Source organism: Phasianus colchicus, chromosome 23 (assembly GCF_987193195.1).
Source record: "Phasianus colchicus chromosome 23, bPhaCol1.hap1.1, whole genome shotgun sequence".
Lineage (NCBI taxonomy): Eukaryota > Metazoa > Chordata > Aves > Galliformes > Phasianidae > Phasianus > Phasianus colchicus.
In genome coordinates this window covers 2,604,746-2,730,327 of record NC_143458.1, presented here as the reverse complement: position 1 = coordinate 2,730,327, position 125,582 = coordinate 2,604,746, and the positions used below count along the sequence as shown (strand labels likewise).

General features: G+C 49.9%; 4 protein-coding genes and 1 long non-coding RNA gene across 9 annotated transcripts; 3 read left to right on the top strand and 2 right to left on the bottom strand.

The window, feature by feature from the left end:
* The first annotated feature begins 6,798 nt into the window (after positions 1-6,798).
* Positions 6,799-14,510, top strand: HTR3A (5-hydroxytryptamine receptor 3A). Of its 2 annotated transcripts, none has more exons than XM_090123382.1 (9): positions 6,799-7,259; positions 9,484-9,647; positions 9,853-9,897; positions 10,739-10,848; positions 11,490-11,659; positions 11,795-11,955; positions 12,235-12,445; positions 12,882-13,115; positions 13,358-14,510. In XM_090123382.1, the coding sequence occupies exons 1-9, from the start codon at positions 7,187-7,189 to the stop codon at positions 13,654-13,656; spliced, it is 1,467 nt and encodes a 488-aa protein (XP_089979508.1). In that variant the 5' UTR covers positions 6,799-7,186; the 3' UTR covers positions 13,657-14,510. The 2 variants fall into 2 exon arrangements, with proteins under 2 accessions (XP_089979508.1, XP_031455498.2); XM_031599638.2 differs by having other exon boundaries at positions 9,481-9,647.
* Positions 14,511-15,935: 1,425 nt separating this feature from the next.
* Positions 15,936-19,951, bottom strand: LOC149915182 (uncharacterized). Its single transcript, XR_016459612.1, has 3 exons — positions 17,430-19,951; positions 17,227-17,356; positions 15,936-16,324 (listed from the first exon to the last, which is right to left on the bottom strand). It is a non-coding gene; the product is annotated as an uncharacterized LOC149915182 (long non-coding RNA).
* Positions 19,952-21,049: 1,098 nt separating this feature from the next.
* Positions 21,050-109,068, bottom strand: ZBTB16 (zinc finger and BTB domain containing 16). Of its 4 annotated transcripts, none has more exons than XM_031599863.2 (7): positions 108,980-109,068; positions 90,474-91,791; positions 57,372-57,469; positions 46,217-46,303; positions 25,288-25,458; positions 21,630-21,797; positions 21,050-21,348 (listed from the first exon to the last, which is right to left on the bottom strand). In XM_031599863.2, the coding sequence occupies exons 2-7, from the start codon at positions 91,715-91,717 to the stop codon at positions 21,119-21,121; spliced, it is 1,998 nt and encodes a 665-aa protein (XP_031455723.1). In that variant the 5' UTR covers positions 91,718-91,791; positions 108,980-109,068; the 3' UTR covers positions 21,050-21,118. The 4 variants fall into 4 exon arrangements, with proteins under 4 accessions (XP_031455723.1, XP_031455725.1, XP_031455724.1 ...); XM_031599865.2 differs by having other exon boundaries at positions 90,474-91,787; positions 108,980-109,059; XM_031599864.2 differs by lacking the exon at positions 108,980-109,068 and adding an exon at positions 92,354-92,489 and having other exon boundaries at positions 90,474-91,787.
* Positions 109,069-115,632: 6,564 nt separating this feature from the next.
* On the top strand, positions 115,633-119,108 carry RBM7 (RNA binding motif protein 7). Its single transcript, XM_031599866.2, has 5 exons — positions 115,633-115,830; positions 116,440-116,602; positions 117,180-117,273; positions 117,764-117,857; positions 118,301-119,108. The coding sequence occupies exons 1-5, from the start codon at positions 115,735-115,737 to the stop codon at positions 118,685-118,687; spliced, it is 834 nt and encodes a 277-aa protein (XP_031455726.2). The 5' UTR covers positions 115,633-115,734; the 3' UTR covers positions 118,688-119,108.
* A 335-nt stretch (positions 119,109-119,443) lies between these two features.
* REXO2 (RNA exonuclease 2) lies at positions 119,444-125,342 on the top strand. Its single transcript, XM_031599867.2, has 7 exons — positions 119,444-119,604; positions 119,713-119,796; positions 119,890-119,967; positions 122,042-122,153; positions 122,915-123,023; positions 123,384-123,437; positions 124,913-125,342. The coding sequence occupies exons 1-7, from the start codon at positions 119,470-119,472 to the stop codon at positions 125,040-125,042; spliced, it is 702 nt and encodes a 233-aa protein (XP_031455727.1). The 5' UTR covers positions 119,444-119,469; the 3' UTR covers positions 125,043-125,342.
* The last annotated feature ends 240 nt before the right edge of the window (positions 125,343-125,582 follow it).

The following is a 125,582-nucleotide window of genomic DNA, read 5'->3' as shown; positions in this document are numbered from 1 at the left end:
TCCCAAAAGCTGCTAAAATACGTCTCAGGTACCGGCAAGTGCGATAACACAGGGCTGTGTGGGCATGGTATTAATTACAGGAAATATGCTACATGAATTTAATGAATAACTGCAAGCACTGTAATTAGCTCTCACATTACAGATATGGAGTTCCTTCTCCCTGCTGAACTGAAATTGCATTTCGGAGCAGCTGGAAATGCAAAGTTTAGTGTAGAAAAAGTGCATCCCATGGGTACCCGCTCAGCACCCCCTGCTCATCCTTAGCAGGGGGAGCAGAGAACAGGTCTGAGAGATGCACCAGATGACCTCTGAGCGCCACTTCCAACCCACACAATTCCACGAGACGCCCTTTTCCTGCCCCCAAAGGAAAGTTTCAGAAGGAGATGAGCGAAGATGCTGAGATTTGGCACCTGAACCAACGCCATCCCAAAGGCAGGGGCTGTTATCGTGGCTCCGGTTGGTGCCCACGCCGAGCGATGAGCCGTGCAGCTTCCGGCCCATCTCCGACTTCTGTTGTGATCTTTTTGCCTCCTGTTTCCCGCACATAAAAGACTAGTCTTGCCTGAGAATATCAAGTTATTGCTAGGGCCTTGGGGAAATCTGATCGGGGAGATAATCGAGTCGGAGTTCCAATTTGCTTATATTGAGTTTCGCCAACTGCGGAAGGCAGATACCTTTGTATTCCCCTCTGCTGGCTGGAGCCTCCCCGACAGACGCCGAGGCAGCTGTCTCGACACGCTGCCGAACTGGGAAGATAAATACAAACGCATGGGAATTATCTCTGCGTTTGCTAACCACCAATTTAGGTCTAAGTAGGCTCCCTCTGTTAGGAAGACTAATGAATTCCAATTCTACGAAATATCCTTTGCTTTTAACAAGCAAGATGGAAGGTAGCTGGGAAAGAAAGAGGGAAGAGCTGTGAATAACGCCACGAGAGAGCCAATTACAGCAGCCAGCTGGCACTGTAAAACTTGGTGCTTAACTTGGTAAGGAGGAGCCAGATTGTGCGATCCATGTAGAAGGATGCTCTGGTCCTGCCCCAAGGAGCTGCTTCTCCTCCATGGCTTCCTGCAGAAGAATCATAGAGTCAGAGGGTCATTCAGCTTGGAAAAGACCTCTGAGATCCCCAAGTCCAACCCAACCCATCCCACCATGCCCACTGCCCACATCCATCAGTGCCACATCTCTGCAGTTCTGGAACACCCCCAAGGATGGTGACCCCACCACCTCCCTGGGCAGCTGTGCCAAAGCAGCACCACTCTTTCTGAAGAGAAATCTTTCCCAATATCTCACCATCTTACTAGGAGAGACATGACATGTCTGTGCCATCGTGCCATGGAACTGAGCTGAGCTGCAGCCCAGCACATCCGTACAGCAAAGCCAGGGTTGCAGCCATTGGGAGAGCAGGAAGGGGATTTCCATGCATCATTTCATACAAAATACACTTACCTTGAGGTCACTCTTATCAGTTTTATGAGCAGGAAAAATCTATAGGCATGGAGAATGAACACAAGTGCCTGCTGAAAGCAGCCGAGACAACTCCCTCTAAAAAATTATTAATGTCCTGATTGCCAATATAAACTCAGCCTCGTATTTTTAGCTCTGGGTTTGCTGTGGGTATGCGTTATGCTGAGCAGCCTGATTAATGTCACAGTAACTAATTAGGGTGCAAGACAGACACTGGTGATTCTCTTGCAGTGTCAAGCACAGTACAAGTGCCATTATATCAAAGATAATTTACTGTGGTGAGGGGCATATGCTCTTGGATGGAGAACAAGTGGGAGCTGATGGTGTGCCCCCATCCCTCTCCTCCCATACCTTCAGATCTTTCCATCCAGCCCGATTTTATCAAAAGGAAGCAATCAATTTGCACTGTTAAATGAAAAAAAAGAATGAAAAAGTGTTCCAGAAATGTTTACTAGCACTCAGGGAGCATAAGTTGTGGGGGGGATTTCAATGGACACCAAACACTTGCCCTTACGAGACAGCAAATAATCCTCACCTGCTCTCCCAGAAGCACTCCAGGGTCATGTTTAAAAAGCAGCAGGCACTGATGAGAAATTCCATTTTGAAATGCTTGTGCCTTAAAGTGCTTGGCTTTTGCACAGCTCCTGGTGCACCTCTACTGCTGGGGATGCACCAAGCCTCCCCTAAAAAGCAAGGATAGGAAGAAATGCCCCTGAACTGGGGTGTGTTCCCACCTAACCAGGTCAGGAAGGTGCAGCAGCAAAATAAAAGGGGGAGAAAAGCAGCAAATCGGGCACCAGGCTCACACTGTGCCATAAAGACAGGCATGCAAGATTAAATACTGTTGGGTTTGCTCTCAGCAAGGCAATTCCTGCCTCACCTTGGGTAATATCGCATCTCTGACGCGCGGCTGCTGTACCTGCTCGGAATGAGATGGATCTCCTCCATTAACGCCAATGGGCTCCAAATACCTTGGTGTACTTATTATTACCTGGCTTTAATGGATAATGAAATTGTGGCATAATATTGCTAACACTTGAAGGGTGTCTAATGGTGAATGCAACTGAAGGGAAAGTGCTTTGATGGGGGATTTAAAGGCATCAAGCTTCTTTGCTGGGTTTGCATTCCCAGCCCTGGGAGCGCAGGGATCCCAGCATCCTCCCTGGGACTGTGGGTTTGGCAGCTCCAAGGTCACCACGTGCTGCTGGCCATGTCCCCAAGGGCAGCACAACAGAAGGGCTGTATCAGGGCACCGGTCCACAGCAAGGAAAGGCACAGGTCACACTTTGTCACAGCCCAAAGAAGAAAAAGGGGCTCACAGCCATCCAGCAAGCATTGCTCAGCCTTCTGCTCAGAGTGCTGAGAATGAGATCCCGAACTGCGTGGTACTCCCTGCCCCCTGGCCTGAGCTGCACCTGACGCCAGCACAGCACTGTCACTACTTGCTGCCTTGAAATACTGTGTGACTCATCCCTGCAGCTGCTCCAAGTGGAGTTCATTAAGCAGATGAGTAAATATGAGCAGCTTGCAGAGGGAGAGCCTTCCTTAGCTGAGCTCTCTGAGACCGGGCTACAGCTGTGCCCATTTGGCTGCTGGGCTCCAAAATGCCCCCCCCCCTCCTGTCTCCATCCTCCTGTTTGCCCCAGGGATGCTCAGCACCCTCTGTGTGGTGACCACCCCACCTGTCTGTCTGTCCTGTGGGCAGCCCTGTGACAAGGGGTGATTGCCAGCCCTGTGAGCAATGGGAGCGTGGCTGGGGGCACTGAGATAAGAGAGCTCACAGCCCCCCTTGCTCTGCACAGGCACTGTCCCAGCCCCTACCTGCAGCTGTCTCTTGCTGTTCATTGCACGGCGCTGGTATTTATCTCCAATTGCCCGTGAAATGCTTCTGCTGCTGTTAATGAAATGAGAGCAACATCAGCTGCATCCTGACACCCTTCCATCCCCCAAAACCACCCCGCAGCCAGCTGGATTTGGCCTCAGGTCCCTCCGCTGTGCAGAGCTGCACATCCCAGCATTGCTACAGCTCCATAAGTTTGCACTAAGGCCTTTTTACACTCTGTGCAGGTGCCAGCTGCACCCCTTGCCCAGAACTGCACCCCACACCCAGGGCTGCTCCCTCATTGCATTGATGCTCCAACCTCTGCCCCCCCCCCCTGCAGCACCCACCTCTGCTCAGAGCTCGTGGCTGGAAGGCTTTGAAAGCCAACAGATGACTTTGCAAAAAAGTTATCCCCTTCCAGTGACACTTGGTGCCATGCAGCCTGGCCCATTTGTCACAAAGCATTCAAAGGAGATTAAAACCAAGTCGTTTTGGAGGAGATACTCTCTTACACCGTGAGACAGCCTCACGTTCATTACAGAGCGTCACTTTAGAGCACTTTCTGCAGAGACATTTTAACTGTCCCCTCCAGGCCCACAGAACTTTGTGCTGCTGATAATTAAACCATGAAATACAGTGGGGCTGTGGAAGTGCTCCCCTTCCCGGCCGCTGCAGCGCTGCTTATTTATGACCCCTGTGCATTTTTATTGGTAAGGATGGGGACAGGAGTTGGGGAAGCTTTCCTATCACTCTAATAAAATCTTATTTCCAAAGCACTGCTGAGATAAATTTAAACTCATTACTGCAGTTGCATAATCACACTCCCTCATAAAGACGAACAAAGTAAACAAGAATTGCAGATGGAGGAGACCAAGCGGGTCACCTCCTCATCCCCCACTCATGTATGATTATCCCCAACAGGACACTCCACCAACACTTTGTCTTCATTGCTGCTGTCATGCACTTGCACTGCCATGGCAGGAACCACTTACCTGCGATGCGTACCCACGAGGGGAAAAAATAATTGTTTTAATCAGTGCATCGGTGAGATCCTTGGAAATGTTTGTAGTTGTTCTTCTGTTATGATCTCAGTGTTACCTGCTTAATGCAGGCTTGGAGGTTGGCTCTGGTGGGCTGTGGGATGGCAGCATTGCCGACGCTGAGTGCTGCCCTATCTGCGTGCTAATCCAGCACCCACCTCTATAGGTGCTATGGGAGTTATTTACCTGAGAGACGTTTATGGGCTCACAGTGAGGCATCCAGCATGGCAGTGAGGTGTTTGTCAGCCCAGTTCCCTGCAGAGCAAAGCTATCAGGATCTGCAGTGACCCACGGTGGTGATTAAATTAGCAAAGTGCCTAATGGAGCTCCTGGCTCCAGCTTGGCTCCCCAAACCGCCCCCCAACTGCATCCTGGATGTGCTTTGTAAGGGTTCTGGAGGAGGGACCCCTTCATTGGGCACTCAGCTTGCTCCCTGCACTAAAAGAATGGCCTCGTGGAGCCAACAGATCCCTCCCTGCTCTGTATCCTTCAAAAACCTATTAGCCTTTATGGGGAGCTGTCTCCATAGAAGCAAGGAATGGCCCTTTGCTCTGCAATCTACAAAGCATCGCTCTGCCATCATCTCGTTTGTAACCTCCCTGCCCCTCCTGCTTCTCTGCATCCATCAGCAAGTGCCCATCCCACACAGCAGCCCAGGGCTGAGCCCACAGCTGCAGCGGGTGGCTCTGATTGCATTCCTGGTTGGCACAGATTGGAGTGAGGGGAGGGATGCTGGCCCGTGCACTGTGCGCATCACCAGGACATCGTGCACAGCTCCTACCTTCCAGGTTCCCCCACCCTGAGGTCACCACTCTGAGAAGCATCCAGCACTGAGGAAAGCATCCTTCCCCACAGCTGGTGCCTCCTGAAAGACAGCCAGAGCTGAAGCATGCTTAAAACCAGGGGACAGCGTGGCACGGCGTCACCAACCAGAGCAGCCTGCAGGCAGGACCCACCGAAAGACTTTGCATGTATCTGACAAATATTCAGCTCTGCGTGGAAAAGTGAGGGATTTGAGCACCATTCTTAGCCCCTAAGGTGAGAGGAATCACCAGGTTTTGGTGCACAGAGTGATGCTGGAGCCGTGGCAGTGCTGCAGGTGCAGGGAGCCGGGCTGAGCTCAGGGAAACTCAAGATGCCGAGCGCTTCGATTCTCAGAAAAGCAATTACTGTGCAGCAGATTACAGAGCTAATAAAATCCCATTATACCATTTCAGAAAGTAAATCTGATCTGGATACTGCCAATTTATATCAGACATCCCACAAAAAGTCCCGTAAGAGCCCCCGACGTACAGACTGTGTGTGCACGTGCGTAATACAAGGCTATAATAGATCACACTAATTAGATATCCGATAACAGGAGGCCTGATAGGAACTACATTAAAATCTCTTTAAGATGAAGACATAAAACCCAAGGGAGAGGATACAGAGTTAATGATGCTGCCACTGAGGCTGCGGTTCACTGCTCCTCGCTGTCCTGTTCCACCCCGGACCCTACTCTGATGCTGGGACCCGAGTTGGATCCTGTGCAATGCATCATGTCCCACTCCCTGCAGGTGCCAGAAGGACAGCACGGTGGCAGTGGGTTCTGCATGCTCCCCAGCACTGCAGCCCAGGGCACGGTCCTCAGCACCGCTGCGGCGCTGCCCGTGATTTTTATTATCCAGATTCAATAACAGCAAACAGCTCCGAGCTGTCTGCGCTCCCCGGGAGGTGACTTACCATCCTCTAACAGAGCTGAGAAATCAAATTAGCCCCAGCTTTACACTCTCTCTTTCCCTGACACTGCTATTGGCAGCCGAGGGGGAGTTCATCAGGGCCGTGCACTAATTCTTATCTCGTTTAAGTGACTCCACGCTGCCATCTGATGCAATTTGCTCTGTGCCGCAGCCGAGGGCTCCGATCCTGCCTGGCTGCCACACCAGCCCTCCCAGTACGAGGGAGCTTCTGGAGAAGCTGGGAGCACCGTGAGGCTTTGGGGAAAGTCCTTCTCCAGCCTGCCCTGCTCATCCCCAGGCTTCTTTCCCTGCCATTGAGCAGTTATTCTTTCTTCCCCTCTAGCAACTCCAATTCCAGCACTGCTCAGTGCAGCTCCAGAGCTCTCTGCCTGGCTGCTGGAAGCCCACTCTGCTCTGCAGCAGCTCTGGCTGTACCCCCACCAAGCACCCCACTCCTGAAGGTACTTAAGGCCAGGTTGGATGGGGCCCTGGGCAGCCTGGTTTAGTAGTTGGCAACTTACACATGGCAGGGGCTTGGAGCACAATGATCTTAAAGATCCCCTCCATTCTATGGCTCTATTCTTTGTAAGTCCCTGGCACAGATCTCACTCTCTCATTTGCAGGCCATGAAGGGGCTCCTGGCACAGCCTTGTGGCTCTCTCCATCACCAGAACTGCTCCCCATACACCTCCTGCAGCCCCTGCTCTCCTCGCAGTCCCCCAGAACAAACCTGCACAGCCACAGGGCAAGCACCTAGCACAGGTTTCATCCTTCACCTGCCCAGTATCCACGGTAGCACAGCTGTGATGGGGAAATCTCACACTGCTGTCACCCGCAGATGATGCAGCCAGCTCCCACCCCTCCCTGAAACAGGAGCTTTCCCCCCAGCACTCTGCATGGCCAGGGGGCTCAGACACTCAGCATTCGCAGCATGCCAGCCGTGGGGCGGGCGGCCTCCTCCTTCCCCCCTCCCCTCCTGAAACTCGATGCAGCAGAGGAGGCTGATTGCAAGATTAATTACGCATTTTCCCAAACCTGACGGCTGGGGGACAGCGAGCAAAAAGTGCTGCCTGCTTCCCTGATTGGGTTCACTTAGAGGAGAGCGCAGACTGCGGACGGAGCCGGAGACGTGGGGCACCATGGTGCTGGTGGTGGCTGTCATGTTGCTGCTCCTGGCATTGCTGCCACCGGTGTCGATGCTGCAGGATGCAGGTAAGGACACGATGGGGAAACCTTCAGGGGTGGGAGAAGAAGATTTCTTGCAGCTGGAGGCACCTTCATGCAAGCAATGGCTCTATAGAGCAAACTTTAGGATTGTTTTGGTGGTTTTTGTTTGTTTGTTTGTTTGTTTTAAAGTATTTTTTAAGATTAAAGTTCTTCAAAATCTGCATCCATGGGTAAGTCCAACCATGGGTAACCTCTTGGAAAGAGCTCCAAGGCGCTGCGCGCTTGACTTGAGTGTGGTTGCAAGGAGAGGAAGGTAATGGCTTACCTGAAGCCAGTGCTGAGTTTTGGGCACATCAGGGGTTTCAGAGCACTTGGATCCCAAGGAAGGATCCCCAGGCATGGTGCTGTGACCCCACTTCAGTGCTGGCATGGCTGCGTGCCACAGCCCAACTGCGGGGCTGAGCGGGGGAAGCAGCTTTGGCCAATGTTCTTTATGTTGAATAGTCAAAGGCAACCAGTGCAGGGCCATGCAAGTGGTTTCAGGAGTGCATGTTGTTTTTGTCTTCTTTATGAAAGGGATAAAAGGGGGGGGGAACAGATATTTTGTTCTGGATTTTAAAAAAAATCTTACCATTGGGCATTTTTTGGAATAAGTTCACCCTGTGGTTGATGCTGATTGCATCACAAAGTTTGAATACTTGGTTACGGAATACTGCCAGCCAACAGATAGCAACTGGGGGCTTTCTGCCCTTTAGTTAGTCAATTTCCAAGCTACTTAATTTCATAGACAAGAATTCCCTTTAGCTCAGATGGAAAAAAAGTGAGCCAAGGGCACTTACCTGCAGTGTGGCAGGTGGTGTGAGCCAGCCAAGCCCTGGGACCAGCCTTGGGACCCAGCAGTGAGCCCAGCCCCATCCAATGTGGCTTTTCCCATGCACTGGGAACAGGTGCCCTAAGCCAGCTGTGAGCAGCTGCAGCTTGGCCAGAGCCACTGGTACAGCAGCAGCAGTGCCTGAGTTCCTCCCATCCCTCTGATTGCTGCTTCTCACCCCCATTGCCTCCAACTACTAACACATGCTGGATGAGGGTCATGAGCATGGCTGGCTCTGGGGCATTATGGGTTGCACGTAAAGTTGGAGGGGCTGGGGCTCCTTTTTCTTAGCTGAAAAGAAAGATGAATATTTCCTCCCAGGCAGTTTTTTTCCCAAGTTCCTGCAGATCTACTCCAATGAGTGCCCCTTGTTACATATAGAGCGGGCTCTGTTGGTTGAGATACCAACACCAACATTGCTCCTGCACAATAAAGTGATGTCACTCATAGCTAAAAATGCCAGATTGGCAACACGGAGCTGCAGATGCAATGCCCACACCCTGGCAAAGCAGCACAGGGCCAACGCTGCGTGCACACATGCATACACCAACCCTGTGGGTCCTTTTTCAGCTTCAGCCCATACACCATACACATATAGGGCAGGAGGAGTGCCTGGAGCAGGGATGTGGGAGCCCCAGCTCCCAGCCAGCGTGGCACAGAACGCTGCTATCCCAGCTCTAATCACACAGTCCTGTGCTGCACCTCCTCCTTTTGTGGGCTCAGAGCATCCAACCCTCACATGTGCCACAAGGGGATGAGATCTGAACGTGCAGAAGATGTGCTGTCCAATACTTGGGCTCCTCAGCCTTGATGCAGTGCCATTCAGAGCCACAAATGATGGAGGAGTGGCACAGAACCTTCCCAGCATTGCATGAACGCATTGGGGCAGCAAAGATGAGCTAAGGAACAGATATTTGACCAATAGCCAAAAAACCCAGCTGGTATGCAGTCGCTTTCCAAGAGACTGAGTGACCAGCAGCATTTGCAGGCATTTGTGCCATAGAAAGCACTGGGGAGCTGGATCCAAAGCCTGGTGACACACGTGGTGCAGCCCCCCAGGATTAGCACAGGTACCTTTTTTATCTGCTATAGACAGATTTTAGTCATCTTTGTTATCTTGCATGAATTCAGCATCTTAGTTCATCTTTAACCTTAGCCTCCACCTTCATAGTGAAGAAGTGATGTCTCTCCAATAATGGTTAGAAAGCTTATCCTGGGGCAGAGATTCCCTTGCAGTTTCCCACTGTCCTGACATCACTCCTGGAGAAGAGGCAGACAGCAGCTTCAGGTGGCACATGGCCATCTGAGACCCGAGACGAGCCTAGGGGAAGGTGAGGGTGATTCAGGGGATGAGGGGGGCAAACAACAAATATGAGCTGCCTCTCCCCATCCCAGTAGGAGCCCTGCAGGGGAGTCCAGAGCCAGATCCCTCCACACCAGCCCTGCTCCGTCTGTCCGACACGCTGCTGGCTCACTACAGGAGGGGAGTCCGACCCGTGCGGGACTGGCGCACCACCACCACTGTGGCCATCGATGTCATGGTGTATGCCATCCTCAGCGTGGTGAGTCTGCTGTCCTCCCATCCCAGCTCTGATGGGGAACCAAGGGCTTCCCAGCCAGCCTCTCCCCTTCCACCCCACGGCATTGTGCTGCTGCTCATTCCTCTGCAAAAGGAGTGATGCTCACTGCGCAAATGGTGACCTCCACCTACACCAGCAATGGGTTGTTGTCACCCTGCACCAATTACTCCTCCTCTTATTCCCACAGGATGAGAAAAACCAGGTGCTGACCACCTACATCTGGTACAGACAGGTGAGCTCACGGACCTTGCCGGCCCCCCCTTCCCTTCTGCCCCATCTGCCGGTGCTGAGGCTCTGCCCCACAGTGTGCAGGGATGTGCCTGTCCCAGGAGGGGTGCACGGGGGAAGGCAGGCTGCTGTCAGCCAGCCCTGATATTTGCCTACCTCATCATCACAGCTCTCAGCCCTGCAGACAGGTCCTGGCACGGTGGCTCCTTCCAAAACTGGGGCCATCTCTCTTGGATGAAGGTATGCAGGAAGGCTGTGGAGCACTAAATTCAACAGAAAGGAAAATCTCCTTTGAGTTCACACTGTATTTGCAAGCCTCTTCCCCAAAGACAGCTTCCTTGTCTGCTCAGCTACTCTCTCACCTCTGGTTTTTGTTCCCTGTGTACTGCCCAGGTATCAGTCAATGAATTCACCCTCAAACAAGGCTCATGGGACACAAAGCACCTGGATGCGTGCAGAAGGAAGCAATTTCAGGAAGAGACAGGACAGGCATTTCTGTTTTCATGAGAGATGCTGCTGGGGATGGGGCAGTGTCCCTGTGAGAGCCAGCACCCCTGGGAGGCAAACATGTCTCCACGAGCACGTGCCTTTCCAGCAAACACCATGGGGTTATCCCCCATTATTGCAGGACATAACAAAACCTCTGCAGGGCACGAGTCAAGACTCTGAAGACACAGCTTTCACACAGTGCTTCTCACTGTTGTGTAGCTGGAGAAATGGGCTTTCCTTTCTCTCAGACATTTAGACATTTAGGGTTTCTTTCTGTGGCAGACTGCTGGCGTTGGGTTTGGATCTTGGCAGGGCCAGCGTTACCTTCCAGATCCCCTTTTGCTTTGCCCCCACAGCACTGGACAGATGAATTCCTCCAGTGGGATCCAGCACACTTCGACAACATCACACAGATTTCTCTTCCTGCAGAGAGCATCTGGGTGCCCGACATCCTCATCAACGAGTTGTAAGTACAGCACAGCCCCAACCCCAAACCCCAAAGGAGAGCTCGGGGCATAGCCTCCCTCTCCCATCACTGTGCCTTGCTCTGTATTCCTGGCACAGACCTGGCAGTGCCCCCATGTGCAGTGGGCTGCAGATGGGGAACGGCTTGGCACTTGGGACATTTCCAATGCTGGCTAACTGCAAACATTTGTAATTACCCACACTGTGCTGGGGGTGGGATCCAGATATTTGGAGAAAGGCTTTGTTAAGGAAGCACAATGCGAGGGCAGCTGCAGAGCTGCCAGCCCTCCCTGCAAAGCCAGCCATTGTCCTTCCCCACCCCCACTTCTGCTGGGATTTAAGGTGTTCCCACCATCTCGTGCTGCAGAGACCCTCGTGAGGCAGAGCCACAAATGGCCTTGGGCTGCTCTGGGAGAGCATGGGGAGCAGGGTAATGACATGGGGCAGCTGTGCCCACGCAGGGCAGTGTGCTACTGCTTTGGCCCTTTCCCCTGACCTCTGTTTCCAACAGAACACGTTGGCAGAACAGCAAGGAAAGGTCCCAGCACTGGGCAGTCCCCATCCCAAACGCAGCTTGCCAGGAGGAGCCCAGCTGTTCACTGCCCTCCCCACCCTTATGTTCTCTGTCCCTGTGCCCTCCAGCGTGGATGTCGGGAAGTCCCCTGATGTCCCCTACGTCTACGTTCGCCACCACGGAGAGGTCCAGAACCTCAAGCCCATCCAGGTGGTGACAGCCTGCAGCTTGGACATCTACAATTTCCCCTTCGACGTCCAGAACTGCTCGCTTACCTTCACCAGCTGGCTGCACAACAGTGAGCGCGGGGGGCTGGGGGACAGGACCGGGGCGGGCGGCTCCGTGCAGGGGACGCGTCCCCCTCTAGGTGGCCCCAGCAGCTCGGGAATGCCGTGCCCGGCAGCCTGCAGCTCGGTCCCCACCTCCCTTGCAGTCCACGACATCAACCTCTCGTTGTGGCGGCAGCCGGAGCTGGTGAAATTCGACAGGAGCGTCTTCATGAACCAGGGCGAGTGGGAGCTGCTCTACGTGCTCAGCCACTTCCAGGAGTTCAGTGTCAAAAGCAGCGACAGCTACGCCGAGATGAAGTTCTACGTAAGGGCCCTTGCCTTCTTGGGGCAATGCTGTGCCCTGCTTTGAGTGCTGCTGTTCTCAGAGATGAGGCACCGTGGCATAGTTTTGCCCTTGGTCCCATTACTTCAGCCTGCTCCCCAGCCCCGTGCTGAGGTGCATCCCTCCACCATTCCAAGGGTCTGGGCAGTGCAGCCCAGCACTCTTGCCTGCCTTAGCAGAGACCAGACCAGCCCAAGCCCACCTTTCAAGCAGGGTTCTGCCTTCACTGAACCTTTCCTGTCTCTCCCTGTGTCCCAACAGGTGGTCATCCGGAGGCGTCCTCTCTTCTATACTATCAACCTGCTGCTCCCTAGTATCTTCCTGATGGTGATGGACATTGTAGGCTTCTACCTGCCTCCCAACAGTGGCGAGAGGGTCTCTTTCAAGATCACTCTCCTCCTGGGCTACTCAGTTTTCCTCATCATCGTATCTGACACGCTTCCAGCTACTGCTGTTGGCACCCCACTGATAGGTAAGGCAGCACCACTGGTTCCAGCTGGTGCTGGGGCAAGAACTGCTCACACAAGAGCAAGAAATGGGAGATGTGGGTCGGTACAGAAATGAGGGCTGTAAAATAGCTCAGGATTTGGAGGTATCAAGGCTACTCCACGTATCTGACAGAGCTGCACTGGAGCTCTGGTGTTGGAGCAGATGCATGGCTGTGCAGGCGCTGCCACAGCAGCCCAGAAAACAGAATGACATCCTGCCAACTGGGTGGGGTGGGCTACAAAGCAACTGTGACAACAGTTGTAGGCCTGGAGCTACAGGAGCTGCAGCTCTGTGCTGTGACCAGAGGTCTGCTGCAGGGCTTGGCAGGAAGAATTCACTCAAGACCTGCCTGCACTGTGCATCGATCTAAAGACTGAGCTGGCCATTGCAGGCCACTCACCTTGCTGGCATCTCCACAGGCATCTATTTTGTGGTGTGCATGGCGTTGCTCGTCATCAGCCTCACAGAGACCATCTTCATTGTGCGCTTGGTACACAAGCAAGACCTGCAGCCTCACGTCCCCAGCTGGGTGAAGCACTTACTGCTGGAACGTGCCACTGCACTGCTCTGCATCTGGGACAGGAAGAAATTCAGCCAAAGCAGAACACAGAGCTCAGACATCTCTAGGCACGTGGAGAACAATGACAGCACAGGTAAGGACTGGGGAGAGTGCTCCTGCAGAAACAGAACGGAAATGAATCCTACGCAGATCTAAGCCCAAAGCTCTTCTAATGGTGTATTATCAGAACTAGCATTTGTTATTTCAATTAGCTCTCACCATCTCTCTTGGAGCACTGTGGCACATGCACAGCAATCCAGATGTCCAGATCACATGCATGAGTCTTAGCTCTGCATCTAAAAAGATTTTTCTCACTTCTCTGTCTTGATCCTGCAGCTAAGCTGAACCACTACGGTTCTGAAGACCCTCGGGAGCGAGAGGTAGCAGGAGGCACAAGGCCCACCCCTGCCTTTGCCACTCCAGCAGAGGGCTCTCTGCTCATTCACAGCATCCTGCACGAGATCACCACCATCCGCCAGTTCCTTGAGAAGCGTGATGAATTTCGTGATGTCGCCCGTGAGTGGCTGCAAGTGGGCTACGTGTTGGACGTCCTGCTCTTCCGAGCATACCTCGTGGCTGTCCTGGCCTACACTGTCACACTGGGCACCCTCTGGTCGGTTTGGCAGTATGCCTGAGCTGCATTTTGGGGCAGGCAAGGTGATGACCTCAGATGTTGCTGTGCTCCAGAGGCTACTCCCTGGTTCATGCATTCAGACCCGTCTGTGTTTTCTGACTACAGAGATCCAGACTGGTGCAATTTCTCCACTTCCAGTAGTTCTAGAACAGCAGCATCCGAGCGCTAAGATAAGGGCTGAGGAAAAGCAAGCAAACACCGAGCACACCTACCCCAACCGAACCGCTGTCAGCTCCAACCGAGCTCCTTTCCCTTTCTCTCACCTCACAAGGGCTTCCCGGGTGACTGCAGCCTCTTCACCCGTCCCTCTTCACCCTCCTCCCAGCCGGGTTAAGGCCACGAGCACAGCGCGGCCCCGCTCCCACCCGGCGCTTCAGCACCACGGACAGCGGCAGCACCACGGTCCGGCGGCGGCCGCTCCCCGTTCCCACCCAACACCCCGCGCTTCTGGACTCCTGGGGCTCAGCCCTCACCCTGCCCAGCGGAGGCTCATCTGGACCCCACGCCATCAGGATGCCCACCCCTCTCTCCTCCCTTCCCCAGGGTGTTTTCCTTCTCCCTCCTCCGGCTCGGCGCCACCCAACTCCTTCCCAGTCCCACCTCCATCCTCATCACGCAACCTGCTGTGGCAGAGGCACATAGATCTGCCCTCCATGCAGGGCTGTGCTCACCAGCTCCACTCACCTTGCACGAAGCATTGGAAGCTGCACACCTGTTTCTTGTTCTTTGTTAATGCTTCAACCAGAGCCAGGGGCTCATCAGATCCTGCATGCCAATGTCTGCCTTTCTCCTGAGTGTTTTTTGCATGCTTGACCAGCAGATCCCCTCCACATTCCTACCCAACAGTACAGTAACGGGGAGAGAACTAGCCGGGGGGAAAGGGGGGGGGGAACAAAAAAAAAAAAACAACCAACAAAAATACACAGTGCAAATGGGTCTGTCTCCATAGGAATGCAATGCTGGAAGAGACCAACAGGGTTACCCGTCTTGGTCCTCCACTAATGCCGGCTTCCAAAGCTGTCATATATAAGCATGCTCCCTCCACGCACCTCTGCCAGGGCAGTGGCATGAAGCTGCTGTCTAACAGGAGAGAAAAAGAGCTCCTGCATCTCAGAACAGCAGGACTGGGATTTGAGCCAAAAATTGTAAAGAGCTGCTCTGCCCAGTGCAATACCTGCACAGCGTGTTTACAAACTAGGGGCGGTGTGTCAGGCAGCTGTGATGTCTGCCAAGAGAAAAAGGCAAACTGATGGCATTTTCAGGGTGGTTCCTGAAACCCTGTGCAGGTACAGACGTGCTTCACACTTGTTCCTTACCTGAGCATCCAGCGCAGGCACCGTCCTCTAAAGTACTGGAGATGAAGAGAGGCCTCATCTTGTTTGCTCTGGCAGCTCCTTGGCAGGAACACAGATATCACAGTTTCTGGCACCTCCGTGTCCGTTCCAAGCCCACCGACCCCAACCCACAGGCCAGACACCCTCCCAAGCCTTCACATGCAGGAAAACTCCCTGCTAAGTGACAGGAGGGCTGCTGGCTGGGTGGTGTGGGCTCCTGGCAGCCCCAACCAGCACTAATGCGCTGATGGTCTGTAAGTGGCCGGCTATTGATGAGGTGTCCAGTTAAAGAGTTTGTGAGACACTAAATCAGCCCATTGATCCTACCAAGATCGATGGTGCTACAGACCTGATCACTGCAGCGGGCAATTAACACCCTCTGGAATGAGCTGCCTTCATGTAACATCAAACGCTCCAACAGACAAATCCAATGGGCCCATTGAACCGGGTGTGCAACGCCTCCCACCCGCACGAGACCTGGGCTGAGGTCGGTGGGACCACTGCATCTCCTTCTGCAGCCATGCCCCATGGTCACCCTCTGCCCCTTGGCTCACCTGTGCCACCACAGATCCCACAGACAACACTTCTCTGGCCATCCCGGTCCCGATGTGACTTGATCCCAGTGCAGAGCTGCTAACCCTCACCTGCTCCACAGGCCACTGTAGGAAATGAGTTAAGCTGGAGCAGGAGGAAGCACCCAGGCTTTCTCCCTTTCAGATTAGAGCTTTCCCCTCGCACGGCTTTGGGAAGTGCTGCATGCAGGAAAAGTTACAGGCATCTCTACGAGATGAGCCTGGATTTTCCTCTAAACAACAACAAAAAAATCAATAAATCTGAATCTAATCTACTAATAAAGGTTTAATGAGGACATAATGTTGATGGAACAGAACATTGTTGCAGCATAATCACTCCCAGCTGCTGTGTGAATGTGCAGACAAAGGCCCAGTCCTATGACAATTTCCCTGTTATAATAACTCCTTTGTATGAGGCCAAACGCTGCAGTGGGATCTTATCCCTTCCTCCATGAGGGATGGTGCAGACAGCAGGTTGCTGCAAGCAGGACACCTCCACCAGGGGTGCCCAATGCATCCCTAGGAGGGGCTGTGCCAAGAGGCAGCACCCAGAGGCAGTTGCCACTTGGAGGCTCATAGGTTGCCACCAGCACTTCAGGAGCCACTGATGCTGGCTGTGGCCTGCAGCAGGACCCACAGAGCAGAGGATGGGGCACAGCTGTCCTGGGGGAGCTGGAGTCCTGTGGGAGCCTTGGGGTGGGCACACTGCTCACTGTGGGCACAGGACGAGCCCACGCTCACAGCAGTGCATTGCATCCATCACCTGAAAAATAAAGGATGTTACGTGGAGTGACTGCACTGGGACTGCGAGAGGATGGGCATGTAACTGCATCCTGGCCCCCCTGGGGGGCACCAAGGGTGGGAGGGAGCAGCTCGCAGCGCACCGGGCTGAGTGCCGCATGCCATACAGCGACATAAAAGGAGTGCAGACTTTGCTGTTAATGTAGTCAGTAAATAAATAAAGGAGGGCTTAAGCTTAGTGTACAGCAATCAGTTTAGAACTACAGGATAATTAACACAGCAGGGGGCCAGACTACTCTGCAGTCAGGTTTAAATGAACGAGTTCACTTTCATTGAGGCAAACTCGCTCTGCTCCCCAGCGAGCTGTGCGTGCAGCAGCAGTGCCTGCACTGGCAGCAGCAAGTAGGGCCAAGGGTTGCACCCTATGCACCCCGCAGCAGCAGGGAGCCTGTGTGGGCTTCCTGCTGCGAATCCTCTTCTTGCTGTTTGATCCTACATCACACCCAGGCAGCCTGCAACCAGCCCTGCCCCCTTCCCAAGTAACGCGAATGCACCAGTGCGTGCACCATCCCAGCAAGGAAGAGCCAACCTTGGGTGGGAATGGCACCCACGCAGGGTGGGAATGGCCCTTCTGGCTTCAGAACCCGAATAGCAGAGCTGTCCGTGCTGCTGCTTCTCTCCTCAAACAGGAAAAATAAAGGACAGCAGCAAATCACCCTGTCAAGCATCATGCGGCGCACGATGAAACGGTCTCCAGGGATGCCAAGGGACTTTAAAACAGGAGGCATGTTTCATTTTCTGCCACTGTAAGGGCCCTCTCCTATGCCAAAGCACGGAGGGAGCCCTGCATAAATAAGAAGGGAGCTTTTTAGGAGCTCGTGGCTCTTAATGAAAAAGAAATTCTTGAGAGCCACGATCACATACCTCCATTTTCCCTGGAAAAGCATCTTCCAGGCTGCACATCCTTAGAAAAACAGCAGCTCCTGTTTGCCGTGCAGGACTCCCATCTCTCCAGGATCACAGTGGTGGGATTTGCTCTCTGCACCACCTATTCCTGAGACAGTGCCCAGGTCAGGGGGTGCACGGGGATGGGTCCCCCCCATCCACCCAGCCCTCCTCACCCTCACCCTTCAGCAATGGTCAGGATGCTTGACCCGCACCATAGGAACACCCAGTGCCAACAGCACAGCATTGGAGGGCTCTGCTGCCACCACATCCTCCTCTTCCTCCTCCCAGGGCCGGCATCCGAGCACAGAACAGCGACAGGAGACGGCAGGCTGAGACAACTGAATTAACTTTATTGTTTCTTCTAACTGCAGATTCAAGGTATACAACTGAACATTGCTATTTTCCTTATGAGACTTATAAATAAAAATACAAAAAATGTCCACTACAAAAAAATCTACTGTTAGTAGGATGTAAAAAATATTCTCTTTGCTATAGAAGGCACGAACTTCACTTAGTGACACATGGAGAGAAAAAAACCTGCAGCAGTATATTCTTTTTTTTTTTTCCTTTTTTTTTTTTTTCCTTTTTCTTTTTTTCCTGTCAGAAACACTGAAGTTTTACAAAGAAATGCATCTGAATCTACACAGAATGAAGGCAGATGCGGAGAGCTGCAACTAGGAGACACCACAACTTGGGACTTTTTTTTTTTTATTCATTTTTCAGGAAATTTTAGCTAACTGCATCTGTGGCTAGAGAACAGATAGGACTCGCAAGCAGTACTGCAAAGGAACAAACAGCGAGGAAACAGAATTGTACAAAAAAAAAAAAAAAAAAAAAAGTAACCCATACTCTGAAGAAACAAAAACAAAAAATTGGGCACCTTCTAAAATGAGGCTACCAGGAGGTGCTGAGGTAGACGGAACTATAACATCAATTAATTCCAAACACTAGTTTTAATACAGAGCAATCAGACTGGCACTTGGGCTGTCACGACATAAAAGACAAGCGATGAAAGAAAGCCTTAGTTTGCTTGGTCCAGCAGGGCAGTTGGTCCTCAGTGCTATAATATACATATATATACTTATATATATATGGATAGGTGTCATGGAGCTTTACCATGGCTTCGCAGCCTTAGAAGTTCATGCATACGTAACACTATGTGAAACAAATACTAGGATGTGCACTCAAACACTGGGACTGGGTGTGGGAGAGGCACTGTGCTGTGCTGCACTGCCCAACACGGGACACACTGACATGGCACTGCATGTGGCTCAGCACGGCACACGGCACGGCTCATGGCACATGCCAGGTGCTTTCCATGAGCATTGCAGAGGGAAGCTGGCCACCACATCACCCTCCAGCTGGGCAACCCATCATCAGACACAGCCTTGCAGTGACTCTGCTCGTGCTGTTTGGAAGCCAATGGGAATCCCGGTTCCCATTCTGTACTACGCTGAGCTCTGAAGCCAAACGATGCCAGTGTCTGTGTTAGGGGAGGAAAGGGACAGTGAGAGGGGAGGGAACGTTAAAGCAACAAAAGCCACGTGAGCTCAGCTGAGCGCTCAGCAGTACCATGACACCCACGACCAGCAGTACCAATTCACTGCAAAAAGGTACCATATACTTGTGAGAAATTGCAGCAACTGTTCATACGAAAGAACTGGTGTGTTGTTTTGTTGTTGTTGGTTGTGTGTATGTGTGTGTTTCTCTTTAGGCACAAAGATTAAACAAGCCATTCTCCAAAGTTACATCCTGGATTGTACTACATCAGCATCTGCCCCGCTTCACCTCCTCGGTGCGGAGCAGCCAAAGTGCCGCCGCTCGCAGGTGCACACGGGGCATTGCTGCAGGGGCTCTGCATGGACAGACCCCCCCCCACCCAGCAGCACCACCACCACAGCTCAGGGTCCCCATCGCAGCCCTGTGCCCCCATGAAAGCCCTGTGCACGGCCAAAGGGCGACGCTCTGCAGATGAACAATTGCAAACCCACCCCACTCGGTGCTCAGACAGAGCTGCACAGAACCCCAAAGCTCGTGGCATCGATGCCAGCCCTGCAGTGCACCCCGGGCTTTCACATTTACAGATGGCGCTCAACTGCTCCGCTTTCCTATTCAAGTTTCACACTCCCCTCCCTGCAGCACCGACACATCGCCGGGCTGCGCCCTGCCCCACCACGCTGTCACATGGCAGCGAATTCCCCAGATTAAGGCCTTCACATTTCCGACAGTGAGGGAGCAAGGGGACAGGGGACAGCAGTACAGACACCCTGCTCTCTTCCCTTTACTCCCATCTACAAAACCTTTTCCCTAACTCTTCCCGCCCCCCTCCCCCCCTTCCCCAATTTAATACAAACGCAGCTAAATTACAAAATAATACACCATTGCAAGTAAAGCATGAGATGAAAACCCAAATGGCATCACAAAGCAAACACAAATATTGCAAACTGTGCTTCTGTCACTGCAAAAAAAAAAAAAAAAAAAAGAGTCAGAACACAACAAAAACAAACACAAGAGGTAGCTTTCCAAACCAGCGAGCCAGGCTCCGTCAGGCCGCTCCAAAAAATACCATTTTGGTAAAGGATAATGCACGAGAGGTGGCCAATGGGGCCCAGCACGCGATCCCCTCCCTGGCATCTCCGCGTCACCGGCCCCAGCGCGGCCCTCACCCGGCCCCATCACTTCAACACCACCACCCCCCACCCTTCCCCCCTCCCTCCCCCCCAAAAATCAATAAAAGCTCATGAGGTCACAAAAAAACGAGGTAATTTCAAGTAAAATGTGCTAAACACAGAAAGAGTCAAAACCTTTTAAAAACAAACCGAAAGCAAAACAAAACAAAAAAAAAAAACAACCAAAAATACAACACCCAAACCAAAACAGAGCAAAGCCATTTGTTACCGTCCGCTCCACCGCAGACTCTGGGAGTTTAGGGCTGGGCAAAAAAAAAAGCATTGGCACGTTCCAAGCACCCAAAAACACAAAGAAGAAAAGAGAGAATCTCCTGGCCCAGCATTGCCTCAGCTCACCCAGGGCCGGGGGCACTGTGGGACAGGAGCTGCAGCTCCAATGGGGACAGGGAGCAGCACGCAGCCCCCAGCTTCATCCTCCCGCTGAAGGCTTTGTCTTCACCTCCCGAATTAGAAGAAAAGGAAAAAGAAATGCATAGAAAGGTCTTTGGTCAGGAGGAGGATTGCGGCCTCACGCAGCCCCTGCAAACCAGAGGTTTTTGCTCCAGATTTTTGCCAAAGCTGTGGGAACACCGGCAGCACCCCATAGCATCCCATAGCACCCCACAGCACCTCCAGTAGGGCCCGATGGGTGAGCGCAGGCCCGGGCGCTGTCCCACCTGCGGGGTGCTGAACTCCCGCTGAACACGGGGCTGAGCCCAAGGGTAACTGCCCCGCCCAGAGGGGTCTGCGACAGCTCCTCCAAAGGGGTCATTGATGGGGATAGGGGGAGAAAATGAAATTAAAGCATTCCCAAATTGCTGCTCACACGCACGATGTCGGGGTGAGGCACGAACTATGCTGTTTGCACACAATCGACCCGGTGCCACCTGTGCAGGGTGCGATGGCTGCTGGTTGGCAGTGGCAAAGGGAGTGGACACGCACCCCATAGAGTGCCAAGGGGCTGGGGAGGGGAAGGGGCCGTGGGTGGGAAGGGCGGATCACAGCCCCCCAGCATTCCCAGCATGGGACCTCCACGCTGCAAGCACAGTGAGCACCACGTGCCTGCACCTCCCCATCCTCAACCCCAGTGAGGGATCCTTCCAGCAACAAACGAAAAATGGAAACAAAAGGCCATGGACGATGCTTTTTTTTTTTTGCCCAGTCCTCCACGACTCAGCCCCGCGTCCCCTCCGTGTCCCTCAGACGTAGCAGAGGTAGAGATAAGTCTTCTCTATCCTCCAGTCGGTGGGGATCTCCTCCGGCTTGTGGCCCTTCATGTGCTTCTGCATGGTGGAGAGGCTGGGGCAGTACTCCAGGCAGATGGTACACTGGTATGGGGAAGCGCCATTGTGGGTCCGAAGGTGTTTGATCATGGCCGAATAATCCCGGGAGCGCTGGTGGCACAGCTTGCACTCAAAGGGCTTCTCACCTGCACGAAACAGGGCAGTGGGATAGGGTCAGCATGGCACAGGCTTTCAGCACTACACAAGGTTGCGGGGCCTCGCTCGAGCACAGTAATTAACTGCCCAGCGCGCCCAATATCAATACTCGCCCTGTGCACAGACACAGCGAATAATGAAGTAATGAACAGCAAAAGTGATCTAACTATTGATCCGCTATTTACAATAGCTCCATGCTGATGCATTCAATGATTCCTTCTCCCCAGCAGCCAGCCCTGGCGCTGCGGCCGCCTCGCTGCCCGGCACCTACCCGTGTGCACGCGGTAGTGGGTCTCCAGCTGGTGCTTCAGGCTGAACTTCTTGCCGCAGCCGTTGCACTCGTAGGGCTTCTCCCCAGTGTGGATGCGTTTGTGGCCCTTCAGCGTGCTCTCGTCCCGGAAGCAGCTGCCGCAGAACTCGCATTCATAAGGGTGGTCACCTGCAAGCACGCATCAGTCAGCCCTATGGTGGGCACGTGGGGAGCGGTGCAGGGGCACAGCTCAGGGCTGCACGCTCAGAGCCCTCTGCCTGCATCAGTCCCGCACCACAGCGCTGCTCAGCACCCTGATAAATGAACTTGGGCTCAGCACCAAACTCAGAATTATTTGAATGAAAGGTGAGGGCTCCAGCTACTTATTTATTACGGCAGTGAAGGCAAGGACAATAAAGATAGATTGATCGTCCAAGACTTTGTTCATGAATATTTAAATATTACTGATTTGTCTTGTCACTGTAATTACAATTTCTCTGTGCTGCATATCCTACAACCACAGTTTATGGTAAAGAATGGCCAACTGTATTTCACTTGTCCTACTGCAGATGTGCAGAGCTGCCAAGCGTGTAATGTTCCTCGCATTTCATACATTTTCTTCAGCTGTGAAGGCTTAAGTCATCCACAATGACCTACGTTTTTTCATTATCCCCATGTCAAACTGCACTCGTGCCTGGGCATAAATTGTCCTTCTAGTTATATACTCACATGCCTGTGCTTTCACTTCCTCTTTGCAATGATATTTTACTCTCTGCCTGTTCTCTCCCCAGCCCTGCAGAGAGGTCTGCTGCTCTGTGCACAGCATTGTTTCCCAACGGCTACAAACCAGCAACGATCCCACGGGGTGCAAACACCTCCCATGACACAGCCCCCAGAACAGCACATCTTTAACCACTTTGCACTGTGCAGGCTGCAGCTTTGTCTCCATTTTCCATTGAACTCCTCGTTCCTAAAACCAAAAGGACCCATGGAACTGGATGATTCCCTCCAATGCAAACCACTCTATCATGTAACAGCCAGCTGCCCATTTCAGCACTCCCATTTGCTCAATAGTTAAGAGAACACCTGCAGATGGGAGCCAGGTGAAGGATTTTCTTGTTTAGCCTCAGCCACCCATGGGAATAGCGATTTTTTTCCTCCTGCTGCTTCTTTATAGCACCCTGGTACTTTAAGTGAAGTGTTAAACTCAGGAGCTGGTTTGACAGGATCCGCATGAATTTAATTATCAACCTGATCATGTGGTAAATGAGTTTAAATATGGCATCTCGAGGGCCAGACCCACACCCTCCATACACACACACAGTGCCGATGCGGGGACACTAATGGGACCCACGTCCCTGCAGCAGCACTGCTCTGATTGCAGAACCGGGGGGGAAAAAATTAAAATCCAATTTGTGGCACGCTGATTAACTTTGCAGAACCTTTAATGAGCCTAACATTAAATTCAGGACAAAGGGGACTAATTAGATCCCCTCCAGCACCTGTGACCCGCTTCTGCACTGCTACCTGGCGCTCTGTGCCATGGAGGCAGAGCAATGGATCCATTGGCACTGAGGAAATCAGTGCAAGGGTTTGGATCACAAATAACCAGCAGAGAATCACAGTGTAACTCACTCTCCAGTACAACACCAACATCCCCTCCTTTCTATTACCCCGACCTGCTCAGCAGAAAGGGGGGCTGACAAAACTGGGATACATTCAAGGGCTGCAGCCTTTGTCCTCTCCATAGTGATAAAAGACCCTCCAATTCCTGCTGTGTTCTCCCAGCTCTGGGATGCTGCCAGGCAGAGCTGGGCACCACGTCACGAGCTCTCTGCGGACTCAGCATTGTGCTCCCACTCTGAGAATAACCACGAAGCACAACTAACTACTCTTAAAGCTCCGAGGATCCTGGTTTATTTTTAAAGCCAAGAGCTAATAAACCATCAGGGGCTGGGGGCAGAACCCACGCAGAGTGACCTACAGCCCAGGTCACTGGATTACTTGCTATGAATAGCTGCTCCACTCAGCATTAATGGGATCGTAAGCACTGTGCGATTCTGGGTTTCCTGGTTGGGAGCATGGATGCAGGACAAACAGGCACTGGCGATGCAGACCTTCTAAAGATGCTGCTCCAGCCCCCAAGCACCCGGCACATGTGTATGCAGGAAGCTGGTTAAAAAGAGGAAGGAAAAGAGATGCAAACAATCTGCATCTGCCTCCCCCCAGCAATCACACTGCTGCTGGAGCGCCAGCCCCGCGAATGGTGTGGGAAAAGATGGGAGAGGAGCATTCCCTCCACCCACCTGCAAACCATCCCCGCCTCCCCACCGCTGCAAAAAGCAATTTCAGTTGCTCTGATTCATAGCTGGGCTGCAAATTACAGGCCAGCTCTCCGCTGCGTAGAGCGACACAATCCCGCTAATCACTGAGCTGGGTGAGGGTCAGCTCCCCAGCCTCGTCACACTGCTGCACGTGTTGGGTGCTGCAAGGCTCCGGATCCAGACTCATTGCCATGAGCGAGGGAAGCAGCAGCTCCTCCCTGGGGACAGAAGCACATGGGGACCATGGGAGGCCATCCCTCAACAGGAGCTTGAAGGGCCATTTCTTCATAGCAAAAAAAAATGCAGGTAGAAAGTCCTATGGTGTTGCTTGGTTTTCCCAAACGCACCATACTGAGGTACTAAATCTGCTAGGGAACTTTCACTTTCTGCTTTGGAAGGGATGTACTCACACCTCTTTCCTACATATGATCAACCAGAGAATCATTAAGGTTGGAAAAGATCACTGAAATCCCCAACCCCATCCCATCTCACCATATTCCTCAGTGCCACATCTCCATGTTTCTTGCACACCTGCAGGGATTGTGACCCCACCACCTCAACAGGCATCTATGCCAGTGCCCAAGCACTCTTTGGGAGAAGGAATTTCTCCTAACATCCAACCTGAACCTCCCCTGGCACAAGATGAGACAGTCTTATGTTGTAACAGCTGCTGTTCCCTATGCTGCAGTCCCACAGCCACAATCACATAATGGAGACTCGCAGTAGGAACAAAGCACAGGAGGACAGGGCCAACATCAGGCAGGTGGTTTGAGGACACCAAGTAACACGGTCAAATCCTTGGTTTCATACCCCAGCTCTCCTCTAACCCAAAAGCACCTCGGTGGGTGTGCAATGTAAATACCATATACACGTAGCCCAGGTCACTGTAATCCCATTAGAGCCGAGTACCAGCTGATTATGTGCATCTACTGCATTTAAGCCGATGAAGTGGGGTAAGATCGCACATCCCCTAAGAAGGTCACATGTCACATTATACCGGATCAACTTATTACACACAGCACTTCCCCCCAGCCCCCTTGTTTTCTTGTTCTTCTTTTTAAACTCAAGCAACCTCGGTTGTGGATAACAGTTGCCTCGATATTTTTAAGATTAAGAAGACGATAAAGTGCAGTTTAGCAAGGAACATCTTTGTCCCAGCCCTCCTTGGAGCTGGAGCTCCAGCAAAGAATGCTCCTCCAGCTCCACCTGTGGCTCAGCATCAGCTGCTGGTTGCCACCAAGCTGCCAGCCCCAAGCTCTCCTGCACAGAGCTCAGAACCCAAATGGGGGCTCCCTGGGCAGCATCAGGACCCCCCACCCCACGGCACAGGACTGCTCTCAGGGCCTTGGCTGTACCTGTGTGGGATCTCAGGTGCCTCTTGAGGGCAGTGTGGCTGGGGAAGGTGCGGTTGCACTCGCTGCAGATGTAGCTGCGCACCCCGGCGTGCACCTCCATGTGCTGCTGCAGGGCAGTCTGCGTCTGGAAGCGCTTGCCGCAGAGCAGGCAGAAGACAGCCATGTCTGTACCTGCAAGAGAGGAGACAGAAAAGTGAGGCAGTGCCTGGGGGTCTCCCAGGGGTGGCTGTGAGGAAGGGGACTGCGAGCCCCACTGACCGCTCACAGCCTCCAGCTCTCTCGCTACAGACAGCAGCCTGCTTTCCGCACCTGCCCCGATCACCTGGTGTGCTCAGCCATGCACAGAGCATCCCTGGATGGGAAGAACTCCTGCACAGGGCAGAGACCTGCAGCCCTCACTCCTAGGGGGCAGCAGCAGGGCTGGCACTGGGACTGCAGCAATTCCAACCCTTCAGCATAGAGAAGGAGTGCAAGAAGAGAGCAGGAGGATTTTAATGCCTTGGGTACAGCTGGAAATCCCTTGTAGGCTTGCATCTCTACACCCCCAACCCAAATGCGAAGCACCTGCTTGGATAATTCCCCATGTTCTGATGGGTGGCTGCATGCACCTGTGTGAGACACAGCCCCTAATGCCAGGTGGAAACAGGACCCAAAGAAATGACAGTTGGATGCCTGAGCACCATGCAAAGCTGCTCTGGGTAGCAGTGGGCTGAACGCAGGAGGACCACGTGCACATCCCCAGCACTGCTTGTGACCCTCAGTGGTAATACCACCAGAAGCTTAATCCTATGAGCCACACGCACAATGACAAAATTGGCTGCATCAACAGAAGAGTACATAAAAAAGAAACACCAACACAGAAATAGAGATACTTACACACAGTCAATAAAAATATAAGACCTTTGTGTTATTAAACAATTTGTTTTAGTTTATGCATAGCTGATTGTTCAGAACCTGTGAGTCAGTGCAAATTGTATTACGCTGGGAGATTAAGCAAATAAATGCTAGCTTTTTGGAGACATTAAAATGTGAGGACTATGGAAATAAAATTATCTAGAAAATTGTATTAGCAATTCATTAGCGGCAGCAAGATGTTCAAGGTAACCAACAAACACCTTTAAGAAACAGTGGGGACAGGGAGGGCTGCTCTTTGCAGTGCCAAAATTAACCTGAGGGGTGGTGAGGACCAAAGCAACTGCACACAGGGGTGCTGGGGGAGCTCTGGGCACTGTGTGCTCCTGGCACCTGCAGTGCTGTGGATGGATCCCCGCCTGCAGCATCACCCTGCTGAGCACAGGGGATGGGTCCCTGCTCCGTGCTGGTGGCAAAATGCACCAAAAGTAGTGCAGAGATCCTGCACAGCCCAAGGGGCATGAGTGCACGTGCACCGGCCATGCTCCTCCATGGGCAGGTTCCTTGTGTGGCAGCAGTTGGCTCGATGCCGGCCATCCCCTTGGTGAGGTGTGCACCGTGCGAGCGAGTGACGCCGAGAATGTGAAAATAAATGAGCAAAATGGAAATAAAACCACATAGCAGCGAGGTGGCCCCGGTGGCGATGCTGCTGCCTCCTTCCCCGCGGATTTATCCGGAGGACGCGCGCTTGCTCGCAGCTGCAGACAAAACTCTCCCAAGAGCCCGGGAGACACAAAGCCCATCCGAGCGGGTGGTGCGGAGCAAATCCTGCACGGTATGCAGCCCGGCCGCGCTCTCACGGTGACAGCAGGACGGGTCAGAGGTCGGAGGGGCCGAGCCCCTGTGCCGCAGCCAGCTGTGCCGCGGGGGCCCCGGCCGGCGGGACGCCAGCCCCCATCAATCCGCCGGGAGCAGCCCTGCTGGGGCCGGGGACAATGGGCTCCTGCGGGGGTGGGGGCAGGACAATGCGGCCGGGCCAGTGCGCAGGCCCGGAACAAATCCTCCCTGGCACCATAGGGCCCTCATTTGTGAAACTAATTGGCCCCCGCTTGAAAAATTGGGCTATGTTGGGCTGCCGTGCTGGAGAGGAGCTGCCTTGTGTGGGGAGCCCCGCCGTCAAGTGCGATGTGGCTGTAGGGCTGGGGATGGTTGGATGGGGATGGGTGGCCAAGGATGAGGTGACATGGATGAGGATGGGAGGACAAGCTGACAGGGATGGAGATGAGCAGCAGGGGACAAGCTGCAGCCCACATCCCATTGCGTGCCCAACTGTGCTGGGATGGGGACATGTGGGATTTGCAGCCTGGCGATACAGCAATGCAGCTCCGCAGCCACCACGCACTGCACCATCACAGCACGCGGGCACCGTCCCACTGCTCCGGTGACCTCCAAGTGGGATGCACAAGCAGAGCCCACCACTCAACCAAACCCATCTCCAAAAGCACAGCTGGCAAGGCAGGACCTGGTGGCAGGAGAAAAAGGGGTGATGCTGGAAAAGCCCCACCTCCCCGCGGCGGCACCCTGTTGGCTTTGGAGCCGTGGGGACGTTTCAATGCGCGGCCATTGAAAGAAAAATCACCCTGGATAAATAAACACCGCCGCCGCCACGTAGGCACAAAAAGAGGAAGACGGATTTATTCATTTCGCTGACGTTTTAATGGTTTCTCTCCTTTTTTTCGGGAAGATGATTACAAATTAAGCAGCATTTAAACGCTTTTTACTGTCAACAATTAAAAGGGGCGAATATGGAACAGAAAGTGCGGTGACCATTCATTTCCAGGGAAACGCGGCTATCAGCGAACACCACGGGGCCTTCCCTGTACTGTACACTGCACAATGGCAAAAAGTATACCATTAATTTTGTAGGACATTCAAAAGCAAATTAAAATATAAAAAGCTCTAGGCACAAAGATAGATACCAAGAGAGAGGGCAGAATAGGTCAAGCTTGTGGAATTAAAGTCTTAGCAACAGTGGAGGTTTAAGCACAGCCCTATTACGCCGCATTCAATAGCCACCTTCTCCCATCTTCTCTTTTTTCTCCTCTAAGAGCCGATGTGCTGTTTGCCTCCAGCCTGCAGCAGTAAACAATTAATACCGCGTGTAGCAGTGCTGCGGGTTTCCAAGGCAGGAGCGACAGGCTGCCATGTAGATGAGATTCTGGATGCAGCATTAACTATTTGGAAGAGAGCGCCGCCCGCTCTGTGCGAGGCAGGTTTAAATAACAGGTGATGGGAGATGTGATTTTTGCAGGATTGATGCTTGCTCAAGGGAGGAAAAGCCCTGAGAGCGCAGCTGTGCGCGTGGATATCCACGCTTTGCTTTCCAGGCTCCCAAAAAAGTGCTTTTCCCTGTGTCTTTAAAGGCAGGGGAGATGCATTTCCCATCACTCAGGGACTCCCCTTTTCAAACTTCAGGTGAGGAATGCTAAAATCACCACAATATTAAACACAACACTTCTTCCACACCCTGACTCCACACTAGCAGGAATTAAAATGAAATTCGCTCAGAGACACGTAGGCATATGGCAGGGAACACAGGTTTGTTTTTCCTCTCACTTTTAAAAGGCGCCCGGTGCATTTCCGTACCACAAAGTTTAACATGCAGGAGGGACGCCGAAGAAATAAAAGAGACACGTCCCCTTTAAAAGGAAATATAATTTACAGTGTGCAGCCAGGCGGTCCATAGTTTCAATCTCGTTTACTATAGAGAAAACTCTGCTAGCTGTTCTCTATCCCACAAATCCGATTTAATCAGACAAGCCAGCCAGCGTGGCTTGAAGTAAAAACGGATAATTAGTAAACAGAGAGCTACTTCAGTGCTTCATTGGCATTCGAGCCGGGCTAGTGTGTCGCATTTAAAATGCAGTCTGATGAAGTTTACAAAATCAAACCATTTGTTACTCCTATTGAAGAGGCTTCAGGCCACTTGCAATTAAATTGGAATTAGTGCTCAGAATGAGATACAGCAAATTCATACTAAAAAGGGATCTGACTTTGAGACGTTTGACTTCAAGTTTTCCCCTCTGCGTGTGTGTGCGTGTGCAAGAGATGTGGCTGCTCCTTCCCGGCCCTTGCCTCCAGCTCTTGCAGCCCCAGCACTGGGACCTGGGTGCAGGAAGGTGCCCCAGGGCTTTGGTGCCAAGCCAATGAATCCTGGGCACTTATGAGCACCTGAAGAAGGCACCAGGACTGCAGAACCAAAATCTCCTCTTCCTGATACACCCTAGGTATGAAACATCCATTGTGATTTCACTGCTTCTGGTGGTAGGCTGTTCTGTCTGTCCATCACCATAATAATTAATAGCATTATAAACCTTTAATCAAAGGCTCTGGCACAACAATGGGCTTTAGGATGCAAACGTGCAGTGAGCACTACCAACAGGGCCAGGCTTTGCCTGCTGCCTTCATGGTAACACCTCCAGCACTCCCATGATTGTGGAGCATCCCCACAGCCAGCCCCAATACATCCTACATTGAACAACATCAGCTCAATGACATCAGCATTAGCTGTGAGCTACGCAGCTAAAAGATGAATTTATATACGTGCATGTGCACACAAGCACACAGCATACACACAAATCCCACCTGGTCAGTGCCTCCAACAAAACACAGTCTTCACTTATTCTTCATACTGAATCTCTTAAACTATGTACATGCAATAGAGGCATGCAACAAAACTGTTGTTGCAATCGCTAAGAGTGAAGTGGAAGGCTCCAAAAAATTCTTGGTACGCCAAACAAGAGTCCAGGGATTGTTGGCTCTTGCTAGATTAGATTTCAGAGATGTTTGGAATTTTTTTGTCACTGTGTCAATGGCTCCTTCACAGCCACCAGCTGCTGGATAATGCAGAGAACGCTGGAGTTTGACTGCATAGAAGCAGGGTTAGGGGGAGTTTTTATCAGCCTTGGTAGCAGGGTGCCACGGGTAACCTTCATCCCCAATGGGCTTTGACTCATGTTGGCCAAGAGCAGATGTCCTAGGGGAAGTGAGGTGGACAAGTGATCATAAAACCACAGAATCATTAAGGTTGGAAAAGACCTCTAAGATCAACAAGTCCAACCCCAACCCATCCCCACCATGCACACATGTCCCCAGGTGCCACATCTCCACATTTCCTGAACACCTCCAGGGACGGTGACTCCCCCACTTCCCTGGGCAGCTGTTTTCTGAGAAGAAATTTTTTCTAACATTCAATCATATCCCCTAATGATCAACCACTTCTCAGAACAGCATCAAAAGACAGGACTGAAAGCTATCAGAGCAGAGGGACTTGGGCACATACTTTAGAATACTTAGGCAGAGGGATCTCCAGGGATGTGCTGTAGGAGGGGACACTGCAGTGCACTTGCTGTTAGGATGAGGAAGAGGAGGAGGAGAAGAGGGGAAGGTGAGGCAGACATTGCTGGCCAAGGCAGCGGCGTGCTGGGATTGTGCTTTGCCCCACCACAGTGTCAGACATGAGCTTCTGGTGTAAGGAGATTAACCTAGTTTTGGTATCCCTTTTCCTGATTATGAAAGGAAAAACGGCATTAGTGGTTGGCAGCACCAAAGAAAGCTCATACAGAAAAGCCTCACGATGACAGCTCTGTCCTGGAAACCACTTCCTACATACAGAATGCACTGCACACGCAGATACACGCGCTGTGTAGGATGCTGCACCAGCTCTTGACAAACCCATCATGCCCTCCTCACAGCCCTTCTGCAGGAAACAAAGGCATTGCCATCCTGGAAATGGAAACAAGAGATGTCCACCTGGCTGCACCACAGACAGAGAGAGGAAAACCCATGCAGAAAAAGAAATGAGACACTCATTTTGTGCTGGAATCACCAAATCATCCCAGTTTCAACCGCTGCCTCTGGACTCTACAACTGAGCTTTCATGCTAATTAACATCTTTATGGAAGGGAAACTCTCTCAAGGGGGTATTTGTTTGATTATTATTATTTACTCAGAGATAGTACAGCTTTCTTCCCATGTTTAACTGACTGCAGAAAATTCATTCTTACAAAGCAGCACAGGAAACTGCCTCCTGCGTCGCCCGCTTCCCCTCCAGGTTGTGTGGCAGAGAGGGGTGCCCTGGCACGGAGGATGGGGATGCTGCTTTACATGAGCACGTGCACACATTCTCTCTTCTTTTAACCAGCACTGGTTTATCAGACCCGGAGAAGCTCAAATATTTAAGAGCACATGTATACGAAAGGATATTGTAAACAGGAAGGTGAAGCACCAACGTGAATTTCACGGCATCACAGAACATCCCTGAGTCAGAAGGGAGCCACGGGGATTGGGCAAAACGGGCACCGCAGGCTGAGCCTGAAAGCCGGGAGGGAGACGGTGCCCAAAGAGGAGGAAGAAGAAGATTCCCCAAATGCAGAGGGACGGCTCGAAAAGCAAAGCGGGCAGCGGCCGCGCGGTGACGTCTTTGTCGGTGCCGCTCTTGCAGCCGGTGAGCGCCGAACAAACGCTGCTGCCCGGGAAGCTCGCGCCCGCCGGAGGTGATTTATTCCGAGGGCCATCTGGACAGGGGAACAATGTGGTCCCATATCTGAATGACCCGGCGCATTAGTCACACCCTCCTCGCTCGACCTCTCCGTCCCTAATCTTCACACTTGCTCTCATTCTCCTTTAGTGAGGCAAAATGACCGGATCCGCTTCTCACCTCTCTTTTGGCTGGCGAAGTTCACAGGGCTGGGGGAGACAAAAGGCCCTGCGCCTCGCTGCGTGCCACGGCCAGCAGCCCGCGTGGAAACCGTGCCAGGGCTCCCACCCCACGTCCACGGGGTCCAGCATCACCCCGTGTCTGTGCTGGGCACCGGGGCACCTTGGGACTGCACAATCCCCACTTCTCAGCCCTTCATTCCCCATCAGGAAGGTCTACAGCAGCCCCTCTCTCACCCCTGCCACCCTTCATCCTCCTCCTCAGTTTACCTCTTTATTATACTTTTCTGCGATCGCTCTACCAAGAATTATTACATGGGAGGAAAAAAAAAAAAACAAACATCAACTGACTATTAGCGGTGGTAGCTTTATTGCAACAGGCACAGAACTCATTCGTTTCATGTTTTGCGGAATATAAAAGCACTGAAACATTTTAATTTTAAATTCTTATCATTGAATTTACTGCTTTTCTCTCGCAATGATTTGTGTTGCTTTTTAATTTTTACAGTCTCTACAGAAGCCAGATGCTACCGCCTAGGGCCAAAATAATAAAAACCTACTGCAGTCATGAGTTACAGAACAAAAAAGAAACACACAGTTGACAGAAGTTAATATCTCAATTTAACAGTGCTGCTTTGCTAATGATCCTTTGATATGTGTTTATTTAGAAAGGTCTGATCTTGACCTTGAAAGCAAACTAAACCACAAAGTCTTTATGAGACGAGAGAAAGACTTTATTTATAGAATGGCTTTATGTCAATCACGGCGGCAGCTGGACTGGAGGTGAAAAATTGCTCAGAAGTGAGCGGGTTCGTACCCAAAGTGTTGGTTGCAGTGCGTGTGTCTGGGAGGGGGCACTCATTCCAGATGAGGACTATGGCACAACGCACTCCCCAAGTCAAGACACAAAGCCCATAGAGTGGTACAGCCTGCCAACCATGCACCGCATCCACCGGGAGCGCCGGCACCACTGGGACAGGTTTTCCTCCTGAGGAAATCCAGGATTGCACAAAGCTTATGCTTTGAAATGAGAATAAGAATGGCTTCTTTACGGGACAATTACATTTTACTGTGATTCTACGCTGAGATTTCCCAGCTCCTATTGCTGCACGAGGCTGGGAGCGCACTGGGGAGATCTCACACCAACGGCGCTCTGTGCGCTCGACTGTAATTCTATGTCTGAGGTCAAACAGTGATTTGAAGACATTTACCAACGCCGAGCCCTCAGCACTGCCTCCTTGTCCTTGCAAAGCCTTGGCTCCGAGACCCTTCTTATCAAGTCTGTATCAGTGCCGTTCAGGTGGCCAAAAACTGAGCGCATCAAAGGAGACAACCTCCACGTTTCAGCACCGAATGGACTCGTTAGGCACTGTGGTACCAGTTAGCTTACAGTCACCAAAAGAACTGTAATAAGAGGAATATAATCTACTCCACAGAGACCGGATGGAAAGGCACGAGATGGTGATGTTTCCGTCCTTCTGCTGCTAAACAATGCAAATTCGGGACTGAGGCAGTTACAAAAGACCTCTTTGCATGTTGACTAGAGAAATAAATGCTGCTGTAGAGTCCCATCTGGCCCAGCAGCTGAATGGGGAAAGCTCAGTGAGACAAACGGGTTTGAATTTAGACACAGGCAAGAGACAGCAAAGATATTTCAGCCTTAAACCAGGTATGAAAGATGGAGAGTACAGCCGTAGACAAAGCCTAGGGAAACTTTGCCCTGGCACACACGTGGGCTGCCCAATTCCTGGCCCATATTTCCCAGGGAAAGAAGTTTCACTTGATCAAAGCACACCCACCTGTGCTCAGCATTGCCCTTGGAGCTGGCATTTCCCCACCGAAGAAGCACTGTCGTGGTGTTTTCTGCCATCACATCACTGGGGAAGCTGTCATCTCACTGCTTACTCATCACCACCACTAAGGCTGCCCGCATTTCTCTTTCCCAAAAGGAATTTCAAATGGAACCAGCTGAAAAAATAACTTGATTCGCTGCCGAAAACACATTTTTCCCATTGCTTGCTGAATGATGGTTCAATTAATTTGTTCAAAACCACTCGGAGGTCTCCATCCTTACACAAAGAGCCTCAAGGAGGAGATGAAATCCTCACCAGTTAAATGCTGGCCCCTGGTGTCTTTCTGGCTGGAGAATCTCTAACTCAAGCATTTTCCAGCTGGAAGCTGTATTTCCACAATTTTAACTCTTTTTTCCCTCTTTTCTGCTGGAAATGTCTTAACTCAATGACACCCCTGGACCAACACAGCACTCCCATCACAACCAGTGGCACAGAGCATCCCCCATACATTTCCATGGTACAAGTTGCATTTGTCTGGGCTGTCACTGAGGGGCAGCGAGGAAACACGGGGCAGCCCTGGTTGCCAAACCAGCAAGTAAAATTGTCCTTAGGATGCTGTACAGAGGGCTGCTGAGAGACACAAAGCAACATTTCCTAACATCCGCTTATTATTCCAGAAGCTCCATTATTTAAAATAAAAAAAAAAAAAAAAGAAGAAGAAATAAAAAAGATCTCTCAGCCAATTCATGAAGATGTGAAGCTATAACGGAGAGAAACATCTCCACTTTTTAAATATGTTTTTATATTTTTTTAAGTGGGGAGGACAAGGATCCCAGGACACAAAAGTAACTGGTAAGGTAAGTTAAACCTTGTCAAGATGAACTTTCCTGCTACTTTTAATTAAAAGTTCTTTAGAATTAAAAAGGACACTATTCAGAAAAGACTGAAAAAAAAAATTCATTGACACCAGCCCGCCCCCCTCCCCTTTTTCCCAAGGAAAAGAAAAAGCTGTTTTTGTGTGTCTGCTCACCCAGCCCTCACTGTACAAAAGGAAGCGGATTTGCAGCAAGACACATGAGATGACCCTTTGACCCTAAACTGCTGAAAAGTCCTCAATGGCATAAATACCAGATAATCAATCACATACCAGGAGGGCTGGTCCCCCTGCCCTTACCCCAGTGGCCGAGTTTATGAGAGATGCACTGTAAATGGACACCAGCTTTTTAAGGGAGGCCCCTCTCTGCATTCCTCCACGGAGCCAGAATATTTTCCTCAGGCCGGGAGACCCTGGCCACCTAGTTTTACACATTTCATCACTATCTGATGCAGCCCCACAGCACATCCGGCAGCACTGCGGCCTCTCCCTGTACAGAGGGGATGAAAAATGTTCATCCCAAATGGATGGGATGCACAACGCTCATCCTGTATGGAGGTGGTACAAAATGTTCATCCCACATGGAGGCAATGCAAAATGCTCACTCCACACGGAGGGGATGCAAAATGCTCAACCAATATGGAGGCGATGCAAAATGCTCACCACGTATGGAACTGATGCAAAATGCTCACTCCAAATGGAGAGGACACAAAATGTTCACTCCAAATGGAGGCAATGCAAAATGCTCAACTAATATGGAGGCAACGCAAAATATTCATCCCACATGAAGGTGATGCAGAATGTTCACTCCAAATGGAGAGAATACAAAATGCTCAACCGATATGGAGGCAATGCAAAATGCCCAACCAATATGTAGGGGATGCAGAATGGTTACCTTGTATGGAACTGATGCAAAATGCTCACTCCAAATGGAGGCAACGCAAAATGCTCAGCTAAGATGGAGGTGATGCAAAATGCTCATTCCAAATGGAAGGGATGCAAAATCTCACCCTGTATGAAGGTGATGCAAAACGCTCACTCCAAATGGAGAGGATGCAAAATGCTCAACCAATATGGAGGCGAAGCAAAATGTTCAACCAATATGGAGGCAACACAAAATGCTCATGCCATATGGAGATGCAAAATGCCCACCCTAACTGGAGGACACACAAAATGCTCACCCCATATGGAGGCAACGCAAAATGCTCAACCATGTATGGATTGGAAGTGGTGCAAAATGTTCACCCCAAAAGGAGGTGATGCACAACTCCCCTCGGGGCGCACAACAGCACACTGCAGGCTGTGGGTGCCCCAGCTGCACACATGGGGAAACTGAGATTAAGTGAGCAGAGTGTGCTCTTTTGTTTCCTGCTCTGGGGGAGTGCAGCACAGGCACCGGCGCGTTGCGGCGAGCAAACCTTAGCCCAGGGCTGGGGCATCACCAGCAGCAGGGCGGGTGCAGGAAAACGAAGGTGCAAACGGCCTCACCTAGAGAGGCCACCGCAAGTGCTGTTTGTTTGGGGCGGTTTCATTTGTGTTTTTCTTTTTTGAACCCTTCGTGAGTTTGACTGCGCAGAGTTGGTTTCCCTTATCGGCGCTCTGACAACCATCTCCAGCCTGAACAGAGCAGTGCGAACCCTCTGAATGTTCTGAGGGCAACAATAGATTTTAAAGCTTTAAAGGAAAAGAAAAAAAAAAAAAAAAAAAAATTGCTGAGATACTGAACTGGTTCAGTTAAATGGGGAACCACTTGGCAACTAAATTTGATAATGCTTTTGTTTGAGGGTCAGAGGTTAAATATGTTCACACTAATCCCCTTCATCTAGAATTAAAGGACAAGAAAGATTTTTCTGTAGCTTAGCAAGAGGGCTTTTCTCATTGCAGTTTAAACAGTATTTGCACAGGAAAATTAAACGTAGACCATTGGGCGCTCATTTTAAACGTGAGCACATAGGTCTGTTACCTTTCTATTTGTTGATTTTAGGCAAATGTGTCTGATCACAGCAACACCCATCTCGTTGCACTTCCTGCCCGATCCGATCTCCCAACTATAAATTCTCTCGGAAGGGCAGGGAATTTTTGTTTTCCTTTAATTTAAAGGTTAAGAAAAGAAGCGGGTTTGAAAGGCAGCGCGATTCCCGGTTTCAGGAATGTGTGCTCTGACTCAGATTTCAAGCACTGTCACAGAACATTACTGTCAGACAAAGAGGCTCTGTGCTGCGGATCCGAGCGGCTCCGCGGGTTCGGGCTGGGAGCTGAGGATGGGTTCCCAATGCACGGTGCAAACCTGCAGTACCCAGAGATGCTGCAGGAGCTCGGGGTAATGCATCACCCCTCCAGTGAGAGCTCCAAGCACCCACAGCTTGCAACTAGGGAATTCTGGTGTTCTGAATGCAAAATGTTGAAGCACGTGATGGATGCTTGGCCCCAAATGGGGCTGGGTGTATCCAGCACCACAAGACTCCAGGTGAGATGGGGATGACGAAGCATGACAAGGACAGGCTGTATGTGCTGCACGGAGATGGAGCAGCACGAGGATCCCAAGTTCAAGTCAGGTAACAGCAGCCTGGCACCGTCACGTGGTGCTGCTGAGATATATTTGGATTAGAGGAGCTGCGTCCCAAACCAACCACTACTTTTTTCCAAATGCCTTTTGATGTCCTTTCCAAAGCTAAAAACGCACAACGCGGCTTTCAGGGCGCGTGTGGTGCTCAGCACAAAGGCCTCTTTCCTTTAACCCTCCGTTGGCAGAATGTCTTACAGGGTGTGAGGATGGACTACAATGCATGCCAATGTCTGCCCCCAGTTTCACTTAGCTCCAGTTATACACATCGGCGTGTGGCACCAATTAAAACCTAAGAGAGCTTTTGGAGAGATCTGGGGTATTTCAGGGTGTTATAATTCCTCTGTCTCCTCAAAACGGTCCATCCAGCTGAAAATTCACTATGCTGAGCCATGGAAATGGGTCTTGGTGAGCCATGTCAGAGGGTTACACTGCATCTCACCAACTCTACACACTGATATACTCAGCTAACACAAGATACTACAACTCCAAAGCAAGTTCCTATCAACATCCAGCAGGGAAAGTCCCTTCCAAACTGCAGCATCTGACCCACTGCTGCTGCTGAGCATTGCCCCAAGGCAACAGCAAGAAACAAACTTCTCTGTTTCTTTGTGTGCTTACAAACATCAGCTCTGGAGCTCTGCAAAGAAGCAGGGGCAGAGGCAGCCTCCAGCACATGGAGAACTTTTGGCTTTGCTGCATTCAACGCAGTGCACATCTCCAGCTTTTATCAAATGCTATGCTGGCTGGGTCAGCTCTGGGAGACGTGGGACTTGTTTGCATGGTGAGAATGCTGGGCATGGCATTGCTAGGAGGGAGCCAAGACACACAGCAAAGTGTTTGGGCTGCAAACCCTATGGGTCGGGTTGCAGCAGGACCTCGGGGAGGTGAGTTGGGGACGCGTTGTTCTCCAGCACCTCTGCCAGGCTGTGGGGGACAGGGACACTCCTTTGGGTACATGGCAGCCCAATGTCAGCTCTGTGCTCATGGCCATGGGTTTCTGGGGCTGTGCTGCTGCCTCTGTACCCCATGGAAGGAGTGACTGCTCCATGCTCGTTTTTATCTGCAAGAGCTGCCCATTTGTTAAACTGTCATCGTGAATTATGCTCCTAAATTAAGATGGGAAGTTTCACTGTCACAGTCATTGTTTTTGTAGAAATAAATGTTTGCAAAGAAACCCCGTTCCTTGGAAGATGTCAGCTTCCACATACAGAGCTCCTGGGCCAGGAGCAGGGAAGCACAGGAGAGGCAAAAGCCTTCAGCTGAATGCTGGTGCTCACCTTTCCCTCTGTTGGCAGTTTTCAGTCCCTTTTACAAACAAACTTGGGAAGGGCTCTCGCAGCCCTGCACTGCTCAGCAGAAAGCAAAAAGAGGACAAATGCACAGCTCAATCCCCACACAAAGGGAAAGTGCAGAAAGGTAAAGGGGGGACCCTCTTGGGCCGCAGCTTTTGAGAAGGGACACAACTTTTGAAATGCTACATTTGCTACAGCTGCACCAAGAGGAGTTCCAGCTGCTGGCAGCTCCCAGCCCCAGGGCAGCGCCTCTGCTCTGCGGACATGGTTGCTTGCCAAAAGCAGCTCGGGGTTAATGAGATATCAGCCCATCGTGATCTGATTAAGACAGATGCTTTGCCTCTTTATGCTCTCACAACTGCCATTTTTAGTTTGGAAAGTGTTTGGAAACAAAACTGATCTTTTTTATTTACAAAACTCAGGAGTTTGCGTTTTGAGTGGTTTTTTGATCATCCTATTTCAAATCCTGTTTTTGTCCTTTCTTGGGTCATCTTTTCCATCCCATTTTGCCACACCCAAACATTTGAGCTAACACATCTCTCCCCCCAGGGAACACTCAGGATTGACCATGGTTGGGATCTCCAACCAGCATTGAAGTGCTGCAGAACTTCCCTTTTGTTAGACCACCTAAAAGCTGTCCAAACACGAGCATGCAGCCCAGAACTCAGCTTTCAGTTCCATAACAAATATTTCAGAGGCTGGTTGTCCACTTGATCCAATCAGCTCGTCAGAAAATGTAACTGTGAGTTTTTGATGCAGATTTTGAAGGAAGAGTGGAAACTGATACCAATGGGAAAAAACAGAGTGGCACAGGGGGCAAAATCATCCACCCAGACACAGCTATGCATTTATCTTCCTCTCCTCCTTAAGCCATACAATCACAGAATCATTAAGATTGGAAAAGACCATTAAGATCTCCAAGTCCAACTGTCAACCCAGCCCCACCATGCCCACTAGATCACATCCCTCAGTGCCACATCTGCACGTTCCCTGAAAACCTCCATGAAAGCACCTTCAGGATTGCCACTGCACTCCCATAGATGCCTGCGTTATTGAAGCAGCAAACCTCGTGTCAGAAGATGGTTTCTCTGCCTGTAATCACTCCCATTTCATTTCCTGGGCACGTCGGATGCCAAAAGCATCTTCACACCCTCCACATGTGGCAGCTAAAACCTCGGCAAGGAAAGCAGCGTTTTGAGGGAAACCAGATTTATTTGGCATGCTCAGGGTTTGCAGTTCACCTCCAGAACCAAGCACCCACATCTCTGCTCCCATCTGTTCCTCAGATGGGGTCGTGTGATGCTCACACCTGGACCGAAGCCTGCACCCCTAGCCCAGCCCCATGCATGAGGTCTCCTCAGCACTGCCATACCCGAGCACTCCAACCTCCAAAAGAAAAATCACAGCCGTGTAATAAAACAACAGCTTTGGAGCCGATGTTTTCTTGCGTATTTACAGTTTTTCTCTCTGCAATCCTTTCAGATGTGTTCATAGGACTCCAGGTCCGTGAAGCACTCCAAGAGCTGCCAAAATATCGCAAGACTTGGCAGCGACGCCTGAAACATTCTTTGCTGGCACACGAGGAGCAAAACTTCGTTACACTGTGGAAAAATCCACAATTTGTGCACTCTCCAACTCCACCACTCGGCCTCTCCTCCACCCTCTCTTGTCTCGCTCGTTATTGGGATCGCAGCTGGGGTGCAGGCAGGCAATGCTCAGCCTCTAGCAGCAGGCTGGAGGATACCACCTGCTGGGCAGTGGTGATGGTTTTCCACCTGTAAAGATCTACATGTGGTCAGAGAGCCCAATTATGACAAATGGTAGTGCCTTCCCTCTCCTCTCCCTAACAGCCTGGCTCTCATGCAGGCTCCCATCCATACTTCCAAAGGCTCCTGCTCACATCCCCAAAGGCTCTTGTCCACGTTCCCAAAGGCCCCTATCTACATTCCCAAAGGCTCCTGTCCCTGTCCCATCCATACTTCCAAAGGCTCCTGCTCACATCCCCAAAGGCTCTTGTCCACGTTCCCAAAGGCTCCTGTCTACATTCCCAAAGGCTCCTGTCCCTGTTCCCAAAAGCTTCTAACCACGTTCCCAATGGATCCTGTCCCTATTCCCAACAGCTCCTGTCCCTATTCCCAAAAGCTCCTATCCCTATTCCCAACAGCTCCTACCCATATTCCTAAAGGTTCCTGTCCCCATTCTCAATGGCTCCTGCCCACGTTCCCTTTGCTTGCATCTCAATCACCCCACAGCCCCACTGCAGCACGATGTCCCATCCCCAGCACCCCATGCTAAAGGAAGGAAGCAGCCCAGTGCTCTGCAGACTCCAACACGCAGGGACGTTTTCACTTCCTAATGAAAAACCAAAATGCTGATTGTTCCCTTGCCTGTACTTGCATCTGAAATTGGAGCTATTACAGGGTAGATATGTCAAAGCTTCGCTCAGCCAGGCATCATCCACCAAAGCCTGCAGCATGATTTTAAGTGTAACTGTTTTGTTTGTTTGCTAGTAGCCAACGCAACACCAGTAATGAAACAAACAAATGGGGCAGCCCCAATCTGGCTGGGAACAGAGAGCATGGGGCAGGGGCTGGTAATGCAGCCCTTCTCCTGCATGACCCTGCATGGTCCAACAGGAGCTCCCCAATGCACTGCTACTGATCTCTGTGGTGCTGCAGAATGCCCACAGCACAGAGCTTGCCGGGGTCACTCACCCATCTGCACCCACACTCACGCTCCTGCATCCTCTGCTCTTCCACTTGGGTTCACACAGCCGAGTACAGGAGGGAAAATTACATGTAAACATACTTAATACTACCGTACGTTATCTCTATCTATGGAGAAAAATGCTATCTGATGGTATTTTCCCCATAAGCCCATCAAGCAGCTCTGTTAAAACCCTCCAGAGTACTGTGAAACAGTAATAGAAAGTCGCAAGCACGCCGGGAGATGCTGCACACGTTGGGTTGGGGAGAGGAGTGGAGCTGCTGGTGGGTCTGGGGGCTGAACTCCCCATTTCTGCCTCCTCCCAGTTCCCTGGGACAGGAGCACCCCTCTGGTGGGAGCATCCCAGGGCAGTGCTGTCCCCTCCCAGCTCCTCTTCACCCCATACTCTGCTCTTGCATGCTGGATTTTTTTCCCTTTGTACCTCCGCTTACCACGTTACTGTTTTGAATCTCTAAAATAATGTGACAAGTTAATGATGGCACAATTATCTAAATGTTTAACAGACATGTTATCTAAGTGAATCGGATTGAGATTCCATCCCGCTGACAATAAACATCAATGGGAGAGCAGAAAGTGATAGGCAAATTATCGCAAACCCTGCAATTTCAATGCTATTAAATTTGGAGGAATAACAGCCCTGAGGCCTGTAAACTCTGAATAAAATAGACCCTTGTGTTTGTCCAACTATTAAATCAAAATGCTACCAACATCCCAGGAAAAAAAAAAAAATAAAGGGAGATTTATAGCTTTTCAATTTTCAGTTACACATTGGTTTTATTAACTCCTTTCTGCTGTTTGTACCCCAGTCATCGCCGCGGAATTGTCTGCTGTGGGTGGGAGAAGGGAGTGATGGCAGAGAGGAGGAGGAGAGATGGGATGAAGCCTCTTGCTTTTAGGAAATACTACACAAATCACCTTTGATACATCTAAAAGTGCGTGGCACACCAGCCAAGCCCCAATTGCACTACCACCAACGCCAGCAATGAGCTACTGGAGCCCCATTTGTGGATGCACTGCTTGGTGGTGATTGGTTTTCTCCTGAATACATTTAATTTTTCCTCTACATTAGAAGAGCACAGTAAGTAATTTTCCACACTCTCCCTCCGGCATGGCGCTGGGCTTACGCTGCTATGAAGATGAGCCAGAACAGTTGCTGCTTTTCCTATTGCTGTAGGATGGAGGCCAAGGAAAGTGAACACCCAGAAAGAACCTCTCAGCCCAGAGCCGGCCGGGCCACAGGCGGCGCGGCCATCCCTGTGTTTACAAGCAGGAGTGACTTTGTCTTTTAATACCTTTTACACTGCAGCTGAAAGAAGGGCTTAATTTTTCCACTGTAAGAGATGGAGACTGTTTTACAGCAGTAACCCGGGCAGCAAATGTACACCAAATTGGAATCATAGAGTATCCCAAGTTGGAAGGGTTGCATAAGGATTGCCAAGTGCAGCTCCTCCTGGTGCACTGTCTTTTGGAAGGGGCAGTGAGAACAGCGGAAAAATGTGAGAAAAATGGGGTTCCTACATCCAAGCTGTTCACCTGAGAAACATCTCCCCACGTGGAAAAAAAAAACAAGAGTCCTTCCTCATCCATTTCGGAAAACTTCCCAAGCTTTGGATGACCCAGAAAACCAACAACTGTCTGTTGGCTTTTTGCAAACTGGAGCTGCACCCTCCAATAAGAGCTGCATTTCTGAACAAAACAGGTCTGTTTGGTACATCTGTGCCAAAGGAGCCCTCGACAAATCTTATTTATTCAGCCTCTCCCTGAGAAACGTCTGAAGCAATCCACCCCAACATCTACCAAAAAAGGGTTTTTTTTTTTTTCTTTCTGGCAAAATCTGAAGGTCTTCCACCGAGCTGGCCAAACAACCTGCTGCTAAAGATGAGAAGATGACGCTCCAAAACCTTTTCTGGGAGATGTCATTATTTAGAAAGAGAGCTAATTATAGCAACTGTATTGGAGGAATGTTTCTTCTGCCACAGGCAGCGCTATTTGAGTGCCGCCCAACAACAGGAAGCTATTAATTTCAGTGAGTGTGGGCTCCTCTGGCCATAGAGCCCATTTCTGATGTGTAACTGAGACGCGTGTGTTTACAGCTCACAGAGGTGATGATAAACCTGTTTAACCTGGGTCATCGTGTTCCGCTGGGCTAAGTTTTCATGTCACCCTTTCAGCCTTGGCACACACACAGACCGTCATGGTCCAGCCCCAAGGTTTCCCATCAGGCCAACACTGACTCGTGCAGAATTGTCAAGGTCACCAGCGACAGCCCATCTCCACGCTGCTCTGCATGGTTTTCAGGATGGCTTTGGACCAAGCCATTGCCTGCAGGGGTTGCAGAGCCCTGGGAATGTCATGTTTGGTGGTGCCCACACATGGCCACTACCAAACCCATGCTCCAAAGCCTGCTTCACCAGCCCAGCATGGGGCATGCACCAAAGCCAACCCCTCGATGTGCTGACCAGCTCCTGTAAGCTTTTCTGCCCTCCCTAACCTACAGGATATACAGTTGCTAAAAAGATTATGGTTTGTAAAGTTCAGCCTCAAGTAGCATGACTTTGAATACAGAGGGCAATCACTTTAAAATTTATTACCTGCTGCTTGGCAAGCAAAGTTTCCAGATCAAATGACGTGCTGAGCCTATTCCTGCTCAGTGACGCAGCAATTTATATTACTGATCGGTCATTAAAACCTCTGGCATATCACAGGTCATGTTCTGCATGCCAACATAGCGTCCACACATCAAATTTCAACCTTTGAGTATAAATGCAGCCACTAATGGCATCTATCAGTTTTTTCAGCATTGAAAGACTAGCTTGCTCTAATTTAAACTGCCCTTAATATAGCACAGAGGGGAGAGGGCTCTTCTCTGCAATTTTGATTTCAGGACTTGCTGAAAGACTCCACTTTGGACTGCCTGATGTGAACTCCTCCGTGCCCCATAACAGACCCACTGTGGGTTGGAAGGGCAGTGTTTACAGCGTGTGTCTGTCACACTGTATGGGGCAGGAGGAGCTCCTCCTGCTTACCCACAGCCGGCCGCATCCAACCCGAAGAGCTGGAAAGCACAATAACAGAAACGTGGCAAAAGCCAACTGTTGATAGCTCTTTGGAAAGGAGCAACATTTTCCTCACAGAGGGAGCAGTCATATTACGCTGTATTTGCTGCACAATGGTTTCCTACATGCATACTTTAGAGCTAAGCTATAAAAGCAACATTGCTTTAGTGAATCACTGCCTCGTGTCTACGCTGCGCTGGAAGAAGAGCTCAGGCTATTTCACCCTTACAAAGCACAGAAGCTGAAACAATGCTGCAACTCAAGCTGCCTTCTTTATCAGCCCGCCGTATCACGCAGTGGTTTGCAGGAGGGACTCACAGTGCACCGATGGCTCTTTATTTTCCTGAACACTGTTGGGATAACAGATGGGGCGCTGCTCCTGTGCCAAGGAACCCCAAGGCCCCCCAGGCCGCATTCCTGCTCTCATCCCATTCAGCATCTTAGCATCCCGTTAGAAGGGACACACAGACCTCGTGGCCGCAAGGCGAAACCCACAGAGAGCCCCGATACAGTGCAATTATTTGTAGAGATGCTTGAAAGCAGGAAGAGAACCATCAGTGTAGGCTGAGATTCTCAGATGATTTATTATGCATCACTCTTAGGCTCCCGATCATCAAAACAGTCTTGACAATGTTATTTATCTCTTGGAAAGCTTCTCTTAAAATACGAAAGGTGGCCAAGTGTCATCGCATTGGTCACGTTCAGTAGAAGTTTGATGAGAGTTACACCTGAATTTTAGAGCCGTGTTTACAACACCAAGAGAGCAACAAACCAATTATCTGGAAGGAAATTGCAATCCCCTTTAGCAACTCCTGCCAACAGCAACACTTTCATACTTCCAAACCTCTGGGTATGGAGCAAGGGCAGGGCTGGTTCCACGTTCCCAGCACCTCTCCCACTTTTCTTAAAGCCAATATTCTACGGATACTGGTCAGTTTGCATCATGGCCAGTGCTCGGTGCACAGCAGCACAACGACACTCCGAGCTGAACCACAGACAGCTGTGCTGCTCCTTCCACCAGTATCTCCCAGGAACCCACCTGGGGATGTTTCCCTTTTGAGAGTCACAAATTGTATATGTATATGTAATATACATATGTATATGTAATATAATTGTATATGTATATGTAATACGAAAATATTTCCAAGAGGTCAACAAAAAGCAGGCTGACTTACCTCAATGGAACTAATTTCAAGATTGAAATGGACTTGGGCAGGACAGAAGCCAGAACCGCAAAGGGTGAATCTTGCAGTTTGCCAAAACTTCTAAAGGAAGCTTAAATATCTAACTTAGGTCTAAATGGTGTTCGATAAACAGGCGCTTAGAATCATATCAATCACAGAACCAAAGAATGGTCTGGGTTGAAAAGGACCACAATGACCATCTAGTTTCAATCCCCTGCTATGTGCAGGGTCACCAACCAGCAGCCCAGGCTGCCCAGAGCCACATCCAGCCTGGCCTTGAATGCCTGCAGGGATGGGGCATCCACAGCCTCCTTGGGCAACCTGTTCCAGTGCCTCACCACCCTCTGAGTGAAAAACTTCCTCCTAACATCTAACCTAAACCTCCCTTGTCTCAGCTTAAAACCATTCCCCCCTGTCTCCGTAGCAAAAGTTAAAAACCATTTCAAAACCACTTTAAAACCATTCCCCACAGCAAAAGTTTAGTTCCCTAAGAAACAAACAAACCCCACTGGGGTGAAACCAACACCACAACCACACCCAGAGCAAAGCACTGTGCTCCCCAGCAACTGCATCACTGCATGACTGCAGAAAGTCAGCCAAATGCTGAGCATCCCTGAAGGGAACGGCAGCAAGGGTCACTGCTTAGGGACAGAATGGGACAAGATCAAGCGGGGCGGTGGGACACAGGATCCCTCCATTGGACATAAGGGCTCATTGGGGAAGAAGTAACAGAGCTGGGAGAGGGATCTCCTAGAAAGCACGGCTGCCCGGGGTGGAGGCAGCATGCACAGCGTTTCCTTATGTGCTGTTTGTTTGGAGAAGGAGTTAGGCAAAAAAAAAAAAAAAGAAAAAGAAAAGTCAACATACCAGTATGTGTCTGCCTGTGTGTCTCCAGGGCATCTTCTTTTGAGAATTGCGCACCGCACTGATCACAGACAAATGCTTTGGCACCCGCTGGAAAGACAAAGGGGAAAAGGAGCATTATTCAGAGAGCACACACAGCAGAGAGCTACAGCACACAGCAAGGTGGGAAATCACGGTGGCAAAGAGCACTGCAGAAAGGATGGGGCACAGACAGGCATCCCCAGCCATGTAAGGGGAGAGGGTTTGGATGGAGCAACTCAACAGCAAGCATCCAAAATCAAAGCTCCTAACCAGTATCTGATAGGAGAATTTATCCATTCCTGGAGAGAAAGGTTCTCACGGAACCAATGCAAGCAAACAGCATGAAAGTGATATGAAGAGGACTCCTCTAGAAACGCATGTATTTTTAAAGCCATTCACTTCATAAAAAGCAGAATTTATTGGATAGAGGGATGTGTATTTTATAGTCCACAAACAGCAGCAAGAAGCAGCCGCCCTCCTCCGTCCCACTGCTCCATGAGTTCCAAATAACAGCACAATGCACAGCTATACCACCGACGTTGCACAGTTCTTTCATTGCAAGGTGTTGCTTGCCAAGAAGAAATTAAATATTTGTTTTCAAAAAATCATTAAACATCAATGAGTTTCATTAGAGTGGCAACTGATCTAACTTTAATTGGTTTCCTGCCCCTTCCTATTGTAGCGTCGTCACCAGTATCAGAGGATGGGAGGAAAGCGAAGGCAGAACCATCTGATAAGCAACGCGGCAGAAACAACACTATTCAGTGAGAAGCACAGATACTCCTTTGCCTGTGAGAGAGATGTGGTGTTTGGGGGAATTCTTAGAAAATCACTATCAACATGTGCCGCGTGCGGCGGGTCAGAGGTGCCGGTGAGAACAAGGAAAAAAAACAGGATGTCTAACAGCAGATAAGTCACTTCCAGATAAAACCAGATTAACAATGCACACTATCTCCAGTGCTTACGCTGCCAGGACAAAGCTGTGAACGAGGCTGTGAGATCGTGAAGCTCGATTCTGCTGCTGTAGGGACCCATCCGTGGAGCAGAGCGCGGAGGAGCAGCTCAGAGGACAGGGGCACACAGAGCTGCTCCCCACGCCTGCATCCACGCTCAGGAACCAACCCCGGGATGCACAGTGCAATGAAACAAAAGGAGAGACGGAGGTACCACCAAATCCATTACCACGAGAATTCCTTTGCCTTTAAATTGTCTTAGTAACGGCTGGCTCACAGGCAGAAATATTTGGCAGCAGCGAAATTAAAAGTGATAAATTTTCTCGCCAAGCTTTGATCGATAATAGAGGTCTCATCTGTTAATCAATAAGACAGTCTGCCTGTTTACTGTGCATATGTTGTTCTCTGCTGCCTTCCCTATGATGTCAAGTTTGCATTCAAAACAACTCAAGTGTGCATAAACCACATGGCTGCTTGCAAAAAAATAAATAGGAAGGTGCATTTTGGTGACATCACGGCGCGGCCGCAGCCCTGCTCTCATGTGCTGGGGGACACAGGGATGTGGGGACACAGCCCCATGCCAGCTGCCCCTTCCCTTTGCTCAAGGACGGCTTTAATAACGAGCTGGGCTCTATTACCAGCATAATTAGAGAGGTCACTGCTGTTCAGGAGCTTGCTCGGGATGTTTTGTTCCTGGAGCAGTGACCCAAAAGGCCAGCAGGGCCATGCCATGGTTTCTGTGTTGGGTTGGGTGGTTGTTTTTTTTCTTTGTTATTTCATTTCTCCCCAGAAGCACACACTGCATGCCATACCCAGCGCTGAACAGGGGGCACGGGGTATTGTCCCCCTGGGGACAACAAAACCTCATCCACCGAATGGTAAATGATGGGCACTCAGCACCCAAACCACCCTGCTGAGCCAAACCAGGCACAGAGCATGGCGAGCATCCCGATGAAGTACAGAAGGGCAGCTCCCAGACCAGCAGCAGGGACAGGCACTGCGAGTACAGGACTGGGGCAGCCTTCCTGGGCACCCATGGGACCCTGATCAATAGGGCAGCACCGCCCACCCCTCCCCATCAGCCTCCAGCACAGCTGATGTACAGCAGGCAGTTGCCAAGGCGATGCCTCTCCATCTCCACTTTGAGCTCTCCGAGACCCACTGCTGCGAGCTGTAATCCACGAGGTTACATCAACCTGGTGGAGCAACAAGTTGGCCCCGTGTCGAGCAGCTGAACCATGAGGGGCCAGGACCCTATGAGCATCACCACCACCGCAGCAGGGCCATGGTGGGGACGGCACGGAGCTGCAGCCCCCAGCTTTGACACAGTCCTCAGCTCCAACACGGCCCCCAGCTTCAACACAATGCCATCCTATGCAGAGGGGAAGGTGGGCACGAGTGCAGGGTGCAGGAGGGGGGATGCGGGAGGACACAGGGACTGCTGAACAGCCCAGGGAAAGGCAAAGCACGAGGCGCCCGCCAGCAGCTGACCGGGGGGGCGGAGAGGGCAGGGGGACAGCAAAATTCCTTGAGATTTTAAAATAAACAGGGTGAATGTTCTGATGAGATATGCATGTTGGGTTACATAAGGAAGTACAGAGTGTACCAAAACAGCATACCCAAAAAAAGCATAAGCTGTCAGAACAATGAGTACAGACACGGGGCATTTTACAACAGGCTATGCTGTACAGTTTTATTTACAGTACCTCTTATCAGTCAGGGAACAGCACGCTGCCTGCCAATTTCCAAAGGCCAGGACTGTGTGTTCTTTCACTCAAGTAGATGTGTACTCCAGGCAGGGAATTTTTTTTTAATCAACAAAACAAAAACTGATCTGGAGCCAGAATTCCTGTAATGTACACACGCTCGGAGGAGAGGGGGGAGGAGAGAGTACGGCGATTGAATATGTAAATAGTTCAAGGTTAATTTTACTATGTGACTCACCAGGAAAAATGTCATCCAACATCTAAGCTTATTATAACAGGGCTTAGAAAAAACAGTTAGATGTTTATTAGAGGGAGCATGACATATTTGAAAGCAGTACATCAAGAGGCTGTGTCAGGGCTTTTTTTTTTTTTTTTTCTTTCCTCCCCTCTTTTTTTTTTTTTTTTAAATTCTTTTCTTCTTTTAAATAACACCCGTAAAAACTATTAGCCCATTAAAATGTAAACAGAAGTTTTGGGAGGGTATTTTTAGCGAGTGGCTTATATTGCCTACAGTACATAGATATCTTCAGATGATCTTCCCAAGGGGATGGGACTTAACGTGCTGCCAAGTATCAGCTGTGTTTTGGAGCATGCCTTGTAATTGGCACACAAGCCTCCACCGAACATTTATATCTGTACGAGCAAATTTATAGCTCCTGCCTAATAAAGGTCCTCGCGGCAGCAGGCTGGCAAAAACACGCCGAGAAGCGGCTCGCTCAGCGCCCGGCACGCAGCGGGATGGGGTCAGCACGTGCTTTTTGTGCTTTTTGGCCCTTTTCTTCCTCGCTGGACAGGTTTTTCCTCCCTGCGGGGCTAAGGCTGCTCGTGCCGTGACATGGGGATGAATGATGCTTGTTTTAATGACATGGCGTGAGCGATGCGCTCGGCTTCTCGGAAATTAGATCCCAGAAATGGCGAGCTCGAGCATCGCCCCCGAGCAGGATGGATGCGGTGCCTAGGGCTCCCAGCTCAGAGCTTTGCCCCCAATTACTACCTACTGGGCAGCCATAGATGCAGTGCTGCCATTCGACCCCTTTTCCACATCTTTTTCCCCCAAAAGTCCCAGGCTGTACAGCTGCCCTAGCACTAGGATCAAGCAGGATCCCCTTGGCCATGCCAAGCCCACTGGCACCCAACCAACTGTGCCCAAGCACACTGCACACCCAATCACTGCACACCTGGACCCACAGATATCATCCCACTATTTTAACCCACCTAATAGGAACAACAGCTTCTTTCAGACTCCCCCAGGCATCTACTCTGTGAAACGTGGAGACAATTGATCAACTTTTCCCATGGAATACAGCAAACTACAAGCTTTACTGCTGGACCACACCTCCTGCAAAGCATCCTGCATCTCAACAGCTCATCCTGGCATGGGGGTACCCTGAAATGGCTCCAACCTGGAAGGAAAAGGCTCTGTGGATCTGAAAACAGAGCTTTCCTATTTTTAGTCCCTATCTGCCTTAATAATACTTCCCAACGCCCATTCAGCTTAATTACTTTATTGAGGACAAGGAGTAGGCTCTCTAGGTTTAACGCTTGTGATGTTAGGAAGTAGTAAAATGTTCTAACTGGTTAAAAATGACACTCGTCCGCTTGCCTTTGGTGTTCCCAAGACCGTAATTGCAGCACAGGCAGCAGGTCTGAAGCTGCTGGGCTGCTCCAAAGCTTTGATTTTCACCTCCTGCACAGTAATTGAGGTGTTGCATTACAACAAGTACAGTGGTGGTCTTTCCAGAGTTAGGATAAAAATGAATAGATAGGGACAGACAGATCCTGTGAGGGTCACAGAGGTGGCAGTGGGGACACCTTCACAAGGTGCTCCTCTGCCTCCACAAACCTGCCCTCCTCCGACAGCAGATGAGCCATGCCTCATTAACCTTCCCAACTAATTTTACAATTTACTAAACCACTGTTTTCCCGCGCCCATTTAACCGTCCCTGACTGTGATAAACTTTTATGGGGCTGGTGGCCAGGAGAAAGCTGAAAGGAGGCTGAGGCAATAAGGGGAAGAGGTACTTAAAAATATAAATGGTAACTCACGTGCCTCAAAAAAAAAAAACAGAAGGAAAAAGAATCACAGAATCATAAGATGTGTTGGAAGGGATCTTAAAGATCATGGAACCATAGAATTTAGAATGGGTTGGGTTGGAAGGGACCTTAAAGATCATGGAATCATTGAATTTAGACTGGGTTGGGTTGGGAGAGATCTTGAAGAACATGGAAATATAGAATTTAGAACAGGTTGGGTTGGGAGAGACCTTAAAGATCATGGAATCATTGAATTTAGAATGGGTTGGGTTGGGCGAGATCTTGAAAAACATGGAAACACAGAATTTAGAATGGGTTGGGTTGGGAGAGACCCTAAAGATTATGGAAACATAGAATTTAGAATGGGTTGGAAGGAACCTTAAAGAGCACAGAACCATAGAACTTAGAATAGGTTTGACTGGAAGGGCCCTGAGAGACCATAGAGCCATAGAATTGTAGAATGAGTTGGGTTGGAAGGGACCTTAAAGAGCACAAAACCACAGATGGTTGGAAGCAACCTCAAAGACCATACAGCTCCAACCTCTGACATGGACTGGTTGCCACCCAGGGCCCCAGCCATGGCAGGGAGCAGCCAGCAGGACCAGGGCCACCATGGGATGTCTGCTCACAGCCCTATGCTCCTGCCCAGCCTTGCAACAGCCTCACTCAACAAGCACAGCGCAGCCAAAGGATGGGCACAAAAGGGTTCAACCCACACAAACGTATCGCTGCTATTTTGAGGTAGAAAACAGGAAGAGCAGTGTTTGCCCGTGCTGCATCTCAAGGAGGGTCCTGAGGCGGGGCTCCATGCCAACAGAACACCCAGACCCTGCATAACTGCAAGGCGTGCTCCAAAGCGACAGCCCTGTGATACAGCACTGACTCCAGTCCCCGCCCTCAAGCACAAGGGATTAATAAAAATTTGGGATTATATATTATTAAAACGCTGTAATCGGCAAGAAGGTGGAGAGAGGGAAAAATATGGATTAAAAAAAGTGCCAAGTAAATTTATGCACTGTCGTCGCTTTACTACCCTAATTAATTCAGTAATTTCAAAAACAATTTTATTTATGTTCCATTTACCACATCAAAAGTGCAAAGAAAAAAAAAAAAAAAAAACAACCCACAGTGATGCTAAAATAATACCTCAAGGCATCTATTTTTAATCAGTAAAAAAAAAAAAAAAAAAGAAAGAAAAAATCCGAGCCCTGGTTTCTATACAATCTCTCTTGGGCAGACCACCAACTCTAAGAGAGAGAAAACAGCCGAGCCCTCTGTGAGTGCCTTCCTGGCTGCCGAAAACAGAGCTTGTCAAAAAAAAACAAATCCATAATGGCCTGAGGCTCCTCTCCAATCTATTTTCTGCTCAGCTGGTTTTAAATGAAGTTATTATGAGTCATTAAAACACCCGCAAGCCTGTGGAAGTCAGCCAATTACAATTTTAAATTTAGCCTGTTCTCTACCCCATTCTCTTGTTTTCTTCTTTTGCTCACATAAAGCTGCTTTTTATTATTATTATTATTGTTATTATTATTATTATTATTATTTCCCTTCTCCCCTGTTTCACCCAAGTGGAAGAGACAGTAAAATCTCCAGTACTTTCCACTAAAAGTGTAAAAGACATCTAAGAAGGGCCCGAAAATATCAAGCTGCAAACCAGGTTTGGATTTAGAGAGACGTGAAAGGGTTTTCTTTTCATCCTTTTCTCTAAACTGCCATAAAAATGCGATAATTGAATATAAAAATAATATTAAAGAAATGGAAGGTTGTGGGTTTTATAAAAGGTAAAGGCTTCTGAACCGAGCGTGAACCTCAGCCCCAAAGGATGAGCTCATCCTCAGTGCTATCGGGGCATTCTGCACTGCCAGCTTCATGGGGAAATGGCCGACAGCAGCGCCAGGTAGCAGAGGAGGAAGGTGTAAACCCAAGTATTTTCCATGTGCTCCTTCCTGCTCACCAGCAAAGAGCAACCGAAGGCGCCCAAGCTGTGCTCTAACGGGATGCTCAGCACAACCCTTCCTCTGCAGCTGCCTTCAAGCTGCAGGGCAATGGCTCTGCATCCCAAAGAGCAGGGCGGGAGTGATGCTCAAGGGGAAGCCTGCCAGCAGGGGATGAACCGAGGCTGGGCTCTGGGGTTTGGGTTCATTTTGGCACCCAAGCTGTTGGCTTGGCTGGGTGGCAGTGGTTGCACCATGCTGGGCAGGGGGACGGGGTGAAGGCTGTCCCTCGCTGGAGACTTTGCCCACTGCTGTGTCACATCGCCTGACATGGGAAGACAGCCGGCAGCACCTCCCTCACACACCACCCAAAAATAAGGGGATGGGATGGATGCACCAAAGGTGGGGGAGAGCATCCACCAGCATCACCACCCCAATTTCATCTGCTGATCGGAGCGCTGCTCTGGGGACACAGGGAGAAGTAATGGGGAGAAGGGGATATTTTCAGGTTAAAAAAAAAATAATAATAATTTCAGCTTAGCAACAATAAAAAAGGTTATTACATAATTTCCACTTTTCCTCCACCCTTAAAGTAATGTTCTATCTGACAGCCTCCTCTCAGAGGGGAAAAAATGACAAATCCAATCCAAAATTCAACAGCCTGTGTTCTGTTCAGAAAGCACACAGTGTACTATACAGCCCATAAAACTCCAAACAGCCTCCAGACACTTCTGCAATCGTCCTCCATCAAAACACTTTGTCTTGCATACAAAAATAAGATACAGTGCTGAACGGAATACGAAATCAGCCCATTACAGTACAGGGAGGCTGCTACTTAGCAACAAGGGGGCTTTAAAGCCGCGATGCTCTACAGGAAACAAAATCTGTCAAGCCTGTTGGGCAAATGATAAACATTAGCAGTATTAAAAAACACAAAAGCCATGTAAATGGATTGTGAGCGACGCGGGGAGGGCCGGGCAGGCGCGGCGATGGGGCAGGGGATGGCTCCCAGCCATGGGGAGAGGTCCCAGCCCGACCCCCCCCGGGGGCTCCGGCACAGTGCCCTGCATTGAACTTCCATAACTTTCCCATCTAGCATGCACGACGAGGAACCTGGAAGGCGACGGGCTGCGCCGCGATGATCACATATATTTAGAGGTATTAATGTAGACAGATGTGCGTAAGATTTATTTGCTACAGAGAGCACTATGCTGTAATGGGTCCTGGCATCGCGCTCCGCATAATGCGGCGCAGAACACCTTAAATAACAAAGAGCAGCCAAAAAAGCGGGGAGAGAGGAGAAGCGGTGACGGGTGAAAAATAAATATATTTCATCAGGTAAGGGGGGAAAAAATAAGCTGGCTCTGAATCAGCAGCCGGGTCCAGGAACGGAGCCAAAACAGGAGCTAAAAAGCAAACCATATTCTTCTGGTCTCAGCTCAGACTCCCGAGGCAGAAAGGATTGGGGGGTTGGGGAGGGGAGGGGGGAGAAATGTATTTTTCATCAGCCAGTGTATAATTTATAAACAGCATTAAACAGTTTTTGTTTTCTTTCTTCCTCTCTCCTGTGTGTGCGGGTTGGCCGGCAGTCAAGCCTGCATTAATTTCTGCTGTGGGTACAGTGTGTTCTTGGATGCACATCTGCGGATGATCATAAACGCAGGAATGCTGGCAGAACATCCAGACCTGCCGGCAGGCCGCTGACATCACTCGGGGACCGAACGCGGGACGGCGGCCAGGCGGGGAGGGGGGGGGGGGGGGGGGGGGCCGGGAAAAATCCCCGCTGAGCCTTCAGCGCTTCCCTTCCTGCTCCCTTCCACCGAACAATGCTGGGCACGGAGGGAGGAGCGCGGCCAGGGGCTATCGCCTCCATCTCTGATCAAACATCTTCAGCGGGAGATAACCAGCGAGGAAGGAAAGTTGATGTTCATCAGAGACGTGCAGCGGGCAGTGAGGCTGTAGTGCCAGACCTTGGCAGGACGAGCACCCTCAGGTGTCCCCCATGGCACCCATGGGATCGCAGCAGGGTCGGGGCCACATCCTGCTCCCAGCACCTCGCAGCTCCCAGCGCTGCTCCTCCATCCCCCTGCAGCCCCCGGGCAGTGCAGGTGCTGCAGGAGGGCACAGCACTGCCCGTGCGATGCAGCAGCCTGCACACATGGCCTTGCCCACATTTGTCCCCATTTGCAGTCTGGGTGGTTACAGCATCCATCTCCATCACAGCAGAGATTTCGGACCAGAAGCAAAGGCAAAGCAAGCAGCAGGGAAGGAGTAAATCCCCAAATCCCCCCGCTTCTCCCTGGCAATGAGTTTTTTCTGTCCTTCTCTTAATGCAATCTTTAAAGTTTTTGCAAACAAATCCCAGTTAGGAGCAGGCAGCGATAATGCAGCCACGCCATGCATGCACCAACACTTTGCACTTCATTAAGGGTAAGCCTATATTGAAATGTAAACATTTGGCAGAGTATTTATCATGCACCTGAAAGCTGCTGAGATAAGAGTGCCAAATAATCCCCGCTTCACACCGCTCACCACAGAACCCCCATAGGGCTGGCTTGGACATTTATAAGGATGAGAATTATTACATTTACTCATGTTGGATTCACTTAGCCATCCTCCCCTCACCAGAAACCAAATGCATTTCCATGAGACGCACACCCCCACAAGCTCAGAGCACAAGGACAACACAGATGTAAGGATGGCAGTGGCCCCTTCCCACTCCCTCTCCCTGCACGACCACCCTGCTCCCCTCTCCTTTACCCTAGGGCACAGGGTAAGGCATGGGCTTCAGCAGGTTGAGTGTGGAGAGTGATCAACAGCAATGAGAATAAAACATGCAACAGTCCATTTGGGTTCCTGCAGTTTCCTGCCTTTCTGTGCTGGAGCATTTCAGCTCGAGAAGAAGGTCAGTGCTTCTTCAGACCCTTGATGGGAAGAGTTTGGTCAAAAAGACAAAATAGGATCACTGGGATGACTGAGGACATATGCAGCTCTTTAAGAACCAAAGCTCTGTGGCACCTGTGATGGCCATGATCCCATGCCAGGTGATGAGGTCTGTCTGCAGCACAGGGGCAATGGGGACGTGCTCCCTAATCTGCCCATTAACTGCAGTGCACCTTTATCATCAAGTTTCTCCCCCAAACACTTGCTTAGGTAAGTTCGAAATGCAAACTGCAATTAAAAATAATATTCACTGCCTTCAACCCTTAGAGGGGGGCACTGGTGCTGGGGGGGGGGTGGGGAGACAACGACACCCATCTCCTTTGGGGCACGCTCCCAATTCAATCATCAGCTTGTGTATGAGGCAAGCTGACCGGGAAAACAAGCCGACCCCTCAGAGCCAAGCTCCATCCCGGCCGGGGGGAGGCGAGGGGAGAGGTGCAAAGGTCTCCTGCTTTAATAAATAACAGCGCTGGAATCCGCCGCGGCTGTTTTCGAGCGCTGGGAGAGCTCGCCCTGCCCGCTGCCCCCACCCCTCCCTAACCCTTGCCAGATTAGAGAAAAAATTAATCCTGTGCGATGACAAACTTGGCTCGGCGCGCACTGTACATACTGTACCCACACGGCTGGCAGCCGGCCAGGGACGGGACGAGAGCCAAAGCGGCGGTAACAAACACGAGCCGCGCACGCCAGCGCTGCGGGAGGGGGGGGGGGGACGGGGACGTCCGTGTCCTACAGCCCCAAGGCAACACTGCCGGCCCTGAGCCCCCCCCTCCAGCTCCTGTCCCCCATACAGAATGAGATTTTGCTTTGTAAAGCAACCGAGCTCAGGATCTCTGCCACCAACCCGAAGCATGCCACTCAGCATCACCCCTCTGGGAGACCCCAGTGTGCAGCGCTGCTCACCTTGGAGCATCCCACCACACCTCTGCTAACGAACCCAGTGGCCACCTGCATTATTTTTTTTTTTTAGTTTTAATTAAATAAAACCCTTAGCTGTACATGGGGCTGCATGCCCAACAGGAACATCAGGCTAAATTGACTTGCAGAAGCCTCCTCACCAGCGCAGCGCTCCAGCCTTCCTATATCTATTTAATTAAAGGGCCTGCATAATTCGAACCCGATAGTTAGATTCATTAGACAGAGAATACCTAATTCTGCAACAGTTTTGCTAATGAAGCCACGCCGGGTATCTGTACGTGAGGATCAGCGTGCACTGCCCAGCACACGGGAGCAAAGATGCTGCCTGAGCCCTCTGGCAGCAGCACAGAGCACTGAGCACTACAGGAGTTTGTTATTGCAGGCTGCTCAGCATGGAAAATATTTCCCCAATTACAGAATTGAAAACAAACTTTAAAAACAAGGTGAAAAAAAAAAAAACCAAACAAAAAACCCAATGAAACAAAACACCAAAAAGTCCCATCTCAAGGGATGGGTACTGGACGAGACGTTTGCCATTTGCTGGTGCAAAGGGGACGAGGTCACCCCTGGGTGCAATGCATGCATCAGGAAATTGCAGTAGGTGGGCACTGAGCACATCCCTACCAGCACCCCAATCCCAACCCACCTGAGTGTGCCAGTAAGTGCATTCGCAGCCGCAAGCTGTCCAGAAACCTCTTCCCACACAACTCGCATCCGTACGTCTTCATACCGCTGTGCAGCTTCCTAGGGGAAAACACAGACAGGTTAGTGCTGCTGGGAGCCTGGGGAGAGGGCAGGGTGAAAGGGGAGACGATGTCCCAAATGTGAACCCTGAGAACTTCCAAAATATTTAAATGAAATCTACACATTTTATGCAGGCGTGCAGCCAGGAGCCTGCAAAAATCGGTTCAAGTTTTAAAAGCGCCTTAGGAAAGGTCCTGATGGGAGCTTCCACATCAGCTGTTGTCCAGAGAAGCTGTGGGCACTCCATCCCTGCAGATGCTCAAGGCCAGGCTACCTGAGGGGATGTGCACCCAGCTCATGGCATGGGTTGGGGCTGGAGGGGCTGTAAGATCCCTTCCAACCCAACTATTCTATGATTATATGATCTTCAAGGACCTTCACAAGTCAACTATTCTATGGTTCTATCCCCTTTAAGGACCTTTCCAACCCAACTATTCTATGATTATATGATCTTCAAGGATCTTCCCAAGTCAACTATTCTATAGTTCTATCCCCTTCAAGGACCTTTCCAACCTATCACTTTATGGTTATATGATCTTCAAGGACCTTCCCAAGCCAACCATTCTATGGGTCTTATGCTCTTTCAGAATCTTCCCAGGCTAACCCTTCTATGGTGCATACTCTTTAAGGACCTTTCAATCACTCCTTGGTTATATGCTCTTTAAGGACCTTCCCAACCCAGCCCATTCTACAATTCTATGGTCCTATGATCTTTAAGGCCCCTTCCAATCCAAACCATTCTACAATTCCATAGCTCCACGATCTTTAAGGGCCTTTCCAACCTAAGCCATGCTATGTAAGACCCTATGTTTCTCAGCACTGAATGTGGGATGTGTGCTTGTATCCATCAGCCATTCCTGATGTCTACCATACAGTATCTTTTGGTAAACTCCTCCCTACGTGTTGTGCCCTTTAAGACAAAGCAGTGTAACTCTAAGAGGTTGCCTGGGCACATCTGTTATCAAATCTCAATTCCTACCCAGATGCAGCCTGTTACAATCACAACACACAAAAAATTAACCATCAGCCAGCCAACGGGAAATGTGCCCCTCACCATGTCTTGGTGTGTAAAACAACACCTGCCTCTGCCAAATTGCACAACCAGAACTGCAACCTACAAGACCTTGTGCCCCTCATTGCAAGGAGGTGCACACCATTGATAAGCTCAGGCTTTTGGAAACAAGTGCAGCTTTGCAACTGACAGAAGCATTAAAAAATACCATCCCCAACTAATGAAAGCTTCCAGCCAAGTTTGTTGGCTTTTGCCTTAAGGGACACACCTCATTTAACACAAACTTTTCATACTGGTGGCAGGGAAGAGTTCACGAGAGCAGCAGCACATGCAACATTTCAAAATCAGATTCCATAAACAGAGAAGCATTTGTGTGCGTTGGAGAAGTACCACACCAAACAGCTACACGCCAACCTCTGATCGAATCCACCATTTATCACTGCTTTGCAATAAGACAAGTATATTTTTATTGTGCTGTTGCCAACCACAAAACAGAAATGGTCTTGTATGGGTCTGGATGGTGAATATTGGATGCAGCCTGGCTCCAAGCAGTGTCCATTGCTCACAGCTTTGTCCTCACCTCCGTGCCCAATGGTCTGGGTGTCAGGATACCATCAAAGGCATTGATGAAAGAATTGGGGTGGAGTTTCTCCCCCCCTCCTTGTTTTTTTGCTTGCTCAAAGAACTCAATCACTGCATTTGCACACGGAATGAAACTCCTTTGCATTTCTCAATGCAAAATGATTGCGTCTAAATATTTGTCAACATTACAGATGCTTAATCTGTTAAGAAGACCAAAAGAAATTAAATATCTTAAAGCGCCACTCTTAGAGAGAGGTTTTTTTTTCTTTTTTAATATCTAATCAGGACAATGGCATTAATTCGTCTCAGAAATTCATGAAAACCACATCACTCAGGAGCCCTGAGATGTGCTTCCCAAGCTTGCACCAGGAAGGAAAGCCCACGACTTGCTTCGAGACAACACAGCAGTGCAATGCATTCTGCAAGACAGTCACCTCCCATCGTGGCTGTCACAGATGGCTCCTTCAGGTAGCATGCAAGGCAGCCAGCCCCACAACTGCCCAGCAATGAGGAGACCCAAGGATGCTGAACTGCAGCATTGGGAATGCTGGGCTACAGAGAGACACCCAGCACTGAGCAAAAACTCCCAAAGAAAGAGAAGGCAGCAAAAAGCTGCAGAGCAAGTTTGTTTCAACCCTCAACTTTGCTGTAGAATATAATTATTAATCAAGCTTGTCCTGAATTCACTGTGTCATAGCAAAGGATTAAGAGTCATGCACGAATTCAGGCCAAGGCAGTTTAGAATCCAAAGGATTTATCTGCCTTGCAAAAATAAATAAAACACAAGCCTCCCGACAGACTTCTACTGCCAAGAAGTCAGCTAAATAAGTGACAATCTTCCAATTTTGCATTTTTAATTATGGACATGCCTGTCACACTTCCGTGGTTCAGGCTGAGCTGAGTTCTGCACCTATAGGTTCAAACCTCTTTGCTGGGGAGAGAGCAGCCAAAGTTGCAGCGCTCACCTCTTTGGGGCTAGCAAGTGCTCTCAGTGAATTAAAATGTAGTTGGTTAATTAGCTCAAGTAAAACTTTGGTGGTTTTAAGTGAGCCTTAAGAAATGCATAGCTCTGGGTTGGAATTTTTTTAAATTCTTTTCGAGCTATCCTGAGAATAACACACGTTTAGCTTTGAGAAATAAAGTCTTATATCTAACAAGACTGACTGCATCCAAGCAAGTTTTTTACATTGAGGGCGGTGAGGCACTGGCACAGGTTGCCCAGACAGCCAAGGTGAGGCTGGACGGGGCTGTGAGCACTGCTGGAGCTGTGGGTGTCCCCGTGCACTGCAGGGAGAGGCACCAGGCAGCCCTTGAGGGTCCCTTCCAAATCAAACCACTCTCCAATTCTGTTTCAAGGATACAATGGCCATTTTCTACTGCTGCTTTTCTATGGGCGTCACTCTGTAAGTGAAGACAAACTCTTGCCAGACCTCAGTGACCACATCTCCCCCATCCCTGTGCTGTCCCCTCACCCCCCACCACAGGCTCTGCTCGTCCATAAGGGCCAATGCCAGCATGGAGACACGGGCAACATTTTCTGCTGAGCGCAAGAGAGCTCCTTATCTTCAATGCACACAAAAGCCAAAAAAAAAAACAAGAAAACCAACCCAACAAATCACAAGCCAACAAGAAAAGCCATCAAACTTTTTAGTTTCCAGCCAACAGAAATACTGTCTTCTTGTTTTCTGGAACAAAATGTTGAGATGGGAGGAGCTGAACGTGCGCTGTGTCAAAATGCAGTGGGACCCTCTTTGGAGGTGGCCATGCTCAGAGCAGGTCTGGAGGTGAGGGGGTAGGGGACGAGCAGGATGGGGCAGCAGGGATGCTCACAGGACAAGAGTGATGCTCAGGGACCCCCACAGCGTTGCTCCTCCTCCATGAGGGCACCAATGGGCACCGCATGGCTCCCCACTGCGCTCTGCACCCATCCTCACCCACCTCACCATAATACAGACAACAATGCCCAGTGCAAAACTCAGCCCTCGACAAGCACTCATAAATTTATAAGACTTCCTTCCCACCTCCTCCAGCAAAAGCAGCAAAATAGAGAAAAACAGCGGGGCTGGGTGCCATGGCCAACAAAAGAGCCCATTAATCTCACGGGTGCCGCAGCTCCTGGAAATCTGCATCTGCCATCAAACTTGGGCGCTGATTTTTCCAGTCGTTACATAACCTGCTTATTGTTTTAAAGCGCTCAAGTTCTCGCCGAGTAATTTATTTTCAATATCTTTATCAACAAATTTCAGTGGGAACAAAAGTTTTTCATTTGGCGGCTGCTTATAGGACGATCTTATCGCTCGCAATCTTATACAGGCTCTTTCAACAAGGTCTTAAAGCGCTTTATCTGCCGGGTTCCTGGTAGCAAAATATGATTGAAATGTTCTATTTATGCTCACTGGATTAAGGAGATGTTGCAAAACTGCACAAAAAAAAAACCTGGCAGATGTAAGCAAGGTATTACAGCTGCTCAGGCTGTTAAGATCTGAGGGGAAAGATCAATATGTGTTTGTGCCGTTTTACTGAAGTTGAGCCTTAAAAAGGGGAGGGGGGGGGAAAGTATATTGAAGTACACCACTGAGAAGCGATGCCCAAACTTAAGTACAAAAAGATAAACTCCACTTTATTATTGATGCTGAAATTTTATTCCACGCGCTCCCAAGCATATTAACCAGGAGGATGCTCATGGGAACGAGAGCAATGACAACTGGGAAAAGCTCCTTTTCTCTTTTTTTCCCTTTAACAGAAAAGAAGCCCAGCACCTCCGGAACACCTGCCCTCACCGGGTGACATTTCAAAGCTATTTTTCTAAGATAGTTTTCTCTTTAATTACTGTTAGGATAAATAGCGGAAGCTGCGGTTTCCAGGTGAGGAGGTGATGCTGGATGATGCAGGGGATGGATGGCAGGAGGCAGTGGGGCTGCCCCACGTGCAGCCGCGTGCCAAGGGGCAGCGGGACCCCCCCTGGGGGAATGCAGCCGGACAAAAGCTGGGATGCAGGCAGGCCCCTCACAAGCTGCAGGCAATTAAAAAGGCCCGTAAATGCCCCGCAAAAAGCACTTCAAAGGGACAGTAATTCCAGGCTCGGCCAGTCGAGACCGCGCGGTGTAAAAATTATGAGTTTTCCCCACGGGGTGCTTTGTGTGAAAAGGATGGGGCTGGTGGCAAAGGGGACGTGGGGCAGCCTGCGTCCCCATCCCACCATGGCACCGCTACACAAAACCCATCCCCTTCCATTTCGCTTCGATACGCTTCCCTTCCCCAGCACCCCCCCTCCGCCTCCCCAAAACACAGCCCTCCTCCCCACAAAACCCAGTGCAGGAAAAGCTCTCCCCTCACCCTGCAGCCCTTTCCTCTCAGAGCGAGATGCATGGATTTGGGACATTTGATTACTTTTAAGTATATATTTTTCCCTCAAATAGACTGAATACAATGGTTAGGAAATTTGACAGAAAACTATTCTGAGCCATTTATTGCCTTAATACGCACCTTTGTCCAACAGGCAGTTTTGACAAGAGCGATAAATTCCAAATTTATGTCAACAGAGCATATGTTGAACACCTCATTTCTGAGCTAAAGCGGCATGCTGCCCCATAAATCACAGTTCTGTTTGAAATGAAAGTAGATTACAGGCCTGTGTTATTGAGCAGTTAGAGCTATAGTCATATAAATCAGAACTTTTAACTCTAGGCGATCCGTTGTGCAATTAACTAAAGGGTACTTTGTCATTTCAAGGCTTGTGCACAGACTTGGCAGGACGCACAGCTACCAAGGAAAGGCAGGGAAGAAGGGGGGAAAAAAAAGCCTCGCTGGCAAGGAAAAGCTGCAGCAGCATGGAGTTTTGCTAAATACCTGTTGAATGGAAAGCAAAGCTCCAGCTCCAGCCCCGTGCGCTCACTGACATGCAGCCAGGGCTCCCAGGGTCACCTCCAGGATGGAAATAGACACACACATCCATCGGCACAAACACAGCCCCGGCGCGGGGCTCTGCGGAGCGCCAGGAAACGCTGCTGGAGCCCGGCTAATAAATAAAGGCGAGGTGACACACACAGCAAGGTTAAGCGCTTGCTTCCCACTCTGCAGGGCGCACAGCCTTGCCCCGACCCGCTGTCAGCAGGAGCAGCCCCAGCAGCTGCACAACCCCTCCGATATTTGTGCACGGAGCTTTCCATCACACCTGACTCTCCATGGGGAAAAACAGCGTGGCACGGGGGCAAAACCCTTCGCTTTGAGTCTTCTTGATTCTAGGGCTGCGCCCAGAGACTTCCCCAGTAAAACCCCTGGCCCAGGATTGATTGCTCCAGCAACCTTGCCAGCGTCCCTCTGCAATGAAAAGCTGCATCAGTTTCCTCCATCTCGGCCGCTGCAGAGGTCAGCTGGCAACAATAACTTCTCAGCAATAAACACTGCGCCAGGCGCACGCGCTCTGGAGGAGCAGGTTGGCTGTTGTGCCTTGTGCTGGGCAGAGAAAGTAGAAAATGGGGAAAAAAACCCAAAGAGATGGCAGCATGTGGTAGCTTCTCCCCACAGATGTCCCAGAGCTGAGCAAAACAGATGTGATGCTGCTCGTAAAGCCACTAATGAGGCAGCCAGCTCACTGAAAATCACATGGACTCTACGAAATCATGGAATCATGAAGGTTGGAAAAGACCTCTAAGATTATCCAGTCCAACCATCCACCAATAATGTCACTAAACCGTGTCCCTCAGTGCCAATCTCCATGGCTCGTGAACACCTCCACGGATGGTGATCCCACTATCTCCTTGGGTAGCCTGTGCCAACGATCACTTTTTCAGAGAAGTTTTCCCTAATATCCCACCTGAACCTCTCCTGGTGCAACTTGGTTCTGTTCCCTCTCATCTTATTGCTGTAAACACAACGGGGAGATCAGGATGCATCAGTGACATCTCAGAGCTCTACTGCATTAAAAGCAAGATAAAAATACACATTAACACAGCGTTAAGAGTCTTGCACTGACTTGAAAGAGAAAAAGCACAGAAAGACATCCACCCTTCTGCATTTCACAGATGCTCCTTATGCTTCATCTGTGCAACAGCCAGAAATCCCAGTGCCATGCCCAAAGCACTGAACCTCAGCACCTCATGCATTTCCCTGGTGCTCAGTGCATGTGTCCGGACTGGAGCACAGCAGCAGCATCTCACAGCCCTGCGCATGGAGCTGTGAGAGGCGGAGGAACTGCTGCAATTGCGCGTGAGAGCTGGAAGGTTACCACCCCTGTAAGTAGCAGCACTATAAAAAGATTCAGACACTAAGTATTTCCTTTCCTATAAAATATTCATTGCCGTATGTGAGAGCCAAGCAGCAGAAACCTCAAGCATTTCTAACTTTGTACTGCAGTAATAACAGAGTTTTATAGGAACCTTCTGATTTTATTTATATCAGGCTATAAATACGTTGTTCCATCAGATGCGGAACCGTTGGCTGCTGTGTTCCCTTCCTGCTGCAAACAACGCACATAAAGCGCAAGGTGGACGGCACAGGACCAGTGTGGCTCAGCATCCCAAATGAAATCAGGTTAAATAATTCGGAAGTAAAAAAAAACAAACCACCAATTCCATAACAAGTTCACTCGCGTTCCTCCGCGCTCTTCGCCGAGAGCACCAGCAATACCTCTGTGGGGTGAGCTCACTTATCCTAATAACACCAATCACCTGTCAGCGCGCACGCAGCCGAGCGCACAGCATGCCAGATGTGCCTCCTGGCCCCAAATTCCCCCTATGCTTCTCAGCACCAATCCTGCCCCACAAGCACCGTGCCCACCCCACTGCATCCCTGTGAGCGCTGGGCGATGGCATTGGTGCAGGGTACCATCAGGGGACGCTCGGTTTTCACCCGCACCCCTCTCGCCCCAGCAAATCAATATGAAAATCAATTAATCTGCTGATATATTTTATCAAGATCCACGCGGCGATGCCACATCTCATTTACAGCAGAGACCTCGTGGAGAACCAAGGTCACCAGGTGGAACGCAGGCAACAAAACCCATGTACTATATTGGCTGCAAATAGAAAAGTGAATGAAATTGGGAGCAGATAAGGAAGGAGCCCAGGGATGCAACAATTGCCGCACGGGGAAAGCGTGGTGCCAGCTTGGCTCACCAAGCTTGCCTAAATAGAAAGCAATCTGGGACGGATGGGAGCACGCACCCATGGGCAGGAGTGATGCAGAAGTGGAGGCAGCACCCAACGGCTGCTTACAGCTGGTGCTAAGGAGAAAGCAAGTGCATGCACCTCAGATCAGAGTGTTATATCTGCATCTCAGCTCAATGACATCCAACCACGTGCCGGCTGGAGCCGATGGCACCGCTGCAGCGCTGCCAGGGCCCTCATCTCCAAACAGAGCAGATTAAAATAGCAGAAAGAGCTATTAAGGGCGTAAGGAAAGGGGGGAAGGGAGCAGAGCCCTTCCTCTTGGTTTAACAGATTTAAAAAGGAAAAAAAAAAAAAAAGTTGCCCTCAAACCGCCACTGCACTTCTAAATAAAACCTCATGGGAGCGGGAAATAAAGATTTTACTATTTCTAAATTAATAAAGAAGGAAATAAGGGGGGTAGAGGAGAGAGCTATCAATACAGGGCACTAAAACCCAGCGCCTGTGTGATATTTGTGATGAAGAACATCATCACAGCTTCTAGAGGATGCTGACCTCATCACACCAACACGCCGACACTTCCTCTTCTGTCTAAAGAAGTTGAGAAACGCATCCCTGCTGCTTTGCCTCGTCTTACATGAGAAAAAAAAACACAACCCAACAAACCAAAAGATGTTCAAAGTGTGCTGTCTGCCTCTCTTTTTTTAAATCCTGCATGCGCTGAAGTGCTGTGAAAGGGAAGTGACCGTCCCAGCACGCTGTGCACCCAAAGACAGCACATGCAGCAGCACCTTCATCCACCCCGCTGCCTCCTGGGAGCTTCCAGTCCTATGAACCCACATCAGAGGACAAAAGAAAACTGGCAACAGAGCAGAGGGCTAAAGAGATTTCGTTTATCTTCTCATGTGTTTTGGAATGATGCTTTGGATGTGACATTGCATGTCACCAAAGGCACGAAAGTTACAACTAGTTGAAGCAGCCCTACTGCTCAACTGGGCAATGCCACCAGCAGGGATGTGGTTAGTGGGCATGGCGAGGCTGGATGTGGTGGTCTTAGAGGTGTTTTCCAACCTTAATGATTGTATGATCTCCATTGTACCACTCTGACAGCACCTCAGAGCAACACCAAAACATTAGAAAAGGCACCCAAGTCACCATCCAACTGCTAAAGGATTTTGAAATTGGAGATCAACCCCATTTTGAGCTCTCAGTACTTTTCCATGCTCGTGTTAGCTGCACTTGGCACTTCGTGATATTCACCTTGAAAACCCAATACCTCCCTCCCTGCTCTTGGGTTTTACAAACTGATGGAATTACACCAACCCCAGGAGCTCTGCGCCAAGCACTGCCATGGGGATCCATCCCCAGCCCAACCACTGCCCATGGATGCTGCAGCAGAGCCCTGGGCTGTGGGCATAGGGCAATTCCTGGGCACCAGTGGGTCTTATCAGCAGGCTGAGCATGCAAGCACCAATGGGTTAACGCGTTCTGATTCACAGAGCCCTGCTTAGAATAGCCAACGTTAATTTGGCAGTCCAAAACCATCGTCCATATTCTTCGGGCATCCAGTGACACTGATGTATTGAAAAATAAAAGAATAGTGTTTGCTTGCATGGGTTACACTGACCCTGCAGCGCTGCGCTTGGCATAACACTTGTTTTGACTCGAAAGTTGAGCAAACATGACATGGATGTCAGAGATGTCAAAGAGAGAACCAGAGGAACTTATTTTTAAAAATGCAGAATTTCAACAACAACAAAAAAAAAAGCAAAGTGACCTTAAAGCCGAATACATCTGCTGCAGCAACGGAGTGATTATTCACATGTTTTGATTCCTAATTCAGAAATAATAAGTGGTTCATGGGTTCCAAGTTTAAAAATATATTCATCATCTGGTCTCCCTAGCAGCATGGATCCCATTGGAGCAGCCTGCAAGTTGTGAAGTGCTAGCTTTGTCCTTCCACTGCTTTCAACCACGGGTGCTGGAACACGGGGACACGCTAAGCGAGGCCATTCCAAGCAGTGCTGTCCCTTGGGACCAGGCTGCTGGGGAAGCTCTGGACTTTTGGAGACAGAGGCTGGAAGCCCAGCTTGTACGTGAAGCCCACACATACTTCAGGTTTTGGCAAAGCATCCAGGAGAGTGCAGGGCTCCTTAAATAAAAGCCCCGCAGCTCCAAATTGCCCAGATGTCCCACTTCAGAGGCAGAAGGTAATGGTTCTGGCATGACTTCAGATGCTTAGTGCCATTAATTATACACAAGAGCTTGTCCTGCTTGCATGATGCACACAGACTGGTCCCGGGCTTCCCATAGGCACAATGCTGAGACCCCCCATCTGATGCTGAAGGGAACCCTAGGATCCATCCAGCCATGACAGCACCATCCCAGTGCCTGGGGATGAGATGGCCCAGCTCCATAACGAGCCACAAACAGGACGGAGAGAGAGAGTGAAGAAAACAAGAGGATGCTGAGCATGGCTGAAACAAAGGGGAGACTTAACCAAGAGTGGAATGCGAGGGGTGAGGGGTATTTTTTATAGTGCCATTCCCCATGCAGATGGTACAACCACCAGACCCAACCCATGGGGACGTGGCTGGCAGTGTGTCAGCACCAGGGGTACCCCATTCTCACCCCATCAGCTCACAGCAGCGTTTGTGCCCCCCTCCCCACTGCCAGCTCCTCTGGGGTCAGTCGTGCTGGATGAAATAAATCCATCACAAGCTCAGCTGCTTCGGCACGACAGGGAAATGTGTGTTTCCCAGCAGCTCGCCTCATTGCAAAGATGCTGATGTCCTCCCACCCCAAGCCACCATCCATCCCCAGTGCATCCCATGTAATTGTTTTCTGCCCCCTGCTCCCCTCCCTTGGCAGCAGCCAGGCTGCTACCTTCACACATTCACTACAGACACACAGAAATTACAGGGAAGTGCATTCTTTCAAACGCATGGCCCAGATCCTGGGGATTTTTATAAGGTAATCAAATATGCAATAGATTCAACAAACTAATTTCAAGAACACACCTGGGGTCCTCTGATAATGTCAGTTGTGTCTATACAGCACAAGGATTAAAATTTCATAGAGTCATGATTTCATCAGTCACTAAACTACAAAGGATTAATTAACAGCAAGGGAAGAGCTCATGGGTTGAAAATACAGTCTTAAGGAAAATATCTATCTCTGCTCTCCAGATGTCAGCACATATACGAATAAAGCACTTTGATGAAAACACTTTGTTATTATTAGGGACTCCAAAACAATTTTTTTTTTTTTTTTTTTTTTTTTTTTTCAGCTAGAAGGATAGATGCTGAAATTTCATTCCTTTAGAACACTTTTCAGCCATCTCCCCCACCTCTCACCCAAAGACTTGTGGGTGCACATCAAGCCTCACCCCCATAGGGAAATGTCATCTGCAAATAAGCAGACCCCTCCATTTATATACAGGGGTGCTTCACAGGTGCAGGGGCCAATGCATAACACTTAAGTACGTGGAAAACCACCCAAAGCACAGGGGCTAAACTTCTAAAACAAACACATCCACTCAGCCTCACAGCACCGAGCACAGCAATTGCTGAAGTTTTTGCAGCAATAGATAGCAGCAGGTTCCCTCCCCCCCCCCTTCCCTAGGAAGATGAATTAGCAAGCTGTCAGCAAAGGACAGCCAAAGCAGTTGTGTTTCTGTAAAGGGGCAGTGGAAGTGTCTTTGATTAATGAAACCTTAATACTTGGCTGTTACGCAGCCTTTCTTCAGACAGTCCTGAAAAGATAGATACCTTCAGACAGACTTAAAACACAGAGACCTGCAAGGCTTCCCCAGAAAGGCTCCTCTCAACCTCAGTTCGGTTTTGCTGGGGAATGAATTAATTTTTGCTTCCCTGTCCTTTTGTGGCGTGCCTTCAAACAAGAGGAGGGAGGTGAAACCACAATTCCTGTGAGAAGAGGGCTGGTAGCATCCCTCTGCAGAACCCCCACTGGTCCCAGGTCTGGGCATGGGTGGGGAAACCCAAAGCTTTCAGAGCTCTTGTTTGTGCTCCTCTTGTCCCACTGAGACCCTGTTTTCTAGCAGATCAGTTATGCAGAAGTTGAAGTGGGAAATGCTGCTCTTTGTACCCATGCAAGAAAACCCCACAGCTCAACCACAACGCATTGAACTTACTTTCCACATCTGCTTAAGGAATCTGGGCTGGAAATACTCTGTCCACACAGACCAACAGAAGCAGGATCACAGATTGTTCCAAAACGCCACACAACCAGAACCACAATTCCCAGTCTTTACTTAAATAATCAGAGCAAAGCTGATCCATGATGCAACCAGAGTTAGTCCCTTCCAAAAAAAAGGGCCAGAGCTCATATTTCTACGAGATATAAGTAGACAAGGAGAGGGTCTGCTGACCTTGCCTGACAGGTCTGGAGAAGCCCTGTGCTGGAGCAGGAAGACAAAAAGCAAAAGAGGGGCTGCCCTGCCCACTGCTGCCTTCACCTGACTCCCTTTCATCACCTCACAAGTTCGAAAGGCTGACAAAGAACTAATTATGTCCAATTAGAAGCCAGGCGATGAGCTAGTAAATTAATGCTCCTGAACCGTGCTCAGCTGGCGAGAACCTGAACTGCCTGGAGAGAGGGGGGTGGCAGCAGGAGGGGTCAGTGGATGCTATGGGGCACCATCCTGGCTGGCATGGTGCGTTGGGAGCCCACCTATGGCCAAGCACATCGTCACCCAACCCAAATCCCAGTGACACAGCCCCAACTTCAGGCCACCCAACCCAACTGGGAGAAGCCAAAGCCCCACATGCAGATTGCAGCCAGCTTTGTAACCTTAACTCCTTCTGTTTTTTTTCTTTTTTTTTTTTCTTTTTTAAAGGAGATATCAGCTGTTCCCCCTGTGTGAAAGCATAAGCTAGAAACATATTCCAACATTTTCAGGACCAGATGCCTAGAACAGAAGTGTTGTGCAGAAATCAGCGCTTCGCCCCATCCTTCCTCTCCTCTTCAAAATGCTGAGGGTCCCCCTGGTAGCAGCCAATGAATGCTCCAAGATGGCAAAAAGGAGGATGGCAAAAAGGAGGATGGCCAGCAGCGCCAGGATGGAGAGAAAACTGAGAACAACGAGCACTTTTATCAGGGCTATTTGGGCAAGATCTGCGGCCACAAACCTCACGTTTTTCCAAACAAGCTCCCGAGGTGGAGAGAAACAAAATGCTTATTATCAGCATTTCATAAGCGTGATTTCTGAAAATATTTTTCCTAGGGCCAAAAAAAAAAAAAAAAAAAAGAGGCGCGTGCGGCGCGGGAGAGAAAGGCGCATTGTTGGTGCAGGGCAGCGGCCGTGACTGACAGCAGGAATGAATGGGAAGGCGAATGCTTGGAACGAGTCCATCAGAAAGTCCATCTGATAGCGAAACTCTCCTAAGTAAAACATACTTTTTGGGTAAGGCTATCGAATCCGGAGGTGTCAGAATAGCTCGTAGAAACCAACTCCCGGAGGAGCTGTCAATATCCCGTGGCACACGGTGGTCTCTGTATCTCATTCATAATGTTTGATTTGGCCCCGGTTCCAAAACCACAAAAACATCTGTACAGAAGGAAGCGAGCGGTTCGGTGAAATCATGCTGGAAACTTTTAGCATATTTCGAGTAATCTCATGGAGGAACAATGCAGGCAGATGTCACTCACTGGAAGAACACTGCGGTCGGCGGCTCACGCCAGGGCTGTGCACTCAGGGATGGGGACAGCAAAGAGGGGGACAAGAACAAGTTGGTTCTTCTTCCTTTTATCCCCAATTTTTGGTGAACCTGGAGGAACCCCCTCAGCGCATCCTGGCATCAGTTCTACCCCTGCTACGCCAACACCGACAGGATCGCCTTCAGCTCGGCGTAATGAGTTTTACTTAGCTGAAAAGATGTTCCGCTTAAAAATAAACAGATATCTTCCACGTTCGCCAAGAGATGACACAGCTCTCTGCAGCCAAGAGCACACGGTGTGCTCCGCCGGGACGGCACCGCTGCCCTTGTGCTCCGTGACCTCTCGGAAGAGGCTTTCTCACCATTAATTAATTTATGAACGGTTTCACCCCCCTCCCCAACATGCACAACAGGTTCCATGCAAATTCTGGAGCTTTTAAATTATACTGTTAATGAAAGCAAATAAAGGCAGTTAAAAGGCAATTTGCTCAATTGGTGTTAATATTTAAGCACAGCATGTGTAAAAACGAGATGGCAGAATTCAGTTTTTCCTGCGGAAAACTTTTTAGTCCCAGTTTTCCTTCAGGAAGGAAGGATGAAACGCACCCGGAGCGCTCCGTACGCCGCTCGCTTTTGCTTTCACAGCCCCTCAGCATCAGGTAATGAGGCTTTTTATTAAGTAAATTTTTCACATTAGGCTCATCCGTTCCTATTGCAGTGAAATTCCAATCTATAAAACGAAATCAGCTCAATCACAGCGAGATTAGAACCTACGTCCTGGGGGCAGAGGGAACAGCACCTCCCCCACACCCAGCCCCAGTGCTGGGACTGGGGTTATTAAAACCTTCCTGTCACCACCTGGAACGTTTGGTCCAGGTTTGGCAAGGATGCCTCCAAGCCAGATAGAATTTCCCCAAGCTCTCTATGCCCGATAACAGCCCCCAGTCCCATCGCTCTGCCCTTTCCGTGATGGGGTTTTGGGGTGCCCTCATGCCGTGCTTTGCTCCCCATGCAGCACACATCCCACTGCACGTTTCACCCTCCAATCCTGTTTCTACAAAGGAAACCAGACAGTGCCAATGCCTGCCCTTGCCACGCAGTTGCTGTGAAACACACAAGGCAGAGTGCTATACGTTTTGCTCCTAACCATGATTAAAGCGTTGGCACGAAGCCCCGAGCTCTGTCATTTTTACACCTTTATCTCCTCTTTGCTCCCCAAGAGCTGCACCAATGGACAGCATCCAACTGTGCACTGCCCCAAGGGCACAGGAGGGATGGGCCATCATCCTGCCCATGTGCAGCTCTACAGGTAAGCAACGGGCCCAATGCCTGCTCTGTGCAGGGCAGAGGGATGCCAAAACCACAGCATTGCCCTGACCTGGGAAATGAGAAAACACTGCCAGAGGGCTTAAGAGAAACCACAGGGCGATCCAGCACGAAAACAAGGCACAAAACCCACAATCCTCCTTATTTCCTTTTGTAAAACACAGGGAAAGCAGAGGGGTTTGTGTTGCACAACACAAAGGCAGGCAGCTAACAAAAATGCTCACGTTTCTGGAGCGCAGCAATAAACAACAAAGTGGGGCGAGCATTTGCCTATTAATTAAGCCCGACTCCTGGAAACACCCCGCTCTCGAGTTATGACGCTTTCGCATAAATTCACTTTCAAAACAGGCGCTGCCAGTGAATAAGAACTTGATTTCTAATGGTTGGAAATATTTTGTACACTCTGCTGCTCCCTCTGTACCCCTTTGTCGGGGCCAAGGTCTCCGAGCTAAAGCGTGTACCAAAAGACCATCTGTAGCTACCGTCTTTACAGAGAAGTTTAAATAGAAGGATGAATGAACACAGGAATTAATGAATGATAAAGCCGTATGGTCTCAGTCAGCCTCCTACGCTTGTATGTGGTATTCAAACCCTCCCAGCCTTCTGCCACAAAGAGAGGTTTCTAAGCTACAAAAAAAAAAAAAAAAGAGGGAAGAGAAAAAAAAAAAGGGGGTATGTGTGCGTGCAGATTTTTAAAAACAAACCCAGCAACTTGCTCCAAAGTTCCCACAAGGTTTTCCTGCCTGGATTCATGGAAAAAAAAAAAAAAAAGCACATGTTAATCGAAAGGGGAGAAAAAAGTGGGTGCTGCAAAAAAAAAAACCAAAAACAAAAACAACACCAAAAAGCAAACACCCTTTGGTACCAAAAGGAGCCCAAAACATGGGGTTTATCAGTGCTCCTGCATCCCGTGGATGGAGCAGCCCTGAGGGAGGCTGGGCAGGCTGCACTTTGGGCAGATTTCCCTTCATGTAAGGAAACCAGGTGGTCAGAAGAGAAATCAGAATCATTCAGGAAGCAAAAACTATCAAGCACGTCTCCTTGAAGAAGTCTCCCCATGAAGTCTCCGTGCTAAAGAAGATCCTTTCGGATAAAGAGGTCTTCAGGCTACAGTGCTAATTCATGGACTCAAGGCCCCATTTTAATCATCTCGGAAGGCCAATGTGGAACTCATTAAGCAGCTGACCCGGCTCCTCGGAGCACAAGATGTTGCCAAGTGTCAGCTGCGAATGGGGAACCACCATCAGGTCCAACTCCGGGTGACCCAGGGCTGTCCCTAAAGCAAAATTCATGGACATGCTGCTCCAATCCAGGCTTTGCCTGGATGCGTACCCACACAACAGCAGGAACAGCACCCAAGGAAGCAGTGCAATGGCTGAAAGGTTCTGCAGCAGTTTTGGTTCAGCAGGATGAGTCGCCTTCCCCATCGCCTGCCCTCTGTGCTCCCCCTCTCCCCCCTGCCCCCAGCCCATTTGGTACACATTAAACATGTCCATTAAAAGCTAGCAAACCTTAAAAGGCCCTAATGGGTATTTTAAGTGAGGGGTCGTGGCAAGGGTGTGCTCGGGAGCGCATCCATTATAAAGCAGCTCCATAAAAAAAAAATGTATAATAATAAAAGATACACTGTGAGCTTGGAGCAGAGGGATGCAGGCTGAGATTTCCTCCAGGAGCTCTGTGGTGGCTGGTGACTCGCTGCTGGAGGTTGCATTTGCTCTGCTCTATGAATGTTAACGACATGGGGCCGACGGGTCCCTTCCTGACCACAAGAGCTTGGAAGGACGCTCCCAAAGCGAGAGCTGCTCCCCTGGGGGACACCGATGGACTGCAACCCATGCATTTGTCCTCCCGTGTGCCCAGCAAAGGGCAAAGCAGCGTCAGCATCGTGAACACTGGTGCCGAGGCACAAGGACTGCAATAGGGTTTCTCATCTTGCTTTCCTACCCCTCTTCCCCTCTACCCCGAGATCTTTTGTAAGCGATGCAAAAGCACTTGCTCCAGCACTCGGGCTGCAGAAGAAAAGATGATATGGCTCATTATGCTGTTTGCGGGAGATTAAAAGGTGACATTCAGGGAAAGACAAAGAACCAGATGGAATCACCTACTGTTTGCTAAAGGGGAGCTCCTGCCAGCCCAGAAATATTAACAAGGTAAACTGAGGATCAAAAGCTCACCATCTCTCTGGTTCCTATTCAAGATCCCCTTTTGTTCCAGGGGCTGTTGGGGGGATCGCTCCTTTCTCAAATAATCTGCAGCCGCAAAGGTTAACGCGCCCACGTAAAAAGCCCGGCGCAATATTAGAATGCTACTTTTATTTTAAAAGCCATCATGTGTAAAGCATTAGCGTTTTGGAAATTGCATTCTTGAGTTAATTAAATGGACAATCTTTTATACATAAAAAGTGAAAGAAAGCAATTAAAAGCTAAACGAAGAGAAACTGCCTTTTCATAGCCGCGCCAGCGCTACCCCGTTCCCTTTGTATTAACTTCTCCCGAGCGCACGTCTCAATGGTGCCACTGTCCAAACGCGCTGTTTATAGCACCCTTGGCGACAGTTTGAGCGGTGTTTGTCTTCCTTCTAAGTTTACCTACGAGATTTAACATAACAAAAAACCTCGCTTGGGCAGCGTTTTGCAAACAAACAAGGAAGACGCGGAGCTCCGCAGCGACTCCGGGTTGTTACTGCAGACGTCGAGCCCTACCAGTCCCGGTGCCGTGTGTCTCCATGGGTTCGGGCTGTCCCATGGGTGCCCAACGCTGCTCACATGCAGCACTGCCCTGCTCGGTATGACACAGCACATGTAAATCACTCCGTATGTATCCTATCACCACCCACAATAACGAGTCAGATTCACTGTGCCTGTATTTACGGCTATCTGGAAGCAAATCTGTGGTTTCTTTCCTAGGGGGGGAAGAGATGGATAAAGTGTAACTTCCCCACAATAAATGACAGGCAACAAATTTCCATACGCTGCCTCTGTTTGCCAATATTGAAGTCTGACAGTATACCCGACTGCTTTTAACTTCATAAACACTGGCTGTGCTCCAGCTTGCCAAGGGGAAGGCGGTGGAGGAGCACAGGGTGCCGGCTGAGCATCACACAGCACAGCTCCAGAGCCGACCTTCTCCCGACCAATGCTGGGAAGCAAGCAGGGAGGGAAAGGAGCCATGCTTCCAGCTTCCCTTCTGCCAAATGCTGTATCCGAAATGGAGCACAGTAAGGAATGGCCAGCAGCCAGGAGCTCTGCTTTTCAGGATTTTTTGATCGCTATTACAGTGACGGGTTTGCTAAGGAATCCAACTGCATACAGAGGATAATTGCTCGCGCTGTAAAATAACGAGAGGGCAACAATATTTAGAGAAGGATGAGGCAGAAACCTTCCCTTCTGCAATCTCCCTAATTGCTCACAGCGATGCTAACCGAAGACCTCATTTTCTCCCTCGCAAGAAGAGCCACAAGTCAACTTCCAGGAGCATGCAGCTCCATTCCCCCTCCTCATACCCAGGCACCCATGGGAATCATACACACTCATTTCATAGATTTCCTACAAAGAGAGACATTTACTGCTAGCAATAGTGGGAAAACCAGCAGTCACTATCTTTACAGCAGTAAAAACCTGACCTTCAGTTTTAGGAAGGAGGTAAAGTTCACTATTGATTAGACCCACCATAAGCTGTTTATAATTACTATTATCTCTGACTTAATCTTGTAAGAGGTCAACAGTTTTACAAAAATCTTGCAAGTCGTGCCTTTTACCTCCCAACTTCATATCTGGGTCAAAAGGTCAATTACTTCAGCTTGCTAACTTTAGATTTAAAAAAAAAAAAAAAGAAGTGAGTCATGCAGACAGATTTCCCCTTTAATTCCTGTATTGTTTTTTCTCTCTCTGCACTTCTGGCTTTTCAAATGAAGGCACCAATGAGAGCAGGGGCTCTGATTTCGTTCCATCACTGCTGTGATGGGTGATCATGGCTATTCCTTGTGGAGATAGCCACGTTGGACATGGCCTCTCCCCCCAGAGGTGACTTCTCACCTGGAAGGTGCCTTGTAAGAAGCATCTGGTGATGTGCAGCACCCCTCCCCAGGGTTACAGCCAGTCCCACATGCTGGCTCCCATCATGCATGGGTGGACCTCTGAAGTCAACAGAAGGAGTTTCCTGCACTTTCACAGTGCTGATTCCAGCCCAGAAACGTGGTAGAGGCTGAGCCTCGTCTGGATGAAAGGTGCTCATGGCACGAGGCTGCATCAGGACCTGGGGACAGATCCTCCATGCTGCTCCCCTGCATCACTAAACATCAGCATCTCCCACAGAGCCCACGCAGCCACCTCCCTTCCCAGGAGCTTTACAGGAGCCCTTAAAACCAAGGGCAGGGGCCAAGGAGAAACCCTGGAGACAGCAGAGGCTGCATCCCAACCCCTCATCCCACACAATCCAACAGCATCACTCACATTATTTTACCACTCGCCTCTCCCCCGCGACGGGAGGCAGTGGGCAGCTGTCAGACAGCCCTGTTCTGCACGTGTAACACCGCACTGAGGGAGCAAAAATCAATAGCTGCTGTTGCACCTTCTCCTGTAAGATCATGACTCTGTTTCAGGAGGATACGAGCCTCCGAAGCGCAGCCTTGGCAAACAGAACATTGCTCAACTGTTCTGCAGGCAGGTGTCATAAACAAGCAGGCACATGGCAAACATATTGATTTCCCGGACCTTATCGCGCAGCAACCAGTGCTCAGTTACCAGGCTACTTTAATATGTAATTTACTGCAAGAAGGGAGAGCGAGACTGAGGGTGTCTGAAATATTTACTGTAGAATCGACGGGAAGGTTGAATGCGTGCGGGCTGCAGGCAAACGGAGGCGAGGGGAGCATCGTGGCCATCAGTATTTCCCAACTATCCAAAAAGCCCCTCTCCACCACGACGAACTGTTTACACAGATGCTATTAATCTTCTTCTCCAACTGTTTACGCTATGAAAATATAGTCTCAGCTTCCCGGGCTCTCCATCACCTTCATTTAAATTCAGATGCTTAATTTCTGTCAAAACAGAACCCACCGAAATTGCTGCCATCCATTTCTCGCGCTCGGTTTGCCTTGTGATCCCACTGCCCACCCTGCAGAGCAGGAGGAAACCGTGGGAAGGTGTTGGAATTTGGATGCTCTTTCTGATCTATTCCAGCCTACCTGGGAACAGCCATGAAAGCAAAGACTGAAAGCACCCATCTACAGATGCTGCAGTGCTCAGCTCTGACTATCTCCACCTTCTCACATTTCTCCACCAGATTGGCACTAAACTTCACCACCATGCCCTGACCTGGAGGAGATGCTCTGCTGTGATGTCACAACCATCACTACCTGCATTATATTAACCCGGATTGAAAAAAACACCATCACCCATCAGGTTATGAAAGTACAGCTCTTCAGCGCTGCCGAGCAAACAGCTAAAGATAACGTAATGTGTAAAGCACCAAATGCAACCCTTGCTTTCAGAGTAGCTCACGAATCCAGCATCAGGCACAAGAGATCATAACGGATGTGTGGGAAGAGGAAACAAAGCTGTTATAAACCTCAGCTATACCTGGCGTGCATTATTACACACAGATAGGCAAACAAACACGGGACAGCCCCCACTACGTGCACCCAGAAGCACCAACTGGTCCATCAATGCAGGGACAGAGTCAGCCTACAACAGGACAGCGTTCCTGCAACAGCAAGAACGGGCTGCTGGAGGATCACACCTGGAGACAGCGACTTTCAATTAAATACAAACACAACCGCCTACGAATAGTTGGGTATGAAAGCCAGCAGGGCTGCCTCACAGCTGCAGAGGTACAGCAGGAGGAGGAATGCTTTCCTCCATGCGACCACACTTGGGCAATTTCGCATTTAAGAGCGATTTGCAAACACAGCGCTGGCGGATCCTTTGGTTGCACCTATTAGAGTTTGCATTTTCATAGCACAAACTTTTTAAAAATCCCTTTTATACAGTGTCTTTAAGTAGATCTTTTGGAATTTACAAGATAAATACTGGTAATTTGATTCTTATCTTCTTCAAATCCAATTCTAAGCCAATTCTGTGTAAAGGACACTAATTATAGCCTGCAGGGAAAGAAAAGGTAACCCATCAGTGAGAATACACTTGAAACATTTAAAAGGGTACGGGACATTGAAAAGTTAAATAGATTTCAAAGCTGCTCTTGCAGGAACAATAATTTGTTATGTGAGAATTCTCCTCCGCATGATTTCTCTCCCTCGTATGGGATTTTTTTGTGATCATCTCAGCGCTGCACTGAAAATAACCGCAGTCGGTTTTGCATCTAGTTTGGGAGCACTTTGTTTGCAGATCTTAAGACAGTCCAATCTCTCTGAGAGCAAAGCTAAGTATGGATAACAATAAGAACAATCAAATCTTTATGCAAAGACAGACGCATTAATTTTTTACCCCTCTTGGCGCTCTTCAGAAGAATAATCTCAAACGAGGGACTGTTTTGCTTTAAAGAAAAATATTTTTCAGAGCTTCTGCTCCAGCAATACGTGCAACGTTTCAGACACATGTTTACAGCACGCTAGTTAGAAAACTGCCACCATGCAATTGCAAGGTAATGTTTTACTCTGGTTGCTCTGCAATGAACAGCCCGCTACAATGCAAACAGATATCTTCAACCAGCCCAAGGAGGAATGCTTTGTGGTTACAATGCTGTGGTTGTAACTCCATGCTCCTCTGCAGGCCTTTCTTCCTGATGGCATTATGATAGTGAAACATTTTCGAAAGCAGAGGGCACCCCCAGGAAGAGCATTCCAAGTGCTGGGATGAACCTAAGAGGAGTTCAGGAAACATGGAGACGTGGCACACGCGGTTAGCAGACGTGATGGTGATGGTTGGATTTGATGATCTTAGAAGTCTGTTCCAACCTGAATGATTCTGTGATGGAAAGGTCTGAGCTGATGCAGGCAGTAGGGCTGTACTCTGGGAGCTGAGCAGCTCTGTTGCTCCCGGTGCTGCCAGAGAGCACCCAGCCATGGAGCACAGTGGGAGAGCTCATCAGCAACCTCTGCACAATGTTATTTGACTGTTACAGCACCTATAAAATAATAAAACCCTGCTCCACAGCGCAGGTCCAGGATGTGGAATATGTTGCAGGAGGAAATAAAGGGAATGGGCCGTCCAAGCAGCACAGTGCTGGGCAGTGCTGTGGCCCTAACAACAGCCCTGCAGGCACTCGGTGACTGCACCCAGAGGTGGCAGCTCTGGGTAGCTGCCAGTGCACAAGATCTTGTCCTGAGCCTCACAGAATCATTAGGGCTGGAAAAGACCTCTAAGGTCATCAAGTCCAACTCCAACCAACCCCCCTGTGCCCACTGACCGTGTCCCTCAGTGCCACATCTCCATGGGCTTCTTGAACACCTCCAAGGATGGTGACCCCTCCTCCCCTCCATACATCCCAGGGCAGCCTGCTCCAGTCCCAAACACTCTTTGGAAAAGAAACTGTTCCTGACATCCAGCCTGGTGCAACATGAGGCCATCACCTCCCATCCTATCATAAAATGCCCAAATGCTCACTGTCCAACCCCTCCTTTGTTCACAACTTCAGAACACTGCAGGGATGTTCTCAGTCTGACATTACAGCATTTTCAGTGAGCTGTGCCCAGTGCATGGCCTGCCCCAGTGCAACCAACCCTGCAGCTGCTCCTGCAGCTCACAAAGCAGGCTTTTCTTTTTTCTTTTTTTTTTGTTCCCCCAAAAATCATGTATGCAAACATTTCCTATTTCTCTGCTTCCATGATTCAGTAATTCAAGCTTAAGCAATAAGAAGTGCAGTAATCCACATATTTGTGTGAAATAATAGTAAATTCACGCCTTCAATGGCTTTGGAGTGCTATGCTATTAAGACATTTTCCTTTTCTCACATTGAAGGCAAAATACAGTTATTTCAAAACGGTGGAAGAATCAGCTCATTAGTTAATAACAAGGAAAATAAATCCTACCAAAGGAGAGTGCAGTGGATGGAGAATAACGCAGGAACTGAGTGGACATGCAGAAAGAAGAGAAAAACCAACCCCTGCACAACACGTTGCTGCTTTCTGCCTTTAAAATATCTGAATCCAACAGGAGGGTGGGGGGTGGGGGGAAACGGACACAGTTCAGCCTTTGGCTTGGTCCTTTTCAATACAGCTCCATCACAGCATAACAGGCGCCTTGCAAAGGCAAATTTATTTAGATGGTGAGGAGATGCCAGCGCAGCCTGGGTTTATCACAGAGCTAATGGATGGAAAAGCAGCCAAAAAAGACAACACCGTGCCAATGGCTCATCAAGAAGAGAACCCAAACCCCCTGGCACTGAACATCGGGTCCTTCTCTGCTGGCTCCCGGTTTCATACAGGGGATTGAGCACCAAAGATGCAAAAAAAACCCCAAGCCCCAACATTCACAGCCTGAACATAAGAGAAATTTCAGCAAACCAGACCAAAAAGCACAACACAATGACCCGTGGGACCTGCGCTACACACAGCGCTATGCGGGGCTTTTTTTGTTTTCTTGCTTTGTAATTCTGACAGGAAGAAAGTCTCCATTACTCGCTTTAGGTCAATGATTCTTATCAGTCCCCACCAACTGCATTTGTGGGCAGCACCGAACATCCAAGCAAACGAAGGGGGGTGGGAGGGAGGAGAGAAAAACAAACTGCTTTCGCCTCTTGTCCTTGGCCTGCACTACCTGACCACTGTCACGAGGCGAGCGAACGGGCTGCGGTGCGTTCATACCTGTGGCCACACAATGAGGCACTGTGTGTGCTTTCGATGACCCCCTCCCCGACACACGTCTCGCTATCGGGAAGCCGGCTTCCGTTCACTTAGCAACAAAGGTGCTAATTAGGGAGCTGCTTTCCACCTCGAGCAGGTGGAGGATGCTGCCTATGGCAGGGCTGGATGAGGACACCGGTACTGGGATGGAGATGTTGGCACTGCAGTGCTGATACCCCTACCCTGACCATGCACTGAACCCAATGCTCTGAGCTGCCCAGCTCTGCTCTTTTGCTGTCTTCTCCTGTTTTTGCTGGATGAATCCCTCCTGGAACCATGGGGTCAGTGCCCCCATCCTGTGCAAAGCAGTGGCAGCGCTGCCCCCTCCCCAAGCACATCCCAGCACCTGCTCTGGGGCAGCCCATCTCAGCTCCCACCCCACTAAATAATGCATTGGCCAGCCCTAATTAACACAAGGGAAGGATGATATACATTTCTTCGTTGCTTTAAGTTACATTTGGTTAGACACTGAGGGAAGAGCTGCCTCTAGCTAAAGGGTCAGATAAGCCAGAAATCAATACCAGCGACTGCCTCTGCATCCTTAAATCTCACACCCCACGCTGCCAGCACGGTGCTGGGGACCTGAGGGTGCCCCACTTCCCACGGGGCCCTCCACCCCCAAAATGCAAAAAAAAACCCTTAAAACCAGTGAAAACCTGCCTGTCACCCAAGTTCAAATGAACCAAAATGCCTGAAGACAGCAAGATGAAATAAGAGCATGCCCTCCAACCTCACCCTACAAGAAGAGACAAAGCCCCCAAAATAGGCTCCTGCTTAAAAATAACACGAGTTATCATACTTTTCTCCCAGTGGGAAAGTCCTGGGGTTAAAATTTTCCCCTTAAAGATCCCTTTGGGAGAGAAGTAGGGCTCTTGCCGACTGACCCACAGCCAAGAGATGGCCACAGGTGGATGTGGCCAAAGATGCTCTGCATGCCAAAAGCCCCCCAGCAGCCACACGGCCCCTCTCCTTCGCAGAAGCGCTCTCTGTCACCACTTTGGATATTTTCTAAGAAAAAGGAGGAAGGAAGAAAGAAAAGAGGAAGTCACCCTGTTACTGGTAATATATAGATATACGTATTAAAAACAAAACAAAACAAAAAAGCCGAGTGCCAAATAAGAAAGTAAAGTAAAGATTTGGTTCTGAGCCCTTCATCTTTTCACAGAAAGAGGCCCCAGGGCTGGAGGACGTGCTCTGTGCCCACTGCCCACACCCCAAAGCACAGCCCAGCCCCAGCGCTGCACCCGCTGCATGGGCTCTCCCACGCACAGCCCCGGTGCTGCACGGCACTCGGCGACCGCAGCCCGTGCCCAGCCTGAGATAAAGCACCCGGCCCCACTGCCAGCTGCAGCTCGGCCTCACGGAGAGATCCCAGAGGTGGGGGTTTTGTGGCACGGCTTTGCTTCAAGGCGCAGTTTGAGTGTCGTCTTCTGGTGCCGATAGCGGATACTGAAAGCGGGGCGATAGTGAAAGCGTGAGGTTTGCAGAGCGAGACCTGCTGCCAGAGATCACAGAATCATTCAGGTTGGAGAAGAGAAGACCTCTCCGATCCTTCGAGCCCATCCCACCATGCCCACATCTCTCAGTGCCACATCCCCATGGTTCTGCAACACCTGCAAGGACAGACCCCTCCAGCTCCCTGGGCAGCTGTGCCAATGATTGCTCTTCTGGAGAAGAAACGTTTCCTAACATCCAACCTGAACCTCCTGTGGCACAACTGAAGGCCATCACCTCCCAGCACTGTATTCCCATTAAGACAGCAGGGCTCACATTCACCCCAAACTAGCGCAGCCATGGAGAGCAAGGCAGGGCTCCCAACACCACCACCTTCCACACCACTCAAAGCCCCAGCAAACCCATGGGAACCTCAGACCTGCTAACCGAAAAACCAACAGGATGGAGTGAAATCTGGAAATGCCTTAGCTGTTCCGAAAGCCTTTTGCTCTTATGTGTGTGTGCACTTCCAAGAAGCCCAGGTGGGTTTTGTTGCATCTGTTTTAACACGTATTACATGCTGCGGTTAAATCTAATTTCTTAGATTCACAGTATTCATGGGTTTACCCTGTACACTCCAAAATTAGTACAACCTGCCTTTAAATACCATAATAAAAAGCACATAGTAAGCACTTTGCCTTTATTTATGTCATCAATGGTTTCAAGGAGGATGAATCACACTTCCTCCTTAACACTCCTTTCTAATATCATTTACTATAAATAATGCACAGAGAAAAGAACGAGGGATGGTGACAGAGGGCAAAGTGCACTGAGCTCACTGCCAGCACGCTGTCCCCAAAGCTGGTGGCACAAAATCACTTTGAACCTGCAAGGAGAGTGAGTGTGTTGTACAGTACGTCAACACAGACCTTAAAACCAGATCAAATGCTAAGCAATGGTTCTGTAGTTTTGCATGTGTGTGCATAAATACACACACATATATGTATATATATATACACACATAGATGGGTGTATAGATATACACACACACACACATAGAGATATGCTTACACAGATACACATACAGACAAAAGCTGAATTACATCACATGCCTAAAAATGACCAGAGAAATGACTTTAAAAGCAAACACTGGCTCCAGCTTATTTCTTCTCTTTCCGTCCTTCTTGGTAAGCAGGTAATGGAAATGCTCTGGTGTTTGGGGTTTCGGGCTTTTTTAGTTTCTTTTCTTTTTTTTTTTTTCCACTTGTTCCATTTCTGACTGCTTTATAGGTCACCCACAGAGGTTCCTACCACGGCACAGCACCACGTCCCCTCTGTGTGCTGCTGGATGTGCACCCTGAGCCCCCCCCAGCCCTGGGCACCATGTGGGTACCCCACACCAACCCCTGTGAGCAGAGCACGGGGTGATCAGCTCACTGATGCACTCAGATAACCACCACCCCTGTGCTGACACAGGTAACACGGCCGTGCATTCAGCAGGGATTTACCACAAGCAACTTGAGTTGCAACTGAATTATGCCCCTCTTGCTTCAATAGAGAAATATTTCCTAAATTACATATTGCCAGCTTGTTTATTAAACAACATGCCAACAAAAACAGCGACAAGATTACAAAAGCCAATGGAAAACTCAGCTAGCACAGTGGGGCACGTATCCAGCCGTAATCTACTTAAAATCAGTTAAGAACACGACAGTGAAAATGATGGAGGCTGCACTGGCTGCCATCCAGAGCACGAACACCATCGGTCCTACCACCCCAAATAGGAGTGGGTGCAGAGCAAAGTGCCCCAGCACCTCCCTTCGGTTGGAAAACGGACGGAATGAAGGAAAAAAACCACCTTTATCCGTGAACAACTGGTGGTCAAGCAGCAGCTGTTATCCCTGTAAAGGTATCTGTGCACATGAGCTGCGGAAGTGATCCGAAACGCTGCCAGTGCAAACTGGTGCTCCAAAATGATAACGGCTGTTTCAGAATCACTGCGGTGCAGATAAAGAATTATCTGGAGCCAATAACGAGGCGGCACTTCTGTGTGCCCCCCAGCAGTGCTTTACGATCAGGCTGAGGGCTTAGAACAGAAATCGGTGTCACGAAGGGACGGAAAGTCCTCGAGCTCTTTGAGCCCAAATTCGTGGTCCCCAACCTTCCCCACTGCCTTATTTGCATTGACTCATCGCAACGATGCAGAAAGCTCTCTCTGTTCCTCGGATGACACAAATCTCTTCTGTCTTAATTTCTGCTACGTGCCACGCTCTGGGAGCCCACTGCACGGACATTTCTCAATTCCTAATCTTCACCGTAGCCAGAGAGGAAGCAAATCTCTGGGCAGACAACACAACCGGCCACGTGTGTCCTTCAAACAAACCGCCGTAGAGCTGAGCAAAGTAGAGCCATCCCATGGAGTGCAAACTCTTGGGCCATGCAACCCCAAAAATGCAACAGATGCCCAAAGCCATGCAGGGCAGCGGGACGGCGCTTTGTTGCAAAGGAAAGGAGAAGGGACAGACCCCATCCCGAGCATCTGGACACCGCCTCGCTGCTAAGGTGATGCCAAACGAAGAATTAAACCCACTATAAAGCACTTAGCTGCCTAACACCAGGCCGGAGAGGGAAAAAAAAAATTGCAAGAAGAATGACACAATCCAGGGCTGCCCAGAAAGAAAGAATGAATGGAATAGGCTAATTTACACAGGAAGTGAGCACTTACCAGACCCTTCATCCTAACACACAAAACCCTCTGCCATATCTGGAAGCAATTACACCCAGTTAACATGATCTGCCTGCCACTAAAATTAACTGCAAACAGAAATATTTTTCACTTTTGCAACAGGAGATGCCATGGCCCCGTGTTTGGCTGCCGGGAAATATTTAGTAATTACTCATTTAAAGTCTCTCTTGAAGCTGTCAAGGGGAGAGGGGGGAAAAGTAAAAAGAAAATTCATGCTAATTATGAGCAAAAAAGAAAACACAGATCTTCTTACCATGCAGATATGGGCAGCAGTGTTAGGGAACGGGCAACATCGCGGCACGGCACAGAAGGCTGCACAGAGAGCCTGCTACAAACCTGTGCTTCTCGCAGCATTTCCATACATTGAGAGGAAAAAAAAACCCAACAACAAAAAAGATTTGCTGGTGTCACCCTGAAACAGTGCATTCCCTGCGAGAGGGATCCTCCGTGCAGCCAATAAATGCCATTTTAACAAACAGCGCTTTGCGAATGATAACAAGAAGCGAAAGCTCTGCAATGCTTGCATGCTGCCGTGTGCTGCCCCATGCAGGTGCTGCCACACCAGCCAGGAGAGCTGCTGCCCATTGCTGGGCAAGGGGAAAAAAAACAACGTGGTGTTTTCTGAGGGCAGCTGCAGAGCTCTGCTTGCAGAGGCGCTGCCATCCACCAACAAGATGCGCGATAATCGGCCGCACAGCGCCGAAGCCAACGAGAGCCGCTTCCCCCTCCGTGCTCCAAGCGCTGCATGGAAATGGTTAAGTCCCCCACCGAATAAATCAAAAGTTCAAGGCTGCAACATACCACAACGTATTCCCTCTTTCCTTATGACAAGAACCAGAGAAAGCCCGAAATCCCAAGCATCCTGCGCGGGGTCTCGGCTGGCACTCACAGGTTACACGCTCGGGGTCAGCGCCGCGGACCTCGGCTGCAACATTCATTTCCTGAGCAGGGCAGGTCCCCCTGCCCATAAAGCTAATAAGAGCTTCCTCGCATGGCAGCCCTGCTCTGACAGAGCTACTTGTCAGCGGCCACGCAGTGGGGGAACGCTGGTTTCCATTAGGCGGTTATGATGCCAGGTGCCACTAATAAGGCCCATCAGCGAGAAACAAGAGCTGCCAAGTTGTCTTCGAACTCTGGAAATAATCACGGGCAGAGTTTGGGGGCTGCCTTTTTGTTATTTATTCCTTTTCTTTCCCCCCACCCCCCTTTCTCTTTCTTTTTTTAAAGTTTCGATTGCAGCCGACTTCAGCGGAACATAAATCGCCGAATGCTTAAAATGAAATAAAAAATAACTACTGTACCCGGCTACCAAAATTAACACTAATAACATCTCACAAAGCACTTGGGATCTGATTTATCACGTTTATTGCTTTAATGGTATACTGCATCTGTTTCTCACTGTGACATGTTGAGCGGTGCCAACGTGCCTAATGGCATTAGTATTACAATGCTCAGCTAATCCACTCGAAGACAAATGGAGGTGAGGTTGGCAAGCAAAGAGCCAAAAGCAGCAATATTTCCCTACGCGGCCACTTAAGATTTGCTTCGGCACCGCTGCTCCATGCAGACAGAGCTGCTGGAGGTGTCCCAGTGCACGCAGTGACAAGCAGCAGCCAATGGGTCCATTCAAACACGGGTCTTTGTTAGGGACCCGCGGTTTGTTCCACTTCGCTGCACCGCATCAAGGAGCGCAGGGATCGCATGGAGAGGCTCGTGTGTTTTGGGGAGCCAGCAGAGCCCAATTGGCAAGGCAGTGGGCAAGCAGATCTGCTGCTCCTCTGTGCCGCGTAAGCAGAAATAGAGCAAAGGTTTGGGGTTCAAGGCGACAAGGCAAACCTAACCTTAAAATCATCCACCAGAGCAAGCTCAATTGTGGCACCTTCCAACCCGTGCAAAAATCAGATGTGGGAATTTGAAGAGAGGTTTCCCAAGGTGTGCACTAACACGGATTTAGGGGCAGAGGAGCAGGCACCTTCCAACCAAAACACCACCAACGGGATTTGCAGTGCTGGTTATGATTTGCCTTAGACAACACTGGCACAAAGAACTTTCATTTTCCAGCTGGGCATCTCCATGTCACAGAGGGACATGAGGACAACGCTGCCAGCACACAGCACTGCTCGGGGTCACCCCGCAGGACCATACTGTGGGGTTGGATGCTCTGCCTTTCAAGCCCTTTCCCTGCAGAGGGGAAGGATGATGCACCGAAGGAAAAAGGGAGAACTGTGCCACTCACGGTCATCACTGAATCACATCTCCCCCTGACAGCTTTCTCTGCTGCTTTCGATGTGAAATATATATATATATGAAACACTCATTTTATAAACTCTGAATGCATTTAACCTCACAATGACAAACTGCCCCAGATTCAGGCAGCAGCTCAGCACAGCCCTGCAGAAGCGGAGATTTTTCTTCATACAAACAAACCGGAAAAGGGCCACTGAACTACAGCTTTTTGGTCTGCAATTAGAAGTGGCAATCAATACTAACATTAGATTAAGTTTGAACTTTGTTGATCCTAGAAGGAAATCTTTTATAAAAAAAAAAAAAAAAAAAAGAACAAAAAGAAAAAAAAAAAATCAAGAGTCACCAACTCAATACGCACTCAATTAGTCAAAATCATAAGCTTGGTCAACAAGGAAAACGGATTGCAAAGCAGCCGACAGCCATCCAAGAAGCACAGGGTGGCTGTGGGGCTGCTCCTCGGGGATTGGGGACCCAATGGGGACCTGCACCCCTGGGTGCTCTCTGAGCAGAACACCCAAACCACAGCCCCTCCAGGGCCTGGGGGAAGCACCATGCTCTTTTTTCTCCCCCCATGTGCACGTATTTCCCATACTAGTGAAGGCAGGAGCAATGCTCAGAAGGTTCTCAGACTCTAAACATATATATTTATACGCATCTAGGAGTGTGTGTGTGTAAACAAACACACACACCATATGTAGTCACTCACGTAACATAAACAGACACTGTACATGTTGGGATGCTCTTGGCTCATTAAGTGCTCTCCGTGCAGAGCACTTTGGTTCTCTCCTCTCCCTACTGGGACTCCAGCACACAAAAGCCACCAAACCAAGAGCTCAGGCAGTGCCAACAGCTCTGGAAGTGCTGCATCTGCCCATCAATCCAACACCTTGAAAGCACGGGACTGGAACAAACGGATGGGCAGCCCAGCACTCATCCAGCAGGAAACAGAGCAGCGGGCATCCAACTCCAGCCTGCAACACAGCTGGGGACAGGGCTGCTTCTCTGTGCCCAGGGGTTAAAAGCAAAACCACACCAACAGGCACCCAGCAGAAAGAGGTCACCTAAAGCAGTGGCTCCGTGGTGACACCGCTGTCACTCGGCACACCCTGGGAGCAAAGCAGCAGCACGGTGCAGCTGCCACCACCTGCACAACTGCTCCAGCAGAGAGTTATAGATCCCAGCGTAGCGTGGATGCTGTTTAACAGCTCCATAAATACAATGGGATCCCACAAATCCTCTCGAAATGGTAATTTTCACCACGTATCAGAAAGCAAACACTATAAAAAAGCCACATGAAACCTTGTCTACGCACAAACTGCCTTGGATTTCGATTTTTTTTTTTTCTCCTCTTTTAAAGTTCATTTGACTGTTGCCCAACACCTTTCAACACAGACCATCTTACAAATCAGTTTAAAAACGGCTCAAAGGATTTGGCTCACTCTGAAAAGTTTACCAGCACGCTGTGACTGCACACAGCCATGGCCTCAAAATAGGAGTGCACCAAGTTCAGCACTGCCTCAAACCAACCTTCTGGGGCTGTGTTTTTAGCTGCTCTACTGTGTGTTAGATCAGCCCCAAACCTCAGCAGAACACAGCAGCAGCAGCCTTGGCACAAGATCAGGATTATGAACCGGTTCCAGCATTGGTCACTGCTCTGCGTTCAGGGAGAAGGGAAGATGCTGGGGAGAGTGGCATAAGCCACGTTAAAATTCTCACTGAGCATTCACTGCAGCTCTCCCTTGGTGACGTTCAGCCTGCATCACCCTACGGCAAGCACGGCTGGATCCTCGTCCGAGCGAAAAGCTTTGGGCAGGCATCATCTGCCCCTCGCACGCACGCACACAAACCCCAGCTCTCCCACTTACAATGCAGGGGAACAAAGCAGAACCCTGCTGCACGGGTGCACAAAGCGAGAGGGACCCTCTGGGGCAGGGGGATGGCTGTCAGCACGGCACGGAGAGCCGCGAAGCACCACCAGCTCACGGAGCTCCGCAGGGCTGAACGCTGCAGCACCAGAGATGCAGCAGCTGCTGTTCCCACGGGGGTCACCTGCACGGCCACACGGGCTGGGGCAGCTCCTGCTAGCAGCACCCGCACCGTTCCTGTGCGTGCACGACGCTGTGCGCATTGGGACTAATTAACTTGTTGATTCATTAATATTTGGAGATGATGCTCAGTTTGGGCACTTTGGAGACAATGCGAGGAACTCTGGCAGTGTGTATCTGATAGCAGCATGTATCTGATAGCAGCACACACCGAGAGCAGCCAGCACACAGCCCCACAGGCACCGAGCTCCGTGCCCCGGAGCACACCCACCCACAGCTGCCCCCTCCGGAGGGTAAAAGCTGGACCTGGTGATAAAGCAATCCCAGCCTGACCTGCATGTGACTTTGGGCAAAGTGCAAATATTTCATAAACCGTGCGACTGAGCAACACCACCAAGCTGGTGTTAAACTACAGGAGCGGCAAGCCGTGCAGCGCAGCAATCCCAAACGTCATCCGTGCAGTAGGGTAAGAGCATGCAGCAGGTCTCTATCTCCCCTGCAGAAACAAACCCTGCAGAGCACTGGGCACTCACACCGGGGTCAGGGGCTCAGCACAGGGTGGGAGGATCTGCAGAGCACGGGATCTGCAGCACAGATCCCTAAACTCAAATGGCAGTGACCGTATGGAGCCCTGCAGACAGCAGCCAGGAAAACCAGTGGGGTTTGTGCTAGCAAGAAACACCTACAACACCTTGAGCCTCCTCTGGGCTATGCACCCCACCCAACACTCACTGAAAGGAAGCTTCTGGCACAGCTGCCAGCCTTGAGAAAGTTAAGGCAGTTCTCCCTCTGTGCGAGGCTGGCAGAGCGCACGCTGCTCCACATCCCAATTTTGGGCTCGCAGCATGGATTTGATGCTAAGCTCTTAGCACAACCCAGTCAGAAATCAAAACCCACTACCAAGATCATGCCCAAGCATCACATTCGCTTTGAGAGCAAAATACGACAATAAACAGAGGAAAACACCTCGGCAACAGCAAAACAAGCAACCGAAGGCGTGCGTGGAGCCGGACACAGCAAGGACTCACCGGTGCTGTTCGACGGTCTCGTTGTCTGGGAGCTCTGCCCCACACACACTGCACTGCTCGCCCACGGCTCTGCCCTCCGTTTTCATGCCGGCTGCCAACTCCCCAAGCTTACTGAACAGCTCCCTCTGAATAAAGCCCTGGGGCAGGAGCCCTCCGTAAGCGCTGAAGTCCATGGACACGGCCAGGGCTGGCTGCATGTGAAGAGTGGATGTCATGGAGGGCGGCATGCTGAGCACAGAGTCACTTTTGTGGTTGGGGAGCACGGAGTAGACACCCAAAGGCTTCTCGCTTGCAGCTGCAGACTGCTCCGGCCCCACCAGCATCCCCTGGGCGGCCTCGGGAGGCTGCTCTGCGCTCTCATCGCGGACGTAGTGCAGTTCGCGGGCACTTGTGATAACACTACTGCGGGTCGGGGTGCCGGGGTCTTCCTTGCTCTTGTCATCAGATTTCTCCCCGCTGGAAGCACCTGACTCCGCCGGCCGTGGGCTCTCGTGGCTGGAGGCATCTTCCACCTGCATCACTTCGGTTTTGACTTCGCTGGGGCCGGGGTGGCGGCCGGCAGCGTGCGGCTCCTCGGGGACGTTGTGCTGCAGGGCACCCTGCAGCAGTGACTGCCCAATGCTCATCAGGCTGTCCACTGCTGCCTTGGTGGGGCTCATGGCGGAGAGGCCAAAGGATGTGGAGACCGAGGGGCTCTGCTCCACCATAGTGCCCGGTCCGCTCTGCCCAGCTGTGCTGGCGTAGCCGCTCTCCTCGCTGGAATGCTTGGAGATGAAGAGCCCCTTGATGTACCTCGATTTCCTGTCCTCCTCTTCATCGGCACCTCCATCCGTCATGGTGACTTCGGCATCGTTGTCATCAGATGCCTGGATGGTCTCCAAGATCTTCAGGCACTGCTCTTCTAGATACTCTATTTCTAGGATCTCAGCTGCATAGAGCAGGTCATCCAAGTCTTCAACCTTTGCCTGGAGGGTGGCTGTGTAAGCATACTCCAGAATCTGCTGGAAAGTCTTTGGTGAAAGGAAGTCCAGGGTGTAATGCTGACTGTTGCGGTGGAAGAGGATCTCAAACATTTTACTAGTGCAAGCTAACACTGTCCTGTGAGCGTGGAACTCCTGGCTGTCCACCATGATGACCACGTCGCACAGCGTCCCCGCCAGGCGCATCTGGTTGGCTTTGTGCAGCAGCCCCGTGGGGTGGCAGGGGTTCTGGAGCTGTATCATGCCCATCTTAGTCAAATCCATAGCGCTCCCGAGGTTCACTCATTAGGGTGCCTTACCGTCGCTCAAATCTGGGACTAGCTTTGTGTGCCGACTATCTGCGAAAACAAAAGACAGAGGGGGGGAAGAGGAGGAAAAAAAAAAAAAAAAAAAAAAAAAAAAAAAAGAGGAGGGACGGGGGGAGGAGAGAAGGAGAGGGTGGTTAGCCGGAGCTCGGCGGCGAGTCACGATGCTCTGAAAAGTTTGTGCGCTCGGCTCGGGGCCGGCATCCGCAGCGCTCCGGCGCGCTGAGAACCGCGGTCCCGCCGGGTGCTGCTCGGGGAGGAGAGAGGCAGCGGTGGGAGCGCATCGCCGCGCATCGCCCGGTGCGCGGAGCCGGCGAGCACGCCCAGCTGGGCACGGCACGGCACGGCAGCGGCAGGCAGCGGCGGCCGCCCCGTCCCGCCCGCAGGGCTCGGACCCGGCGCAGCGCTCATCAGGTGCAGAGCCAGAGCCGCCGCGCTCGGCACAGCCCCGCGCCCAGAGGCAGCGGAGAGCCCGCTGAGCCGCAACCGTGCATCGCTGCGGGGCCGAGGAGGGGGGAAAGGAGGAGGAGAAGGACGAGAAGGAAGAAGAAGAGGACGGCAGCCCCGCGCCCGCCCGCCCGCTGCCCGCACTCACGGCGGCCGGCGGCTGCTCCGGCAGTTCGCACTGCCCGCTCTCATCGCCGCCGCCGCCGCTCGCCGCGCCGCGCAGCAAATCACCGCGGCGCCGGCCCACGGGCCGCCCCGCGCCCACGTCAGGCCGCCCCCACCCCCGACGCCGCCGCCCGCACCATCTTGACTGCTGGCGCCGCCGCCCCCCCGGCCCCGCCCCGGCCCGCCCCGACGGGGGCCCCGCGCATCCTGCGCGGCCCCGCGTGCGCCGCTCCGCGGGCAGCGCCGCCGCCTGCACTCCGCCCGCGCTCCGCCCGCTCCCTCGGGGCCGCGGCCCCCGTTCCCTCCCGACCCCGCGGGGGCACCTTGCGGCGCGCCTCGGGTCCGCCCCAGCGCCCGGCGGCGGCTCCGGGGCTCGAGAGCGGGGCTGGGGCGGGCGAGCGTCGGCTGCTGGACAGCGCTTGGCTCCGCCGGCCGCTGCCAACAACAAACATGGAGGAGCCGGCGGCCGCGAGGAGCCAATGAACCGGAGCCGGCGGCGGCGAGCGGCGCCCGACCGCGGGGGCTGCCCCGTACCGCTGCCCCCCGCCCGCCCCGCCGAGCCGCCGCGCTCCCGACGCCGCGATACGGGCGGGGGCTGCCCGCCCCCCGACGGCCCCGCGGGTCGGGCACGCACCCACCCACCCGCCGGGACCCCCCCCAGCTCGGAACAAAAGCGCTCCCGGGGAACCGAGCCGTGGCCCGGCTCTAAGAGCCCGCGGCGATCGAACGGAAGCGGTAGGGACGGTCACCAAAATCCAAGTTAGGGGCCCGACGCCAGCTTTCGGCTGGAAAGCGGAACGTCACGCTACACGCACGTAGCTTTGGTAAAGCTGCGATTGTCCGAACCCCTTCCCCGAGCGGCGCTGAGTTCGGATAGGAAGCACGAAAAGCCAACGAGCCCGCGCCGAGCACAGAAATAGGAACCCGCAGCGCTGGGGGATGTTGGCACAGCACACACCGGCAGTGCCCACATCGGGGACCTGCAGGGACAGGGGAGCACAGATCGCTGCTGCCAGCACTGCCTGCAGCCCGGCCCTGTCAGCTAAAATAACAAATAAGGACGGCATTAGTACAAAAATCCCCTTGGGGTAAAGCAGTGCAAATGTAATCTAAGGAGAACGTTATAGGGAAGTGTGTTCATAATTATAATGGGATTTAATGTACTTTGGGACCAGATGATAGCAGTCATTTAACAAGAACGGCCTAATAACCGAGGACCCACGATGGAGGCAGTGGTGCTGGGGTTATTAGATACATATTGTGATGCAGCATTCGCAGTGCAACGCTTCAGGATAAGGATAAGGCATCAGCCACCCCAATTTTTCAGGGGTTGTAACTCTGCCCTTTCAATTGGCAGAAAGCTGAAGTTCAGAATGCAGGCAGCCAGTATGAGAGCAATATGTTTTTTCTTTCTTAATTGCTTACGACTGCCTGCCTTCCCTCCCCCTCCACTGAAACTGACTGAAAGGAGGAAAATAGCAAAGATGGTGTGGTTTCAGGTGTTTGTTTACCCTCCTCTAACTTTTAAAAGGCTCGATTTCAGGGCTGAAATTTTAAAGACAGTTAGGGGTATGTTTTTAGTGTAGCTCGCATGAAATTAAGCTGCATGAGTCCCATTAGCAATAATGGAAATCCCACGGCTAAATTCCCATGCAGCATCCTGAAAATTAACCCCCCAGTCCTCCCAGTGAACTGGAGCATTGCACTTTTTGTTGCTTTTTTTTTTTTTTAATATACATAGTAAAAGCTATTGGGTTGTTTAAGAGACTTGCTTCCTACAGCTCCTGTTTTCTCCCACAAAGGCTCTGGACTGTCAGTCCTAGGAGCAGAAATCCCACTCTTCTCCAGGCTGCAGGTGCACTGTAGGTACTGGTACACCTCATACTGTGCTGCAGTGGTTCCCAGGCTGGAGGGAGAACCAAAGCCCTTATGGACCATGGGCTGAAGTAGCAGGAAGGCAGATGCACTCCCAGCAGCTGGGCTCGTGCGTTAATTTTGCCACCTGCATTGCAATAGCACGCCTGTAGGCTCTGCACAACCACCCCAAAAGTGAGGAGCCTCTCTCCAGAATGCTGATATTTGCTGAACTGGGGTTAAAACCAAGAGTGGAGCAGCAGTTGGGCCCCATGGGGACTGAGCTCATCTGTCCCTTCCATCTTCATGCCCCATGCTTGGGAAAAGCTCTCTCTAAATACAGCACCCTGGTGCTTTAGAGACCTCCATGGAAAGCTCAGGGTTTGAATTTGGAGCCTGTTCTGCTTAGAGCTGAAAGACGAAGCAGCACACAAGAGCTGCTCAGACAGCTCATCAGAACACCTTTCCACAGTTTGCATTTGTCAACCAAAACCCAAAAGCAACCCCCTTCTCTTGGGGATTTCTGCTTCGCAGTGCCCTGAACAAAAGCAAACGCTGAAAACCCCTCGTCCTTCCCAAACCACAGCTCAGGGCTCTCCCCCCACCCCATTGCTCTGTCAGCACACAGGGTGCTGCTGACTCGCCCTGCTCACCGGGGCTGTTTCAGGGACAGGATGAGTCAGTCAGGCAGCTCCACTCATCCTTTTTGTACAGAGCATCCAGTGACAGCTGCAGCCCGTGTGCCACATGGCCAGGGCAGACTCGTGCCTTGCTGCTCCATCACCTCCTCACACACTGCCCAGGTGCTCTGCAATGCTTTCCACCACCCTTCTGCCCACACCTGTATGTACACACACACACACACACACACACAAAACAATGGCTAGCTAAACCATGCAAGCAAATTACAACAAATTTTTAGGGGGATTTATGCTGCTTCCTTCCCCACTCTGACTGCTCCACTCACCTGCATGCATTGAGCAGGAAGAGTCCTTGCTAGCAAGGAGGTGGACTGATCATAAAATACATAAAAAAGCCCAAATCTCTCACCCATGACCTTAAGCAACACCTCATTCTCTCCAACCAATGGCCTCCACATGCTACACAGAGGAAATGCTAAGAAAAAACCCACACCTGCATCCCCCTCCCACCCCCAAAACACCAAACCCCAACACAGAAAGCCCCAGTGTTGGCCTGCAGGGCTGTTCCCAGCACCCCAGCATGAGAGTTAATCGGCCATCACACCCCCCCAGGATGTTCCATTTCGCTCCCATCTCTCCCCATCAGTTTCCAATTTATTTACTTTTTTCAACTTAATCCCCACCTTGTAGTGTAACATGTTTATTAGAAAGGAACCAGCACGCTAAATGAAGCCAAGCTGGGTTCTTGTGTTAAATAGCAGTCACGCCCAAGTGGCTCTCCATGTGCCATTACTCCAAGTGATTGAGGCAATTTCTTCCTCTGCCACGAGTTTAAGTTGTAAATCTCTCAACCAGATACAGAGGCAATGATGTGCTGCCTATTGTGATTATTATTAACCTCTGGCATTAAACTCGTGAGACTTCCATGATTTCTCTGGAAGGTCTTCACACAAACAGACCACGCAGAACACAGCTATCCTCCCCAGGAGCTGCACCAGAACGACCCAGAGTCTCCAACCACCTCCTGTTAGAAGGCTCCAAAATGCCAATAAAAAGTGGAAAAGCATCCTTGTTTGGGATGTTCAGAAAAGCAGAGGCTGCAGGGCTCCCCTCCAGCTGGCTCCACTCTGACACCCCAAACCCTCACTCAGACAGCTGCTCTGTCTCCTCCAGCACTGGGGAAGTGTCCTTTGCAGCCATGGAGCAACGCATGGAGCCATGGAGCACAGACTCCTTATCTCCAACTTCGCATCCCAGAGACAGATACAGTGCAACATCTCCTATTTCTCTTACTAACCAGACAATAAAAGCCATAGAGGCAACACAAGCTGAACCTCTGCAGCTCCACTCACCTCGGCATCCCCCTGCCTTACTTCTTTCTCCCATTACACACAGAGGGTGGTGAGGCACTGGAACAGGTTGCCCAAGGAGATTGTGGATGCCCCATCCCTGGAAGCATTCAAGGCCAGGCTGGATGTAGCTCTGGGCAGCCTGCGCTGCTGGTTGGTGATCTGCACATAGGAGGTTGGAATCAGATGAGCATTGTGCTCCTTTTCAATCCACGCCATTCTATGATTACTTGGAGCACAGCTGCTGCCCACCTGAGTTGCACACAGGGTAAGGATGTGCTGACTTTCCTCATCCACAACCTGTCAGTTTCTCTATGACTGGTTTTGCTTCCATTGGCTTTTGGAGGGTTTCCCTATCTCACTGAGCTATGAAACAGTGGGACAAAGATTCCAAATATTGCTCAGCATTTAGGCAGGGAGGGATGAACTGCAAACTGAGATGTTTGAACTTAAAAAAAAAATGCACAGCTTTCCTTTAAGTTGAAAACTCGTTTTAGGTATTCCTCCATACTTTGAAGGACTTGTAGCATCCACACTCCTGTGCACACACGAGAGCAGTGCATGCAGGAGCACTGCAGCACGCTGTCAGGCATGTTAGCACTGCTCTGAGATAGGGTACAGCTCTGCTTCTGCATGCGAGACGAGCTGACAGCTCATGAAAAGATGATTAAATGTGTTAGACTTTAAGAAAAATACATAGACAGAGCTGTTTGTGAGGAGGAGGGAAACAAACTGCCGTGGGCCCCTGGAAGGCTGCTCAGCATGCAGCCACGGCGCGTTAAGCTTCCTGTGAAACCCATTGATTAGCACAAGGATCCATCTGAGCCGTTCAGATATCGGACCCGGGCGCATTGTGGCTGCACTGGGGAGCGGTGAACAGTCCTTTTATTGTGCTGCAAGTGGTGGCACAAAGGGAACCTGAGAGTCACTGAGAGGATGCAGCTGGTTTGGGGGGTCTGGCGTGAGGCAGGGGGTGCAGCCCTGCCTGCTGCCGCTGCACAGGGGACGCTTCTGCACTTTGCTGAAAGTTATCTGCCTTACAATCCATGTCAGAGCAGTGCAGCAACCCAGCACCACTGGCAGATTTGCTCCAGGTAATGGGAATATAACAGACCATCACCCTTTCCCTGTGCTTCTCCTTACGCATGCTGGCTCTGAGAGGGATGGCATCATGCAAACAGATCAGCATATGCAGGAGGCAGGGCAAGAGGTACAGATAACTGCATCACCCACCTGACCACCACAGCATCGCCATGCAGCTTCACACACCTGAGTGGGGCTGTTGCACACACACACACACACACACACACACACACACACACACACACACAGTGGTGCACAACCAGCAGTCAGGCTGACCAAATCGCCATTTCTTCTTTCTAAAAGGGCTGCTTTAAGGAGCACTGCAGCTCAACAATAAGCATGGCACAGTAAAACTCACGTTTCTGCCCAACGTTGCTGCTTTAAGCATCTCTCTGAGTCAGAGTGATGTCACTCAGTGCCAGGCTCTTGTTGCTGCCATTGGGCCCCTATGGCCACACTGGGAGCAAGGTGATGCCATCACAGCACAGCACTGGGATTGATTCCCCTCTTGAACTGTGCGTGATGGGCTTTAAGATCCAAAATCCCAATGAAAGAAGAGAAACTGCCATTTGCCCCTTTTCCATGTACACGATCATTTCCTCAGCTCGCACATTTCCATTCCTGGAGTCCCCCCACCCCACTTTGTCCAGGTTATTTATACTGTGAAGCCTGTAAGACAATAGGGCTAATTAGTGGCTTATGGCCCTAAGCCTGCAAATACTGCGAGGATCATTGTGAGCTGTGACTCAGGACGGTGGCAGTCCAGCCCAGCCTTCCCGCATTCCTCCGCTAAATCCCCCGACACAAAAGGGAATTTATCCACAGTGACTCAGCGAAGGAGCACCAACTTTACAGCGCTGCAAAGCAAGCAGCCGGGCTTTGAACTGGTGTGTTTATGTATTCCCCCCCCCCCCCCCCCCACCCACCCATCAACGCGTAGCCTGGTTAGTAATTAAATAAAATGTCTCCCTCTAGCAGGCTATGACCTAATCATCTGTACAGTACCTATTTTTAGCCTTACCCTTTGTGTGGATTCGAGATTGCTCGGTCCAGAAGCAGCAACTTTTTGAAGTCTTAATAAGCAAGTGGGGGGGGGGGGGGGGGGGGGCTGGCTTTGTTCAGTGCACTGCGTAATTGTTTTTCCTCTTTTCTCCTTCTCTTAACCTAAAATGTTTGACATCCTGCATGGGACCAGGAGGAAGATGTGCCAGGGCTTTAAATGTCAGCCCCAGTCGTACGCTGCACGCCTGCTTGGTAAAGTTCACCCTGGAAAAAAAAAAACACTTAAAATACAGCAGAATCGACACTGGAGCCCCATCACAGCACTGCTGGGTTGGCTCACTCCGGCCCTGGAAATATTTGATGGTCTAATAAGGTTTGTTCCACACCTTCCATCCTGCTTCTCTTCTATCTCCCTAACCTCAGCATGACTTTCGGTTCTCCTTAGAATTAATTCAAGCCAGGCATCATTTGTGTCCCCAGGAACACAGTACAGGATCCTGCCTTAGGACAGCAACCCTAAGGGGATGTTTGTTCTGTAAGGATCATGGCCAGGCTCAGGTTGGTTAGGGATCTATCACATGCTGTTCTGAGCACAAGATTAACATACCATTAACATGACTTAGAGCCCTGACCGCCTTTAAATAGTACAATTTTCAAGAGCCTCAGACTTGGGAGGTTAGATCTCACTTTTGGAACTGGCTCAGGAATACCAACAGCGTTTGGCCATCCTATGGAAAGCGGTGAGCAGGTATTGAGGTGATTTGCTCAGTTTCATGCTATGAGAGCAAGCCAAATATTGGATCCTGGCCACCAAGTAGACACCTTTACCCTGAATTTCATCTTTCCTCTATCAAGGGCAAAGCTCCGTATCCCATTTCCAGCTGCATGACTCATCTGTTCCCCTTTCCAAAGCGATATCTGCCTGTGTGTGCATGCCAGCATGCGTGCAGGGCACGCTGCCATTTCTGACAGTGCAAACAAAAGCCCACGCTTATGGAAGCCTTTTTCACCCCTTTTCTTAACATATCCAAATGCTGAAGATTCCCACTCAATGCCTACACAGCTGGGGAAACTTCTGTCAGAAGGGCTCCTCCTTGTTTTCTTCCTTGCATCAGGAGTGGTTGAATCACACAGAAGCATTTTAGAAATCTAAGATGTTCTGGCTGCGTAATGAAGGTATCCCCACCTCCAACAAAACTCCTGTTCATTACTTTAATCATTCCTAAGACCACTCTAAAATTTATACAACTCCAGGTCTTACAAATGGGGCAGGACAAAGCCTGAAGCCAAACGTTAGAGTCTTCAGTTCAAGGTTAGATATTAACTGATTTTATTTCCTTAATAATTGCCAGGAGACGCAATAAAACCTCAGTATCTTATCTACCCAAAAATTCCTAAGTGACCAAAGCCTCAGATAACATTTGCGCATCAACACAGTTTGCAAACGACCCTTTTTGAGAGATATTTATGAACCCCTTGTGAAGGTTGGGAGATGCATTCCCCATCGCTCTCTGCAGCACTTGTGTCAGAGGTGCTGCAGCACCCTCAGCCATCGTGCTGTGCACGCAGAAGGAAGGTTGGCTGTGCTCTCCCAAAAAACACTCCCTGCTGGGAGGGCCCCCTCAGTCTCTGAAGAATGGAAGCAAACAGTGTTGCAAAGCTGCTCCTGGATAAGAGCAATTTGCTGGGGGCCAGAGGTTCCAAAGCATTGCTGCAAGCAGCTGAAGATGCGGATGGGTTGGAATAGCAAGGCAGCCCATGGCCATCACAGGGGCTGCAAGCAGCCCAGATTCCTCTAAAGGAACTTCTCAATCCCAGCTGGCTGTTCCTCACTAATGAGCTTCTCCACCTCCATTCCTGGTGCATCAGATGTTTCATTCACAACACAGAAAATCCCAATTCCACCACAAAGGGATCAGAATTTCATCCCTATTCCATCTTACATAAGTCCCAGTAAGAAGTTCCAGTTGCACCCAGTGCCAGCTGGAAAATGGGAACGTGGCCCTGGCTGGGGCTCCAACCCAGAGACCCTTAAAGGGACCCATCATTAAAACATCCCCTTCAAGGTAACCAGAGGGGAAAAAAAATAATCACAGCTCTCACAAAAAAAAAAAAAAAAGTAATTACCTCTAAGAAGTGTGAAATGGAATAAAGAAAAATTTGAAAAACCTGAAAGCGAATAGTTTAGCATGAATAATGCAGAACACTAAACTCTCATTTTATAGGTATTTCAGAAGGCATCACCACCACCTCCCTAACTCTCCACCAGGGCTGCAGGATTGCCTTCTTCACAGGTTGGCCAAGCATGGTTAACCTTTGCCAATGCAACAGGGGTTGGCCAGAGCCCAGCCAGTGGGGACAGCATGTTCTCAATGACTGTGGGATTTGCTGCCTCTAAAAGGGGCACTGAGGTTGGCAGAAAGGGAATTTTAAAATGACCATCTAGGGGAAAGGTTCTGAGTGTGCAGAGAGCTTAACCCTGCTTGTGGATCAGATGTCAGGGGCAAAGGAATGGCTCAAAGTTTTGGAAATGGGATACAGAAAAGCAATTCTTCCTGCCATCAGCAAATGCTGCAGAGCAGAGTTCTGACCCTCCACCATGTGTCAGAGACAGGTACTGCTCCAGCCCAGCACCTGGAAGGGATGGCTCTGCCTTGTGCAGATGGGGGGGAAGGCCAAGGTTGGTACACTTGGCTCTACTGCATACCACAGGTTGCAATAAAGGACATAAAGCCTGATGGGCACCCTAAAAAAACTGGCCTTCTTTCAGACATGAAGTGGTGCTACATTGGCCAGAAGGTAAACTCCTCCACCAGCATTGCTCAAGAGGTCAGAGGTGACCACATCTGCCTCCACCCATGGGATGGTGTCAGGTGGGTTACAGAGGCTCACGTGGATCGTATGGAACCAGAAAGTCTGATTTCATCTGTGTTGTCATCATCACGCTTCTTTAATTTGCATTTCATCATAATCATGTTATATGTTCTTGCCTACTTGTTTGCCCCACAGCATTTGAGATGAGCCAACTCAAGGCTGTCAGCTTCACTGCCATCCCCACCTCCTAATACTGCTGGAAACAGGACCCAAGTGGGGCTGTATGCTGTGTAACACCCATCTTGTTCTTCTCCCAAGCCCACTGAACAACTCCAAGACTGAGTTTGTACTCTTTCTAGAGTCAGAACACCTCACTCCATGTTCCACTATCGATTGTTCTTTCCACTGGCATAACTTCACCCCTTGCAGTATAAAAATCCACGTTGCATAAACGTGCCAGCATCCACAGACCTCTGATGCAGTGCCCTGAACTGTTTTCACAAGGATGAAGCTCGGATTGTAACAAAGAGCAAATCTCAACCATCAGCTGCAACCTCCAAGAGCTGAAGATGCCACCTGAAGAGTGGTTCCAACACTGCCCAAGATATGTAAGATTGGACCTCAAGCTGCAATAAATCTGTTCTTCTGGCAGGTGCTTGGCCATGGATAAGCCAAGAGATCACCCACATACTTAACCCCCAGGAAGCTGAAATATGATGAGGAGGGGATGAACAACAAGGGAACAGAAGATAGACTGCAAAAATCAAACACTTCTAAGACAGCCTTCTGCTTTTGCCAGAACTGACAATTTACTCTTTTTCCTCATCAAAATGAGGCAAAGCTGCCACGGTTCTCCAGGAGGAGAAACAGAAGGCTGAGGCAGACCTTTGCCAAGAAGCACTGAACTCCTGGATGCATCCAAGCAGCACCCAGCCTGCACCAGGGACTGTATGGGTCCTCCTCCATCGTTCCTCCCAAAACTGTTGGTGCTCAGAGGGAGGAGAAAAGTGGGGAAAGGAAAAGAAATGAGTGAGAGCACAGCCTACTGCAAATATTGACAGAACCATTATGGGCATGTATAAAACTCCCATTTGCGTTATGTGAGCATTATATTCTTTGAATACTTCTGTCTTGAGGAATTCTTTATTTTGCTATAGAAGAAAAATGTTTTCATATTCTCTCCTGCCGTTCAGACCTGCAACCCAGTGAGCCCTTTTGCCCTTGAGAGCCATAACATTATTTGTTAACATTTTTATGATGCCAAATGGTCTGTGCTAGAATGGGTGCCATTCTTTAGCTGGGAAACCATATGGCATGCCGAGTAATAAATAAGGTATTGTGATAGTTAATGAACCTAATTGCTAGCAAAGGCTTTAATACAGAGAATGTGCTGCTGAGAATTTAGCACCACATTAGAGATGCAGCAGAGCTCCTCTGACTTCTGAGGCTTAATTTAAGTTCTATATTGCAAACTCCAGAAAATAATTCCAAACCCTCCTGCTGGAAAAGCAACCTGCTGGTAGACTGTGATTATACTGAATTACTAAAATCGCAATCAATTTTATACACTCAGTTAACCCTTGCTGGGGAACTCTCCTTTCCATTTGATAGGAAGCCACTTCAAGATGTACTGGACACAAATGACTGTAAGCATTATGGTCATCATCAGGACAGTTTCTCTCCCTGCATCTCGCTCTTCTGGGAAGGAGCCTTTTAAAGCCTCTCTGTGCACCAGTCGAGCTGACTGCCAGCAAAGCAGGGAGTCAAAGCCATGATTATGGACAGTCACTGCTACTTTATGCTGTCACCAACTTATTAACTGCTGCCATCAAATCACAGCAGCCAGAAGTGGCACAAAGCACAGGTGCTGCATCTGCCTGGGAGCTCCTCTGTGAAGCACTCCCCAGCTTTGCAAGAAGAGCACAAGGAAACTTGCAAGTGGAGTTTTGCTTTATTTTTGGCTTCCTCAGCCCTGGAGAATGGAGGAACTCTGAGCAACAGAATCTTAGAAACACAAAATGCCTTGAGTTGGAAGGGACCTCAAAAATCATTCAGTTCCAACCCCTGAGCTGAGGGCAGGGCTGCCAACTGCTCAATTAAGCACTAGATCAGGTTGCCCAGAGCCACATCCAGCCTGGCCTTGAACATCTCCCTGGGATTGCATGGGATCACATTTTAATGTGAAATCTTTCTACCCAGAAAACCTTTAGATAGGCACCATGCCCACAGAGGAGGACTGGCAATTGCCAAAATGCTGGCCATGCACGCTCTGTTGCACAGTCACCATCCCTGCCACCTTGCACAAGGGCTTTGTAAAGAAGCCAACTGAAGTCCAGAACACCAAATATTCTCTGTTCAGGTTGGCACAAAGTACGTGAAAGCCCACATGAAGATACAGAGGGTTATGGAATGCTCACTCAGGAGGGCTGCAGTCCTCCAGGCAAGACCTGCTCTGTGCTGAACAGATGCCATGAAGCCAACCCCCCTCCTGCTTCAGCATAGCCAAGCCCTAGCAGAAAACAAGCAGAGCAGGTACACTGGTCCTGTGCTGATCCCAGCAATTGAATACTGCTTGTTCTTGCTCCCACCAAGCAGCAGTGGGAATAGCAGCTTTCCCCTTGGGCTCCAGGCAACGCCAGCACCTTGCATGAGCTCAGAGCTGCCAGCAGCTGCACTGAGAAATGCAAAACCCTCCCTGCATTTGTGGGCTTTGGGCAAGCAATGCAAACTGAGCATGCTGCTGCTGGAGCAAGGCATTGCTGCAGAGGCAGAAGGTGGCTGGGGCCAGCGCCCAACCGTAGCATCCAATGAGGAGAGTGCCAAGATAAAGAGTCGCAGAGTGTGGATTTAATACTGTACATAAATACACTTTACAATCTCAGGAAAGCTCTGTGCTAAGAGGAAACCATTGGAATATTTTATAGTGATGCAGATCGAGTGAAAAGACTGTGAATAAATAAAAGGGAAGATAATTATTTGATGGAGTTCTCTTAGGATATGCCACAGCGGGGAATACTTACGGAGAATACATATTACTAGAGAGACACAGCTATTCAAGCATCAAACTAACCTATAAATTGTCACAGGAGAAAATTGGAGGAGAGGAATGGATGGGGTTTTGGGCACCGCTCTCATTATTAACATCGGGTTTCTCTTTCTACCTTTCTCATCACAATTCCCCGTGCCCAAGGAGTCACAGTCTCTGGAAAAGGGAAGGCTGCGTCCAATAAATGTCTGTTAGGAATTACAGCCAAACTACTACAGTAACGAGATGGTGTCATTTATGTCCCTGCCATCTGTGCCCGTTCCCTGCACGCTGCACACACGGGCACACGTCCCATGCCCACCCAATATTGCAATACAAGGACTGCAGAAGGATGCGTGCCCAACCACCCCCTTCCTACCCAAGCCCAAAGCAATGATGGGTACCTGGCTGCTGCCCAGCCAGGTGTCCCCCAGGATGTGCAGGTCTCTCCATGCACTGCATTTCCCTTCTCCTAGCTGGTAACCAGCTACAAAAAAAAAAAAAAAAAAAAAATCACAGCCTTCTCTGTGCCATGGCACCCCTTTGGTGTGCAGCTTCCCCCGCTGCCAGCCTTCCCACCCGAGGGTGCACCACGTGCACTTGGCAGCATCGCTCAGAGTCCTGCTCTGTCCCATCGTGGGTTTGCCTGGAGCCAGACTGCTTCCTACAGGCAGCACTGCAAAGAGCCTGCAGTCCCTCCACGCAGCGGCACGCGCCGCCGGGCTCCCTGCAGCCCCATTTATAGGCTCAGATCTCTGAGTTAATAATTAATGTAATCACCCAAGTGACTTTACTCACCGATATCCTTAATGGCCATTTGCAGCTTTAAATAAGCCGCAAAATCTGGATTGTAAAATGAAAAAAAAAATAATAATAATTACAAGCAGTTGCAACGCGTATCATACATTCACCTACCAGTTACTGAGCATTGATCCAGAGGGGCTCCAGAACCACAGCGGGGACACAGCACTGCCTTGTTATGGAGCCGGCCAGTCCCACCATAAATACGGCCGTGATAATCACAGGCAGGCTGGTAATTAATAAAACAGCCACTCTCCTTTTCACACGCTGAATTGGAGCCTTGTTGCAGCATGCGGACCCCAAACTTTGCTCATATACGTGCATTTATTTTCCTCGGGAGCAAAAAGATTTAAAGCCCCTGTTCTTGCAGGGGGGGAGACCTGACATTGCCTGGAGTACAAATGTGGCAGTGGAATTTCTAAGCGAGTTTAATGAATGTAACAGTAACACAGCAGGTGTTCATTAACCTTTCCCCTCCCAGACGAGTCACAAACTGAAAATATAATCCCTGTAGCATTGCTACTATGGGAAAATCCTAACTGGATGTCCAAAATACGATATTACTTCACCAAAGGCTAACTCAGGAATCCTATAAAAACAGCACACACAAAATGGAAACCATGTAGATACATCACCATAGGTAACAGCAATTTGTTTTACACCTTATTAATTGCACATTGTCGCTCTGTTTTCCCTTTTTCTGAAGCATTTTGGTGCTTCACCTTTCCATCCATACCTTCTCATGTCTCTGGTCCTCTTTCCTGGTTGGAACAAACCCACTCACGAGGTTGTTTCAGGTGTGCTTGTGACAAACCCTGAACACTCCCAGGCTTCACAGGGCTTGGGGAAACCTTTGGATCTCCTATGGGAGAGGTGTGCTCGTACCACACACAGGCAGCCCAGTGCAATTAACAGAGAGCCTCATTATTTTAAGACAAGATTTGCCACTGCTTCCAAAACCCCAAGCAAGAGCAAAGTCAATGCAGAATGCAGGATATCTTTAAGGCTAGCTCAGACAATGAAATAAAGGCAGCCTGATCATGACAGGTCTCCCTCTCCTCTGCCAGAAGGGAATTGCTCCATCACCTGCACCCAGAATAGCACTTGGTATCCACTGCCATCATTAATTTATTCCCCGTGAATCCCTGCAAATTAGTGAGACCCCAGAGATGCACACAGCCCACCTGTTCTCATTGTCTGCATCCCCGCTCCTAGCTTTGACATTTGGAGGCTTGGTAGCAGATCTCAACACCGGCAAATGGGGCCATAAACCATCTGATAATGTGATACCTGCCAGCCCCAGCCCTCCCGCGTGGGGAAGCAGGGCCCAGGCAGCCAGCAGGCAGGGAGCACCGAGTCCAGGAGAGCTGATTTTAGCAATGCTACCCAGGGGGGGCTCAGAGGAATGGGTTACTTTGAGGTGGTTGTCTATGGGACAGCAGGAATTTCAAGCATAGCAAATCCCTGGAATTTTCACAGAAATAGGCAGTGTGAAGAGGGGCTGTAAGAAAGGACAGATATTTTAGCAGGGTCTGTTGTGATGGGACAAGGGAAAGCTGTTTCAAACTATAAGGGGAGGTTGAGGCTGGAGATGAGGAAGAAGGTTTGGCACTGAGGGCGGTGAGGCACTGGCACAGGTTGCCCAGAGAGGCGGTGGTGCCCCGTCCCTGCAGACAGCCAAGGTCAGGCTGGAGGGGCTGTGAGCACTGCTGGAGCTGTGGGTGTCCCTGTGCACTGCAGGGAGGCACCAGGCGGCCTTTGAGGCTCCCTTCCAACCCAAACCATTCCATGATTCCATAGTAGAAACCTCCACTTACTGTTCCTTCTACATCCTACAGTGACTCCACACCTTCAGTCCATAGGAAACTCAAACTCATTACTTGTATCCCTTCACTCGACCCTCACACACATCCAGGGAGCTGACAATGGTCAGACTCATTCCTAATCAAGCCAGAATAAAGAGCTTTTAAAAATAAATATCAACAGTACGGAGAACCTTCCAGCTAAGGGAACCTTTTGAGTAAGAGCAGTTACAGCTCAACTCCACTGACTGCAGCTGCTGTTGCCCTGTTGACTCCAGCACTGATTTGTGCCCACCAGGGATTGGACTCTAAGAATACACATTTTAATAAATGGTTCTGCAAGCATCAGCCCCCACACAGCACATTTTGCACCCACTCATCCCCCTGCTATCCAGTCAGGGGTAAACTGCCACTGTAACGAGCATTGCTTTGCTCTGCTGCCAGCAAGGAGATAGCAAGATGAGAAATTGCTCCCAAGCCCTTCCCAGCTCATGTTCCTGACTGCCACGTCAAACCCAGCAGCTTTGTCTGCTGTGCAGATCTGTATCGACTTATTGTGCTGGGAGGAGGCAGGGGTGAATCCTGACAAACAAAGCGAAAGGACATGCCAAAACTTCCTAGAGAGGCTGTGCTGTGGAGCAGCACGCCCAAGTGTGGTTATGCCACTGATTCCAGCTCATTGAGGAGTTGGATAAATATTCCCACAGAGCTCAGTGTGCTTGGGCAGAGTGAACAATGCTGATGCTCAAGGTGATGCTGTGACATGGGGTTGGCAACGCAGCCCTATTTCATGAGCCATGCCTGGGACAGTGCTTGCTTTCCTTTGGCAGTTGTGAAGGATAATGCCTTTGGAGCTCACTTGTGCCTTATCTTCTGCTTTGTGCTGCATGAGATGCTGAGCAAGTTGTGCTTACACCACCCACTGCTAAGGGGGAAGCCATGAAGCTAGGGCTTCCCCAAACCAGACACAAGCACTGATCCGTATCTGCTGTGCCACACTGCAGCCAAGGAGAGAGCAGGACTGCAGCAACCACACAGCAGGTTCACATGGTTCAGCCTCCATGCCCAAATCCAGGCAGCCCAAAGCAACCCCAGCACTGAAATCCAGTGCTGCAAGCCCAAGTCCCAGCAGCCTCCCAGACACCAGCTGCATTTGGGGCATTAATAAACCCAGCCAAGCAACCTACAGCCGCCCAGCTCTCTGAGCTCTGCACTGCTGGGCCAAGCAAAGGCTGAGGTTTGATATGAATCACGCCGGGATTCCTCAGCAAAGCCCCATTAATGAAACTGCTCAGAGCCATTACAGTTCTTAGCAAGCACTGTAGAGATGAAAGCCTTATTTATGAGTAAGATATATCTGCAGAGGGAGCAATAAACTGCAAAGCAAAGTATGAAGGTTTGCAGCAAATGTAGTAAAGTTTTATACTCCTGGAAACTAGGAATAAAAGATAGAACCATTTAAAACAAAGTGGATGGAAAGGGTTTCCACAGGACTGTAAAACACTCCTACAATAGTTAATTGCAGCACAGAAACCTCAACCAGAAAGAGAGCTGTTTAAATCTGTCAATGAGTAAAGGAGGAAACAAGGGTGAGAGGTAACAAATGCACAGGGCAGGGTGAGTCTTGGGGTTGGGAACCACACAGAGGGTGAGACCCAAACTTGTTGCCAATAGAACCACCAGCTTTTGTGTCTGCAACTCCAGTGATGCTTATGGGAGAAAGCTACAGAACTGCAGTAGCCCCTGTGTGTGTGAAAGCAGAATGGCAGGGGCTGTTTGGAAGCTTACATCTCAGAAAATAAATACATTTTGTCTTTTAAAAATACAGCTGTCTCCTTTCCCCCTTCCCATATCATCAAATAACTCATTTTCAACAAATACTTGCTCCCCTCCTCTAAAATTATCTGAAACTGGAAACATTTGTTTCTGCAGCACTTGCCTTATGCATTTTCCTGCAAATATAACAGAGGAGGACATCTAATTTCATTCCACTTAAAAATTACGTAAAAAAAGAGAAGAGTGCTTCTACTTTAAGGCTCCCAGAACAAGCAGCATCCATGTTATCACCCAGTTATCAGCCCACACTGGAGGTGGGCATCCACTATTGCCATGCCCAGCAGGGATCCCTCTCTCTGACCCCCACTCAGGAACACTCCAATGGCAGCACAGGGAATGCAACTCCATAAAGATGCCATCCACACTCAGAAGCAGCTCTGTGCCACACAACACTGCACCTACCTGCTTCCTGAGGGCGAGGATCCATCTGCAAAGAGGAGGGGGCATCACAGGTGCGTTGTTGCAGGTTTGGCGTTGAAGGGTCTGGATCAGCCCCAGCAGCTGCTGAAGCTCAAGGCAATCCTCAGCTATAGCCTAGATCTGATCCGGCACTCTGCAGGCATAACACTGAGCTAGCTCAGTTCCGAGCTGGCTCTGACATCACAGCAGCAAGACCCAGGTAGAACCCAAACCACCAAACCCAGAGATGCTGCAGCACCCTGCTCCCCAAACACCCTTTATCACCTCCACAGTGCTGCCACACCCAAGGCTGCAGGTGCTCCTTTTGATGCTGATGAACCCAGGATAAAGCACAGCCCTGTCCTATCAGCCTTCTGTTTTTCCCCTCCTTATGCCATTTCTGCAGGAACTTTTTTTTTTTTTTCTTTCCTTCTCAATTTTTCCTCCCTTTAGTGGCAGATATTGTGCATTATCTAGTAAAGTAACCAGAGAAACACATTCCACTCACCACAGCGTAAATATCGAAATGCTGTTTATATCAATCAGAGAAGCACTTAGGTAGAGATGACAATGGAGCCCACAGAGCCCTAATCACATACTTTGATTGAACTAAAAGTACCAGGGAAAATGGAAATCAGATGTCTAGCATTGAGATTTCAATAGAGACGGAAAGCAGGGAGGCAGGAACGCACAGGGAGGCTGCAGACAGTTGCACAGGAGCTGTGCTGGTGAAGGGCACCAGGAATGAGCCAAAGGAGCAGGAACCTGCCTCTGCCAATCACAATCTTTACAGATCTCAGCCCAATATCTTAAAAGATAATAAATCTAAACTCTGGGCAAGTTCACAAGCACGTAGACCTGGCTTTGTTCTCTGAGACCTGCAGCAAGCCTGGGGCTGGCAGGGCAACATTAGTGCTCATCTACATCCTCAGTGCTTTCCTTAGGGGCGCAGCCTGCAGCACCACTGAATTTTCATTTTCAGCATTAGATTTACTGCTGGCATCTTCCCTTTGGTGAGAGTGTTCCCCTTGCAGCCTGGCACACGTACCTGGGGGGATGAGGCAGGGCAGCTGCACCTTGGCATAGCGTGCAGCACTTTCAGTCTTTCCTTGAGCACCCAGAATTGAACAGGAGGCAGAAATCCTCTCCCTTTGGGAACCATTCCTGAGCCCAGGGCCAGGCAGAGGCTGGCTCTGCCCTGCAGCAGCTCAGCCTGAAGCCAGGCCCCAGGACAGCTGCTCTGGCACAGAAATGCTCTGAGCAGCCCCAGAGCAGCTTGGCAGAGCCTAGCTCATAGTGGGGACAAGTACATGTGAGCACCAAGCTAAAGTCTGTGTGCTATAAAAACATGCATATCTTTCTATTCCCACTTCAGATGGCAGGGAAACAACCTTGGTGTCACTGTGATTTATTCTAGTGCACCACAAGCCATGTATGATGGGGGAACACTTACAGTGTGCTGCATGGGTACATCCCAGTGCAAAGAAACTCCAAGGTTCAGGAGGAGACCTTTCAGCCCTGGGCTCCAAGGAGACATGATGATGAGCAGCCCATTTAGTGCACTCATCATCCGAGCTGGCATTATTTTAACACTCGTATCTTTGGCAGTTGGTTTCGCATCAGCAGCTCCGGCCATGCACCCGATATGAGAAGCTGGGTTTATGGAGCAAAGTCACCTCGGGATCCTTTAGCCTGAGGGTTCCCAGGTATGTCTGCATTGCAAAGCCGAACGCCGGCACGGTTTCCGATGGATGCGGCGCGGGGCGATGCTGACACCGCGCGGCCGCAACAGCGAACAGCGAGGAGTGCGGAGATGTGCGGCACCGGGTGCGGGAAGTGACGGCCCCGCGCTGCTCTACGGGAGGGTCGGGTTGGGTGTCAGGACCGATTTGTTCTCTGAAAGAGCTGTCGGGCGTTGAAACAGGCTGCCCAGGGAGAAAGTGGGGTCAACGTTCCTGGATGCGTTCGGGAAATATGGGGATGTGCCACGCAGGGCTGTGGTCAGTGAGCACAGTAGGGCTGGAGTTGGGGAGCTGAGAGGTGTTTTCCAACTTCATACATTGATTCTGAGAAGTGATTCCTCCTCCTTCCTACAGCTGAGAATACAGCACCCCTCTGCCAGGGCTTTGAATGAACCTAAAACTTCCTTATCACAGAATCACAGAATCACAGGGGCATCCACAACCTCTCTGGGCAGCTGTTCCAGCACCTCATCACTCTTATAGTAAAGAATTTCCCCCTGACATCCAACCTAAATCTTCCCTCCCACAACTTAAGACCATTTCCCCTTGTCCTGCTGTTATCTACCCTTTCAAAGAGTTGATTCCCCTCCTGTTTGTAGGCTCCCTTTAGGTACTGAAAGGCTGCAATGAGGTCACCCCGCAGCCTTCTTTTCTCCAGACTTATCATCTTATATGACTTAGCTCTGCTATTAAGATATACTTGTATTGGATGCTCTAACACTGTTTACAAAGCTGTTGGAGTCAGCTATGCTGATTCACACTGTAATGCTTTTTTGCTGTCAATTACTGTAAAGCCATGGACATGCAACATGTTCCCAGGGATTGTCATTAATTGCAGTCATTTGTAAAGGGGACTGTGTGGCTCAGGGGCTGCTGATGAAGTTGCAACAGGAAGTGTGATGGAAGAAATAAAACAGTGGGGGAAAAAGAAAAAAATAGAGAGAGCAACAGAAAACACACAGTCATAGAATGGCCTGGGTTGAAAAGGACCACAATTATCATCCAGTTTCAACCCCCTGCTATATGCAGGGTCACCAACCACCAGACCAGGCTGCCCAGAGCCACATCCAGCCTGGCCTTGAATGCCTCCACACGTAGGGATATTGGTCATGGGGTTATATTGGTCGTGAATGAGAGTGAAATGCAGCAAGTTTATTTGTTAGAGGGGAAAATTGGGTTGAGAAAGAGAAGCTATGAAAGTGATGCAGGTTCTGAGAATGTTCTCACTGGATCTGTACAAAAAGAGGCCCTTCACAAATCTATTCCTGCCAGAACAGTCCGGCATAAAATAAGAGCGATAGCACATGAAGATGCTGAAAGGCTGAAATGAGTCAAAGATTGCGAGTATCGTAAAGGCTTCATGTGACACAACAGGATCAGGGAGGAAATAGAGGGTTTTGTCCACCTCCGCTGGGTTTCCTCTCATTTTCTTGGTAAGAACTGCATAAAAAGCCCCAGAGGAGCTCCTAAGGGCTGTGCTGTAATGTTTGCACCAATGCCAACTTTGCACTGCGCTGGAGAGCTCAGACCCTCTCTGACACTCAGTACTTAATGCTGAGCATAACATAATTGTTTCTATAAAGGCCTTTGTGGCTGTCACAGAGGCGCAGTAAATGCAGGGATCCAGCAGCTGCTGACATGTTCTCTGCAAATAACATGCCCAGGTCTTGTAGTGCGGGTGCCTTTAATCGCTGTTTAACTGTTTGAACATCAGCATCGCTGGAGATTTTTATGGTCTGTTTAAAAAGCACAATGATTCCCTTCATGGGGAAGTTTGTAGCTACAATTACCCTTCTGTTGCAACCTGTCAGGAGTAATTGAAAGTCTTTCCCAGCCAGCAGGCTGGGGCATCCTGCTTGCCTTTTGCTCTCTCTGGCAAAAAGCACAGCACCAGCAGCTGGAGCATCCATGGCAGGTGCTGGTGGAAGCAGTGCAGGCAGTTTCAGGTTGAACATAGCACTGCCAGTGTGAAAGGATGAGAAAGGATGCTGAAAGAGGTGGCAGCCCAGCTTCAGCTCAGTTTATTCAGCTAGTAGCTGTAGCTGCTATTCTTTCTGCTTCTCACCCTCTCTCTGTACGTGTCAGTCACAGGTGTTCAATGGCCCTAATGAAAATTGCACGTAGGGATAAGGTGTGCTGTTACTGTATTAGCTGGTGTGACCCATTCTTTTAGGCTCTCCAGTGAAAGAACTGTCATCTGTGATGGCTTTGTCTGACTGATCTCTCTATCATTTGGTGTAATTACAGGCACCTGTTTTCTGGCAGGATAGCAGGGCGTGGAGAATTTTCAAGCATCCACTTTCAATTGAGCAGCCCCATTACCACAGCAGTGAAAAAAGATTGTCATCTGCACGAAGAAGTCATCGAGGCAGCTGAATAACCCAGGAACGTGTGCAATCAGGCGAGAGGGAAGGCTCTGCCAACGTGCAATCAGCTCTGAGGCTGCACTGCAGACATAGGACAGACAGACTGTGGACTGTCTGACATTGCTAGAACCCTGTGCCTCACGGGAAGGGAAGCTCAGGAATCTGTAGCCAAGAAACAACAACCTGCAACGCAGGCCAGTAAGCAGCCATGCTCCTTTTTCAGCCTGTGAGCTGGGAAGAGGCAATGACATCGCCCAGGAGCAAAAGCAGTGATTTGAAACTGTTTGCTCTTCTTGTGACGCACTGGAACAGGTTGCCCAAGGAGGCTGTGGATGCCCCATCCCTGCAGGCATTCAAGGCCAGGCTGGATGTGGCTCTGGGCAGCCTGGGCTGCTGGTTGGTGACCCTGCACACAGCAGGGGGTTGGAACTGGATGAGCATTTTCAACCCAGGCCGTTCTATGATTCTTAACTGCCAGGCAGTGGAGAGCAAGGTTGCGAACCATGCAAAATTTGAAACAGTTTCCCTTGTAGGGCATTTTTTCCAAGTATGGGCCGTGCAAGACTGCCACAAGCAAACAGGTGTCCATCACCACATCCTGCAGCTCTCAATTTGGTAGGTTGAGCACAGCACAAAGTGCAAAACAGCAGCACCCATTTGGAGATGCCCAACCCACATGTAGAAAGCTAATGATGGTAAAGCTGTCAAACAATTCCAGCCAAACCCAAGGGGACCCAGTAAGGAAAAAACACAGAAGAAAGTAAATGAGGCTCCAGGGAAATTAAGCCAAAGTGGAAGTCCTGGCAGAGTAGGGTAATAATTTCCTTTCTGAATGAGTAACTGTTTAGAATTTAACCAGGCGAACACGATTAAACCAAATGAATATAAATTCTAGGTGCGGTAGTAAGTAATGAACTGAAGAAAATGAACAGGGTCTAATTAACAAGAAAATAGGATATGCCATAATGCATTGAAATCTAATGAAAAATGAAAGTAGAACTTCCCCTTTTGGTATTTTTTTTTCCAGATGGAAAATATCCTTGTTTTACATCTAGCATATTCTAAAATATTCAAGGGATTACAGTTGCTGAGAACTATACTTACCATACAATCAGACAACATGGGAAAAGGGAGCTATTTTGCAATACACTGGAGAAGTACATTACTTGAAAGATCCTTGTCCAGAACTCTGCTCAAACATAAAACCAGAAGTTTCATCTTCACATTAAGTGTAATGCAGCTGCTTAAAGAAGGAATACAAAACAGCCTGCCTGGGTTAGCATCATTACAAGAGGCAGTACTTGGGATGGTAGAGGCTATCAGACAGAGTATTGCAGCAATAAAACAGAATGAAGAAATGAAGTGCTCAGTTCTCCAATCAATGCTGTGGTTTTTTTTTTTTTATTTTATTATTAAAAAAAAAAACACACAACAAACCAACAACTATCCTCCATCCTGGATGCTTGGCTTCACAACAGCTATTTGTAGCCACACTGAAAAGTTCTAAGAAGTTCATCCTACTGCATTGCAGGTGAGCTCTCAAAGTAGTAACCTGTAAAAAGGCTGAGAACATAAGGACAAGACACACAAAGCATCCCATCATAATTTCTCAAACCTGCAAGAATCATGACTCATTCCAAGCTTTCCTGCACGTGGATGCCACCCATTTAGTTAATATAAAAAAATCTGTATCCCAGTTTTTAAACCAGATGTTTGATCAGAACCGTTTGACAATTACTTGAAGGCCATTATATTAGTGTGGAAATGACCTGCTGAACAGCATCATCAATCTTTGTGTTGTAGTCAGCTCAAGTGTGCTCAAGCCACCAGTTGGCAGCTGCTGTCATCAGTGAGGGCACCAGGAGCCTCCCCTACTGCACTGAGCAGCTTCACTGAGTGCACTGCCCACTCCTGAAGCTGCAGCAGGAACTTGCTCATGCAGCTAAGCAACCACTCACGGAACAAGGGCAGGGTCATAGAAGGGCTCAAGGCCCCTCCATCCCCACCTCCTGCTGTGGGCTCATTATCCCCCACCAGCTCAGGCTGCCCGGGGCCCCATCCCACCTGGCCCTGAGTGCCTGCAGGGATGGAGCACCCACAGCTCTCTGGGCAGCAGTGCCAGTGCCTCACTGCCCTGTGAGGAAAAAAATTCTCTCCTTACATCTAACCCAAACCTCTCCTCTTTTAGTTGAAAGCCATTCCTTCCTGCCCTAGCACTATCTGCCTGTGTAAAAAACTCACTCCCCTCCTGCTTAGCAGCTCCTTTGAGGCGCCAGAAGGCCACGACAAGGCCTCTCGATAGCTTCTCCTTCTCCAAGCTAAATAATACTCCTCCCTCAACCTTCCTTCATGAAAAGTGCTTCAGCCCACACCACCAGGCCCCAGCTACCCAGCCCTCGGCGGGACTGTGAGCTCACAACGCGCTGCTCTGCTGCTTCCTGAGAAACAAACGAGCTCGCACCACGCTCCCACAGCCACGCAGCCCTCAGCACGACCCACAACCCCACATCCACCCCCCCACCAGCTACTTCCGCCCGACCCGCCGGAAATAGGCGGTGCGCGCACGCGTCCACCACGTGACCTCGCCTTCTTCGGCGCCTGCGCAGGAGCGAGCGGCGGCCCCGTTGAGCGCGGGCGGCTCGGCCGCGGAATGGGGGGAACGGCCGCCGAGGCGGATCGAACGCTGTTCGTGGGGAACCTGGACCCCAAGGTCACCGAGGAGCTGATCTTCGAGCTGTTCCATCAGGTAGGAGCTGCCGCCCGCCGCGCTTTATACTCGGGCGGGCGGGGCGAGGCCGGGCGGGCGGCCTCCCGGCGCCACAGCGGGGCGGGCCCTGGCTGTGTACGGTGGCTGCGGGCGGACAAACTTCCGCTGAGTGCGGAGCTGCGCCCCCGCGTGGGCTCTGCATCTCACGTGCGGCCGCAGACGTCACCTGGGCGGCCCAAAACAAACAGTGGGATCGAGTGCACCCTCAGCACTTTGCTGGTGACACGGAGCTGAGTGGTGCCACTGACACAATGCAAGGAAGGGATGTCATCTAGAGGAATAGCAGAACAGAGTGGTGAGATGCTGGCACTGCTGCCCAGAGAGCTGTGGGTGCCCCATTCCTGCAGGCACTCACAGCCAGGTGGGATGGGGCCCTGGGCAGCCTGAGCTGGTGGGGGGCAGCCCTGCCCATGGCTGGGGGTTGGGACCAGATGATCTCCAACCTGAGCTATTCTGTGAGTCAGATGTCACCTGGTGCATTGGTGGGATCTCTCCTGCTGCTCCGTTACATGCTGCTTGGTTTAGGTTTTCCTTTCTGGGGAGCTGCTTGATTTGTCTTTCAACATTGCTTTGCTTTATAATTCACAGGCAGGTCCGGTAATTAAAGTTAAGATCCCTAAAGATAAAGATGGTAAACAAAAGCAATTTGCGTTTGTGAGTTTCAAGCATGAAGAATCTGTCCCGTATGGAATGAATCTCCTTAATGGGATCAAGCTGTATGGACGGCCCATCAACATTCAGTTCCGCTCAGGTACGCAGAAGCATTCAGTAACCCTGTTACTAGATGGAAAGAAAACTGCTACCTCCTTCCTTCCCCCAGATCTGGCAGAGTTACAGTTATTGGCTTATACCAGCTGTTGCATGTGCTTCTGTCACAGTGTTGCTCTCCTGCTCCCTGGTGATGCTGCAGAGCAGTGCTGTCACATAGGGTTGTGCTTTTATCCTTGTGCTTTGGCAGGGGCCAGTCTGCCACTTTGGGGCATGGGCAGTGTCCAAGCTGAGGCTTTTCTTTGATTTTGTTTGATTATTTTCTGTACCCTTGAAGGCCCTTCTGAATTATCATGCTAGTGCTAAACTCTGCATCTGACTCCAGTAAAGAGAGGCATGTTGGCCAGACCTTCACAGCCTGGTTGCAGCTTCCCCACCTTTAAGGCGTGCATTAAGGCAGCTTACGGTATCTTGTTTTGGAAGCTGGGTTATGTACTTTTGCAGATTGCTGATGATACTTGAGAGCTAATTAATCCTGTGGAAATAGTTAGCATCTTACAAGTTCGTTTCATATCCAAGTTGCTCCAACCTGTGTTTGCGGATCTCATGTTTCTCCTCAGGGAGCAGCCACGCATCTCAGGACAGTAATTCATCGTGTTTACCACACGGAGCAGCCAGCCTGGGCCCATCTGGCACACCACATCCAGCCAGCAGGTATGAGGCTGCACCAGAAGTACACATGCGTTGTTGAAGCTGGAAAACGTATTCACACGTTTAGCTTTCCTGAGTCTCATTGCAAGCACAATTCAGCCTTTCTTCCCTATGGATTAAGACTTGAATTATTGTTACCCTCAATACTCTACATTCTTGGTACCTAAAAACCTAATGCAAAAAAGAACAGCATCATCTTGAACGTGTTTTTTTCAGAAGATCTGTTTCATCAGTGCTTTTGGCCCAAGTGACATTTCTTATTAAAAGGTCTTTTCATACAAGCATAGAAAAGATCTTGTGATGTGAAGCAAGTGCTGCCTCATACCCCATGCAAGCCTGTCTGCACTAGTTTCTCACAGTGGTAGTGAGTTAACAGTAATGCTTATCTATTTTTCTTATAGCAACATGAGTACACAGCTAATGCCCCTTAGACTGGCCATAGTCTCATGTTAGAAACATTTAAGACTAACTTTCCTAATCTTTTTTTCTGCAGACACGACAGGAATACAGATGGTATGTTACCAGCAGGGTTCTCATCTATGCAGAGGTCTTTGCCATCTCATGACAACCTTCAGAGACAAGCAGGGGTAAGCTGTGCCCTTCTGTTTGTGGTGTCTTAACTCTGCAGTCACTCACAGCTGATGGATGATGACATGCAAAGGAGTTGTTGCCGATTTTCAGTACTTAGATGTTTCCTATAATTATTGTATCAAATCACAGGAACACATTTTTGGAGTGTTCAACTGACAATTGCAGAAGATAGATGGTTCCTTCTACTGAGCGTTTTAACGCTGGGGCAGTCTTTGGGCTTTACAAGTTGAGCTGTACATAAAGCAATCAGTAGCAGCCAGTCTGTGTTCAGTCTCCTTTTGTTGGTGCATTTCCATTTTCCTTTGCATTTGCAGCTTGATTAATGTCAAACTTAGAGGCTGACAGAGGAGTATGAAATGTGCCATAGAATAATTTGAGCACTCTGCCAGCAGGAAAGAGCATATTGAATCTACCAGGCCTTTTTCCTTCTGTTTTTCAGATGCACGGTGCTGTGTGGCAACAGTCTCAGCCTGGCTTTGCTGTGCCTGGGTACCAGCATGGCCACTCCCTTGGTCACCCATCAGCCTCCCACATGCTGCGGCGTCCGGACATTGCAGTGCTGCGCAAAAGCAGGATGGGCTCCCACCCGTACTACCCAGACAGCAGGCATTTGGGCCGAGAACAGCGTGCAGGGGACCGGGGGCCTGATTATGGCAGGGGTAAAAGGGATGGCTATGAAGACAGAGGGCACATCTCTGAGCACCATTACCGGGGGAGCAGAGATGAGCCGTTCTACGACGATAGGAATCGCAGCGCATGGAGCCACGATTACGACAGCAGGAGGGAGAACTACAGAGAGGGCAGCTGGCGCTTGACGCGACACTGACACGTGCAGTGGGCTTTAAAGAACTTTATGCAAAAGAAAGATAAATCAAAGTTCCCTTTTAATGTTTGTAAATCTAGTGACGTCGTAAATCCTCCAAACCTAGCAGCTTGATTTTAAACGTGTGAACTCTACACCTCAGGGCTTTATGCGAGAAAACAAATGTGCCACGGTTTCAGAGAAAGCATCGTGTATTATAAAGAGTCTGTGTATTTTTGTAGTGCAGCTGAGGGAGGCACTCTCTGTTCCAGGTGTAGCTGCACATCTTTTTAAACAGATTTTAAGTGGTACGATGCTTTGTGGCATCTCAAGCGTGTTTTGATACAGAAATGATTCCTTTTGTATACCCCTCGTCTCGGAGAAGAATCCTACTAAGTCTCCCTGTGGATAAACCAAACTCCTTTTAACGCTGTGTCAGTCTGCTTTCGTTCAAACTCACCCGCGTTTTATCCTTTGAGGGTGTAATTCCTTGACGAAAAGCCCCCGCGGTGGCTGGGAAGCGGAGCCGGGTTGGTTTAACTGCAGCCGCGCAGGAACCAGCTGCATCCTCACGCAGTTCTCTAAGGATAGAAGCAAACGAGATTTTAAGCCGGCCCATAACGTCCTCGCCGTGCCCCGAGGGCGGTTCCACGTCGCGCCCCGCCCGCCGCTCCCGGCGCTCCCCGCGGCCCGAACTACACCTCCCAGCAGCCCCCGCGCTCTCCCCCCGCTCTCGCCCTGGGGCCGCCGCCGCGGGGCATGCCGGGAAATGTAGTGCGGCGGCGGCGCTTTGCGGCCTGGCCGCGATGCTCGGCGGCAGCCGCGGTGGCCTCGGTCGCCTGCGGAGCTGCGCCGGGCGGCTGTGGCGGGGCCGGCGGCTGGCGGCGGCCATGGCCGGAGGCGGCGGCATGGGGCAGCGAATGGTCTGGGTGGACCTGGAGGTGCGGGGTGTGCCGGGGTACGGGGTGGAGGGGTCGAGGGGAGGGCGGCGGGGCGGCCCGCGGACGGGGGGGAGGCCGCGATGACGGTGCCGCTCCGCTGTGTGGCAGATGACGGGCCTGGATGTGGAGAAGGACCAGATCCTGGAGATGGCCTGCCTCATCACCGACTCCGACCTCAACGTGCTGGCCGAGGTGAGCGCGGCCGGGTCCGGGGAGCCTCAGCACCCCCAGGGCGGCGATCCTCGGGATGGGGTCCGCTGACCGTCGCCGTTTTCCTCCCCGCAGGGCCCCAATCTGATCATCAAACAGCCCGACGAGCTGCTGGACGGCATGTCCGAGTGGTGCAAGGAGCACCACGGCAAGGTACGGCCCGGAGAACGGCGCAGGTCGGAGTTACGGCTCGCAGTGATCTCAGCTGCAAAGGGATGAGAGCTGTTCTGAGCCCGAGGGCCGTGCTGTAAGGCTGTTCCCGCAGTCCCACGTGTCATCCAGGGCAACCTGCAGCCCGTCTTTGTGTGTCTGTAACACTGGGGCTGCGCGGTTGTGGGGTTGGTATCCGGGCTTATTGCTAAAGAAGGGGACGGGATCTCTGACAGGGTGTGTTGTGGCGGGACAAAAGGAAATGGTTTCTAATTTGAAGGAGGGGAGATTTAGGTTGGAGATGAGGAAGAAGGTTTGGCACTGAGGGCGGTGAGGCACTGGCACAGGTTGCCCAGAGAGGCGGTGGTGCCCCGTCCCTGCAGACAGCCAAGGTCAGGCTGGAGGGGCTGTGAGCACTGCTGGAGCTGTGGGTGTCCCTGTGCACTGCAGGGAGGCACCAGGCGGCCTTTGAGCTCCCTTCCAACCCCAATCATCCTACAATTATAAGTCTGAATAGTGCTCAAAGCTGCTTTCTAACTTGAGAATCATCAGCAAAGGGCAACAGGCAGCGAATGGATCCGGGAGAGGGACAGAGCAACAGCACACAGGAAGTTGCCGACAGGGTGAGATAAACCTGGATGGCTCTATGAATAGGATCCAGCACTCTGATACCCGTTGCTAATTGCCACATTCAAAGCATTGTGCCCCTCAGCATGAGATTAAGAAGTTGGATTCAGTTCCCTGGAACTCCTCAGCCAGCCCCTCCTGTCTGCATGGCATGAAATAAGCACAGAACAGCTCTTAAAGAGAAGAGCAAGACCTGCTGTAAAGCCCCAGCTAACAGTAGCTACAAAGTTGGCAAAGAATAGTCCAGAGTTGGCAAAAAGCAAACTTATCAGTGAAAATTAAGGCACTTGCAGAACTAAACAGACTGATTTACTGCATTTTTGCCTGTCCCCCTCAGCATTGCAAACCTAGTTTTTTTTTTTTTTTTTCCACTGAAAACTTAACTTTTGCAAGAATAGATTATTTTTTAGTTCTTTTAGTCACCAAGGAAAACTTCCTCCTTGCCTTTAGCAAGAAAGTGAATGGATTTTCAAATCCTTGATTACAAATTTAAATTCAAGGCAGTTTTCAATTAAGTGCTGAAGTTTTAAGACACTCACAACCCCTCCCTCCTCCCCCCTTTAGCATCTTACTCTCCCTAGGAAGGATTAGCAAGGGTTTGGAAAATGAATATTAATTTACTGTGATGGGAGCTTTTCCCCTTCTGCAGTTGAGGACAGAAACTCAACTTCAGCTCACAAGTGAATTGAAGATGGTAGCGTACGTTATCGCTGCTCCTGAGGAGCTACTTATTTTTAATTGACTAAGAAAAGAGAAGCAATTAGAATATAGATGAAAATGCAGCCACATAATGAATTTTTTAACCACCACTTGGATCTGTCAAGTAGATTTTTGCGGCACAGTCACGGAAATATATAGCATAGCCAGATGGAAATAAATCACTGAGAACACTTAGAGCAGATTTGACATTTAACTATTGGGAAAAAAAAAAAAGAAGAAGCAAGGAGCTTTTCTGATTTATAGGAATCTTGATAAACACTTAAGCCAGGATTCTGATTATTTCTGTTTATTTATACATACTACTCTATGCTGGGAAGGCGAATGCCTCTCGTTAGACAGAAATATAATACTCTCCTGGATCATGTACATGCAGGTGTGTAAATGAGGCTTCCATAATGGCTCAGTAATTGAGAGTAACACCCCAGAAAGTTCAGCAACAGAGAGGAAACTCAGAGGAATGTCACTGTCGTTAGAAATGTTCGGTGGTCACCTTCACTTGTGATGGTTTGCACGTCTTGAAGAGGTGCCCTAAAGATATCCAGAGTGAACAAAGGCAGTTGGATCTGCCAGGATATTATCAAACACGAAGTGAATTTGTTCTCTTACCTCATCCAGGCGTGCTGGGGAGCAAGCAGTGCATGTCTGCCTGATCTTTTGCTGCTGAGCATTTCTAGAAATATCTTTGAAGATAATGTCTATCTCGTTTCTGACGGATGGCTCTTTCTTACAGTCTGGCCTTACTAAGGCTGTGAAGGAGAGTAAAATTTCATTGCAGCAGGCGGAGTATGAGTTTCTGTCCTTTGTACGACAACAGACACCCCCTGGTCTCTGTCCTCTTGCAGGTAAAATGGGTTCTTTCTTAATAATAGTAATAATGTCATCCCTCCTGCAGTTCCCAGCTGGATGCTGAAAGGCTGGTTGATGCACATGGCAGGGATGCTTTAGTTTTTTGCGCAGAGATCTAGCATGCAAATCAAAATCTGCAAGTGGAGAAAGGTTTAGTAATGGCATCATCTATTCCATTGATTCCCTAAAGCAGGTATCGCTCGTCGTTGCCTCAGGAAGCTGAAAGTTCTTTTGAGCATTAATGATTCATTGTACAGTTATAATTGGAAAGGGCAACTTAACGTCTGATAGCAATCGGTGACTGTAAAAATCTGAACTGTAAACTGAACAGCATCTTTCCTTCAAACAGAGCATCAAACATGAACCTTCCAATTGTCCTATTACCTGGCACTGCGCTCGGGACATTTACATACGGCCTTGGGATTATGGCTAAGTGAAATTAATACCGATGCCTCTTTGCACTCGGTGGAAAACCCGATTCTTGTGTAATGCTTTGATACTTATCTGTGCGACAGAAATTGTAGTAACTGAAGAATTAATATAGGGATTATGTATTTAAACCATGTGTGATCCTGAAATGAGAATCTGACAAACCTTTACAATCATATTTGCTAGAAAATGAGATATATGAGCTGCTTGTGAATAGCTTTTCATACCCTATGATCTTTCCCAAGCTTGCTCAGCCTGTTTCTAGTTTAGATGCTCATAGTAGCTTTGCAATGCCTTTGAAGAAATGTCTTGTTCTGTGTCTTTGTAGGTAACTCTGTTCATGCAGATAAGAAGTTTCTTGACAAGTACATGCCTCAGTTCATGCGGCATCTTCATTACAGGATCATTGATGTGAGCACCGTCAAAGAACTTTGCAGGTAAATATTCTCCAAATTGAATATCTCTATAAAAGATAATCTAGGGAAGCCTGTTACGTGGCACTGACATGCACCTTTTTAAAACAAGGCTGAAGGCTGCTGGCAGACAGCTGTGCACGGCCATCTCGTTCTTTCATATCTTCCTCTCTTCTGTTCAGGCTGAAGGACAGAACGAGCCACAAAGAACTGAGAGAGCGGTGTCCTCTGGCGTTTGTAGCACTTGGGTTCACAGGATTGTGCCTTCTCTGTGTGCCAGTTTAACTGAACTTCTTTCACCAATTGTAACAAACCCAAAGCAGCCACTGGGCATGTTACTGAATCCCAGTTTCCTTTTAAAATGGGGTTTCTTTCCACTTACAGACGCTGGTATCCAGAAGAATATGAATTTGCACCAAAGAAAGCAGCTTCTCACAGGTGAGGTTCCTACTTTTATCTCTAACAAAGCACAGCTTGTCACGCAGGAACCATGCGCCTCATGGGCAGAATGTGGAGCTGTGTGCTTCCTTTGATTTCCAGTCATGTTTGTTCTAATGAAAAAGACAGCAGAGGTGGTACGACTGTGCACCCTGTCACATAGTTTGTATTCTCCAGCCAAAAGCTTGGGTAGCGTAAGGAAAGGAATTACAAAAATACAGGGAATCAAAAACGTCCTTATCTGTTCTCATTCCATGTGTTTACTATTCAAGCCACAATGCTTGTTTGGCAATGTAGATACATCTATCACTTCTTAAGCATCACAGTGAGAAACCACATGAAAAAGCTAGCTGAACAGGGCTCCTTTTCTGTCCTTGAATTGGGCAAAAGTTGTTCATAGATACTCTAAAATTGGAAGACTGCACATAGGGAGATAAGAGTTCTGTTCCTGGCTATTTCCTGAGTTTGTAATATGTCAGAGAGCTTGTTCTCCTTTCTGTGAAAAGGTTTCATTTTGAGTTACGCTCCTGCCAGCATCTGAGGCGTCCTTAAAGGATGGGCTTGCTTTGAGGTTTTTGAAGGAAATATGCTATGTAGTATTAACACATAACTTCTAGAATGCTACATTTGCTAATATTGCGAGCTCTTCTGAATAGAGGAGATCGTGGGTCTTGAGTAAAACTTGGGATCCATAGGCTTTGTTAAGTCCATATGCACAATGAGTGTATCCATTTTGCTCTTTCATCTGCTCAGACTAAATTTGCACACCCATGCACTAGAACACCTATGCTGGGCTTTTTGTAGGTGTTATTTGGTACCTACAGCTCTGACTTTCCTAAACTGCAATGAAAGGAAGTAGCTGCATCTTCACCTCTTTGTTTTGATGTGGCTTTGCTAGGCAGGAGAGCAGGCTCTGGTATAAAAAGAGAAGGAGTGATGATTGTAGAGATGGTGGATGTCACAGGCAGGTGTGCTGCACAATGAAAACCTGCAGTAAGATCACTAGTACTGTACAGATCTCACAGTCAGAGCAGGCAGAGCACAGTAAGAAAAGGCACTGGGTCCAAACAAGTCAGTCACCTGTGCTGATGGAGAAAGCAGATGAGTGGCCAAAGCAGGAGCTGCAAACAGGTCTCTTGAGCCCTCGTCTCTTTGTCGTCTTGGATCGATGGTGAATTGCTTTTAATAGTTGAAGCTGTAGAACCTGCTGGCTTTTGAGAGCTTCCATGTCCCACAGTGACACAAACTAATAAGCTGTATGTTACTCTCTGGTATGTCAGCCTTGGTAGACTTTTATTGCTTTCCAAGTACCTAAGAATAGCGAGGCTTGTGTTTATTTCTGACAGATTTGTGATCCATGCATGTCAGAGTTTTATTTCTTTATTTCTTGCCTGGAATTTTTTAGAAGCATTAGAATCTAGATGTAGCTGGAGACGTGTGCAGGCATTTTGAAACTCTCCTTAATTCCCTTTCAGAGCGCTTGATGACATCAGGGAAAGCATCAAAGAACTTCAGTTCTACAGAGATAGCATCTTCAAGAGGAAAACGGATGAAAAGAAAAGGAAACTAATAGAGAATGGAGAAAGTGATAAAACTGCCAGCTGATTGCTCACCTTACCAAGCCATCCCACAGCATATACTAGATGAATCTCCAGGTTCTTTTCTGTTTGCCAGTCTTTTGAGATGCTGCACCCTTATGTTACTTTGTTTCTTAACAGTTGATCAAATGCAGATGGAAGTCCAAGTCACTGCTTCTTTTCTGTTTGAGTAAGAAATCTACACACTCAAATCTCAACAGCTTCTTTGTTTATACGTAATAGGTAAAATCTGCTGTTTGATATTCCTCTTCCTCTGGTTTTAGATGCAGTCTTTCACTACACAATAAAAACAGTTCTGTTGAAGGATGATATTTTCATGCAGTCTTTCTTTTATGTTAGATGTATGTTCTTAAAGTACTCTGCTTTATAACAGAACTGCAGTATACTTCCCAATACTTAATGGCAATGTACAAATCACGTGGCAAGGTGGGTCACTGCGTGTAGCAGGGACAATAGCATCCCAAAATGCAGAGACACGAGCATCGAGACTGAAGGAAAAAAATCTATTGCTGATTATTGGGCAAAACCACAAAAGTAATTGAATCTT

What these genes read in the sequence shown, in the direction of transcription:
- HTR3A (XM_031599638.2), top strand. Translation starts at nt 7,187, where the DNA reads ATGGTGCTGGTGGTGGCTGTCATGTTGCTGCTCCTGGCATTGCTGCCA. An exon ending in GACATCCTCATCAACGAGTT is followed by an intron (nt 10,849 to 11,489) that starts GTAAGTACAGCA and finishes TGTGCCCTCCAG; the next exon opens with CGTGGATGTCGGGAAGTCCC. An exon ending in ACGCCGAGATGAAGTTCTAC is followed by an intron (nt 11,956 to 12,234) that starts GTAAGGGCCCTT and finishes GTGTCCCAACAG; the next exon opens with GTGGTCATCCGGAGGCGTCC.
- ZBTB16 (XM_031599863.2), bottom strand. Translation starts at nt 91,717, where the DNA reads ATGGATTTGACTAAGATGGGCATGATACAGCTCCAGAACCCCTGCCAC. An exon ending in GCACTTACTGGCACACTCAG is followed by an intron (nt 46,304 to 57,371) that starts GTGGGTTGGGAT and finishes TTGTCTTTCCAG; the next exon opens with CGGGTGCCAAAGCATTTGTC. An exon ending in GCACCTGAGATCCCACACAG is followed by an intron (nt 21,798 to 25,287) that starts GTACAGCCAAGG and finishes GCGTGCTTGCAG; the next exon opens with GTGACCACCCTTATGAATGC.
- RBM7 (XM_031599866.2), top strand. Translation starts at nt 115,735, where the DNA reads ATGGGGGGAACGGCCGCCGAGGCGGATCGAACGCTGTTCGTGGGGAAC. An exon ending in ACACCACATCCAGCCAGCAG is followed by an intron (nt 117,274 to 117,763) that starts GTATGAGGCTGC and finishes TTTTTTCTGCAG; the next exon opens with ACACGACAGGAATACAGATG. An exon ending in ACCTTCAGAGACAAGCAGGG is followed by an intron (nt 117,858 to 118,300) that starts GTAAGCTGTGCC and finishes TCTGTTTTTCAG; the next exon opens with ATGCACGGTGCTGTGTGGCA.
- REXO2 (XM_031599867.2), top strand. Translation starts at nt 119,470, where the DNA reads ATGCTCGGCGGCAGCCGCGGTGGCCTCGGTCGCCTGCGGAGCTGCGCC. An exon ending in ACCTCAACGTGCTGGCCGAG is followed by an intron (nt 119,797 to 119,889) that starts GTGAGCGCGGCC and finishes TCCTCCCCGCAG; the next exon opens with GGCCCCAATCTGATCATCAA. An exon ending in AAGAAAGCAGCTTCTCACAG is followed by an intron (nt 123,438 to 124,912) that starts GTGAGGTTCCTA and finishes ATTCCCTTTCAG; the next exon opens with AGCGCTTGATGACATCAGGG.